The 121,896-nt window shown below is 38.6% G+C and overlaps 1 protein-coding gene and 1 pseudogene across 3 annotated transcripts; one reads left to right on the top strand and one right to left on the bottom strand.

The window, feature by feature from the left end:
- The first annotated feature begins 1,339 nt into the window (after positions 1-1,339).
- Positions 1,340-2,060, top strand: LOC114116370 (sentrin-specific protease 8-like; annotated as a pseudogene).
- Positions 2,061-4,254: 2,194 nt separating this feature from the next.
- PTGFR (prostaglandin F receptor) lies at positions 4,255-68,357 on the bottom strand. 3 transcript variants are annotated; one of them, NM_001009789.2, is given in 5 exon segments: positions 4,962-5,314; positions 7,449-7,478; positions 8,199-8,348; positions 65,654-66,521; positions 67,949-67,976. In NM_001009789.2, coding segments are annotated over 3 exon segments (954 nt in total). In that variant the 5' UTR covers positions 66,452-66,521; positions 67,949-67,976; the 3' UTR covers positions 4,962-5,314; positions 7,449-7,472.
- Between the last annotated feature and the right edge of the window lie 53,539 nt (positions 68,358-121,896).

The raw sequence follows: 121,896 nt of genomic DNA, 5'->3' as shown, positions 1-121,896 counted from the left end.
CATATAGGGTATAGCAAGAAGATACCTAGAAGGAGAGCCCTTGCCAGTTAATTGTCTAACACCTTAATCTTGGGCTTTCCTGCCTCCAGAACAAGGAGAAATAAATTTCAATTGTTTAAGCCATCTAGGCTATGGTACTTTGTTAGAGAAGCCCAAGCTGACAAAGATAATATCCTTAATATACACAATCTTCCTGCAAGTCAAGAAGAAAAAATGAGCATATTAAAAATGGATAAAGGTCAGGAACAGGAAATTTACAGAGGAAGCGCAAATGACTCATAAACGTATAAAAAGTTGCTCGTCTTCATTAGCAACGGAAAATGCAAGTAACCTCAAGGATGACTTAAATATAATTTATTTTTTGCCAATCAGATTGGTGCCAATAAAAAGATTACTGGAATACAAAGTAGCTAATGTCACGGATAGGGCATCTTCTCTTAAAAGAGGATGGGGGTACACATTGCACAATTTAGCAATGCATATGAACATTGAAAATGAGCAGGCCCTAAGCTAGCAATTCCACAAAACACACATACACAAAAATATAAAGTTGTGCATATCAAAATAACATCATTTTAAAAAGGGAAATAACTGAAAACAAAACCAACTTTCCCTCAATGGGAAAATTGTTAATTTAAATTATAGCATATTTATATTAAGTAATACTATTTAGCTGTTAACAGTATTCTGAATATATTGACATGGACTACAGGAGATCAAACCAGTGAAGGAAAATCAATCCTGAATATTCACTGGATGGACTGACCCTGAAGCTGAAGCTCCAATACTTTGGCCACTTAATGTGAAGAGCTGACTCATTCGAAAAGAACCTGATGCTGGCAAAGATTAAGGCAGGAGAAAAGGATGACAGAGAATGAGATGGTTGGATGGCATCACTGACTCAAAGGACATGAGTTTGAGCAAGCTCCAGAAGATAGTGAAGGACAGGGAAGCCTAGCATCCTGCAGTCCATGGGGTTGCAGAGAGTTGGACACGACTGAGCAACTAAACGACAAATTGAAATTAAAAAGTGCAGAACACAACAGCATGTCTTGTATGATCTCATTTGTTAAAACTAAAATGATGTAGGTGTGTATTAGTGTAAAATTGTCTCCTTTAACATGGGAAAGGTAGCAACATAACAACAGGTGCGGTTTGCTAATTTGGAGTTTTACCAATCAGACATTAAAAATAATTCAGATGAAATTAAATATGAAACTCTAAGATTGAGTTTACATTCAAATCCAAAGTACAGTTCCTTCAGATTTCATTAACTCTACGTCTCTTTTTTATGACTAAGATGCATATAAAACCAATGCGTAGTTTTCCTTTTCCAGCCAGGACAGAGCTGCTTGGAGGCTGGTAGGGGTGGTGAGGCCTGAAGCAGCTTCTGGAATTTCTGAGCAGCCCTGGTCAGTACAAAATGGACCCAGTAGTTTTGAGTTACATGAACAGTCTCCTGTGGCAGTCATCTCACTACTGGATCCTCCAAACTGGCTCAATGACCATTTTATTGGGTTTTCCTTGGAATACTTTGCCAACAGTCAATTTCATGACTGCTCTGACGACATCTGCTTCATCAGCCCCAAAGTTACTCAGGTCATCAAGTGGCTGTCAACCCAGCAGAGATCACCATGTTCCTTGAACCCTCGGATCTCCCCAACAAGAGAGTTGTATTTTTCAGCCATCAATGATAATTCCAACCTTACAGTTGGGGGAACCCACTGGAGGTTGTTGGTTTATCTGCAAGGTAAAAATGGCTTTTTTCAAAATTATGATTCTTATGGTAGCCACTCATTCCATGCAGAGCAGGTAGCAGAAAAACTAGAGGCTTTCTCAGGTAGAAAAGGAAACAAACTGGCCTTTGTGGAAGAGAAACCCCCTGCTCAACAAAAACAGCTGGGACTGTGGGATGTATGTGATAAGTAACACTGAGGCCTTATGTCAGAGCTCCTTTAGACAACAACCAGAATCACTACTGCAGCTAAATCTCTCCTACATACATCACAAAGAAGAGAGAAGAATGGAAAGATCTCATTGCCAGACTTGCTAAAAATTAGCTGTTGAAAATATATTTGACTTTTGAAGTCTCTTTTGCCTGTCCCCATGTATTGGATGGCTGCAGTCTCAGTGCCTGAGAGAAGATGCCCAGGAAAGGAAAGCTTAGAATGTTTACTTTCCCCTGAGAGAATGTTGTCCTCTGCACTATCCTAATGGAAAGTTTCACTTTAACCCTAACTTCAGAGCAATATGTTCTGTGAAGGTGTCTTCAAAATATTCACCAAAACTGATTAACTCCCTTTTGGGCTCCCTCATCCACACTGGTTTATTCCAAAGAAAAAAGATTGATCTGTAAAACAAATGAAGAATACGTTACATCTAGAAGCAAGAAGAAAATCATAGAGCAACCAAAAACCAAAAAGCACAGCCCACATATTTCGAGATCAACTGGCTAGAAGCAGATTAAGACCTAAACTAATCCAAGATCGAAGTATTATCAGTTACTCAGTTCTATGATAACTCTTCCATTCAACAAGCAAAGGCTTTCCCAGCTATAACGTTTGCCAACACTTGGTAAAGATGATGTTAGCCCACAGTTGCCCATCTGATTCCTGGAGCACTTTAAGTGTATTGAAATAAATGTCTGTGGTGGACCTCTAGTTTTACTTCTGAAACTTTGTTGATTTAATTTTGAGATATAAAAGAGAAAAAGTGACCTTTCTCAACTCTTTCACTTAATTCAAAATGCAGACAATGTAATTTTTGAAATGTGGAACCAAGAATAAAGAAGAAATGCTATTCCTTCTAAATTAAAAAAAATAAAAAAGATGTTTAATTTCACTATTCTTTCATAATCTAGATGAGTAACTAAAAAGTATACTTTAGCAAACATGAGATTTTTGATGATGTAAAAACCTTCCAACTATTAATACTTTTTCATAATTGCATATCATATCTTTATTATATTTTCAGTTGATATTTTTGCAGGGCAAAAAGACAGCTCTGCCAGAAATTCTTTACAATAACTTCCTACAGAATCTTTGAACAAAACATTTGGTATACATCAAGATTCCTAAGATTTCAATTTTGCCAAGTTTCTGATTCATTTCATATACTGTCATGTTTCGGTTCAAAATGAAGCGACTTGGTGAAAAAGAAAAGAAACATAGTTTAATCTTGTTCTAGTGCTATTATCCTACTTTGGATTTTCTAATAGTTCGATAACATTCGACAGCAAAGAGTATATTAAGGTATCAAGATATTTTAAAGAGACTGAAAATGCAAAGGTAAAAGTAAATTTCAAACATCTTCATTTATTAGAAAAACAACTATTTCAGACAATGCTGCAACTAGGCTATTCTTGGCATTGTACAGAATGTTTTACTCCCTGCATTTTTAAAAACCAATCTTTTCACTTTTTATTCTATGGTGTCATCTAAAATTTATATTAATTGCGAAAAGCTTGTGGAATATATATGGCATTCATTCTGCTTTATCTTTGTAGATTACAAGATTCTTAAATAAATGAGACCTAAATATTTGTATCCCATGATGTTTCTAAATATATATATTTTTTAAAACATTTAAACCTGGTTCCAGTTTGAATGCTCCTAGGAAGTCAATAACGGAAAAAAAAAATTACCTAATATGGAAATCACTACTGCTATCTACCAATTTTTTTCAGCCCTCCTTTGTGATATTTCATAGTATTACACTTACCTGCCCTGCCTGAAGTTAGTGCGGCCGTTTTACTTGCTTTGGCCAGAGACGTGTGAGCAAAATTAACATGTGTCACCTCTAGGTGGAAGCTCTTAGAGCCAGTGTGTGATTCATCAGGCTGTTTTTCCCTTTAGCACCACAAAAAGCAACATCTAAGATTACTGCTGCTTTGTCCCAAGGTCTCTGAGTGCTCACAGTGAGCAGAGCTCCCCTTCCGAGTGGACAGTATCCATGGCTGAGACACAAACCTTTCCAGATTTATGGCACTGAGATTTGGGGGTTGTTATTACAGGTATACTTGTGCCCCTGTGTTTTGGAAATGATCAAATTCTGATCAGAATTATACCCTACCTATGTAAGATGAGGCACAGGAAAAAAAAAAAAACAAGGCAGATGTCACAGAAAAGTAGATAGGAAAGGGATAGCAAAAGGAAAATAAGCTGAAATCCTTCATTTAGGTTTCAGGAACCTAAACCTGAAAGTTCAGGTTCCAGAGTTCCAAATTTTATATGATCTTCTTAAAAATAACCAGTCTTGATAAACACCAAAAGTTTATTTTTTAGAAATCATTTGTTTGAAGTTTTAAACTAGTCAAAGCACTAAAATGACATGAGTTGCATACTGATGGAAGACAAAAAATATACATATCACTATTTACTCTCTTATACAACTCAACAAGTATGAAGAGCATAAAATACATTTATTCACATAACACATTTCATCAACTGTTAAAATATGTCAATGACAAGTTGAAGTCCAACAATATTATTTACCAGGCAGTAGAATAGTCTGACCCCAGTGAAGCAGGAAAATGTACACTCCCATCCTTTATAGTCTCACTTTAGACAATTAGTTTTGAACAATAATGATAATATATATGTGAAGCCTGCACTAAGTTTCACAAAAAGTTCACTTCATTTACTAAATGACCTTACTTGGACTCTGAACTCAGGTTAGGCACAAAACTAAAGCAGGTTTATCGTTTTCATACTGAAAATAATCAAACAAGATCATTTGTTTTACAAGACAGATATTTCTATGTATATGTGTGTATGTATTAACAGTATTTTTCACTTCAGCAACAACAGATAATTAGAAGCAACTTTCTGCTTTTATTTAAAAAAATGTTTAAAGAACATATTTCTATCACCTAGTTAAACCCATCAGTAAAAAGTCCGATATTTTTGGATATACTTAAAGCTAATTATTAAACAGCGCTATCTCTCTGTACCCCTAAACACATCTGCTGGGGGGTTTTAGTCTAGTTTTTTTTAAAGTTCACTAACATTAGAAAAAGCCTGCTATTTTCAAGTAATCTGCCTTGAAACATATAATCCCCCAGAAATAATGTAATCAAATTGTATATGAAGTTGCTTGAAAGTGAAAGTGAAGTCGCTCAGTCGTGTCTGACTCTTTGCGACCCCGTGGACGGTGGCCCACCAGGCTCTTCCATCCATGGGATTCTCCAGGCAAGAATACTGGAGTGTGCTGCCATTTCCTTCTCCAGGGGATCTTCCCGACCCAGGGATCGAATCGGGGTCTCCCACATTGCAGGCAGACGCTTTAACCTCTGAGCCAGGGAGTTGCTTAGATACTATTTTATCCAATGAGAAGGGAAATTCAGTTACTCTGATGGTCTAACGATAAATTTTAAAGTAGACTGTAAAACTTCAAAAGTGGTAAGCTTGTCGAACACTATTTCCAGTCATTTGAACAAATATCCTTCCCCTTTGAACAAATATATGAAAGTTATTGGCAGATGCTCTACTTTATTACTCATTATATAATAAATTGTCAAACCACAAGGAAATACATATAATAACAGAAATAAAATTCTGAAGTCAGATATGCATATTGTTATGCTCATTTCATTTCATTTTCTGTGGACAAAAAAGCCTAACACAATGTAAGCACACATATTCTTTGACTATTTTTTTCCCCCAATTTTTGGTGTTTATTTCTTGAGTTTAACAGCATCATGAAACCGATTTAGTTGCCCTAAACCTAAGCTCAGATAATAGAGATAACCCTTCCAGGATATGCAGAGAATGACTGCCCTGTCACTCCCCAAAATTTTGCATGCTAAGCTCATGCCCTCCCATCCACGGCCATGTCACAATATCTCCTCAACACAGACACACATGGCCAGAGTGACATCATAGCAAGAGAGAAACATTTATCATTTGTCTTCTTAAGGAGAAAAGGCCTAAAACTGAGGTTTTTCTCCTCTACAGATCTCCTAGATCAGGCTCTATGGGACTGTTCACTGCAGCATCCCAACCAGCCTGAGGAGAAAGGATGGAACTTTGATGCCTTCTACCTCAGCTCACAGAACATCAACACTCTCTCAAGGAACTGTAGGAAATACATATCTCCTCTAAACCATCTATAAATTCTTTTAGTCTTTAAGTGCTCCTAAAACATGTGAGAACATTTATGTAATATAACAGCAATCACAAATTGCAATGGCTTTTTAAAAAGTATATACACTGGAGATAGATAGATAGATAGATCTTAAAATAACCAACATGTAGTTGTCAGCTTAAACTAAAAGTACACTAAACCTTTGCACTTCCATGCTCATTTGCACCAAGATATCCTTTCCAGTAGTTCAATTTGGCAAGTATCAAGCATCTACTATGTGCTCTATATATGTGAATGACCTAACTTGGTGTGATTCATCATTTACTGGTCATAAACTAAGAATATCATATACCAGTGTGTATATGCATGTTGCCCTACTTCAAATTCATCGGGGAAAAAAACAGTTGTCTTTAAATCTTCACTGAGGCTGTTTGCTTGAGCAAACATTCTTCCAGTGTATTCATTACATTAAGCATACATTCTTTTAATGTATTCATTAGAATTTACCAACATTCACCAAAGTAAACAAGAACAAGAACTTTTAAATTACCAGTCAAAAGCAAAAATTTGTAAAAATAGTAATTTAAGTCTAATTGATCTGTACAGATTTCCTAGAGAATCTGGTCAGTTTCACAAGGAAGATTAATATGAAAACAGACCCCAACCAATAAAAAAATGAGTTGTTTTTTTTTATAGAAATGCATTTCCTGACTATAAAGCAGAACTAGCTACCCTCTGCTCTGACAAACTCAGGACATTTTGAATGATTACTAAAATTCTTCGAGTTCAATTACACAAACAAGCAAAGAAAAAATTTAAAGTATTATTAGGAAATTTGGAGACAGATTTTTATCTTTTGGTTAATCATTATGAGGGTCTCAAAATGCTTGGCTAATTGCCAAACTTCCCCTTGACACTGGTAGTACAGGCTTTGGAAGATGCCATCTTACAGATTTAAGGAATTCTTTTCAACTGAAATTTCTGATGTCTTTGGTGTGTGTGACAGTATGTGTGTGTGTATAAGTGAAAAGAAACACACTAGCTGCAGATGGTCTTTGAATATTTTTCTCTAGAGGCTGTGTTTCTTTTGTTCCCTGACACTGTGTCAATGATGCTCAGGTAGAGCACCTTTACCAATGTTCTTTGCACCCATCACTTGGGATTGAACTTCTGCTTGTTTGCATCATCCATGGCTGAGTTCCTTAGGAACTGCTACAGTGCAAGTCACCTCTACACCTGCTCACACAGACTTTGTTTCTCCACAAACTATTGACTATACATGAGAATTTTCAGAGGAAATGGTGATTACTTGAAAACCGTGCAAATCTATGATGTAACAAGAATATCTTCAAATAAAAACTGACCTTCATATCAATAAATGCAAGCGGTCATATCTGTCAAATATGACAAAGAAAGGTTCATTCTAAACAAGCTCACAAGATCAGGCAACCTGACAGCCAACCACGTATGTGGAAGTCATTATAAGAAGCCACAATCCACCCCTGTGACATGATAACGCATGTATTAACTGAGGCTATGTAATAAGGAGTAAAACAGACCAGATCAAAAGAGGGTCCCCCATTTCACTGTGCCTGGTCTACATAGAGCAGTGACCCCCTAAATAGCCATTTCACTGTGCAGGTAGTAGACCAAATACACGCTTCAGGCTTCAAGAGAGTCACTCATTTCAAAAGCATCAATAGCACAGATAAGGCCCATATTGCTTTCAGTTTGACTCCTATAGCATTATTTTATCACATTTACCTCCAGTTGACAAAAGCATGTTAAAATATGTAATTATACAGCTAATTTAACAAATTTAAAAGCCAAGTCTGACAAAAGTGCCCCCATACTATCTGAGTGAGGGCTGATTTTTCCAGTTACACTTTCTCTATTTATACAATTAACTGAAGTATTGCCAATATTTTTTTAAATTTTTTCCTAGACCTACACTGATTTACCATCCTATTCACTTAGGTGCTTGTTTGCTGAGTTACTTTCTCTGTAACTGGTAAATCAGAAATAGCAGCAACCTTTAAAGAATTTTTAATGGAGCTAAGCTCCCAAACATGTAAGCTGATGACATGTACTCCACAACAGCGTCTGGTACACACATAGAGATTCCTAAGGACAGCCTTCCGTAGAAGAATATACACCCAAGGATCTAAGATTTGATTCCATGTTGCCATTCGAAGAGTAAAAAGGGTTCTTTCACAGGAATCCTTAAAATCTTGTATATTCATTCCAATGCTGGCCATTGTCACCTGCAAAATAAACAAAATAGAGAAATCACTTGGTAGGCATTTCCTCGGTCCTACAGTTTTTTAACTTAACAAACTGCTACATGGTATTTATTTCACTTTCCACAAAGTGATGTTATTTTGCAAATCACCAAGAAAAAGAAATGATAGCAAAATAGCAGAAATAGCAGAAACATTGACATAGACATCTGAATCCTTTGAATTCAAACTGACACCAGACCTATGAAAATGACAACTTATATGGCAAGTCAAATGTGCACAAACAGAATGATCGAAGAGCAGACAAACACTGATCCTAGTAACAGACCTTTTCTCACTTCTGGGACTAGAAAATTCAAAGCCAACATATTTGTAAATTTCAATGAAAAAAACTAAAGTTTATGCAAATAGATTAAAGTATAGATAAGCTAAAGTTTATATAAACTATAGATAAGAGTTTTTAAATTTTTATTAAGAACAGCTATACACTGTCACTAAGTCATGTCTGACTCTTTGCGACCCCGTGAACTGTAGCCCTCAAGGCTTCTCTATCCATGGGATTTCCCAGGCAAGAAAACCAAAGTGAGTTGCCATTTCCTTCTCCAGGGGAATCTTCCCAACCCAGGGATGCTATCTATGTCTGTTGCATTGGCAGGCGAAATCTTTACCACTGAGGCACCAGGGAAGCCCAAGCAATAGATTAGAACTGGTCTAAGCACTGAGCCTAGCTTTAACTTCTCAATGAACATTTGCAGAACAAACAAAATGTCTTTGAAAACACCTTGGATATAAAAACAAGTAACAAATAAATGAACAAAAGGTAAAACTGAAAATTTAAGTCACTATTATGTCACTATTATTTAAGTCACTATTATTTAAGTCACTATTATGTCAGCAGGATTAAGAGAGAGTGTAAAAGCCTAAAACCCAAAGGAAAATTTTAAAAAAAAATCAAGTCTTGGTCTTCTTGATGGGTCATTATCAAGAATAAAATGTTTCAATTTGGCTGGTGATACTTATGGTTGAAGGAGAAATGTTCCTTACCAAAAGCCTCATTGTCTACACAACAAAATACAAACTCCTCGTCTTCTTGATGACGCATCTGAAATCCATCTCTATAACCTCATCTCTCCTGCCAATACCCTACGCTCCAACTACAGTAAAGGCCTCAACTGTCCCACATCCACCATGCCCTTCTGAGCTTTGGCTTGTATGGCTCTCATTTGAACCTCTACTCGCCATTTCTCTGCCTGACAAACCCCTATGCATCCTTCAAGCCCCAAGTCATAATGGGCTCTTCTCCATGAAACTTTTCCCAACTTCACTGACATGAATTAGCAAGTTGTGCTGCCCCAGCACCCTGTCCCTACTCAGCTGTGTCATGTGCCACACTGCATGATAATGATGTATTATTTACTTGCAAATCTATGATCATCTCTTCTTCTTATTTTTATTTCTAATGTCTGGTACAAAGTTGGTACCTAAGATGTTCTCAGTAAATGGTAAAATGAGCAAAATTATATTACTTTTTATTCATTGAGGCTGCTTCTAGAAGAACAGCATCTAATCATCAGAGAAACATCTGCTCATCCATCACAGTGGTCTGATATTTTGAGGCCTAGAATGTTTCTAAAAGTAAAGGATTCCAAGGCGGTGTGTTGCCACTAAAAGGAACAAGATCTTGCAGTCCATGCAGATCTTTTGGGAAATGATTCTTTCCTTTATCGTTCCTCTTGTAGGGGAAAAAATGATCAAAGTGCAGGTCTAAAGATTCTCGAATAAAATTGACCAAGTTTCACTGCACAGATAAATTAGTCCTCAGACAACAGTATCTGGGTTAAGTCCAGATTATTCTATCACTTCTCCCCAAGTTAGCTAACAGGATTGAAGAAATAAGCCTATATGAGCCCTGTTTCTCTTAAAAGAAAGAAGGGCCAAGGCCCAATTGGCAATTGACTTGAGATACTTTCATTTTATATTTTTTCTTTACTTATCAAGTATTTGTTGACTTGCTATGTGCCAGGCAATGTGCTAGGCTCTGAGGACACAGTGGCAAACTAAGCAGGTATTGCCTGTCCTTATGAAACTTACAATCTATTTGCTTCACCTTCTTTTTTGACATGGGGTGAGGAGGAGTGGGTTCAAGAATGAAAGAAGCAATAGTTCTCTTGCCTGATAAATATTAAGTGAATGCATTTCCTGTTAACGACCACATGTGTTCCTAGAGATCTCAGAGCCCAGCCAAGACATTGCTCTCTGTAGCTGGGAACAAAGATGCTTGGTGCACTTGGATGGAACAGCTGGGCCTAGTTTAAAAACATGCAAGCTTGAAATGCTTGAGTTACATGACATTTACTTCTCTGACTTTTCTCCCTCCCTTGCAAACACCAATGTGGTCACCAGCCATGAAAAAACATTGAGTCCTCTGCTGAAGGCAGCCAGTACCCAGGGTTTTTCCAGAATACCAGGGTAGTGGCCAGACACTCCTCACTCTCCCCTTCCTATGATCCCAGCCCCAGCCTGGAAGCGAGGTTGCTCTAGAACCTAGCTTGGGAGAAGCACCAAACAGTTACCCACCAAGTGGGTGGAATATTTATGTAAAAGAAAGATCATTAGTATATTTTTGACAATAGTATATTATTGAAAATTTAGGATAACCCAAGTATGCAACAAATCATAAATTATGGTAATTTTATGTAGTGAAAGATATGCAAGCATTTATGTTTGTGATTCAGTCTTATTTTAATATTTATTTTTATTTATTTATTTGGCTGCACTGGGTCTTAGTTGCAGCATACAGGACCTTTTCTTTTTAGTTGTGGCATGAAGGATCCTCTTTAGTTGCTAACCCATGGACTGTAGCTGTGGCATGTAGGATCTGGTTTTCCAATCAAGGATCTAACCCAGGACCCCTGTATTAGGAACTCAGAGTCCTAGTCACTGAGCCCCCAGGTAAGATCTCAGTTTTAATTTTTTAAGGCAAGTTACCAAATATATTGACTGTATGATCCCAATTTTGAAAAACTTTATGTAATTTTGTGCACACATAGAAAAAAAACTAGTGTATCTCAATGATTTTCTTGGTTAACTCTAGATAGTAAAATTGCAGAGGACTTAGATTTTCTCCTGTGCTTTGTATCTAATTTAATACTTTGTTAGATTATGAATTGCTTTATAATCTGTACTTTTTTCCTCAAGTAATTTGTTGAAATACACAGGCATACCTTGTTGTATTGTGCATAGCTTTATTGTGCTTTGCAGATACTGTATTTTCTTTTTTTTCTACAAATTGAAGGTTTATGGAACCTTGTGTTGTCAGATGATGGTCAACATATTTTAGTAATAAAGTATTTTTAATTAAGGTATATATATACCTTTTTTTTTAAACATAATGCTATTGCAAAGTTAAGAGCTTACAGTATAGTGTAAAACATAACTGTGTTTGCCCTGGGAACCTAAAATTTCATGATTTGCTCTATTGTGATATTTACTTTACTGTGGTGGTCTAAAACCAAACTCATGATCTCTCCAAGGTTGTTGTTGTTATGGTTTTAGTTGCTAAGTCATGTCCAACTCTTGGCAACCCATGGACTGCAGACCACCAAGGTAGGAGTCCGTGAGATTTCAGGCAAGAATACTAGAGTGGGTTGCCATTTCCTCCTCCAGGGGATCTTCCCAACCCAAGGACTGGATCTGGGTCTTTTGCACTGGCAGGTGGAGTCTATACCACTGAGCCATCAGGCGAGCCCTTGATCCCCAAAGTAGGCCTGTACTATTCCACTAAAGACTCAGAACTAATGTTGATTGTTTATGAATGTCTATGTTTAAGTGAGTGGGGTTCTACAGAATTGCTGGGGAATTTCAGCCCTGATAAGCCTGATAGAAGGCTGGGAGTTGGGGTAAGAGCAGGAATGTCTACCATTTTCCCCAGGCTCCATCAACAGTCACCTCACAAACCTTGAAAGCATTCTTCTCTGGCTGGCTCATTGGAACTTGGATTCCAGAGAGTTGTGCATAGATTCTCATCACTCATGCAGTCTTTCATCTAGTTTCCAAGAGCTACTTGACACATAACGATGCTGTGTTATTTTCTAAAACATCTTCCTTTAGAGCTTGGTAGGTTATAGTCAGTCATCTTTGTTAATGATTAGAATTCTAACTGAGAGGTGGAAAGGCCAAGTGTTTGGATATTCTATGGAAAAACAAATTAATTAACTTGATACTTCTCAAGACATTCAACATTAAGACAATAGAGAAATAAAGAAATCAAATAAGTATGTGGGCCAGAATGTTTGTGTTCATTGCTAATTGCAAAGAGCAAAATAGACAGATGATACAATAAGATCTCCACTTATTTGGGCCACATAGTACAATTAACTGTTAAGGTAATGGCATATTTCCTAGAACTAACACCAAAAAAGATGACTTTTTCATCTTAGGGGGTGGGAATACAAAGATAGGACATCAAGAGACACCTGGAGTAACAGGCAAGTTCGGACTTCAAATACAAAATGAAGCAGGGCAAAGGTTAACAGAGCTTTGCCAAGAAAACACACTGGTCATAGCAAACACCTTCTTCCAAAAACACAAGAGACAAATTTAGATATAGACATCACCAAATGATCAATACCAAAATCAGACTGATTATATTCTTTACAGTCAAAGATGGAAAAGATCTATACAGTCAGCAAAAACAAGACCAGGGCCTAACTGTGGCTTAGATCATCAGCTCTTTATTGCAAAATTCAGACTCATATTGAAAAAAGTAGGGAAAACCCTAGACCATTCAGGTATGACCTAAATCAAATCTCTTATGATTATACAGTAGAAGTGACAAATAGATTCAAGGGATTAGATCTGATAGAAAGCCTGAAGAACTATGAATAACTATTCATAACATTGTATAGGAGGTGGTGACCAAAACCATTCCCAAGAAAAAGAAATGCAAAAAGGCAAAATGGTTGTCTGAGGAGGCCTTACAAATAGCTAAGAAAAGAATAGCAGCAAAAGGCAATGGAGAAATGGAAAGATACACCCATCTGAATGCAAAGTTCTAAAGAATAGCAAGGAGAGATAAGAAAGCCATCTTAAGAGCACAATGCAAAGAAACAGAGGAAAACAATACAATGGGAAAAACTAGAGATATCTTCAAGAAAAACAGAGATAACAAGGGAACATTTCATGCAAAGATCGGCTCGATAAAGGACAGAAATGGTATGGACCTAACAGAAGCAGAAGATATTAAGAAGAGGTAGCAAGAATACACAGAAGAACTGTACAAAAAAGATCTTCACGATCCGGATACTCATGATGGTGTGATCACTCATCTAGAGCCAGACATCCTAGAGTGTGAAGTCAAGTGGACCTTAGGAAGCATCACTACAAACAAAGCTAGTGGAGGTGATGGAATTCCAGCTGAGCTATTTCAAATCTTAAAAGACCATGCTGTTAAAGTATTGCACTCAATATGCCAACAAATTTGGAAAACTTAGCAGCGGCCACAGGACTGGAAAAGGTCAATTTTCATTTTAATCCCAAAGAAAGGCAATGCCATAGAAAATTCAAACTACTGTACAATTGCATGCATTTCACATGCTAGCAAGATGATGCTCAATATCCTTCAAGTTAGGCTTGAAGTACATGAACCAAGAACTTTCAAATATTCAAGCTGGATTTAGAAAAGGCAGAGGAACCAGAGATCAAATTGCCAACATCTATTGGATCATAGAAAAAGAAATAGATTTTCAGGAAAACATCTACTTCTGCTTCATTGACTACACTAAAGCCTTTGACTGTGTGGATCACAACAAACTGTGGAAAATTCTTAACGAGATGAGAATACCAGATCACCTTACCTACCTCCTGAGAAACCTGTACACAGGTTAAGAAGCAACAATTAAAATCAGACAGGAACAATGGACTGGTTAAAAATTGGGAAAGGAGTATGTCAAGGCTGTATATTATCATCATGCCTATTTAACTTATAAGCACAGTACATCATGCAAAATGCCAGACTGGATGAATCACAAGCTGGAATCAAGATTTCTGAGAGAAATTTCATCAACATCAGATATGCAGATGATACTACCCTAATTACAGGGTACAAAGAGGAAATAAAGAGTCTTTTGATGAAGATGAAAGAGAGTAAAAAAGCTTGCTTGAAACTCAACATTCAAAAAATTAAGATCACGGCATCCAGTCCCATCACTTCATGGCAAATAGATTGGGAAAAAAATGAAAACAGTGTCAGATCTTATTTTCTTGGCCCCCAAAATCACTGTGGACAGTGACAGCAGTCATGAAATTAAAAGACACTTGCTCCTTAGAAGAAAAGCTATGACAAATCTAGACAGCATATTAAAAAGCAGAGACATGACTTCGCAGACAAAGCTATGATTTTTCCAGTTTTCATGTACAGATGTGAGAGTTGGACCATAAAGAAGGCTGAACACTGAAGAATTGATGCTTTTGAACTGTGGTGCTGGAGAAGACTCTTGAGAGCCCCTTGGACTGCAAAGAGATCAAACCAGTCAATCCTAAAGAAAATCAACCCTGACTACCCATTTCAAGGACTAATGCTAAAGGTGACGCTCCAATACTTTGGTCTCCTGTTGTGAAGAGACAACTTACTTGGAAAAGACCCTGATGCTGGGCAAGATTGAAGGCAGGAGGAGTAAGGGGCAATGGAGGCTAAGATGGTTGGATGGCATCACCAACTCGGTGGTGTTCTGTAGTCCCTGGAATCACAAAGAGTCAGACACGACTTAGTGGCTGAACGACGACAACAACTGCCTATCCCGGCTTCCCTGGTGGCTCAGTGCTAAAGAATCCACCTGCCAATGCTGGAGATGTAGGTTCAATCCCTAGCTTGGGAAGATCCCTTGGAGATGGAAATGACAACCCACTCCAGCATTCTTGCCTGGAAAATCCCATGGACAAAGGAGCCTGGCAGGCTACAGTCCATGGGATTGCAAATGAGTTGGACATGACAGAGACTAAACAACAATTCTGTATCAAACATTAAGGTCACCAAATTAATCAATCTTCCAGGCCACTCTACTCATACTCATAGAGTTCACATTCATTAAAGTTTTATTCTGGAAGTTACTCCATCATCCCCTACCCTGTCTGTTTTTCTGTTGACTGATATCAGCACTCCAGTGGCTGCTGCTGCCGCTGCTAAGTTGTTTCAGTCGTGTCCGACTCTGTGCAACCCCATAGACAGCAGCCCACCAGGCTCCCCCGTCCCTGGGATTCTCCAGGCAAGAATACTGGAGTGGGTTGCCATTTCCTTCTCCAATGCATGAAAGTGAAAAGTGAAAGTGAAGTCGCTCAGTCGTGTCCGACTCTTAGCAACCCCATGGACTGTAGCCTACCAGGCTCCTCTGTCCATGGGACTTTCCAGGCAAAAGTACTGGAGTGGGTTGCCATTGCCTTCTCCGACTCCAGTGGCTATTAACAATTATAAGCAACGTTAAATAAAGAATTATGCTTTTGTTCCTCTGAGTAATCATGAAAGTAATCAATCCATTAGTGAACAGTTTCTTAGTATATACTCTGTCCAGTCCTTACAGCAGATGCTAGTGATGCAAAGAACAATAGTTAGAGAAATCTCAGTATAAGATGTATTTTGCTTCTTTATTTGGATTTTCTGTCTCTGCAACTAAAATATTATCTTCAAGGCACATATTTTTATCTGGTTGTCTGTTGTATACCCAGCACCTGGCATACATAGGACAGGTCAATATTAGTTGAATGAATTAAATGAATGAAATTCCTATAAGTAAAGACTGATAAGAAAGCAAACAGTTATATTATTGTAAGTAATATAATAGAGACATATAAAAGGTGCCACAGGCCGAGTTATTTGCTAGTACATGATCACAGATGCAGTCATTAAAATGGTGTGTTTTGTAATTTTTCTAGTACATAAAAACCTCATTTATGGGAGGGGGGTTCAGGACTGGGAACTCATGTACACCTGTGGTGGATTCATGTCAATGTATGGCAAAACCAATACAGTATTGTAAAGTAAAATAAAGTAAAAATAAAAATTAAAATAAATAAATAAATAAATCATTGGTAATGGAGAAGAGAAAAAAAAACCTCATTTAGTCAGACTTGAATAATTTTGCATTTATTTGTATTTCTCCTTGGCACCATTTTTTTAAGGAAATTTAAATGAATATGTAATTAAGAACCCATTTCTGATGGAATGTTCAGCTTCTTTAGATACCAAGCCATTTTTTAGAATTTTATCAACATCTATCTTCAAATGAACAATGTCTATGATGACTATAGACAGTCTCATATAGTCACCACAGCAGGTAGTTTGATACATAGTTACCTCATTCCAAGAAGCACACCATCCCTTCCTCCTTGCCATCATCAGAAAAGACTCAGTTCAGGGACACTTTTTTAGGGAATAAAAGCATATAGAGAGGTACAGTCCACTGATTTTCAAGTTATCGTCCCTTATAACATTGTTATCCAAAGACTGATCTTTAGGTTTGGCACTTAAATAATCACAGAGATGAGGGCTAATTCTGATTATGCAACTACAATCCAGTCTTACCAGATGATGATAAAGGTCCATTTGGAAGTTTTTACCAAAGAACCACTTCCTTATACCTCCATGTTTAAGAAGTTCAATCAATGTGTTAATTTGGACAACTAATGATAAAGAATGATGCATAGATGAGTGATTTTTAAATGTCATAGTACCTACAAAATTTCAAAAATTAAAAACTTAATTTTCATTTTATTTCATTTATATTACCATATGGCAATTTTTATTTTTTTATTTTTTTTAGCTGATGTAATTTTTTTTCTTTTTTAATATAAATTTATTTATTTTAACTGGAGGTTAATTACTTTACAATATTGTATTGGTTTTGCCATACATCAACATGAATCCGCCACAGGTATACACACGTGTTCCCCATCCTGAACCTCCTCCCCCTCCCTCCCCGTACCATCCCTCTGGGTCATCCCAGTGTACCAGCCCCAAGCATCCAGTATCATGCATCGAACCTGGACTGGAGATTTTTAAAAGGTATATAATCACTGAGTATAATCACTGAATCTATCTCACTAGAACAGGTAACTTTTAAAGTTAAATATACTTATGGTGATTTAACTATAGCATTTATGCTTAAAAGAGAACATTTTATCTCTGCAACAGTGACTACAAGAACCTTGAGAAAAAAAACTTAACTCTAGTTAGAAAAAACTTAACTCCTACATAATATTTTTTAAAAGTAACAAATTGAAATGTAGAAGATCTAGCAGGATATATCTTTAAATTATGAACTTTTTCCATATCTAAATTTTATAAATTTCTACATTGTTGAATATAGAAGGTAATATTTCAATAATTTCCTATTTATTGAATACTCATTAAAATTAAGACAATATTTGTACTTGGTGAATGATGCAGAGATAAGTAAAACAGAAATATTACAGTGTTGGGGACAAAAACATATATTATTTCTTACAACAAAACTCTAGAACAGCTGTGAAATGTTGCCTACCTCCTAAGTAAACATTATGCTGCATAATACAAACACTTGTACAAATAATTTTTTTTTCTGTTTGACTTGTTGATAGATTAATCAATGGTCCAATCAACAGTGCATTTTTGTCTCTGTCTACAGACTCTGACAGTTTCAAAGAAATGAGAAAATAGGGCATACTGCATTAAGACAGCTCCCCTCTGGAATGGGACTGTCCTAAATTATAATATTTTAAATGCATCTTTGCTCCTTCCTGACAGCTGAGGAAATGAGGTACAAAGCAAAGAGCAGGAAAAAGTTTCAACTGAGCAGTACACAGAGTAGAAAAAAAGTATAATACTTGAAAAACAAAACTATTAATCTTTCCAGAGAAGGGTAATTTGTAGAATACATGTATTATCATTTTGTATTCCAGTACTTTCTGCCAGACCTGTACTTTTTTTGAGTCTATTTAGAAGGAAAATTTATGCCAGAATTTCTAGGAATAATTGTCCACATAGGCCCCTGCTGCTAGTCTTTACCCCTGCAAACATTGTAATTTTCTGACACTTTTCGAAGGAATAAAATATAGTCATCCTAGAATACCAAACATAAAAAAATTATTCAATAAAATGTTTATATATATATATATATATATATATACACATACATATACATGCATGCTAAGTTGTTTTCAGTTCAGTTCAGTTCAGTCCCTCAGTCGTGTCCGACTCTTTGCGACCCCATGAATCGCAGCACGCCAGGCCTCCCTGTCCATTACCAACTCCCGGAGTTCACTCAGACTCACGTCCATCGAGTCAGTGATGCCATCCAGCCATCTCATCCTCTGTCGTCCCCTTCTCCTCCTGCCCACAATCCCTCCCAGCATCAGAGTCTTTTCCAATGAGTCAACTCTTCGCATGAGGTGGCCAAAGTACTGGAGCTTCAGCTTTAGCATCATTCCTTCCAAAGAAATCCCAGGGCTGATCTCCTTCAGAATGGACTGGTTGGATCTCCTTGTCATGTCCAATTCTTTGCAACCCCATGGACCCACAGCTTGCTAGGCTCCTCTTCCATTGGATTTTCCAGGCAAGACTACTGGAGTGGGTTGCCATGCCCTCCTCCAGGGGATCTTCCTGACCCAGGGATCAAACCTGTGTCTCCAGCACCTCCTGCATTAGCAGGTGGGTTCTTACCACTAGTGCCACTTGGGAAGCCCATATATATATATATATATATATATATGTACACATATATACATAGATATATATCACATGTGATCATTTCTCTAAGGAAGGCTATTGTTGTTCAGTTGCTCAGTCATGTCTGACTCTGTGACCCATGGACTGCAGCACACTAGGCTTTCCTGTCCTTCACCATCTCCTGGAGCTTGCTCAAACTCACATCCATTGAGTCAGTGATGCCATCCAACTATCTCATCCTCTGTCATCCCCCTCTCCTCCTGCCTTCATTCTTTCCTAGCATCAGGGTCTTTTCTAATGAATTGGCTCTTCACATCAGGTGCCCAAAGTAATGATGCTTCAGCTTCAGCATCAGTCCTTTCAATGAATATTCAGGGCTGATTTCCTTTAGGATGAACTGGCTGGCTCTCCTTGCAGTCCAAGGGACTCTCAAGAGTCTCCTCCAGCACCACCGTCCAAAAGCATCAGTTCTTCGGTGCTCAGCCTTCTTTACGGTCACATCCACACATGACTACTAGAAAAACCACAGCTTTGACTACATGGACATTTTTCACAAAGTAATGTCTCTGCTTTTTAATACACTGTCTAGGCTTGTTATAGTTTTTCTTCCAAAGAGTGAGCATCTTTTAATTTCATGGCTGCAGCCACCATCTGTAGTGATTTTGGAGCCCCCCAAAACTAGAGTCTGTCACTGTTTCCATTGTTTCCCCATCTTTATGCCATGAAGTGATGAGCTTCCCTGGTAGTTCAGCTGGTAAAGAATCCGCCTGCAATGCAGCAGACCCCAGTTCAATTCCTGGGTCAGAAAGATCCCTTGGAGGAGGGCATGGCAACCCACTCCAGTATTCTTGCCTGGAGAATCCCCATGGACAGAGAAGTCTGGCACACTACAGTCTGTGGGGTCCCAAAAGAGTCTGACACGACTAAGCAACTAAGCACAGCACATCTTAGGAGAAGGAAGGCTATGGATATGTGCTATGCTTTGTTGCTCACTTGTGTCCGACTCTGTGACCCCATAGACTGTAGCCTTCCAGGTTCCTCTGTCCATCAGATTTTTCAGGCAAGAATACTGGAGTGGGCTGCCCTTTCCTTTTCCGGGGGATCTTCCCAACCCAGGAATCAAACCAGTGTCTCCTGTGTCTCCTGCATTGCAAGCAGATTCTTCACTTACTGAGCCATCCAGGAAAAAAAAAACATAAGAAGTGTGAAATAAAATAAATCAAAAGATATGTTCCATGAATTAAATCGAGATTGTATTGAATTACAATGAAAGCAACTTACTCATAACTGAATGAGAACAAACTCTACAGTTAAAAGAAAATTTATTACCAACTGCAGACTCTACCACAGAACTGGACCAGCATCAAAACACATGCCAAGATCCAGTCATAGGAACTGGTCATACTGGTAGTTACAGGATCCTAATTCTCAGGAAAGACAGAAAGCCTGCTGTAAACTAGAGCAACATGCTATAGAACCTAAAGCAAGAGAAACGGCCACGAATAATAACAACTAGGAAAGCTCTTTTATATAGTTGATCAAATAATCTTCATAATGACCCTATGACTACGTACTGTTGGCATCTATGCTTTACAGATAAGAGAACTGAGGTTCAATAAGATACAGGATCAGTCCATGTGAAGTGTTGGGCTTGAATGAAAGCATACTCAGGGCCTGTCCTTCTAATGACTACACTAGACTGCCTAGGGGGCCTGCAATTGACTTGCTCAATACTCTCGCCAAACTTCAGGAGAGTAAAGAAAGCTTCTTGGGGAGAGGGAGACACTGAGAGAGACTCTTACCTGAGGGAACAGAGCTCGCACCACAACCAGGCCTAGGGAAGGAGGCCCCTGAAGTCTATTGCTCCAGCCAATGTTTCCATCCACCTTGAGGAAGTGGTGGGGATGGAAGGAGAAAGAGGTTCAGGATTGAAGTCCTGCTCGAGTTGTAAACATGCCTGAAGAAGCCCTTCTCTTTTTCCCTTCAGATTAACACAAATATATCCAACTTGCCACTGAAAGAGGTCAAGAATAAGGCAGAAGCTACAAAATAAGGTTTAGGATTGATCTCTCTGAGTCAGAGGGGTCTGAAGAACTATATTAATGTTTTTGTGACCCAAATCCACTCATGCGTAAATGATTATGTGTTTCTGTAATCCGTGTTAGCTTAGCCACTACAGCTAAGATCCATGTTCATGTTTCAAAGATAGAATTTAATTGATCCTGAGAGTAGAAAAAACAAAATGTGCTCTATTTATTATATACACATGGAACTGTCTCCATCACTTCACCTGAAAAGAAAAAAATCACAAAATCTTAGACAACACAGGAAAGTCTTTATCTAGTCCAGTCTTCTCCACAAAGCAGAAATTCCTTAATTAATTGTGAGAAGACTCAGCGTATTACTCACGAAAGAACCTTCTCCACTTCAACTGTGTGGATTGTTGAACATTCCCTATTATCCAAGTTAAAATTTACTCTACGTATCTTATTTTTTTTGCCCTCCAAAGCATCATGGATTAAGTCCACTTACTAAATGTCAGCCTCTCACATACTTTAAAAACAACACTGGTCTACCCTAATATAAAAAAGAAATACAAAATACGAAATCTGAAAAAAAAGAAAAATAACATTGGTCTTACATTTTCATCAGTTCTTCAACTACTCCTCATACAACATGGTTTGCAAACTCCTGGCTGTCTCCCTCTTATACCCTAGTCTGAATCTTCCTTTTAAAAAACTCACTAGTCAGAAATAATAGTAATGCTCTATATATGATCTAATAAGTACAAAGTTCAGTGGAACAATTATTTCCTGGGATCTGAATAAACTGCCCACCTGTGCCTCCAGTATTATGTCAGCTAGTTTCTCCTTTGCATGCATGAATTGACTTTAACCCCTAGTATATCACAGGAAATTTAATTCCTCCCTGGGAATGACCTATCCTGCCACACTTCCTACTCCATCCTCACTAAGAAGCCTTACCTAAGCTGTCTATAGCTTGGTAATCTCTCATTCTAGAGTCCCATCTTGCTTGGCACCACTTCATAAGCACTGACAGACATAATATCAGTATAATATGAAAAGATATATTACAAAGAGATAATGACTATATGTATACTAGTCCTTCCCTATATTGTAAAAGCTTTCGGTAGGAATTATCCTTTCTCAAATCCTTCTCTCTAGGATACACAGGAGAACAGGGGAAAGACTCTCATAGCTTAGGTAAGAAAGATAAGAAGAAACAGGCAATTTCGAGAATAGAAGTTCAGAGATTTGAGCAGAAAGCAGGCCTGGCAACCCCAGATCCAAGTCAGGGATACAAGGTGAAAAACAACAGATGTAAAAGAAAGCTTATGTGGACTTGTATTTCAAGGATTACCTCAGATCTTTGAGACCATTAATTTCTAGTCTGCCCTCTATTTACTTAAAGAGACTTGGTTAAAGTGAATTCTAAATACTTAAACTTTTTAAGGTTAGAAATCAAACATCTTCTCAGACACGTTTCCTGTCCTTAGGGAAGGGTCATAACCTCAGGTCAAAACTGAGAATGATTTGGGAGGGTGAAGAGGAGAGAAATGGATCAGAGATTTCCAACTGGCCAGCTTCCAGAAGGACTAAGGAGCTTGGAAATGGGAGGAGGGGACCTTGATGTGTTAACACAGACCTTGATGTGTTAACACCTTGATGCTATAACACAGACCTCTCTGTCTTACAGGTTAAAAAGCTTATGCTGATTATCATAGTAAGTGAAATAAGTCAGACAGAGAAAGAAAAATCTCATATGATATCACATGTGGAATCTAAAATAATGATACAAATGAACTTATTTACAAAACAGAAATAGAATCAGACATAGAAAACAAACTTAGTTATTAAAGGGGAAAGGGGGAGAGTTAAATTGAGAATTTGGGATTAACAGATACATAACACTATACATAAAATAGATAAACAGGGACCTACTGAATAGCACAGAGAACTAAATTCAAAACCTCACAATAAACTTATACACACATATATAATGAATATCTGAATCACTTTTCTGCACCCTTAAAATACTATAAATCACTATATGTCAATTTAAATAAATAAAAGCCAAAAAACAAATAACAAGCAACAAAAAAGAAACACTGCATATCTATACAAGTACTATAAAAAAAAAAAAAAAGATGTAGGACCCTTGACATATCCTAATGGGGCAGTCTTCATGGTACAGTGTTAAGGATAAAAGCAAGGTGCAGGACAGGGCGTTCAGCTTGGTGCTCTGTGATGACCTAGAGGGGTGGGATGGGGGTGGTGGGAGGGAGGCTCAAGAGGAAGGGGATATATGTACACATATAGCTGTTTCACACTGTGTACAGCAGAAACTAACACAGCATTGTAAAGCAATTACATTCCAGTTAAAAAAAAATTAAGAATCAAGGTTGCAGAAAAGCATTACATTTTGTATGAAGGAGAAAAAAGTTTATACATATAAATTTACTTTTGCATGCATATTCATAAAATGTCTTTGGAAAAACAAACAAGAAACCAATATCAGTGGTTGCCTGTCAGGGATAGGACAAGAGTGAAACAGACTTACCTTTTTAAAGCTTTTGAACTTTGAACCAAATCAAAACATAATGCAAACAGTAATTCCAAAGAGGCAAATAAAACTGAACCCCCCCCCAAAAAAAACTTTTTAAAAACCCTCATAAAATCATTCTTACTTCATTAAGATTTTAAAAAATTGCATAATCTTTAAAAATTGGGAATCACTATACTGTATACCTGTAATATATAATATTGAACATCAACAACTTTGAAAATATATTTTTTTTAATTTTTATTTTTACTTTATTTTACAATACTGTATTGGTTTTGCCATACATTGACCTGACTCCACCACATGCATTCCCAAACATGAACCCCCTCCCACCTCCCTCCCCATAACATCTCTCTGGGTCATCACCATGCACCAGCCCCAAGCATGCTGTATCCTGCGTCGGACATAGACTGGCAATTCGACTCTTACATGATAGTATACATGTTACAATGCCATTCTCCCAAATCATCCCACCCTCTCCCTCTGAGTCCAAAAGTCTGTTATACACATCTGTGTGTTTTTTGCTGTCTTGCATACAGGGTCATCATTGCCATCTTTCTAAATTCCATATATATGTGTTAGTATACTGTATTGGTGTTTTTCTTTCTGGCTTACTTTACTCTGTATAATCGGCTCCAGTTTCATCCATCTCATCAGAACTGATTCAAATGTATTCTTTTTAACGGCTGAGTAATACTCCATTGTGTATATGTACCACAGCTTTCTTATCCATTCATCTGCTGATGGACATCTAGGTTGTTTCCATGTCCTGGCTATTATAAACAGTGCTGTGATGAACATTGGGGTACATGTGTCTCTTTCAATTCTGGTTTCCTCGGTGTGTATGCCCAGCAGTGGGATTGCTGGGTCATAAGGGAGTTCTATTTGCAATTTTTTAAGGAATCTCCACACTGTTCTCCATAGTGGCTGTACTAGTTTGCATTCCCACCAACAGTGTAGGAGGGTTCCCTTTTCTCCACACCCTCTCCAGCATTTATTGCTTACAGATTAATAGATGGAGAAATATACCATGTTCATTGAAAAGACTTTTAATGTCTAAAAATTATATCATTCCTTGAACAAGACTGTAGTGTACTACCATTAAAAAAAAAAGAGCTTGTACTATGCACCTTCTACATAATATATTGTTAGATTCAACCACTGTTAAATCAAATTCATGAGAATCACTTAGCTTGATTTAATTTTAGAGAAGCCACCTAGCACCGCTGGATTGGTACTAAGCCATGGGATATTCCTTTCTTCCACTGTCTGACACTTCCAGTCACAGGAGTGGAACAGGAAGATGAGATCTGCTGGGGTGGCTTGGGCATAGTAGGAATAATGGAATTCTTTTACTCCACTCTGTCTTCAATGAAGGCCAGGAAGAGAAAGGAAAAATCATATTGGCACTTGATATATATTGACAAAACTCCCAAGGAGTTTTGAAACTATTTTTATAGTCTCAAATAGTCAATAGTCTCAAAGAGTCAATAGGGACTATTTTTCTGATACTACAGATAAGAAAACCAAATCACAAAGACATTAATTTGCCTAAGTTTACTCTGCTGGTAAACAGCAGAGGCAGGATTTAAATCCAAGTCTACCTGGCTTCAAAGCCCATGACCTTTCACTATACCATTCCCGGTAATGAGAGCAGTAGTGATACATTATGTTCACAAACAAGATGATAAAAAGAAAATAAATAACAGTGAGTGAATATTTATTATGTTCCAGGCATTGTTTTAATAATTTATATCTATTATCATCTATAAGCCTGCTAACAATCCTTTGAGGAAAGCAGTATTATTCTTATATCAAGATAAAGAAACTGAGGCACTGAGAAGTTAGGTAACTTGCCTCAAGTAATGCAACTAAAGCATGGTTGAGTCAGATTTGAGAAACTGGAGATGATGAGGAAGGATTCATTTACTATTCTCCCTGGCATTGGTATGTCTCATTTTTAAATCTCTAGGTTTCTATTTATGTCTGCCTATGTCTAGCTGTTTTTCTAGCTGATTCTAGCACTCTCTCATCCAGTATTTCTATTAATATACTTTTACTAGTATCATTTATTTAGATCAGGAACATATGCTAATAAAAGCATTGCTCCAAATCTCTTGTGCCCGAAATAACACATGCAACTGACAGGTAAGTCATATGAGTTGAGTACCACACAACTGAGGTGTTCTTCAGAAGGACGGTTGTCAAAAAGATGCAAGAGCAGAGGAGAGCTATCTATTCAGAAAGGAAAGGTATTTTTTTAGTATTAACTAAGAGAAGAAAGCTGAGTGCCGAAGAATTGATGCTTTTGAACTGTGGTGTTGGAGAAGACTCTTGAGAGTCCCTTGGACTGCAAGGAGATCCAACCAGTCCATTCTGAAGGAGATCAGTCCTGGGTGTTCTTTGGAAGGAATGATGCTGAAGCTGAAACTCCAGTACTTTGGCCACCTCATGCGAAGAGTTGACTCATTGGAAAATACTCTGATGCTGGGAGGGATTGGGGGCAGGAGGAGAAGGGGACGACAGAGGATGAGATGGCTGGATGGCATCACTGACTCGATGGACAATGAGTCTGAGTGAACTCCGGGAGTTGGTGATGGACAGGGAGGCCTGGCATGCTGCAATTCATGGGGTCACAAAGAGTCGGACATGACTGGGTGACTGAACTGAACTGAACTAAAGAGGTGTAAAGTGACAGAATAGACAAAGCTCTGCTGTGTGCTGTGCTTGGTTGCTCATTCACGTCTGACTCTTTGCAACCCTATGGACTGTAGCCCACCAGGCTCCTCTGTCCATGGGGATTCTCCAGGCAACAATACTGGTGTAGGTTGCCATGGCCTCCTCCAGGGGATCTTTCCAACTCAGGAATCAAAGCTCAGAATCTTTTTTTTTTTCCCTTTTTCATATCTACTCCATGATGAGTGGCATGATTATTATTTTATTAGTCTCTTTCCTCTCATCCTTTTGACTGGTCTTCAAATACCATTTTGGATCTTTTTTCTTTCAATATACTTTTTTTAAATCCACACTCCTAAATTGTTATCCTTAGTTGATTAGTTTTGTTCTTTGGCAATGATGAAAATTAAAAATTAGTAGGCAAAAATTTCAGGCCTTAGAAAAAGAAAACATCTGTATGAAAATACATATGTTTCTTTATATGTCCTACCTGTTATAAAAGTGATATAATGCATTTTACTTTGAACTATGCTATAGCAGTACTGTAAACTCTGGCTTTTTCTAGCAATGATCATCTATCTCAAACCCATAATTAGACTTAAAAAAAAGGTTATGTTCTAAACATTGGCAGTGATAGATACATAAGGTATTTTCACCCTAAGAAATGTTTATCTTAAATGTCATGACTAAAGTAATTATTAGCAAGTCACCTATGACTTAAAGGGAAAACAACTAGTCACAAATCAATTGTAGTATTGGAGGAACAAAAGACTACTTTGTTTGACTGCTGGCAATGTTTTAATAGCAAAAGCAGACTGTAGCAGTAAGGTGTTTCAGAGTGGGTTAGGGTGTTTCAGTACTCTTGCCTGGAAAATCCCATGGACGGAGGAACCTGGTAGGCTGCAGTCCATGGGGTCCCTAGGAATCAGACACGACTGAGCGACTTCACTTTCACTTTCATGCATTGGAAAAGGAAATGGCAACCCACTCCAGTATTCTTGCCTGGAGAATCCCAGGGACGGAGGAGCCTGGTGGGCTGCCGTCTATGGGGTCGCACAGAGTCGGACACGACTGAAGCGACTTAGCAGCAGCAGCAGCAGGGTGTTTCAGTAAAACATCTACCCTGAAACACAATGTTTTTCCAAAGGGAAATTTACAACAGGCAAAGTTGGTTTATTGAGGCAGAAGATTGGAAAGATTTTCTAAAGCCTCTTTTAGGCTCTAGCATAATAATTCATTATGAAGCAGGAATTTTTAATTTAATGAATGTACCTTTAAAGAGAAAAGATATCCACCACTTTTAAGAGAAAATTGGTCATTGAAAAAGCCAATCTAAACCCACAAACCAACTGCAAAGGCTCTTAACAACTTTATGGGTATGTTTGTCACATACTCTTTACAGATGAACAAATTGAGACACATAACACATAACTAGGTAGTCTGGGGCAGGATTATAACCAATGTCTATCTAACTAGAAAGCACAATATAAGTACAGTTCAAAATGAAATCAACATATGCATCTGCTCAGGAGAAAGAAAACAGACCTTGCAGATTATCCAGTCAATTTAGTGAAAAATAATTCTGCTTCATGACAGCACTTGAGTCATGTGTCTGTCTTGGGTCTGGTTGTTTAGTCACAAAGATAAGATAAAAATGAATTATCAGTCATTTACTGATAAATATTAACAATAATGTTAATCATTGAGATTTTTTTTACTTTCTGACCTTAATTTTCTGGAGTTATATAATTACACTTTTAATTTTTCTTCAGGATATCTAAGGAGCAAACTGAAATTCATCTTCCTTAGCTGTAAGTCAGTGTATACGATAGCGTTCTTTTGACAACAGGCTACTGGCCTAAATCCAATAAAATTCACTCTCTTCTATGTGATTTTCCACACTTAGCCACAAAGCTCTGTTCCAAATCCATTTCCTCTACGAAACAATCTAGTGTAATCATTATACCCCACGTGGTTCTTTCCCTTGATACTTTATTTTGTATTACCCAATCATCAACCATTTCAGAAGCATATACCATGGCTCCACTAAGCCATAAACTCTGCAAAGAAAAAGACTGTCTGTCTTGTAAATCTTTATCCTTATTGCCCTGCTCAGTGTGCAATACATAATAGTGAAAGTCACTCAGTTGTATCCGACTCTTTGCGACCTCATGGACTACACAGTCCATAGAATTCTCCAGGCCAGAATACTGGAGTAGGTAGCCTTTCCCTTCTCCAGGGGATCTTCCCAACCCAGGAATCAAACCCAGGTCTCCTGCATTGCAGGCAGATGCTTTACCAGCTGAGCCACAAGGGAAGCCCAGTAAATACCAAACGGAAGAATGAATGAGAAGAAATTTCATGATCCATGGAAGCCACACAAACCATGACTCTTACTTTACACTGCACTGGGCACGTAGTACTCACTAATTGTTAACTGGCACACAAACTTCTCATTAATGCTGAGAACTATCCCAGTTGGCTTCAGTAGTTGCATCAGCATCATAAATAAATGAGTAGCCAGCATTCATCAACTTTATGACACTGTTATGTTCAACATCCAATAGAAGGCAGAGTTAATGAGTTATAGTGCTTGGGAAGAGGGGATCTTTTAAAATTTATTTTCTTTTATTGATTTTGGGCAAGAGACTAAGTTACTTGAAGTGGTAAACTTGGACCTTGAAAGTCTAGCATAAGTATGTCACTGATGTGTCTCTTTGGCATGATTTTAGGGAATGCAATTACAATGACATTTTGCATTGCATTAATCATTATTTCCCTAAGACTTCAGAAAGGCTGTCATTTACTGGTGTATTAGCATCACCATCATCAAAAATTAAAATAAAATCTTTTGTTAGTTTAAAATACAGTTAAGATTCAGAGGCCAGCAACCATTGTCTAAAAATTAAACCGTTTTACAACAATATGAAAAATTATTGCTTTATGCCAGTAAAAAGGTTTAACCTTTTATCCCATGGCTTTCTCAAAAGTCATTAAAAAATCTAACTTTTAAATAAAAATAAAAACTTTACAATGCAGTAAATACAGTTTTTAGGTTGAGTTGATACTCTTTCTGAAAATAAAGTAAATAAAGTACTGACTGCAAGAGCTCTGTCTTTTATACAGCATTTCATCTTACCTAAAAATTCATAGCTGATATGAATTGTATGGCTTGTGGGAAAGTATAAGAAGACTTTGAGAATTTGCCAAAGCGGTCTACTAGAAAGGAAACATCAATCATGCTATTTGCTATTTGATGAACTCTTGTTCATCCTTAACAAGAGTTTCACAGCCTTGTGAGATTTACCTTTTATGAAGCAGATTGAATCCTCTACCTATTTTATGGATAAGTTATGGTTGTCTCTACAAATCACACAAATGCATTCTATTCCTTTTAATGAGTGACTGAAACCCATCCATTAAAAACCTCCTTGACTCACTACTGACCCCATACTTTTGCTCTTCCAGACACTTCACGCCTACTACTATCACAAATCACAGTGTCTGTCGTGACTATTTCTTGCTACACAGTGACACAGGTGGTGATCTCATTCTTTTCATTTGTCCCAAATGAGAATCCATGTTTTAAAGAGTATGCAGAAATGCCGGTGACCCAACTTCATTCTGATAAAATTACTGGTGTTCTTGTCCTGCCCCTCTATTAAAACTGTTGGTGAAACTGCTTGGGACCTTGGATGTCTATGGCAAACTGGATATTAGCGCTACTCACTCACACCACACATTTTGATCATTCCTCACTGACAAATGATGCCAAACAAAGCGAAAGGCAAGAGCACTAGGACACATCCAGCAGGATTCAGTCCTCTCACTTAAGATGTGTGGAAATGTATCATGCCTACAGTGGAGGTGCAGGAATGTTCCTGCCTTATCTACTCTCAGTGTGGTGTTACACTTGATGCTACACCAACGCTTCACTTCAGCAGCTTCTCAGAGAAATGTATTGGTTGTCTTCAATTTTTTATCACCACATACGACACCACTTTGAAATAAAGATCTAGCAATAAATTTTTAGTTTTGGTGAATAACATATTGTGTATAGTTCTTGCAGTACTGGGCAGGACCTGGAATTTTTGTTTGTGTTTTGCTCTTAAAGGCATATTGCCAATCTAATATAAATAAGTCTCAGTAATAGATTAAAATCAACTAGAGTACTCCTTGGTGCAAGCATTATGTAAACATTTATTGATATTATACAAGCCTGTCACTAATTTTAGAAGATTGCTTATAATTTATAACTAGTGAATTAAAACAGTTTCAAAGATTTCTAAGCAGCAAACAAAATATTGTGATACCAACCTTGGTCCTATACTATAATAAAGAATTTGGGTGGCCATTGTCCTCTGGTTCCTGGGCAGGAGCCTCTAAGCCCCTGAAATTTCCCCAATGATAGATGTGTCTATTATTCATGGTGGGCCCCTGGAATCAGGCCTGAGTTTATGCTAATGAGGTGACGCATGGTGGTCCCTTAAATAATTTCATGATGGGGATAGGCCAGGCTGGAAAGACCATTCATGTAATTAGTGGGCTGGAGCTTTGAACCACGTGAGATCAGCCTGACCTCCTAGAGGATGACATGGTCAGTAATTCAATCAATCATGACTAGGTAATGAAATCTAAAAACTCTGAACACTGAAAGCTGAGGTGAGCTTTCCTGGTTGATGCTGCCCATTGATGTTTTGGGAGGGTGAAACATCTTGGAGACATGTAAACTTGATATTGTGGGACCCTCCCAGATCTTGCCCAATGGGTCTCTTCCTTTGGCTAGGCTGATATGTATACCCACCCTACAGCAAAACACTAAAGAAAATGCTTTCCTGAGTTCTATGAGTCACTCTAGAGAATTATCAAACCTGAGAAGGTAGGAGGAATGTCTGAATTTATTTCCAGTTGGTCAGAAATGCAGGTGGCCTAAGAATCTCCAAACTTGCAGTTAGTGTTTAAAGTGAGGGCAGTCTTACAGGAGACTGTGCCCTTAATCTGTAAAATCTGAAATAACTGTGACCAGTTAGCATCAGAATTGTATTACAGGTCCCTTGTTACATCTTTGCACACGTACATGTGATAAAGGTTAAGTAAGACTGGAAATATTATAATAGTCCTGAACTGCTTCAGTTTAGGCATCCTGATATCGACCTTACACACTTTGGAACTGGTGATCAAGATACCATTTTCATACCTTTAAAAGGCAGTCGGAGGATATATGTGAACTAAGTCATGGTGGATACCATAGGCATCGTGCTCGTTCAGGTTCAGTCACTCAGCCACGTCCAACTCTGTGGCCCCATGGACTGTAGCCTGCCAGACTCCTCTATCCATGGGATTTTTCAGGCAAGAATACTGGAGCAGGTTGCCATTTCCTACTCCAGGGGATCTTCTTGTCCTGGGATCGAACCAGCGTCTCCTGCATCAGCTGGTAGATTCTTTACCACTGACCACCTGGGAAGCCCACCCTAGGCATAATCACTAGCAAAAAAAATTCTTGCATTTGTTCAAAGCATACAGTTTTAGATAAAGTTATTATGATTCCCTTCTGATTGACATAAGATAAATACTTTATTAGAAAAGTATAAAGGATGGAATCAGAAAGAACCTTAAAATCATATACCTTAGCTGTTTGTTTCACAGGGAATAAAATAACTAAGGAAAAGGACATTACGTGATTTGCCCAATAGCTATTTAACATCAGAGCTGGGACTAGATCTGTAATATCTCAAATCACACTGTGATATTCAAACTCCTTGTGGTGAAACATGTTCAGTTACCAAGGCAGATAAATTGTATTCTAGTTGTTTGCCAGTGAGAGAGCAAAAAATAGCTATGTGGGATACAATCACATGCTTTGTCTTTCTTCTGTTGATCATTAAAGTATCACTTTTCATAGCTTCTTTACATTTCTGCTGACTTACCTAACAAAAGAGGTAGCCAATGCAGAAACCCACTCATTCCATAAGCATTTATAAAGCATCTATTATAAATTATATATTATAAATCTGTACTAGGAACTTAGAGATGTCAAGATTAATTATTAAGCCCCTCTTTCCTAGTGAGGAGAACTTGATCCTTCATTAAAAAATAAACACAGCTGTGTAAGTCCTGTGGTGAAGGCCATGAGAAAGCACAGAGAAGAAAGGTGGGGATATCATGGGTGGGTCTTCTCTGGCCAAGTAAGGAATTTGGCCATTATTCTGTAAGCCTGACAAGCCATTAAAGGGTTTTAAGCAAAACAAAACAAACAAACAAATTTTAAGAAAAAAAAGGAGGAAAAAGAAAAAACCTTCCCTATCGCACACTCCCCTATTTCATACACGGGATATGACTGCCAACTTGCTTGAAGCTCTCATTAGAAATGTTTTCTTATCTTGTTGCTTTTCTTTCCACATAGCTCAACAACACAGTGGTTTTGCTAAAACGATGAAGAAAGTCAGGTATACTCTAACTTAGTATTGTTCAATCTCTATCATAGAAGTCTTATAATTAAGAAGGTAGAACCAATTCCTTGTCTGAACAGTTAAAACTCAGTTCTGTAATTCCTGGCTCAAGTGAGAATCATGATGGAATCTAAACCAGGCAGACAGTAAGGGAATCAGGTACCCCCCTGAGTATGTAAGCACATTCTAGAGCCCCTACACACCTGTGGCCCACAAAGCCTCCAAGGCACTGTCCAGGGGGAAACCAAGTAAGAGATTTTCTGGTTGCAGAAGACCTTCCAACACATAGCTCTCCAGTTCCATACGGAAAAGTGGGAGGCATGCTGCTGTTTGCAGAAACCTTGGGTAGCTCCTCAGGGTTCCAGGGACGAAGAATGATACAGTCCATCAAAACAAACACACAAGTATAAATTATTTACATGAAAAATTAATTAATTGGTTTAGAGGCCTAGCAGTTAAGACTATCAGTTTATGATCCAGAGCTAAAGCCAAACTGAGAGACATCCTACAAACTAATGACAAGAACTCTTCAAAAGTGTCAAAGCCATAAAAGACAAGGAAAGACTACGAAATTGTCATAAAGACCAAGGAGACATGACTAAGGAGTCACATCAGTGTAATACTGGATCTCAGATTGGACCTGGAACAGAAAACGGTCTCAAGTAGACTCCAAATAGAGTCTATACTTAAATTAATTATATCATACCAATGTGATTTTCTTAGTTTTGATAGCTGTTCTATGGTAAAGCAAGAGGTTAACATTAGGGGAAGCAAGGTGAAGGATATCTTTGCAACTATTAGTAAATCTATATTTTTTCAAAAAAAAGAAAAGCTTGTATGGTTTTTTGGGTTTCTTTGTGGTTGTTCTGTTTGGGGAGGTTTTAGCTTGCTGTTGTTGTTGTTGTGTTTTGTTTTTAAAGGAATATAGGTTTTAGAGTCAAAGTCTTGGGTTTAAAACTTAGTTCTATTTCTTACTAGCAATGTAGCCTTGGGCAACTTCCTTAATCTCCTTTAATCTCTGCCCATGGGAATGGGCTTCCCCAATGGTTCAGAAGGTAAAGAATCTGCCTGTAATGCAGGAGACCAAGAGAGGTGAGTTTCATCTTTGGGTTGGGAAGATCTGCTGGGGAAGAAAATGGCAACCCATTCCAGTATTCTTGCCAAGGAAATCCCATGGACAGAGAACCTGGTGGGCTACAATACACAGGGTTGCAAAGGGTTGGCCATAACCAAGAACACAATCTGACATTTGAAAATGGGAATAATAAAAGCATATTTGTAAGTGAATAAGGTTAAATAAAATAAACACAGTATTGTGTTAGGTACATAAATTCCTACAAAGTTATATCTAGTATTTGCTAATGAACATTACCATAATTATTAAATTTACCATTATTATTGTTGTTATTATTAGGATTTTCTGGTTCTGGAGTCACTTCAAGAACTGATAAAAGGGCAGTGGTACTATAGATAGCATATATTTACTCTCTTGCTCATTCTGTAGGAGTCTGAAGGAGTAAACGGGCTCCAGTATCTTCTGGGGTAAATTAATTAATCAAGCCTAGGGTATGTACCTGGAGAAGGCAATGGCAACCCACTCCAGGACTAATGCCTGGAAAATCCCATGGAAGAAGGAGCCTGGTAGGCTGCAGTCCATGGGGTCTCGAAGAGTCGGACACGACTGAGGGACTTCACTTTCACTTTTCACTTTCATGCATTGGAGAAGGAAATGGCAACCCACTCCAGTATTCTTGCCTGGAGAATCCCTGGGACGGGGGAGCCTGGTGGGCTGCCATCTCTGGGGTCACACAGAGTCAGACATGACTGAAGCGACTTAGCAGCAGCAGCAGCAGGGTATATACTGTTGCTGAGTGTGGTGTGAAAGGGGTGGAGGTTGAAGTGGACAAGTACATGGACAGAGGTGGCTTCACCAGCCTATAACAAATGCCCTCATCAATTTATACAATTCTCTTTCAATGAACAGATTATTAACCTCAATAAGCTACTACACCAGCTGCCTGAAAGGTACCATCAAGATTAAGAAATCCATGAATTGTTGTAAACTGTCAGTTACAACCAGATCTTTGTGTTCCAAAGAGCTGATGAGATTTTGTCTTCAGAAATCTGGTATTGATATTTTTGCTGAATTGGAGGCCACTTTTAGACATACTAGGAGTACAGTTCCCAAGAGTTAAGAGTGTATCAGGACAGCATTTGAACATATGAGTGACTGAGTACTTTAAAAACCTTCTGGACCCATTCTTTAAACAATGAAACATAGACAGTCCCTGATTAACAAACTTTTGAAATATCACTCATTTATCAGTTACTTTTTAGAGCACAGAATACAGCTCACATAACAATGCAGAATTGAATTTAAAATATTTTGCACTGACACAAAATATTAACTAAAATAAAATTCAGTTGCAATGTTAGTAATCCATACACACACACAAAATTATTTTATAAATTGAACTTTATATCATATCTGAGGGCTTCCGTGATTGCTCAGTTGGTAAAGAATCCACCTGCAATGCAGGAGGCCCCGGTTCAACTCCTGGGTCGGGAGGATCCACTGGAGAAGGGACAGACTACCCACTCCTGTATTCTTGGGCTTCCCCTGTGGCTCAGCTGGTAAAGATTCCACCCGCAATGTGGGAGACCTGGGTTCCATCCCTGGGTTCTGACCCTTAGAGTCCTGATATTCTAGTTAATCCAAAGACACTTATACTTGTCCTTCACATTCTCCTTTTCCCCAGATGCCATTCTCCAAAGCAGGATTTTTATTCCTGACCACCTCCCCATGAGCTCTGAATTGAACTATTTCTCCTCCTTCGACTGCCTCAAGGTACTGGCCACCTTGGACTCAGTCTCTAAAGATATTAATCCCTAATTTTACAACTTTTTAAAGATGTAAGTGAGACTTCTTAGAGAAAGAGGGAAGTCTACAAACTAGTTTAATCTGTCTGTAGGACAATTTGGCAAAATACATCATATGTCTTTATAAGATATTTTCCCTTGAAACTATCAATTTTATGTCTATGAATTTATTCTAAGGGAGTAAATAGGAAGAGTGTGCAAAAATTCACAGGATTCTCACCTCAGTGGTGTTTGTAAACAGAAAGCAGCCTCTAGAAAAACAGAAGCAACCTCTAATAAGCAGTAATTTGTAAAATAGGTTATAAGATAGCTACAAAATGGGACAGTGTGCAGCCATTAAAATGATGTTGCCTAAGAATGCTCACAGAAAAGACAAAATATTTACATTGTAGTTAAGAAAATAAAGAAGATTACAAAATAGTAGCATTTTAGTTTGATTACGATAGTAATGACAATAGCTAAAATTTACGGCATAATTACTACATGCCTTCTGAAACAGGTACTACTAATAATCCCATTTTAATTACAAGGAAAAAGAGACAAATAAAATTAATTAACTTGCCAAGGTCAAACAGTTAGTAAAGACAATCTGGCTCCCAAAATCACACCCATAATACAGCCTCTCTAATACCGGGAGAAATATCAATAACCTCAGATATGCAGATGACACCACCCTTATGGCAGAAAGCAAAGAGGAGCTAAAAAGCCTCTTGATGAAAGTGAAAGAGGAGAGTGAAAAAGTTGGCTTAAAGCTCAACATTCAGAAAACGAAGATCATGGCATCCAATCCCATCACTTCATGGGAAATAGACGGGGAAACAGTGGAAACAGTGTCAGACTTTATTTTTGGGGGCTCCAAAATCACCACAGATGGTGACTGCAGCCATGAAATTAAAAGACACTTACTCCTTGGAAGAAAAGTTATGACCAACCTAGATAGTATATTCAAAAGCAGGGACATTACTTTGCCAACTAAGGTCTGTCTAGTCAAGGCTATGGTTTTTCCTGTGGTCATGTATGGATGTGAGAGTTGGACTGTGAAGAAGGCTGAGTGCCAAAGAATTGATGCTTTTGAACTGTGGTATTGAAGAAGACTCTTGAGAATCCCTTGGACTGCAAGGAGATCCAACCAGTCCATTCTGAAGGAGATCAGCCCTGGGATTTCTTTGGAGGGAATGATGCTGAAGCTGAAACTCCAGTACTTTGGCCACCTCATGCGAAGAGTTGACTCATTGGAAAAGACTCTGACGCTGGGAGGGATTGGGGGCAGTAGGAGAAGGGGACGACCGAGGATGGGATGGCTGGATGGCATTATGGACTCGATGGACATGAGTCTGAGTGAACTCCGGCAGATGGTGATGGACAGGGAGGCCTGGCGTGCTGCGATTCATGGGGTCGCAAAGAGTCGGACACGACTGAGCGACTGAACTGAACTGAACTGAATACATGTTTATATGCTTTGAGAAAAGCATGGAAGAATTTAACAGAAAGATAACAGTACTTAACAGAGGTTGGGTATGTACCTGCCATAAGCAGAATTTCTAGACTGACACCTAAAGATATCCCAACCCAATCCAATGTAATGAGATGTACCTCCCATGATTATGCTATATTATAAGGTACATGGACCATATTAACACAGTGAGATTGTCCAGGTGGACCTAATAAAGCCACAAGAGGTCCAATAAGAGTGTAGAACTTTATTCAGCAGGTAGGAAAGAGTAAGCGAGACCCCAAGGATTCAGTGCACAATTTCTACTTTATTGTCAGAGGGGACCACATGAGAAGGGAGGTCAGCCGCCTCTAAGACCAGAGAGCAGCCCCCAGCTGACAGCCAGGAAATAGGAACCTCAAATCCATGGCTGTAAGGAACTGGGCTCACAACAACCGGAACCAGCTTGGCAGAGAATTCTTTCCCCAGGCCTCTAGGCTGGAGCCCAACCTCACTCTTACTTTGATGTCATTCTCAGGGTAGAGAACCCAGGTGAACCCAGACTTCTGATCTCCAGAACTGCAAGGTAATAATGTTGGCAATTTCACACTGCTAGGAAGGACTGATGTTGAAGCTGAAACTCCAATACTTTGGCCACCTGATGTGAAGACCTAACATATCTGAAAAGACCCTGATGCTGGGAAAGATTGAAGGCAGGAGGAGAAGGGGACGACAGAGGATGAGATGGTTGGAAGGCATCACCAACTCGATGGACATGAGTTTGGGTAAACTCCGGGAGCTGGTGACGGACAGGGAGGCCTAGCGTGCTATTGTCCATGGGGTCGCAAAGAGTCAGACACGACTGAGTGACTGAACTGAAACTGAGTTCATTTCAGTTCAGTCACTCAGTCCTGTCTGATTCAGTCCATGGACTGCAGCAAATGAGTCAGTTCTTCACATCAGGTGGCCAAAGTATTGGCACTTCAGATTCAGCATCAGTCCTTCCAATGAATATTCAGGACTGATCTCCTTCAGAATGGACTGGTTGGATATCCTTGCAGTCCAAGGGACTCTCAAGAGTCTCCTCCAACACCACAGTTCAAAAGCACCAGTTCTTTGGCGCTCAGCTTTCTTTATAGTCCAACTCTCACATCCACACATGACTACTGGAAAAACCATAGCTTTGACTAGATGGACATTTGTTGGCAAAGTAATGTCTCTGCTTTTTAGGTCACTCGGCTAAATTTGTGTAAACTTGTTATCTAGCAATAGAAAACTAATAGAGTACTCACAAGGGACTTAGATTAGGAAACAATAAAATTTATATATTAAAAACCTACAACAGCATTATACTTGAAGGAGAAAATCAAGTACAGACACTTTTTAAGATCTGGAACAAGATAAAGACATCTGTTATCACTACCATTGCCTAACTAAGTATTGTAATTCCTGGCCAATGCTATTTTTTAAATGAGGTATATAAGAATTAGAAAAAAAGAGATCAAACTTTGTCATCTTGAAATGATTAGAATCAATAAGTGACCGGAAGCAATAAGTTTATCAAAGTTGCTGAATACACAACCAAGTCAGAAAGACAGAAAACATTTCTCTACACTGACATTACCAACCACAAAATATAAAAGAAAACTCATTCAAAACAGCATAGAAATTATGAACTATCTAGGAATTTATTTAAACAATAAATAAACAGGCCAAATAAGGGCCCTTACATTTTTCACCTCTCCTTTTCTGTATTTTCCAAAATTTATTTAATGAACACACATGGCTTTGCTAATAAAAATACACCATGCCAATGGTGATACTCAAAATATTTAGAACATTGGTACCAATCAGAATTGCATGGGCAATAAAGAAGTCGCTCAGTCATTCAGGTATGTGCCAGGTGAAGAAGAGCCTCACAACCTCTAATTGTTAATTATTATATTTCTCTCCCTGAATTGGTTGGGAAGAACAAACTTCAGCCTTACACTTTATTTGAAACTTTTCTCTCAATTAATTTTTTTTCCTGTACTCACAAAGAAAGAGAGGACAATTAAATCAATAAGGCAAGCTGGCTTACTTTAAAAACACACGAAACAAAAAAACACAGCTGGCAAAGAAGGGAAAAGGATATGTTTACATGGTTTTACATGGGATGGACCATGAAAGAGTAAGAAAGCAAAACCAGGGAATTCCCTGGCGGTCCAGTGATCAGAACTCGGTGCTTTCACTGTAGTGGCCTGGGTTCAAGCCCTGGTCAGGGAATTAAGATCCCACAGGCTTCACGGCTCAACCAAAAAAATAAAAAAAGTAAATCAGCCCATGTGGCCTGCAAGTGATCAGCAAGCTGGGCATCTTATCCTGCCTGAGGGAACAGAGTCAAAACATATGGCTCAGATTACATGTCCCCACATGAATTCAGTCATTCAGAAATGCAAACAAGAGAACCTTGCCATTACTTGCCTTCAAATTATGAAATGACCAGGTTAAAAATCCTTGGAGCTTGATTTTCAGACCCCAGAGAAAGCAAAAGAGAGTAATTAAAGCATGTGAGCATATTAAGTAAGTATTTTTATCAAATCCACCAGAGTGATAAGTGTAACAAAAAGTAGCTTAAGAGGTCAAATTGGGTTTTGTTGTTGTTGTTGTTGTTGTTGTTGTTGTTGTTGTTTTTATCACAATGCTGGTATCCCCAACAGATAGCTTGTTTGTCCTAATTCAGAATTATTTTAGAATGCCAACACATGACTTCTAAAAACATGCCATTTTAGAATTTTGCACTTACTCCTTTCCATCTTTGGATAGTTTTCAAAAATGGATATTATTCATGGATATTATTCATGCAACTAGTTCACAATCAAACATCAATGGTGCCTAACAATAGTTGGCCTTGCACAAAGCCATAAAATATTTAAAACTGAGAAAATGCACATATCTACTTTACAAAACAGAAACAGACTCACAAACTTAGAGAATGAATTTACAGTTACCAGAGGGGAAGGGATAGATTGGGAGTTTGGGGTTGACATGTACACACTGCTATATTTAAAACAGATAACCAATGAGGTCAAATTGTTTTCATTTTATAAAAACATTCAAAGAGCAAAGAAACACCGTCTGTATACTTTAACAATTAATCACAAAGTGAAGGCAGTTTGTTGCCAAACTGCACTAATTCATATCACTCAGAAAGGTCTGGCAAGTCTGAAAATGACCACCAAACCTATCAAGACCGTTCTTCCTGTAGGAGACTATCAGCAAATGCTCCGGAAATTTCGTCCTTGCACTACTATAAAATGGTGGTTCCATGCCACTCCCTTCTTTCCAGTATATAAATTCCCTGTTATTTTTTCCATCAAGCTACCAAGTTTTCTGGTATTATTTGTGAAACCAGAAAGCCAAGACCTTCCTCTGTGGCTATATAGTAGATATCTTATTCCTAAGAGGTTTTGCAAATAGTACCACAAAAATGGTCTTGCTTAAAAGAAAATATTTCCCAGAAATAAACAAGAGGAGATAAACATATGTAATCAACAAGAAATAAGGCTTTGCATTCAGGTAAGTGTTTAGATAAAGGACTGAACTAGCCTTCAGATTCCTCTGCTTGGGTTAACCAGTGAAAGATTCAAGATCCAAAATCCTGACTTGCAAAGGTCCAAAATCCCAAAAGGTAAAATGGTGTCAGGTTGGCATCTTCGAGAAGAACTGACCTTATTAAATGCATTCATATTAAGAAACACATCATGAAAAGAAAGGAGGCAGTACAAACTGAAAATGACATTTACAACATTTACAACAAGTTTATGGAAAAGAAATCAGTGTGGGGAAAAGATGAGATCATTTAACCCAAGGAAGAAAAGAAAACAAAAAGTTTATAAATCAGTGATTGAATCAAAAAACAAGAATTGCAATTCTAGACGGGAACTCAGTCTCATGATTGGTAGTTAAGAGCCTACTTCACTAAACCTATAGACCACCAGAGACCACATAAGCCTGAACTCAAGGGAGCTTTAGTCAAGAACTCTCTACCCTCCACTGCTAAGTGTAGATTAAATACAGATGAAGGTTCCAGCAAAGCTGCTCCTTGGAAGGTCATGGGCACTTGTTCACAGGGTGCTTCTGAAATACAGTCAGTTCTGCTCATGCCTCCCCAGATAAACCACAAATTCCTTTGAAGTTAGGATCCCATTTTATTCATGTTTATATACCCATGAAGCACACATGCAAATGCCCATAGCAGACACTTAGTGACTGTTCTTCAAATCACTACTTTACTAGAGCATCATATGGAATAATGGTTATCATAATAATCAAAACAATCACACGGCACCTCTCACTGGATGCTTACCAGGTGTCGTGTGAAGATTCACAGGTTACTTAATCAGTGATATAGTCAGTACCACTATCCATATTTTACAGAAACTAAAACTGTAGCCCACAAAGATCCTCAGTAATTTGCCAAAGGAGATGTGGCTAGTCATAGGCTGGGAATGAATGCTGATCCTTTCTTCCCAGCGACTGAAGCTGAAGAATAGTTAAGCGCTTTGACTTAGAAGGCATAGTCTCTACACAAGTCAGAATTTGCTGAGGCTTTTTATGGAGGGCTTGTTCTTCTCCTCTGTCTTTAAATACTTTAAGCCCCTGTAGAAAAAGTCTATAAAATAAAATGATATGCCCCGTTGATGTTTCACACAATTTAAATAGTGGGAACTATAGTAATAAAATAGATAGTAAACTAAAAAAATGTTTCTCATTCCAGAATCAAAGGCTGAAAACACCAAACAAGGGATCTGTTAATGCCTGTGGCTCATGGTTCATCTGACATGGAATATACACTCTCCTAGAAATACATGTACATACTCATTCTTCACACTGTAGTCACAGACACAGTAATGGTTGAATGTTTCTCTTTTGTAGTCAAATAATTAGTAGGGTGTTACAAAACTGATGTCTCTAGAGTCAGAAACAGAAAATCACTTGTAACTAAAGCATGGGGTTATGTCATTCGTGTGTATGTGTGTAGCTCTGTAAAACTAAAACCAAAAAAATAAACCATAATAAAGGGAACCAAAAAAGAGTCAAACAACCTCATCTCAAAAGCAAAACAAGATGGATAATTGCATATTTTCAGCCAAACAAATGATCATCAAAATGCCTTTTGGTAGGTCAGTAGAGAAGACATACTGAGATCACTGACCAAGTGGAACAGATAAGATACAACTAACTTTTTTCTTTAAAATTTTTGCCACACAATATAACTGCACATTAAGCCTTAGAGAGAATTGTTTTCAAAATATTTCCTTTGTTACTCGCAAGCTAAATAGTGATTTCTTATTTGCCTTATCTCCCAACATAAGTTCTAGAAAAGTATTCATTACACATATTTCAAATGAAATTTTTCAGACAATTTTCTGCTATATTCCTGCTCTGTTGTAATCTATCTTCTACGTTGCAGCCAAAGTTATCTTTTAAAATCATACATCAGATCATATCTTTATCTTGTTAAGAAAGCATTTCAACCAAATTTAATCCAAACTCACAGTGACCGAAAACTCCTCGACAATCAAAGGTCCCCGACAATCTGACCCTTGCCTTCCTCTCCATCCTCAAATCCTGCCACCCTCATCTGTGCACCCCTTGTTTCAGTTAACGGCCTTTGCTCTGTTTCTCATTACAAGAAGCTCATCCTCACTGTTAACTTTTTTGTGCCGGTTGTTCCCACTACCCGACCACCCTGCCAGTATATCTTCTTGTGGTGGGCTCCTTTTTGTCATCCAGGGTTAACCTCATCATGAGGCCTTCCCTGACCACCCAACATAAAAGAGCCCCAGACCCACTCTGAGTAACAGCTATAACATCTATACGAAGTTATTCTGTTAATTTCCTTGGTTACTTTTCTCTTTCTCTCTGTTTCTCTCTCTCTATCTCTCTGTCTCTGTATCTCTCTGTCCAAACAGTCCCTACCCCTGGCAACCACCACCGTTAGAAAAATGGAACCTCCATGAAAAAGGGAATATTGCCTGTCTTGTCCAGCACCATGGGCTTCCCTGGTAGCTCAGCTGATAAAGAATCCTCCTTCAATGTGGGAGATCTGGGTTCAATCCCTGGGTTGAGAAGATCCCTGGAAAAGAGAAAGTCTATCCACTCCATTATCCTAGCCTGGAGAATCCCATGGACTGTATAGTTCATGGAGTCGTAAAGAGCAGGACATGACTGAGCGACTTTCACTTCACTGTCCAGCACCATAGTCCTAGAAGACAGAACAATGCCTGACACATGGAAAGCTCTAAGAAAAATATTTACTGAATAAATGAACATTTCTAAACATATTATATTTATTGATGCACTTTAATTGTTTTTAATAGTGAATTTTCACTAAGGCCCTATCTTCAACTGTCTAAAAATCAAGGACGATGGCTTCCTCCAACTGCAAATATGCCTGGCTATGACTGACTGCAAAACATTTGGAATAAACAGGCTGTTCAGTGAGAGATGAACACATTTTCAAGATAAAAGTTTGTTTTGTAGTAATCAAAATTCTGAAACTGGCTCCTCATGGAACCCTCTGGTTTTAATCAAGCCTCACTGGTCCCTCCAAACATTCAGCAAGGACAGTCTCCTCTGGTTTCCACTTTCAATAGTGGAAGAGGAGAGAAAAACACTTCTCAATAGGAAAAAAAAAAACTGTACATTATCCAGGGTACTTTGATATTTAATACCAACTAACAGAGCTGCCATTATTTTTTAAAATTTATCCAGATAAATTAGGACCATTTAGGTTGAGGACAGCAGAGAAAGCTAAGGACATCATCAGTGCTCTGGAAGGGAGAAGAGAAGCAATTGTTTTTCCAATTATTGAAGGCAGACTTGTTAGCATATTTGTTCAAAGATTTACTCCCAGTCAGGCCTATGTCAGGACAACAGTGGAGTACCAAAATAATCCTCCTTTTTGTCCTGTTCACCTTTTTCTACAAATCACAACCTGATCAGTGTCTTTCAGCTGTCTTCATATCAGAGCTCTTATCTGTGAATCTTGACTTAATCTGAAGATATTTTAACTAAACTTTGCATTGTAACATATGTCCAATGATGTTACAACTGCTCATGATGCTAAATGCAAGTAACATCCAGTCTTATGATTGGATTCTTTGGGGAAACCTTCTGAACATAGAGAATTATATTTTCCTTGTATGAGGAAATATTTAACTGAAAAGGCAATAGGGATTCAGTGCACTAACATCTGTAATGGCTGCCACCATGAAATTAAAAGACAATCTTGCTCCTTGGAAGGAAAGTGATGACAAACCTAGATAGCGTATTAAAAAATAGAGACACCACTTTGCCGACAAAGGTCCATATAGTCAAAGCTATGGTTTTTTTCTCAGTGGTCATGTATGGATGTGAGAGTTGGACCATAAAAAAGGTTGAGCGCTGAAGAATTGATGCTTTCGAATTGTGATGCTGAAGAAAACTCTTGAGAGTCCTTTGGACTACAAGGAGATCAAACCAGTCAATCCTAAAAGAAATTAACCCTGAATATTCATTGGAAGGACTGAAGCTGAAGCCCCAATACTTTGGCCACCTGATGCAAAGAATCAACTGCTGGAAAAGACCCTGATTCTGGGAAACACTGAAAGCAAAAGGAGAAGGGGGCAGCAAAGGATGAGATGGTTAGATAGCTTCACCAACTGAATGATCACAAATCTGAGCAAACTCTAGGAGATAGTGGAGGACAGAGGAGCCTGGCATGCTGCAGTCCACGGGGTTGCAAAGAGTCAGGCAGGACTTACTGACTGCACAACAACAACAATAAACATTTGTAAAGTGCTAAGAGTGTAGTCTGGCATATGTCAGGAGCTAGAGATGAGGAGTTTTAATTAATTAATTTTTACACTACAAAACAAAATCTCTAGGCAAAAACTTTACATTTAAAATGATCACAGCAATTACTGTTTCCAGTTATATTTCATGGAGAAGGAAATGGCAACCTACTCCAGTATTCTTGCCTAGAAAATCACACAGAGGAGCCTGGCTGTCGAAAGTCCATGGGGTCACAAAGAGTCAGACACGACTGAGCGACTAACACTTTCACTTCAAAACTAACATTTAAAAATAAAATCCTTAGGTGACATCATATGAATTTAACAACCATCATTACAAGGATGCTGTTTCATTCACTAATTTCATTTGTGATGAAAAGATTCTAAGAGATGAGCTGCATTTTCCTTGAACCTCTGCAAGTAGTGTACCAGGCACTGCAGGATAAATAGAGTAGAAAAATACGGCCTTGACTGTGTCATCAGGGGCTCCTTGTTTGTTTGCGAGATTAGACAGTCACAAGACAAGCAGCACAAATTTACAACTATATAGAAATTTGATGCTATACTTTCCCCATGGAAAGAGAGATAAATATGGGCTATAATAATCAGAATAGGTCATGAAGAAAATTATTACAGATATAAAAAACAAATCAAGACTTCCAGAACTGTAATTCTCTAATAAAAAGAAAATCAGATTTGCATCAGTGTAACATGTTATAACAACATATTCTCCTAGAAAGATGATCTTTAGCCAACAGCCACATATACATTTGATTATACTTCATGCTACACCATGCAATTTGGACATTTTAGTTATGAAATTTAGATTTTCTTTAATAAATTTTGGAAGGAAAATTACATTACTTAATCAACATTTGTATATGAGCATTCTGATTTGGGGCTTCCCTGCCAAAGCCTTTGACTGTGTGGATCACAATAAACTGTGGAAAATTCTGAGAGAGATGGGAATACCAGAGCACCTTACCTGCCTCTTGAGAAACCTGTATGCAGGTCAGGAAGCAACAGTTAGAACTGGACATGGAACAGCAGACTGATTCCAAATAAGGAAAGGAGTACATCAAGGCTGTATATTGTCACCCTGCTTATTTAAAACTTATATGCAGAGTACATCAAGGCTGTATATTGTCACCCTGCTTATTTAACTTATATGCAAAGTACATCATAAGAAACGCTGGACTGGAAGAAACACAAGCTGGAATCAAGATTGCCAGGAGAAATATCAATAACCTCAGACATGCAGATGACACCACCCTTATGGCAGAAAGTGAAGAGGAACTAAAAAGCCTTTTGATGAAAGTGAAAGAGGAGAGTGAAAAAGTTGGCTTAAAGCTCAACATTCAGAAAACGAAGATCATGGCATCCGGTCTCATCACTTCATGGGAAATCGATGGGGAAACAGTGGAAACAGTGTCAGACTTTATTTTCTTGGGCTCCAAAATCACTGCAGATGGTGACTGCAGCCATGAAATTAAAAGACGCTTACTCCTTGGAAGGAAAGTTATGACCTACCTAGATAGCATATTCAAAAGCAGAGACATTACTTTGCCAACAAAGGTCCATCTAGTCAAGGCTATGGTTTTTCCTGTGGTCATGTATGGATGTGAGAGTTGGACTTTGAAGAAAGCTGAGCGCCAAAGAATTGATGCTTTTGAACTGTGGTGTTGGGGAAGACTCTTGCGAGTCCCTTGGACTGCAAGGATATCCAACCAGTCCATTCTGAAGGAGATCAGCCCTGGGATTTCTTTGGAGAGAATGATGCTAAAGCTGAAACGCCAGTACTTTGGCCACCTGATGCGAAGAGCTGACTCATTAGAAAAGACTTTGATGCTGGGAGGGATTGGGGGCAGGAGGAGAAGGGGATGACAGAGGATGAGATGGCTGGATGGCATCACTGACTCAATGGATGTGAGTCTGAGTGAACTCCAGGAGTTGGTGATGGACAGGGAGGCCTGGCGTGCTGCGATTCATGGGGTCGCAAAGAGTCAGACACGACTGAGCAACTGAACTGAACTGAACTGATAGCTCAGTTGGTATACAACCTGCTTGCAATGCAGGAGACCTGGTTCGATTCCTCAGTCAGGAAGATCTGCTGAAGAAGGGATAGGCTACCCACTCCAGTATTGTTGGGCTTCCCTTGTGGCTCAGCTATTAAAGAACCCATCTATAATGTGGGAGACCTGGGTTTGATCCCTGGGTAGGGAAGATCCCCTGGAAAAAGGTCCTGATTTGAATTATAGAAGCATTATTTAATGATACATATTCACCTGTTCTTAAAGTCATGCTAGCACATTAATTTCTCCCTCCCCTCCTCAAGCTGGGGGTAGGTCTGTCTCTGAACAAGGAGGCCTAAGACCAAACTTCTCACTCTACCCACTGCAAAGAAGGCTCTTGTTTCCCACAGATCCCAGTGGCCTTCATGGACAGGAAAAATGAGGCTAATTCCAAAATACAGACCTTTATCCTTCAAACTGAAATATTTTTGTTTTGGCTTTGGGGGAGGGGTGAGGGGCATTGGACCAAGAAACCCCTCTGGACTCATTAGGCTCTATTACTTTGCTTAAGACATGAATATACAGGGCATCCTTCAGAAATCACTTTGATGCATGAATTTTAATTGCTTGTTTGCTTGTCTCATTATCCTGTTTAGCATATAAATAATCTCTGGACGATTTGAACTGATGTGTATTTGAGTTTTCAGCAGCTATGTAAAACAAAGCAAGAAGTCCAAGAGAAAGGTGACACCAATACCATGGTTAAGCTTACATCATTTCATACTCAAAGCAGATATTCAAGACAAGGGCACTGACACAGGTAAACCAGGTTATTCATTCATCTTAACAGCCAAATATAAAATGGCTTGCTAAATCAACCATGAAATCCACATCAATATAAAACCATAGAAAAAAGCAGAGTAGCTTTTGCATTCCTACCATTTATCTTAGACAGACCTAAAGCAGGCAATCAGAAGGTCAACAGCACACAATGGAAATTACACCTAGACAGACTGCTGTCTTCTCTACCATTCAGGAGAGCTTTTAGTTCTGGCATCCATAATCACAGGTCAGCCTGCTATGAGCCAAGAGAGATGTACTAAAAAGGCGAAGATCTCCTCCAAATGCCATGCATTTTAAACTGCCTAGTTTTTTGTTTGTTTTTGACTGAAAACAGCAATATTTTTTTTAATTGGAGGCTAATTACTTTACAATATTGTATTGGTTTTGCCATACATTGACATGAATCTGCCATGGGTGTACATGTGTTTCCCATCCTGAACCCCCCTCCCAACTCCCTCCCCATCCCATCCCTCTGGGTCATCCCAGTGCACCAGCCCTGAGCACTCTGTCTCATGCATCGAACCTGGACTGGCAATTCATTACACATATGATAATACACACGTTTTAATGCCATTCTCCCAAATCAGCCCACCCTCGCCCTCTCCCACATAGTCCAAAAGACTGTTCTATACATCTGTGTCTCTTTTGCTGTCTCACATACAGGGTTATCGCTCAGTTCAGTTCAGTTCAGTTCAGTTGAGTCACTCAGTCGTGTCTGACTCTTTGCGACCCCATGAATTGCAGCACACCAGGCCTCCCTGTTCATCACCAACTCCCAGAGTTCACTCAAACTCATGTCCGTCGAGTCGGTGATGCCAGCCATCTCATCCTCTGTCATCCCCTTCTCTTCCTGCCCCCAATCCCTCCCAGCATCAGAGTCTTTTCCAATGAGTCAACTCTTCGCATCAGGTAGCCAAAGTATTGGAGTTTCAGATTTAGCATCAGTTCTTCCAATGAACACCCAGGACTGATCTCCTTTAGAATGGACTGGTTGGATCTCCTTGCAGTCCAAGGGACTCTCAAGAGTCTTCCCCAACACCACAGTTCAAAAGCATCAATTCTTTGGCGCTCAGCTTTCTTCACAGTCCAACTCTCACATCCATACATGACCACAGGAAAAACCATAGCCTTGACTAGACGGACCTTTGTTGGCAAAGTGCTTTTGCATATGCTATCTAGGTTGGTCATAACTTTCCTTCCAAGGAATAAGCATCCTTTAATTTCATGGCTGCAATCACCATCTGATTTTGGAGCCCCCCAAAATAAAGTCTGACACTGTTTCCACTGTTTCCCACCTATTTCCCATGAAGTGATGGGACCAGATGCCATGATCTTAGTTTTCTGAATGTTGAGATCATTACCATCTTTCTAAATTCCATATATATGCGTTAGTATACTGTATTGGTATTTTTCTTTCTGGCTTACTTCACTCTATATAAACAGCTCCAGTTTCATCCACCTCATTAGAACTGATTCAAATGTATTGTTTTTAATGGCTGAGTAATAATCCATTGTGTATATGTACCACAGCTTTCTTATCTATTCATCTGCTGATGGACATCTAGGTTGTTTCCATGTCCTGGCTATTATAAACAGTGCTGCGATGAACACTGGGGTACACGTGTCTCTTTCAATTCTGGTTTCCTCTGTGTGTATGCCCAGCAGTGCGATTGCTGGGTCATAAGGCAGTTCTATTTCCAGATTTTTAAGGAATCTCCACACTGTTCTCCATAGTGGCTGTACTAGTTTGCATTCCCACCAACAGTGTTAACAGGGTTCCCTTTTCTCCACACCCTCTCCAGCATTTATTGCTTATAGACTTTTGGATCACAGCCATTCTGACTGGTATGAAATGGTACCTCATCATGGTTTTGATTTGCATTTCTCTGATGAGTGCTGCTGAGCATCTTTTCATGTGTTTGTTAGCCATCCATATGTCTTCTTTGGAGAAATGTCTGTTTAGTTCTTTGGCCCACTGTTTGATTGGTCATTTATTTTTCTGGAATTGAGCTGCATAAGTTGCTTGTATATTTTTGAGATTAGTTGTTTGTCAGTTGCTTCATTTGCTATTACTTTCTCCCATTCTGAATGCTGTCTTTTCACTTTGCTTATAGTTTCCTTTGTTGTGCAGAAGTTTTTAATTTTAATTAGGTCCCATTTGTTTATTTTTGCTTTTATTTCCAATATTCTGGGAGGTGGGTCATAGAGGATCCTGCTGTGATTTATGTTGGAGAGTGTTTTGCCTATGTTTTCCTCTAGGAGTTTTATAGTTTCTGGTCTTACATTTAGATCTTTAATCCATTTTGAGTTTGTTTTTATGTATGGTATTAGCAAGTGTTCTAGTTTCATTGTTTTACAAGTGGTTGACTAGTTTTCCCAGCACCACTTGTTAAAGAGACTGTCTTTTCTCCATTGTATACTCTTGCCTCCTTTGTCAAAGATAAGTTGTCCATAGGTGCATGGATTTATCTCTGGGCTTTCTACTTTGTTCCATTGATCTATATTTATGTCTTTGTGTCAGTACCATACTGTCTTGTCATTGTTGAGTGTTAAGTCATGTCCGACTCTGCAACTCCATGGACTGTAGCTCGCTAGGTTCCTCTGTACATGGAATTCTCCAGGCAAGAATACCGGAGTAGGTAGCTATTCCATTCTCCAGTGGACCGTCCCAACCCAGGGATCAAATCTGGGTGTCCCACATTGACAGGTTGACTCTATACCATCTGAGCCTCCAAGAAAGACCCAAGGTCCACTGTAGTCTGCAGCAAATTTGTGGGATGAGGCAGAACTGACCTACTTTCTACACTGGAAATTAGCCAGGTCTTCCCTTCACTGACCTGCTCCCCTTCTGATTTAACTTCATACTCCCCAAATTATCAGAACTAAAGCATCCACCAGAATACGGACCACAGAAAACACAAAAATTTACTCCCCATGTTGTATTTTTATCAATATCAGAATTCTAGTACCCAACCAAGAGTTATTGGAGGCATGACAGGAAGAGAAAGAAAACTTCTTATTCTGTTTGAATGTTATGATGATGCTATATTCCATTAATAAGAATGGCATGAAAAGATTCTTAGACTATTCCAATAGCAAATGCACAAACGAAATTCAAAACAGTCAAAAAGTCTATTGCTATCATTGCACTAATAAAGCTCACCTTCAGCATAAGATAAATAATTTAAAGCAAAATGTTTTTAAAGGGAGAGGGAAGATTGCTTTATATTTAAAAAGGAATAATTTAAACAAAGATATAAAGACATGAATTAACCCCTCATGACATTACACTGAAATCTAAATCTTTGAAATCCAGTGAAAACCATTAGAAATACAAACTAACAAAACATAAATATAATGAAATTCTAAGTTCTCATACATATTATTTGACAGAGCAACCAGAAAGAGAAATAAGAAAATAAGACTCTATAATAATTTGATATAATAGCTGTATATTGAAATTTGTAACTTAGAAAATAGTATAAATTCTTTTCAAATGCCCATGGATATTTATAAAATCTGATAATAAAAGCTTAAGTAACTTGAAAATAGTAAGATTTATAAATTGATATAAGACACTTTTAAACTATTAAACAATCCTCTGGGAAGACTAACTTAAAAAGAAAAATTTCAAATTTCAAAAAAAGTTCATAAAATAAACACATATATAAATGTATATATCCACATTTGTATATATATAATATATATATTAGTAGAGAAGAATCTTAATAAGCAAATTCTCAGTATAAAAATTTGCTACTAAATTTATACTCTCAAAAATTGATTAAATTATACAAAAATGTACCAATATTGGATCAAAAAAAGTATGAACCTCAAACCAATAGACAGAAAAAACTAAAACTTTATGAAAATAATACTGAAATGATTCCATATCATCACAAAACAGCTAACATCCAAGTTATTTCAATTATTCCAGAACACAGAAAAAATTTTTCCTACTCTTGTTGAAAACTAACATAATTCTAGTATTAAAAGCAAAAGAATAAAACAAATGAAAATTATGGACCAATAAAACTTTTATAAACACAAAAACATGCATGAAAGACCTCTCCAAAAATATATACAAACACCACCATGCACATGAATAAAGTGTTCAACATTATTAGTCTTTGCGTGTGTTAGTCACTTAGTTGTGTCCAACTCTTTGTGACCCCATAGACTGTAGCCCACCAGACTCCTCTGTCCATGGAATTCTCCAGCAAGAATGCTGAGGCAGGTAGCCATTCCCTTCTAAAGGGGATCTTCCCATGAGACTGAACCCATGTCTCCTGCATAGCACTACCCAGGAAGCCCTTCATTAGCCTTTAAGGAAATGCAAATCAAAACTAGAAATGACTTACCATATCAACTAGACAGCCATAATACAAAATGTTTTAATAACATAAGTGTTGGCAAAAATGTGGAGATACTGGAACCCTCATACGTTGTTAACAGGAAAGTAAAATGGTGCACCATGTGGAAACGAGTTTACTGTTTCCTCAAAAACTTAAACATAGAATTACCATATGACCTAGCAATTCCACTCCTAAGTATAAACTCTAAAGAACTGAAAATAAATGTTCAAACAAAAATTTGTTCACAAATGTTCATAGCAGCTCTATTCCCAACAACCGTAAAATGGAAACAATCCAAACGTCCATCAACTAATGAATGGATAAACAAAATGTGATCCATTTATCTGAATGAAAATTATTCAGCCAAAAATGGAATAATGTATTGATACATACCATTATATGGAAGAACTGTGAAAAAGTTATGGTAAGTGAAATAAGCCAGATACTAAAGGTATAAGCTTCCATTTACATAAACTATCAAGAATAGGCAAATTCATAAAGACAGAAGAGAGAGTAGTGGTTGCCAGGGATCACAAAGAATGGGAAACGGGAAAATGATTGCTTAATGGGTATTGGGTCTTTTTTAAGGGGGAAATTAAAATTTTCTGGACAAGACAGGGATAATGGTTGCAGAGTACTGTGAATGTACTAAATGTCACTGAATTGCATCTTTTAAAGTCAAAATAGTGAATTTTATACTATATGAATACTGTCACAGTAAAAATGAAAAATAAATGTATCAAGATCGGTGCTTTCTTATATAATGATATGAAAAATAAAATAAAATAATAAAACAAAAAAATTGTATTATTATGATAGGAAAACATTTTAAAATCTTAGGGTAAAAATGATGTGAAGCACTGTTACGAAGAAACTACAGAATTATTATTCAAAACATGATTATGATCATGAAAGAAAATACTCTTATACTGTAATTGATAAACTGAACAGAAGTGTAAATAAAATGTGAAGAAAAGTAAAAGTTAGGTCAGTAAGATGAAATAAGGGTATAGAATGATTCAAACACATTTAAGAATTGCATATATAATAAAGGTAAAAATTTAAAACAGTTGCAGAAAAATGATTTAATAAATGATTTGGGATAACAAGCTAACCATTCAAAATGAAAAAAAAAATGTCATGCTATTAACTTGCAAATTAAACCAACATAAATTTTAAATGTATTAAAAAAAGAAAAAAAAATGAAAATGCGAAAGTGCTAGGAGAAATGAATACCAATATCATCTTAGCCCGAGAAAGTACTTCTTAACATGAAACAGAAAGCAGTAACTATAAAAAACTTATTGACTCATTCACTACTTATAATGAAAATACTAAATTAAAAAGCTAGCAATGAACATGGAAAAACAACTGCTTTTGTAACAACTGATTTTATAAATATTTTTACATATCAGCATTATCTAATCTTTGTCATCCAAAGACTTCTTGAAAATCATTTACAGATAACCATACCTTCACAAAAGAAAGGAGATAATGCCCAATAACCTAAGAAAAAAGCTCACTCTGTTAATCAAGGAACTTAACTAGTATGTATTCTGTTTCTGATGAGTAAAAGGATGCACCCAGTATGCTAATGGTGTTTATCTCTGGGTAATGAGATTTGAATGATGTTTTTAAATTTTAATTTGTACTTTACTTTCTTACAATCAAATTTTATGGTTGAGGAAAACCTTGCCTTTTTTAGACTAGCTTGAGGGAATATAACACATATAAGTCAATATTCCTCAATAAGGAGAAGATGCCCATGGAAATAAAAGGAGGTCTTTTCTTTCCCGCAGAGTTCCTAGGACAGGAGAGCACCTCTCCACCCTCACACCCATATACGCCAGTTTTCTGCTGCCTTCACTGCCTCTTCCCTGCTCCTCTCCCCACCCCGTATTCTGTCTCTCTGTCATTCATGTGGTTTTTATTTTCCTTGTTTTCTGGTCCTCCGTCATGAACATAAATGCAGGAAGCAAAATAAGGAAAGACGCAACCAGAGTAATAACAATAACAATTACTGTTGCTGCTGCTTGAAGTGAAAGTCACTCAGTCATGTCCGACTCTTGTGACCCCATGGACTCTACAGTCCATGGAAGTCTCCAGGCCAGAATACTCGAGTGGGTAACCTTTCCCTTCTCCAGGGGATTTTCCCAACCCAGGGATCAAACCCAGGTCTCCCTCATTGCAGGAGGATTCTTTACCAGCTGCTGCTTTTAATACTAATGCACCTTTGGGCACAGAGGCTCCTCCACTATTGCTAAAGCAATTAACCCTCTGCCGTGCTCCCAGGCAGAGCCAGAAAAATACAAATAGTTATTTTTATGTCTATTAAACAAAGAAAAAGAAGGAAAAGGAGGATGTACATAAGAGAGATTGGAGGAGCAAGTACAAAGCTCATAGATAAACTGAAGAAGCTAGAAAGTATGATTTCTAGAATTTGGCTCAGGAATGTTTTCGCAGGTCATGTCTTTATCTCCATGCTTTACTCTTCACCTACAGAGATACCCAGCCTTTTGCTTAACAAAAAGCTGCTGAAAGAATAAATCAGTGAATAAGTTAACAAGTAGATTGAAGCATACATGATTTAATTTCCTTCATTTATATTTATTAATGTTCACAGCAATTTGTTTTTCTTTAAGTCCCTAACACTTTCTTAACCTAACTTCTTAGAAAGAGTTAATTGCTTTTGTAATGCTTTCACCAACATTTATTTCTCTTCTATAACCTGAGTCACTTTCCTTATCAAAAGATAATCTAAAAATACTAATTTGAATTATTAAATTTTTATTATCTGATTCAATTTTTCTGCTAGACATATTTTACTTGAAAAATCATCTAGCTTTTAATATTAATTTATTACTGCTGTACTCTAATCTGTACTCTAATCTTGTTCAGTACAGTAAACTGCTGTACTCTAATCTTGTTTAAGCCTGTTCCAAATACTAAAGAGTTTCTTATTTGTATACTTTTATATCTCTAGTAATTATATACATTATTATCTCTTTCCTGTTGTACATTACAATTTACATCACTTGACTTTGGATCACATTTTTTCCAGTAATTTTCTTTGTAAATGATATGCTATAGGTATAAGTTACCAAAACAGTCTCATCCACTACATTCATAACAGAATACCTGCTATTCTTTTCACCATAGTCTTTTTTTTTTTTTTCAAGCAAAAGCATTTATTTGGTTATCCATTTTAAATACAGCAGAGGGATAGTTAGGGGGTCCAAACTTGACTGCACCTGCTATTGTATCTGCTATTTTATTCTAACATAAAGTATAATCAAATATCTCCATATCTCAATTTCTATATATGTCCTCCATTTTCCTTTTCCATAAATACTATTAATTAAGGCCATAGATATCATTACCAATTAGATCACAGAGATTGTTATTCTGCATTTAGAATACTGCCTGGCACCTGGTAGTGCTCAATAAACATTTGTCAAATAAGTAAACAAATAATTCCTTGTGGGCCACCAATTTGAGGGTAACAGTTTCCTGCTATAGCACCCTTATTCATTTAACAACTAATTAAAAAGTGCCTTTGATCATCTTGTTGACAAATGATCTTTTGTTGGCTTTTACTGGTCGGCAGCATTAATATTTAACAGTAACAGCAACAATAATGATAACAGCATAGTAACTGAAGCAAATGGTATTTACTCTGCCAGGCACTATATTAACTTGGGGGTGGTTTAGTCGATAAGCCGTGTCCAACTCTTGTGACCCCATGGACTGTAACCCAACAGGCTCTTCTATCCATGGTATTTACCAGGGAAGCATAGTGGAGTGGGTTGCCATTTCCTTCTCCAGAGGATCTTCCCGACCCAGGTTCTGAACCCACGGACCCATGTCACTTGCTTTGCAGGAGGATTATTTTACCGTGGAGTCCCCAGGAAAGCCCAATTATTTTAATTCACATATATTAATTTATTTAGTCCTCAAAAACAACTCAATGAAGTGATACTATTACTGTACCTATTTTACATATGAAGAAACTGAGGCACAGAGTGGTTAAGGACACATAGAAAGTGGAAGAAATAGGACTTGAACCCAGACTCTTAACCATTACATGATAATGACTCTCCAAGACCTAGTATTTTAATTTTTAGGGTGATAAGTTATAAGTTCTTCAAGTAAAGAGCTTAATCTTTTACCTCCTGGAATCAGTCACAGCCCCAAGAGTAGTGCCTTGTATGTAACAGGCTCAATTTTTTTCCTAATTTTAGCACTGATCAATAATGTATAAGTTAATATCTAATAAGTTATACTATAATAACAAAAATTTGAATTCAAATAAGATGGGAAAGATTAGCACAAAACATCTTTACTTCTGGTACGGCAGTGAAATGAGGCAGAATAATCTGGCTAAATCATCCAGGAACATTCTCTGTAACTATGAACTCCCTCTGTTCCTTTCTAATGTAACCAAATCTCAACAGAGGAAAAACGTAAAACATCTGAACTAAACACAGATGATTATTTCTAATTGAGATGGGGGGTGGTAATGACAAAAAGATTTTTGAGGATTTGGGGATTGCGTTGAGCATACTATGCGCCAATCACCATGTTATGAGATTGTAAATAGGGCAGATCAAACCTACTGACAGTACTTGTCAATAAGTACTATTATCATAATCAGTTCACAAATGTACAAAATTGTCTTAGAGTAACTACAGGTCACAGCTAAGAGGTGGTAGGGTTGGGACCTGGCCTATGCTTAAGTAACTAGAGTATTCTAAAAGGAAGGTTCGACTGGGGATTATGCATCAAAATCTAAAATCATGGAACAACAGACTGTTTCCAAATTGGGAAAGGAGTACATCAAGGCTGTATATCATCATCTTGCTCATTTAACTTATATTCAGAGTACATCATGTGAAATGCCAGGCTGGACAAAGCACAAGCTGGAATCAAGGTTGCCGAGAGACATATCAATAACCTCAGATATGCAGATGACACCACCCTTATGGCAGAAAGTGAAGAACAACTAAAAAGCCTCCTGATGAAAGTGAAAGAGGAGAGTGAAAAAGCTAGCTTAAAACTCCACATTCAGAAAACTAAGATCATGGCATCTGGTCCCATCACTTCATGGCAAATAGATGGGAAAACAATGGAAACAATGAGAGACTTTATTTTGGGGGCTCCAAAATCACTGCAGATGGTGACTGCAGCCATGAACTTAAAAGATACTTGTTCCTTAGAAGAAAAGCTATAACCATTTAGATAGCATATTGAAAAGCAGAGACATCACTTTGCCAACAAAGGTCTGTCTTGTCAAAGCTATGGTTTTTCCAGTAGTCAGGCATGCATGGATGTGTGAGTTGGACTATAAAGAAAGCTGAGCACTGAAGAATTGATGCTTTTGAACTGTGGTGTAGGAGAAGACTCTTGAGAGTCCCTTGGACTGCAAGGAGATCCAACCATTCAATCCTAAAGGAAATCAGTCCTGAATAATCACTGGAAGGACTGATGCTGAAGCTGAATTTCCAATACTTCGGCCACCTGATGGGAAGAACTGACTCATTGGAAAAGACCCTGATACTGGGAAAGATTGAGGGCAGGAGGAGAAGGGGATGACAGAAGATGAGATGGTTGGATGGCATCACCAACTTGATGGTTTGTGCAAGTTCTGGGAGATGGGAATGGACAGGGAAGCCTGGCGTGCTGCAGTCCATGGGGTCACAAAGAGTCAGACACAACTGAGCAACTGAACTGAACTGACTAACTAAAATCTAAAATCATTCCTTTTACATAATCCAATTGTCTCTGTCTCCCCTGCCATCACACCAAGCCACATTTCACTTTGGCATTTCACTGTCTGAATTTAATTTGGGGATTCAATAGCTTAGCAGGAGTGAGAAAAACCACCTCCCTGTCTAGATAAAGCCACAACTGTACCAACTCCTCTGTGGCATCACCATCCTGACACCTAGCACTAACAAATTTACCTAAACTTTGAAAGGCAATATTTGCAAATATCAAAAGGCAAATTTCTCCTATTGAATGAAATTCTCTCTGAATACAGTTAAATGGCATTGATAGACCAGGTAAAGTCTGATGTGGCTATGAATGCCTTCCAAAGCAAATATAAATGAAATGCATTTTATACACCTCCTGTGAGGATAAGACTAAGCAAATAAAGTTAGAACTGGCAACCCAAAGAGATTCAGGGCACATCAACATCTTGAACAGTGCTTCAAATGTTTTTGGGCTTAACTTAAAACTCCAAAGCACATTAAGGCAGAAGACTTTCAGATCCATGATGGTATAAATTTAATCCACATGTGTCTGATTCATTTACACTTGAAGCATTCAAGTAATGTTTTGTAAGTGCTGTCTCAACATCTATGAGATCTCTGGGCATTGTGTCTTTCTCCTTAAAAAAAACAGGAAATCATACTTTGGCAAAAGTAAATAAACTTAAAATACCAAAGTATTACAGACCACCATGCACAACTAAATCAACAGGCTTTTGTGTAAATTCTCAATCCAGCAGTGTCTTTTTTAAATTAGATTGACTTTTGCTGGTCCAATTTTATACCATTCATTTCCACGAAGGGAGATGTTATACTCAAATATGAGTTCAATTCCAAAGGCCTATAGACAGCTCAATAGATTTACCAAATCATACCATAAACCTATGTGTAATATACTTTATATTGAGATAACATGTAAATAAACAGACTTCTAGAAGAAGGTCCTAAGCCAGATTCTGTGGGAAACAAACTTTGAGACAGTGATCTGCATGCAGAAATTCTTCTGAAGGGTGTGAGGCAATGAGGAAAGCAGGATTTGGCAAAAGGAGGCACAGGGCTGGGACGCAGTTACAAGCTCTAAAGTGCATAGGACCCTTCAGAAATGTCCCTCAGGAGGCAAGGGTGTGCTTTAGGTCCCCACACCCACCTGTCACTGTACACAGAATGACCAAAGAGAGGGGGGCACAACCACGGGGCAAGGCCACTCGCTTTGGCTGAGGGTAACTTCCCTGAGGGGAAAACTCACCCCATAGGGGATCCAAGTGGGACACCAGTGTCTACTAAGCAAGGCTGCTGGAGTTTTCTGAGAATTAATCCCCTGTGAATATAAGACCTACTCAGTGTTTCAGTCTGATTAGCAATACAAATTGAGCCATATAGTCACTCAATCGGCTAGCAAAGGCTTGAGGTAAGCAAACTCATTTTACAGAGAAATTTCAACATTTACTATGGAGCTTTTATTTATGACAATGTACAACCAGTCTGTAGGTCTTACTCAAAGACATTTTCTCCTCCTGTGTCCTGAAATAATCCCCTCAAAGATAAAACACCAATAAAAAATACATTTTGGAGGAAAAAAAATTGTGCACATAGAGAAAAAGACAGTGTTAAAGATAATAACGGGGCAAAAATAACTTTGAAGAAGTTGTATCACCCAGCTTTTTCCCTTTGCCTTTGATAATTCACATTTGATACCTGGTTCCTTTTCATTCATTCATTCACTAAACATTGGTTATGACCTACTTCTTATAGAAACTAAAATATAAACCAGCAAATAGCTCTTAAACACCAAGAACCATTGAGACTAACAGAGGAAACTAACATGTAAACAATGTAATAAGATAATATCAATCCCAGTTTATCTATGAACTTCTTCCAGATTGCTGATGAAATTCCTAAATCCTAGCATCAGACTCAAATTGTAGAATGTTCGGGATTCTCCAGGATGCCAATTCTAATACTCCTGGGAAACCTCTGAACACACTTTCATCGCTCGGACCTCTCCAATCCAAATCTTAATCCACAGTTTTGAAGTATTCTCAAGGCCGACCAATCAAGTCCTGACCCCATCAGCAGACTGAGTCCAAAGTGGAAATGAGAACCACTACCCACTGAGCCCTCGTTTACATTAAATTCATTTAGAAAATACTTATTGGGCCCAACTCTGTGCCAGCCATTGGTTTTAGAATTGAGGACACAGCAATAAACAAGGTTCCTTCCTTCAGGGAGCTTACATGCTATAGGGAGAAGCCAAACAACACCCAAATAAGCAGATAAGTGTATCCCATGTTATCTGGTACTGCTAAATGCTATGAAAGAAAATAAAGCGGAGGAATGGAATAGAGAAGAGAAGGGTTACTTTCTAAGACAGCCAGGTTAGACAACATGATATTTAAGAGAGAAGTCAGGGAAAGAGCCACATGGATGTCAGGAGGAGAGTACTCCAGGCAAGAGAACACCAAGGCTTCAGGCTCAGGATGTGTTCCCAAATCTCTTGGAACTGCTCCTCTGCCAGCTCCTATCACTGACCTCACACCACATACCTCATGTCCACCCAAACACAAGAGCAGCCTGAATACCCGTCATAGAAACTATATTTAACTAACTCTAAAATGTGTCTTATCTTCTGGATATGAGTTTTGAGCTGCATGTGTCTGAGTTGTTAAAGAATTTCATAAAAGTGGGGTTTCCTTGGTGGTCCAGCAGTTAAGAATCCAACTGCCAGTGCAGGGGATGTGGGTTAGATCCCTGGTCCTGGAAGATTCCACATGCTGAGAGGCAACTAATCCTGTGAACGACAAGAACTGAGCCTGCACTCTGGAGCCCATGCTCTGCAACAAGAGAAGCACCATGAGAAGTCCACACACTGCAACTAGAGAGTAGCTCCTGCCCACCACCTCTAGAGAAAGCTTGCGTGTGGCAACAAAGATCAATGCAGTCAAAAATAATAAATGAATAATTTTAAAAGAATTTCATAAAAGTAGAACCCAAGTATTATCAGTCCTTTCTCCAAACATCATCATTGCAGCTTCCACCTTCCAACAGGGAGCACTCCCACTTCACAAGGGAAACCAGCTAAAACAATTATCAACAATATCACCTCTAAATTAGTAGCAATGCAAGAATAGCCAAAAAGATCTGACATAAAGCTATAAAACAATCCAGTTTGTTTTTAATTTTAAAATGAAACTCATTCAAAGTCCTTTATTTGGTACAGTGAGATCCAATGATGGATTGGTTAATTATTTTTTTTAGTTTGGGAAATAATTCAAACAGGTACATATTATATATACATATATTTATACATTTCCACATTTCATTTGAAATATGTAAATGTACATCCATTCACCATCCTTTTGGTGTAGAGCCAGGTGGACAGGACACATACACAGATTGTCATTATACAGTTTTTACACATGATAATGAGGACCAGCCTCTCCAAGAAAGCAATCTTTACTAATAGTCAAAATGTTCTATTCTGTTGTGTTGTTCCACCATTTGCCACTGGCCCTGTAAGAGTTGGTCTTTATGACGCCAATACCTTTAGCAATTCAGCAGAATTCAATTAACCATTCAGTTATTTGATTTATATCTGACAAACATCTTAGTGACCAAATGTTTAACTACATGACTAGAAATACTAGCACAAGAGTAAAAACCTTAGAAAAATTAAAATCAAACTCTATGTATGAAGGAAAACACACTTCTTGGGTAAACTCACCTATATAAGTTATCATTTTGCTCTTCATATACTTCCCAGTTCAAAATGATCCTTCCAGTAAAAGACCGCTAAGAACTATGTCATAACTCGACAGTTGCTGACTTACGGAACAGATTAAAAATTCCATTTGGTTTCAATATCTGCTAATTAACTTACCTACAGAACTCAGAACCCACATTCTGGTAAATCATTTCCCATCTCTTGACTTCATACTACTTAAGTTACAGTCAACCAGTCAACAAGTATTTATTGCTCTGCCAAACTAGTGAAATAAGTATAGGAATAATAATAAATTCTTTTTAGGATTACATAGTCTAGAAATGGAATGTTAAAAAGACTCACTATGTGAAGAAAGACAAAAGTAAAGAATATTAAGGAAATGTTACTTAGAAGTGCTGGTGAGTGTCTTCTTTTTCCATATCACTCTAGAAACATCAGAAAAATATCTTCAAGGTTTATTTATTAGGAAAAAGTGGTTCACCTAAGATGCATGCAAGACAATTTTATAATGGCCATTTGACTCTCAAAGATTTTTGTATTAACTTGTTGCTAAATGGAATTGTAAGTCAGTCAGTACCTATTGCATTTCCCTGCATTTTTCAGTTGGGATTGTAATTAAATGAATTTATATGAATTAACAATGTTTAAAACTATAAAATTCAGATATTGAAAATTTTTACAGACATTAACAAGTTATACTTGAAGTTAACATTATGATTATGTTTCTAAGTAACAATTCCTGAAAATAAACATATACAGACACACACATACACATATATCCCTCCTTTTGTGGGCGAAAAAATAGGGGAATTTTAGGGCAGTGAAACTATTCTGTATGATACTATGATGGTAGATACATATCAATATACATTTGTTAAAACCCACACACTGTACAGCACGCGGAGAACCCTGATATAAACTACAGACTTTAGTCAATCATAATGTACCCATATTGGCTCATCAATTGTAACAAATGAACTACATCAACGCAAGATGTTTATAATAAGGATTACTGGGTGTGAATGGATGGAGACATGAGGAGGTATGTAAATTCTGTGCTTTCTACTCATTTTTCTGTAAACCTACAACTACTCAAGAAAAAGAAAATCTATTAAAAGAGATTTCTAACAAACATCATGATCATCTTACCTTTGTATTAAACTCAATCATCAAAATTAATAAAGTATCCCCTTTTTCATCAGCCACAAGTTTTAAAAGTTTTAGAAATTATGCCAAAACTATTGATAAGTTTTGATGCAGTAAATCCTGCCAATCCCAGACATCAACACCTGCATTACTCACTTCCTCCTTTCAGTTTATGCACGCACCTGTACCCTTATTCCAGTTTGAGGCTTGAAAAATGACAGTGAACACAGGTCAAAGATTGTCTGCAGATGTTCATTCAAATGACAAATTCAACATTTCATCCTTATCAGGATGAGAGAAGACAGTGTAGAGTAGGGCATTGACCTGGAAGATGTCACAATTATAGTGCATCTGTGATAATTCAGAAGCTCAGTTTCAGAGATATGTTTTAAACATTCAGAAGCTTCTAACATGTAGGATGCAGAATGATGGCTCGGTCATTAACACCTATGCTGTTTCTCCTGGGCATTCAGAGGATAAAGGGAAAATGGTTCAATAGGGAAATCAGTGTTGGGTATTACTTTGGCATTCCCAAGCCTGGATTTTTCACTCAGGTTCCATTTAGAACTGTCTGAGGGCCTTAACAAAACACGTAAGGCACTTGTTGTAAGTCACGAGTTATAAATCCTTTAGCCAAAACTTGCCATGAAGACCCAAGACTTCACAAGAGAAAGAAACTAGGAATGCAAAGAATGCTTGAAACAACTTAAAACATCAATTCAGCCTGGGGTATCTGTGATAGCCCTACCACCCATCTAATGCAGAAACAATTTTCCACACTAAAAAGCATTTTAGAAGTATTGATGCATTGGGGTCATAAGTGTAGCAATAATTCACAGTTAAATAAAACACAGACCTCAGAAAATGTTTCATAAAAATAAAATTATATTTCCACTAGAATATATATGCAAGATATTAACTAAATTGTAATATCTATTTTAGCAGTAAAAAAAAACAAAACTTCAGGAAAAGAAATTAGAGAAAAACATAAATTCAAAATATTCCTGGTGAGGATGAAACTTTGTTACCTTCTATTGCCTGACAGTAGTTAACCTAAAACTCCTATTTTTCAAAGTCAAAAGCCAAAACTAAGTAGAATTTTAAAGGTGACTTGAAAAAAAAAGCAAGAACCAAAACACCAGTGATTAGCCCAGTTGTCCAGGGTTACCTGTGTCTCCTTAAGTTCACTACTTCATGGTTTTCAGGCTTTCTCCAGAGCTTCACTTTTATATTTTCTTTAAATATTTTCAGCTACCTCTTTTCTCCTTTTCTTAGCATTCCCTTTCCAACTTTCAAATTAGTCATTTTTACTCAGACTCACTTTTTATTTTAAAAAGCTACTCTATTTCAAAGTTTAAAAGAAAAGGAGAATTATTCTAAGGGAATTCCCTTTGTCAAGTAGCATAAATTAAACTCTCCAAGAATGAACACTGAAGTGATTCCAAATGTTGACAGACTTTTCTCAGCTATTCACGTTCAAACAACTAAACTATGAGCTCAGATGAGACCCTAAGTTGGGTTCACCTAAGGCCTCCTAAGTTGACAATAAGCAAGCTTCAACATGTTGACTTGCCATTGACAGATGTAGTCTATCCTCCACTAGATTGGGCACCTCAGATCAACTCTGGAATACTGTGTAAAAAATACTTAAATGATACAATTCCAGTAGCTACATTCAAATTGTAAGGAAATAAGAGGTATAGAAATAAAGAAATATTTTAAAAGCAAGAAATCCTTTTGCAGAATACAATTGACTACCATAGGATCTATCTGCAGCAGCAACTCTCAAGACTTCTGTTCACCAGCACCATCAGGATTGTTTATTAAAGCTCTACTGGCCACAATTCTTAGACAATGAACCCACAGGGGCGTAAGAAGAACTGCATTAAAACAAACAAGAACAAGCACTTGCATATCACTATACAAGGTTTGACTATGACCTTTGTGTTATGGCTGCCTTTGTCTTAACTCTTTTGCCTTACCTCTACCTGAGTATCACCTGTATTACTACCTTTGAATACTAATCTGTTTCCCACTTGGTAAACAGAAAAAGGAATGGAAATCATCTTCACTGCCATCAGTAGCTACATACACAAGGATGTTTTCTCTTTCATTGTATGTTATCACCTTTTCTATCACAAACTGCTGGACAAAGTTATGGCCATACTTATCAATCACAAGTATTTTTTGTCTTCTATTTAGAAAGTCATATAAATGATTTATGTTTGTTGCTAATTCTTTACCCTTAGCCTTCATTTCCAAATAAAAATACCAAGATGTTAAATATAGATGCTGGAAAAAGAGGAAATGAAATGATGAGAGAAGATTCCTTGGCTCTCATATCCCTCCCAGCATTACTATCATCCTGGGTTAATGAACTAGAGATTTCTTTACCTGATCTACCCTTCCTTGCCTGATCTACCCACTGAGGTCACCTGCACTATCCAACTATCTCAACTCATCACTTCCCTTTGCAAACTGAAACCTGGTCATTGTGTGTTGAGAAGAAGCCAGTCTATAAATTACAAGCCCACGTGGTTTTCTATCAAGACTTACTGGAGTTCATTCCAATATTGCTTATAGTCATTTTTTCACATTTTAGAAACTAATCATATTCAGTATATGAAGACTGTCATTTCTGTGAAAATTACTTTATACCACACTGCAATATTTAACACTATGGTTAGAATTGTTTAGTGAGATATTTCTTTTCTTTCCAGGCTTGTGGGAAAATAACCATCTGTGTCATAGTTAGCTTAATCCTAAACCAGAGCTGAGAACTAAAGCAAATTCTGAATAGGAGTAAATTCCAGCACTCAAAAGATGAAACAGCATTGCCCATCAAGACTAACATCTTTGAAAAAGACAACAAACCTTGTATTGAATATGGATTAACTGAAAAAAGCAACAACAACAAAAAATTGTCAAAACCGTAGATCCTTACCAGAAATGGACTCCAACAAATGCAGGAAACACACATTATACCCAGAAGCTGGATGACCATTTCAAAGTGATGAGACCTGCCTTGTCTGTGCTGCTGACTTCTAAATTTAACTTTCAAAAGTGAAATTCCTGTGATGGCATTGCAAACAAATGAAATACCCAGGGCTAGGAGCCCCAGAAAAGCAAAAAGTAAAAGATAAAACCTATCTTCCCAGTCTTTGATTTGATCTGTTTTGTAGAAACACCAGGTCCTTGAAGCTTGAATTTTATAGTCACGATGCCCAAGGATGGGCAGCAAAGCCACAAAAACAGCAAAAAAGCACACCCCACTCAACATCATTTTAACATGCTTGGTTGTAATTTTTGTAGAGTGAAATATTGGTTTGGTGACTCCAATGCATCGCTCAATGGCCATCAAACTGCCTAGAAAAAGTGGGCACAGACCAGAGAACACCATGCAGATACCAAAAATACTGCAAAGGATATTTGACTTGTCAAAGTAGATCCAGTCTTTATCAGAAGCATACACAAAGACCGCTATAGTTCCATTGATGAGGTGCCCAAAGAAATCTGTGATTACTAGAGCACTAGCCAAAAGCAAAAACGATGACTTGTACTTCTGTCTAAATCTCTGGTATGCCTTCATGAGAATAGCAATGGCAAGGCTGTTCGATAAGATTCCCACTGTCATGAAGATTATTGAAAAAGATATTGAAAGGTCTTCTTCCAGTTGGCAAGTTGTATTTGAAAGGAGCTCAGATGCAGGAGACACTGGCTGTACAGAATTGTTCGTGGACATTGTTGTGGAGATAAGAGCCGGCCACTCAAGTCATCTCCGTCTCAAGAGTTTAGGCTTGCAGTCCAGAGATCTGTAGCATAAAGACAGAGAAATCATGAGCCCTGGAAAACTGCTCATCTGGCATCCCAGCACCCTATGGTGGGAATCAGATTTATCCAACCTATCAGGAGCCAGGTTGCATCATGCTGAAAACAGCACACATCTGCCTTGGGTTCCATATCTCATTTTCAAGGTAAAGAAGCTACCAGAACTGAGACCTCTTGGTTAACTTCTGCGTCTACTCTGCCAATGAGCATCTCCTAAATCTCCTCCTGACGCTTCACTGACACCCTTAAACTTCAGATTTACCAAGTCACTTAACGAGACTAGATTTAAACCCAAATGAGTTTTTAAAAGTATGACAGTCTATTCTAATAACTATGTGACCTTCTAAACTTTTTGCTTTTTCCTCTGATGAACTTTGCCCCAAACGTGTAGATTATTCCTTTGGGAGCTATGTCTGTTTGTCAGTCAGACAAAAATCATCTTCCCCAAATTTTGGAAGGGTGCAGGGTGGAGCCGCAAGCACAGTGACGCCCCATGGGCTTCTCTGAATAAGTTCTGAATTCGAGCTAAAACCATGTGATTTAGCTCAACTAACAGCAAACTACACATATCAGTGACCCATGGAAGGCTACCACCTGTGCAGAAATGCAGGTGGGTGACAGCAAGGGAGATGGACCACCCTCACTGTGTGTACTTCTGCCTAGATGCTGCTGATCTTAAGTTACAGCTTCAGGACAGCAATATCAAAGGCGAATTATTCATTTGTAGCTCTTTCCCTAAGGCTTCCTTGGTAGCTCAGACGGTAGAGAGTCTGCCTGCAATGCAGGAGATCTGGGTTTGAACCCTGGGTCAGGAAGATCCCCTGGAGAAGGACATGGCAATCCATTCCAGTATTCTTGCCTGGAAAATCACATGGACGGAGGAGCCTGGTGGACAACACCCCACAGGGTCGCAGAGTTGGACACGACTGACACACGGCTCTTTCCCTAATGAGCTGAGGCCTGAGTCACAGACCCTCTATGCCCACCGCCGCCGCCACCCCGCCCCGAGCTCTTTCGGCCGGCGTTTCCCCAACAGCTTTCCCGGAGGCTAGGAATTCCGAAGCCAGCCTTTCCTGGGACCGGCCCAAGCGGGGCCGCCCCGGTCTGCCCGCTGGGCGGCCGCCTCCTCCGAGTCTTACTCACAGCGCTACTTCTGCCCGCTGCTACCCGACGCCCCCAGGCCTCTGCTTGCAACATCCTTCCCAAACCTCTTAACTGGCTGAAACTTTCTGCGATTGCTCAAACGCCAGAGGGCCGGTCTCCCTCCCACCCCGGGGGCGCAAAAGACCTGCGCTGATCCGGATGTGGGAGTCGAAGTGTCGCGGGCAGGGAAGCGAGGGGCGAAAGAGGATCTTTTCCTTTACCCGTTTCCCTCCTCTGAGACCCGTTCTCCCGGGTCCCAGCCGCGCACCTCAGAATCCGGCCGGGTCGGTCTTTTCTCGGAGGCTGTATCCCGAGCTGGGGGCATCTGTTCCAAACTTGGCCAGCGCAGGCTCAGGTGCCCTCGGGTGCGGCTGCCTGCCGCCGCCCCGGGCGTCCGAGAGTGGGGTGGCTAAACCTCAGTCAGCTTGAGCATCCGGAGACCGACGCGTGGGAATCGAGCCGCTAGAGGGGTGGTGACCTTGGCATCCCCGGCTGCGGGCAGTGCTCTAGGCGGAGCAGAAGGGCGCGCCGGCCCGTGGGCCATCCCGCGCCCTGCTCTGCTTCGCCGCCGCCGCGGATGCCTCTGGAGCGCAGCGCCGCGCCCGCGCCACGGCTCCCGCCCGGACTCGCTCTCGCCGCGCGTCCTTCCGCGCGCTCGCTCAGCGCGGAACCTGCCTGGTGCGCTCGGCTGCTTGGATCCTTTAGCACCTAGCAGTGCTCGCCGCCTGGGCGGGGAGGAGGGCGCGGTTGACCTCCGCCCCTTCCTCTCCGCCCCTTTCGCCTTGAGCCGGACCCGGAGAAACTTCAGCACTGTACTCAGATGCTACAGCCCCCCTCCTCAGCATCACTAAGGCCCTCTTAGCTGCCCGACCACTTAGAGAAAAGTTTTGTTTCAAACTCACTCTCCAGCTAAAGGCGCCATCTCTACGGCTGTAAAATAGGAATCAGGAGAGCCGAGGAAAGCCCGCAGACAGCAGTCGTGACAGCTTATTGGAACTGTCAGATTGTAGTTTGCGGACAATTCATCCCAAATCCAGCTGAAAAAGAACAAACCAGGTACAAAGAAAGAGATGGTGCATTTGAGATGGTGGGCTTAGGGGCCGATACCCCCAAGAAGTGAAAAACATTCGGGCCACGTGTTTTCAATGGGAAGTCGCTGCCTTAGGAGTCTCTGTCACTTATAGGACTGGACTGTTTCTAGCTTTCTAAAGAAGGTGAGAAGGGAAAGGGTGAGGCGTATTCTCGAAGGACGCATGCAGATAAAGCAATAACATTTTAATGATTTTAAAAGCCCAGTAGTGAGAGAATTTCTAGTGGTGTATTTACTCAAAGAAACTAATAAATTTTGCTGAAATCGTTTTATAATCAAGTAAAGAAATATCCACTATTTCATTAGGAATTGTTAATTCAAGTCATTTTAATATTGTAACCACTTTTTGCTTATATTGTTTTGATCCGTACCTATTAATGTCATTTTCATAGCTTATGGAAATGTATTACTGACTTTTGCTCTTTTTGTCAGTAAAATATTGCCACAACTTATGTGGAAAACCAATGCCTCATGGAAATAAACCCTCTTTTCTCTGTTCTAAAATCAGAAGGGGCCTCTAAACTCCTAGAAATTAAAAAAGATTATAAAAGGCTACAGTGAGATAAATAAATTAGCCATTAACTATAGAAAAGAATGATTGCAGTTTTTCTCTGTGGTAGACACAGATTTTTTTTTAATGATATGAAATAACTTGTAAAATAAACTATTAGTCAGGTAGAGTCACTTGAAAATTCTGGTTAACCAAATATTCTAGTTAGTAGAGAAAGAGTATATCTGAATGACCAGTGTCCAAAAAACAACTATGTGATAAACCACATGGAAAATATGAATCACACAGAGTACTATTCTTTTAGTGATGAATATCACTTGATCACATTGGATACAATTATCTAGTTACTTATGCCTCTCCCACTGAACTGCATTTCTGCAAAGGTCTTAATTATCTCTCCATCCTCACCTAGGACTATCCTCCTGGTCACTTATTAACATTGTTTGAATTCATCAGTGGTACAACCAACATTTCCAGGATCACACTTCAAGATCTTAAAAAGTCCCCATCTCTCACTGGCACATCTCACAAACAACAGCTACTTAATCTACTGGGTAAAAAAAAAGAAAATTCTCATAAAAGCAATTTTAAGTCATAATGTTTATTATGTATATTCAAAACATTATTAATTTATTTTTAAAGTGCTAGATAAATCCTATTATTTTTAAAGTATCTACTTTGAAATAAAAGTGTCTACTTTGCATGTATTCTTGGAGTTCCATTTTTAGAATCCATTCCTAATCAAGATACATTTCACCTGAATCTCAATAAAAGATTCTAAAGAACCTACATCTCTTCTCAAGATAGAATATATTAGTATCAGTAGAGAAGACACTAACTAATATGGAAGAGTAAATAATTAACTACTCTTAAAAGAAAAAAATACATATCTGGCCTTATCACACCCAAATCTGACCCCTATTCAAAGTTCCCAATGGCAGCCTCTGACTGCTTATATAAGGAAGTACTAAGTCACTTCAGACGTGTCCAACTCTTTGTGACTCTATGGACTATAGCCCACCAGGCTCCTCTGTCGGGATTCTCCAGGGAAGAATACTGGAGTGGGTTGCCACGCCCTTCTCCAGGGCATCTGGAGATGGAGCACGAGTCTTCTGCGGCTCCTGCATGGCAGGCAAATTCTTTACTGCTGAGCCACCGGGGGAGCTCCAGTATAAGGAAGAGCTGGCAAACCAGCAGATGGAAACAAACAGATCAAAAATTAGTTGGTGGGTGGAGGGGGTGAGAGATGGTGAGGGGAGGAGATGGGAAGGAGGGTAGCTGATAAAATTCTTCTGAAAAACAGTAGTTGGTATCATTACTGCTGAGAAGCGGACGCACAGAAAACTCTTAACTTACACATTCATTCAGCAAATTTCTTGAGCGTCTACTTTGTGTTTCTAAGAGGCAGAAATACAGTTATGCGGACAAAACCTCCGAGCCCCTGCTCTGGTGTGGCTTTGAGGTGAGGGAGGGCACTTACTTTTGTGGAGCCTATGTCTAAAACCTTGATGTGATTTGGTGCCTTCCCTTTAATGGCGCCAAAGCTGATGTCAGCCTGTCGACAGGAGATAACATGACAGGTGTATGCTTGGCAATCACCTTCGTTCAGGATTAGACGCAGAACCCTGTGCTCAGAGAAGTGTGCATAATATAATTAAAGTCAGAGAAACCGGGACTCAACGACACTGAGGATGAAGCAAAAACTCCATAAAAATTAACAGGCGTGTTGAAGTTGATTTTTATAGTTTTAATAAAACTGTCTAGGAAAACTTTTCTGGAATTTACCATTGACATTCATGCTAGAAACTATGTCCCAGTGTGGCAGTAATTAAAACAATAACTTCTTTTTTTTTTAAATTTATTATGTAACTCTTTGAAACACCAAAAGTAACATATGTAATGCATTTGTAAGTTGTGAATTAAAATATAAAATAAACACCCATGCACCTACTATCTAATTTAAGGACTGTGTGGATTTCTTAGGGCTGCTGTTACAAAGTACTACAGACTGGGCAGCTTAAAATACTGAAACATATCTTGCAGTCTGGAGTTTAGAAATCCAAATTCAAGGTGTTGGCAGGGTTAGGTCCTCCTAGGGGCTGGCACCCCACTCCAGTACTCTTGCCTGGCAAATCCCATGGATGTCGGAGCCTGGTGGGCTGCAGTCCATGGGGTCTCCAAGAGTCCAACACGACTGAGCGACTTCACTTTCACGTTTCACTTTCATGCATTGGAGAAGGAAATGGCAACCCACTCCAGTGTTCTTGCCTGGAGAGTCCCAGGGGCGGTAGAGCCTGGTGGGCTGCCATCTCTGGGGTCGCACAGAGTCAGACACGACTGAAGCAACTTAGCAGCAGCAGCAGCAGCAGCAGCAGGGGCTGTGAGGGAGAATCTGTTTCGTATCCCTGGTGTGCCTTCTGATGACTTGCTGGCAGTCTTTATCATTCCCGGCTTTTAGACGCATCGCCCCTGCTTTCATCTTCACGTGCCATTCTCTCTCTTGGTCCTCACATGGTCATCTTCTTATAAGGAGACCAGTCATATTGGATTTGGGATCCACCCTACTCCAGTATGACCTGATCTTAATCGGTTACATCTGCAACAACCCTACTTCCTAATACAGTCACATTCTAAGACACTGGGAGTTTGGATTTCAGCATATTTGGGAGTGTGGGGGGAAAGTCATTCAATCCACTGCAAAGGCTATACAGGAACATTACTAATATTGTTATATCTATCTTCATGTTTCCATCTCCATTTCACTCTTCTGTATCCTCCCCCGGAGATAACAGAGACAACCACGATCCTGAATTGTATGTTTGTCATCATTCTCTTGCATTGTACTGTTTTATTACATAAATATGCATATGAGCCAATGTATTATTTAATTTTCCTTGTTTTGTAACTTAACCTCCTGTAACTTGTTTTTTTTTAACACAAGATTTATAAGATTCACAGATATTGTTGTGTGCAGTAAGAGTTTACAAAATTCTACAGTCACAAAAATTTGGATATCCAAATTTTCCAAATATCATCCTGTTAATGGTTATCAGGATTATTTCCAGTTTTCTGTTCTTAGGAAATAATCTACTCTGAATAATCCTGTATTTATCACTTTGTGTAGGAGTTTCTCTAGACCATATACCTAGAGTGAAATCACTGGGTCACAGAGTTTGAGAATGTCCAACTTTCCAATATAAGGCTGCGCCTAGGATTTTCTTTCATATTTGTGACAACACTTGGAATTGTCTATCTCTTTAATTATTACTAACCAGATGGTTGTAAAATAATATCACATTGGGACCTAAATTATATTTCTCTTTGCATTCCTGTCTCTTTTTCTGTGAAATATCTGTTTATCTCTTTTGTCCAAATTTTTACTGTATTCGTTGTCTTTTTACTAATTCTTTATGTGTTCTAGATAATAATTCTCTATCAGTTGTAGAGAAAACATCTTTTTCTAAATCACAGCTTGCCTCTTCATTTTCCTTACTCTCCTTGCTTTGCTGTCATTGTTTTACATGGCGCTTAATTTAATGTGATCAAATTTCAAGATCTCAAATCTCATCTTTTATGCTGTACTTTAGCATTTTTTCTGTCACCTTTTAAAAGCCTTTCCAGAACCTGGATTATAAGATATTCTACTACATATTTTCTAAACATTTTAACATTTGTGCCTTCCACATTTAACTCTTTAATCCTACAGATAATTATTTTTGAGTGTTTGTGAAGTAGGAATCCAGGGAGTTCCTCTATATAGATAACCAATATTTGTGGTGCCATTGATAAGTAATCCCACTATTATCGTTTGCACTGTCCTTTAAAATTCATATATTGAAGTCGTAAACCCCAACAACTCAAAAAGTGACCTTATTTGGAGATAAGGCCTTTACAGAGGTAACCAGGTTAAAATGAGGCCATCAGGGTGAGTCCCATTCAATCTGAGTGGTGTCCTTATAAAAGAGGGAGATTCAGAGACAGAGACACATACAGAGAGAACACCACGTGAACGTGAAGATGGCACAGTCACAATACCTGCCCTGGAAAGAGGCCTAGAACAGGGTCTTCCCTCACAGCCCTCAGAACAAATCAATGCTGCCAACAGCTTCATCTTGGACTTCCAGCCTCCAGAGCTGTGAGACATTTCAGTTATTTAAGTCACCCCATTTGTGATACTTTGTAATGGCAGCCCTAACAGATTTGTACATCCTCCCTTCCTCATGAATCTAACATTTATATATCTCATAGACCAATATCCAATTCATGGGAAAATAATTATTCCTTGACAGACCTACCATACTCACTGGGTTCCACTGGACTCCAGTTCCCCTGGAAAGTACTATTTGGGGAGTGCGATTGTTATCCTTAGGATAAACTCTGAATTCTTTAAGGTGGTTTTCAAGACTCTTCTTAATCTATGTTCCTACTTCTGCCATGAGGCTTAACTCTCCTTCCTCAGCCCTAAAACTCTTTGCCCCAGTCACACTGACATCCTCAGCTCCTATAACCTGTCGCTTGGCCTTCTGCCACTGCTATCTTTAGTAACCTTCCTTAAATCCCTCACACATTGCCTGATCCCTATTCAGACTCCAATGTTCAAAAATTAGTGTGCTTTCTGTACCTCACGCTAACTGCACGTCCATCATTGCCATTGTATGTCCAGCACTTTGCACATGCTGTGGAGGTGCTCAGGAAAGAAAGAATGGAGTGGACATACTTCAGAAGCAGAAATCCAAGCACAAAGAAGTGACTTGCCTGGTTAGAGTGGCAAATGCATGTGATAAAACCACATCTATCTGACCAAAAACCCATACTCTTACCAACACTTCGTATTGCCTCCGGGTTCAATAAGACATAAAGTGCTGTCCTTTATGTAGTTTGTTGCTGCTAAGCCTACCACCAGAAGGGCAGATGCCTGCATTGTTTTTCTTTTGGTACAAGGAGTTTTGCAATAATCCATCTACACTCTTTCACAAGATCCAAGACCCACAACGCCACTATTCTAGCACTGATGCTTTTGTTAATGCTTCAAGACAGGCAAAATGGAAAATCTAGGTGGTCGAAAAGAAGGAAAAAGTTGGAAGGAAACAGAAGAGAAAGATAATATGTACTGATTTTCTGCCCTTGGCCCAGCACTGTGATGAGTTCTTAAGTGTACACATCAATATTACCAGGTGGTTTTTCTATCCTCATTGCATAGAGGAGAGATGAGGAAACTGAAGCCCAGACAAAAATAAATTCTTTGCCCAAGATCACACACCTGTGCTGAAAGTGACATGCAAACCAAACCATAAAATACTCAGCAATTTCTGCTTCATTCAGGGATAGGGGGCCAGTGCAGATCCTCCTAAATCTCCTATCCATCCCCACATCTCCCCATTAGCCTGCACCCTGCTATTGGCTACTCCCACTGGAGCTCTGGGTGCCTATCACCATTCACTATTTATTCTGCACATTTACTAGACTCAAAGTGAGCAATGTGTTATGCTAACAAATTTTTAAATGTAGGGATCAGGTAGCCCCTGTTTCTGCCCTCAAGGAGCTTAAAAATCTAGACTGGCACGCTAGTTCTTGTTAATGACCCCCTGTTTTTTTCCCTCTTCTTTCCATTTCATCTTCATCCTTTTCCAAGATTCCATTAGCCATCTTCACATCTTTCTTCCTGTCTTATCTGACTTCAATATTTCATATAGATATCTAGGATCCAACTAAGAAGCAAATTTAATCCACCCAGTAACTTATTATTTTTAAGTGGCCCCTGAGCAGGTGAGACACAAGACATACAGTGTTTGACAAAAGTGAAGTGACAAGGACAATTTTGCACCAGGAGACAGAATGGGCCAGACACAGCATCACAGAAATTCCTGAAGGCACTGGGGTTCACAGACAGGGGCCACAAAGGAAGATTGTTTTGCAAAGAAACCGCCACCTTCACTTTTTTCTGCATGCTTACATATGAAAAGACATAGAATTTACAGCTATTGAGGACTGACTGTGTCTCAATGCTAAACGCTTTACATATATATTAAATTAACTTTTCCAAGAACTCTATTTAAAAAAGGCAAATCCATGACCCTCACTTTGCACAGAGGTAATTGAGGCACAGAAAGATTAAGGAGTTAAACTGCTTAACACAGAGAATGAATTCAGTACCAGGTCTGCTCAACTCCTTGATCCTAACTCCTGGCCCAACTGCCTCACTGGCAGCTAAGACACCCCTGCACACTGTGGTTTGACATGCAAGGTTTCCCAATATTGGCAGCTGTCACAGAACGTCCTTTTGTGGCTAAGTGGTTATCAGGGGTCATCATGACTCTTTATCTGCATTCAATACTTGTCTACGATTTTCTCATGGATTTTACTTCAGTGAAGTTTCAAAACACCGACATCCAAACCCAGAGCAAATCTGAAACCACCACAAAGATCATAAGACCATCCTTGCCAAAGTAAAGAAAATCCCCCTTTAAAAAAAAAACATTAAAAATGAGTCCCTTGCTGGAAGAAGAAAATATTGATAGATTCACTATTCCCCCAACTTGGCACAAAGGAGAAATTGCCTTCTCTGAAAGATGGAGCCATCTCAGGGGTGTAAAAAAAAAATATCCAAAAGCTGAACTCGAATAGGACTGCCTGCTTCAGCATGCAGCCAGTGCCATCTCGAAATTTCTCAATCATTTTAGCTTTGAATTGTGTATTTAAGTGAAGTCCAATGAGACAATGGAGCGTGCACCCCCAGCTGAGACCTCCAAATCCTGTACACATTCACCTCCCCAGGATGGGCCTCCCTGCCCCAGTCCCCTGTCCCAGACCTCAGCCAGCCTCCATCGACACCCTCACATGGTAACTGCTGCCATTCTTCACCGAGGAAGGGGCTAGCCACGAGATTGGGTAGGGTGGGCATAAGGGCCACTCTTCACCAAGGAAGAGGCCTGGCCATGAGCTTGGGTAGGTAGGGTGGGGATAAGGCATCTTGGGGCCAAGCATGGCTGCTGTACTCCCACTCCAGGTGAGCTTATCTGGGCTGGGGCAGGGCAGGCTTCTCACCCCCTCATCCAGGTACTGAGCACATCTGGGCGCAGAGGTTTAAGATCTTCACATGCTCAGTGGCTCAATCGTGTCCAACCCTTGTGACCCCATGAACTGCAACCCACCAGGCTCCTCTGTACATGAGATTTCCCAGGTAAGAATCCTGGAGTGGGTTGCCATTTCTTTCCTCAGGGGTCTCCCATCTACTATGACCTGAGGCAGTAGGCCCATGGAAATAGGGAGCCACCTGGCTTGATCCCTCTGGCCCAAGCCCCATACAGACAGTGCACATGGGTCCCTAGGTTGATGGGAGAAGGAACCCAGTAGCCATCAGGCTCAAGCAAATTCACACACACCTCAAAGACCCTTGGGTACCTGTGAGGGTTTTGTATTGACCCCTGTTCCCTGAGGGCCCCTCAGAAAGTTCCACTCTGGGGAATTTTCTCTCCAAGTCTTTCTCATTCTGTCTTGAGTTTGTCTCTTACCAGCTAGAGGCAGCCTTGAAAGACAAGCCACAAAACAGAAATTGTGTAATTTTGGTGACTCTGCACCCAAGTGAAATGTGATATTTGCATTTGAATTGGCATTGCACAATATAGAAAGGAACAAGAAAATTCATCCTAGTAATCTAACATTTTAATTTCTATTTTTTTAGAACATCAAGTAGCAAATAAACAACACCATGACAACTCCAGAGAGAGACCAAAAAAGGGAAAAAATTTATATTGTAGTATTTTTAAGTGTACTTTTCCCCTACTTTTTATATTTCTTTCTCAACTTCCACACATCAAACACTGGATCCAAGTTTTCTGGGTTCCTCTAGGCTACAACATACAATCAATAAACATTTGGTAAGTGAATGAATAAATTTCTGTAACAATTTTCCCTTATGGCATTAAAAACTCTCTACCTGCTAAAGTGACAGTGAGGCTGTGTCCTTTGTATTTTTGTATTTCCCTAAAACTCAGCATAATTCCTTTGTTGATGATCATTATAGTGTATTGAATCACCACATATACTTTTATTTTCCCTTGTCTCAGTAACTGTATCTCTGTAGACATTGTGAAGTGGAGATCAAAATTATAGGCTGAATAAATAAAAACAAAAAATACTCTCGAATTATCCAACACACAAGACAGAAAAAAAATTGAGAGGAAAAAGTCGTTCTCAGATGGAATTGTGCAACTCATTAGCCATCTTTTCCACAACTTGCTCCCAACCCAGGCAAAGCTGAGGCATCAATCTCATTTTCTAAATGCCAGTTAGAACTTATGCTAACATGGTTAAAGTTGTTTCTCCTCCTATCATAAAAATTTTTTAAATCAAATTGAAAGTTGAAAACTCTGCGTGGTCATAAATTTTTTTTAGTTCAAAAAATCTTGGCTCTCAGATGTGACTTCTCTGACAATAAGATGCTCTCATCTTGTGAAAGTGTCTGCCAGAACCAGTTATCACTAACCAGAGGGAACAATGTTGCTGTCAGAACGCTGTGTCCTTGACAAACAGAAACTTAGCTTTTCCACACATGTTGGGAGTTTGTCCTTGCACATCATCCTAATTGAGAATAAATCTTTATTCTCAACAGGACAATCATCAGACAGAAATGTCTTCCTTTCCAGAGGGGAAACATTTCTCTTACACATTGAATACCTTCTGCATCTCTGCCACAGCTGATGGTCTAAGCACAACTGAATTAGGCTGGGACTTTGTCTCAAAATGTGAACATTCTCCTGATATTGCTGTTCTTTTAAATAATCCCAAGTACCCAGTGGGTCAACATTTTAGCCATTTGTGATGCCCCCTCTCTCCCTACTCCAACAATGGCTCAACATGCCAACTTAGTCACCAATTTGCTGATTATCTTGAAAAAGTCACTGGACCCTTCTGATCTTCAGATGTTTCATCTACACACTGGAGAGCAAGAGGCAAGGGAGAGAGAAAGAGACATGGCAGGGCTAGTCTTTAGGATTCTATGTTGTTGTTTAGTTACTCAGTCATGTTCAACTCTTTTGCGACCCCATGGACTGTAGCCTGCCAGGCTCCTCTGTCCGTGGGATTTCCCAGGCAAAAATACTGGAGTAAGTTGCCATTTCCTTCTCAAGGGGATCTTCTTGACTCAGGGATCAAACCCACATCTCCTGCATTACAGGTGGATTCTTTACCACTGAGCCACCTGGAAAGCCCTAGGATTCTGGATTAGTTCTCCAGAAAAACAGAATAAATAAGGTATGTGTGTGCTTGTGTGACATTTGTGTATGTGCATATATACATTACAAATATACACAACACTCATATTCATATATACATCATGTATAAAATATATATTACATATGTATACTTAATATACTACATGAGTATTCAGCCCACAGGCAGACTCAGCAGAACCATGCTCCAGTTCGAGTCCAAAGGTAGACAGTTGGAGAATTCCCTCTCTCGGGGAGGCCTGCCTTTTTGTTCTATTCAGGTGTTCAGTGTATATACACATACACATACAGCTTAGTGGTTCTCTTTCTCTGTGGAACCTAATATAAAATCCTAATCCTACTCTTTGACCTCTACATGAGAACAACCATTCCATATACCAGGTGGGTGGTCAGGGCACGAGCACCTGTATAGCACTCCACACAGAATATGAATCACCCAGGGAACTAGAGGACAGAATTAAAAAACTAAGGGGAAAGCCATTTGTAAAGACTAGGTGAATGTAGTGGGATTAGTGGAAATGAGCTCACTGGACATGCAAGTGCCTAGGACTCATCCCACAGAGTCCATGGGAAAGTGTATGCCGGGAGCCAGCATGAGGAATCCCGCCTGTGACAAGGTCATGAGGAAGGAAGCCTGACAAAATGCAAGGACGTGATTAGGCTTCAGGGGTTCCCCCTGGAACCAAAACTAAGAATCTGCCTGCTTTTCCACTCTTCTGATATTCTCTGGGAAAAGTCAAATCAGGGCTTTAGTCTTCTGCATTTGAAAGGGATGTTTCAGCTCAAACCCCCTCTGATAACTCTCTAGCTTGCCTAACAGATTCCCCCGGACCTCTTACAGCTTGTGAATTGCTTGCAGCCCCCAACCGCGAGAGGCACAAAGCTTAAAAGCATCTTGAAGATACAAAGCCTTTTCTAAAGAGCTAAAAATCATATTGGTGACAGGATTTCACTGTTAACTAAATGATTGCTGCCAGGCCTCCATATTCTTTATCTTTTAGGCACCTGGGAGGATGTTAATCAATGTAAACGGGATATGGAAAAGATATATAGTAGTTTTGATGTTAGCAACATTAGAATTTTGAGTTAATTACTTTTCTTTTGCTGTAAATCACTGTACTCCTTTTACTTGTTATAAATTGCTGTATCTTTGCTATGTAAGAATGTAACTTTATTTAGTGCTTTCTGAGAGTGTCACCAGACTTCGGGAAGATCAACACAAATAAGTCTTCTGGTTGACAAACCCTTATCAGAAAAAAGGCTGTAAAATGTTAATTGGCCCTTTTGGGCGAAAGATGATGTAAATTACCTAAGACTTGCTTATACAACTAGGTGTGCAGAGAGAAAAGCCTGATTTTGATAAGCGTCTAGGCTGCTAGTGCTGCATAACTATGTGTTACCCATTGATCTCTATGTATAATCAAAAAGTATAAAAGGCCTTCTGAACAATAGAGGATGGGCAAGTCACTGGACTGGTTTCCCCCGTGTCTCCTCTCTAATTTCTGGCTGAATTCCCATCTGGGGCGTGGAGGCTCACCATGTCTGCTTACTTTTCCTAGCTTTTAAGATCCACGTGAGGGGGAGCCCAAGGTGGGGCACCCCCCAATATTCAAGAGGACGCTGGCGGCCTAATGTAGATGGTGCAAGCTCCTTGTCTGGAACTTTATTGGCTTCCCACGTAAACCAAGTTATCCAGCCTTCTTTCTCCACTTAATTTTCCTACTACACTATTTCTTCATAATCTAATCTCATATTAATAAATAAATAAGTTTTCCTCTCTGACTCTGTCCACCCTTCAAATTCCCTGGATCCACCGGGGCTGGACCCCAGCAAGTGTACTCCAGTTCCCCTTGGCTTGTGATCTGAGTCCACTGATAGCTCCATCAGAACAGGCCCATCAGAACAGGAATCTGCTGGAGAAGATTCTAGCAAGGACAGACACATCCTGCTAATTCTACCACTGGCTTACTCATTTATTCAACAAGCATTTATTTGTTTAGCTTGAACAAAGTTCTGGATGCAATGATTTTAGGCTTTCTGGAGTGAGTTTGCCATCACGTTATACAGCTAAAACTTAAGTGGACAAGAGACCTTTGATAGAACTGGCACCACCCAAATATAATACGTCAAGAAGAAAGAGAAGTTGAGCTCATAATTCACACCACATCTGCAGGTTATCTTAGAATTTAACCACATCAGGGTGTGGTATAGAAAACACACTGGGTAAGCCATGCTGCCACTGAAAGCCTGAAGGTGCTTGGAATGTGAAATGAAACACTGGTCTAGGATTAGACTGGCCATCACTGTGTCATTGTGCCTTCAACTTGCAAAGAAATCTCCTCAAGTGGTCAGTCTAGCTGTTTGGTCAGGAAGGCCTGAGGCTGACCCATCTAACTAAAACTTAATTACCTCTCCCTCATATGTAGATTCTACTAGTTTCAGATACATTAAATTCAGATACCAGTTCAGTTCAGTTCAGTCACTCAGTCATGTCCAGCTCTTTGTGACCTTATGAATTGCAGCACGCCAGGCTTCCCTGTCCATCACCAACTCCTGGAGCTTACTCAAACTCATGTCCATTGAGTCAGTGATGCCATCCAACCATCTCATCCTCTTTCTTCGCCTTCCACCTTTAATCTTTCCCAGCATCAGGGTCTTTTCTAATGAGTCAGTTCTTCACATCAGCTGGCCAAAGTACTGGAGTTTCAGCTTCAACATCAGTCCTTCCAAAGATTATTCAGGACTGATCTCCTTTATGAGGGACTGGTTTGATCTCCTTGCAGTCTAAGGGACTCTCAAAAGTCTTCTCCGACACCACAGTTCAAAAGCATCAATTCTTCAGCACTCAGTTTTCTTTATAGTCCAGCTCTCACATCCATACTGGAAAAACCATAGCTTTAACTAGACGGACATTTGTTGGCAAAGTAATGTCTCTGCTGTCTAGGTTGGTCATAACTTTTCTTCCAAGGAGCAAGCATCTTTTAATTTCATGGCTGCAGTCACTATCTGCAGTGATTTTGGAGCCCAAAAAATAAAGTCGCTCACTGTTTCCATTGTTTTCCCATCTATTTGCCATGAAGTGATGGGACCAGTGCCATGATCTTAGTTTTCTGAATGTTGAGTTTTAAGGCAGCCTTTTCACTCTCCTCTTTCACTTTCATCAAGAGGCTCTTTAGTTCTTCGCTTTCTGCCATGAGTGTGGCATCATCTGCAAACCTGAGGTTATTGATATTTCTCCTGGCAATCTTGATTCCAGCTTGTGCTTCATCCAGTCCAGCATTTCTCATGATATACTCTGCGTATAAGTTAAATAAACAGGGTGACAATATACAGTCTTGACAATATAAATGTAGACATAGACTATACCAAAAGTGCATGATGTAATCCAAGACTATGGGCCAGAAGAAGGAAAAAAAAACTGAGAAGAAATTACTTCATCAGAATTAAAAGCTTGACCTTAAAATAAGCAAATATTTATAAAATAAAAAGAGGCAATGATATCTGTTAAACTTAGTTGATTTCAAGTACAGTCATTATATATTTATAGTCAAAAGCAATGGAAAACTTTTGTCTCACACACATCATTGGTTGATTGATTTCATTCTCCCAAACTGGTATTTTGAAACTAATTTAGAAGATGTATGTGTGTCTATGGTTATCCCCTATTTAACTTAATAGACCAGACATTAATGACTTCCTCTTCCTAACAGTAGACTCTACAAAGGCTTACATAAATAGCCTGAAAACTACTTCTCTAATCATCCTCTGCCTCTCACCTTAATCACCCTGGCTATTTTTCCTGCCTTAGGGTGTGTGTACTCTTGTTCTCTCCATCCAGAATAATTTTCCCACAGGTAACCACTTAGCTAACTCCTTTTCCAACATCATGTCTTTGTTCAAATCTCACCATCTCAATGAGGTCTGTTCCCTAGTTATGCCATAGAGTGAAGCACCACCCCACCATACCTCACCAGCACCCTGCATGGATCAGGCCCTCTCCCTCCCTCTTACTCTGTGCTCCTTTTTCTCTTTTCCATAGTGTTTTCTACCTGCTAACAAAATATATGATTTCCTTATTTCTTATAACATTTGTGCTATCTCCTCTTCTAGAATGACATCTCCATGAATGCCTTAGTGTCCCATGGTGGCAGTAACAAACTACCACAGACTTGGTGGCTTAAGCAACACAAATGTCCTCTCTTACGGTTCTGGAGGTCAGAAGTCCAAAGTCAGTTTCCACAGGCTTCCATTAAGGTGTCAGCAGGGAGGCTCTGATGGAAGGATCCATCTCTTTCTCTTTTTTACCTTTTAGAAGCCATCCTCATTTCTTGACTTGTGGGCCCTTCCTATAACTTCAAAGCATGCTACTCCAATCTCTATCCTCTCCTTTACTGAAGGAAAATCTCTTTCTCCCTCTTGTAAAGACACTTCTAATCACATTTAGAGGCTCACAAGGGTTAATTCAGGCTAACTTCGCATCTGAAGGTCCTTGACTTAATCCTACCAGCAAAGTCCCTTTGCCACAAAAAGTAACATATTCACAGGCTCCAGGGACCATGATGTCAACTATTTTGGTGGGCATTTCTCAGCCTACCTCAATGAGAATAGGAATGTTGTCTGCTCTGTTCCCTCAGGTTATCTCAACCCAAACCTGGGACACAGTAAGGACTCAATAAATGTCAATTAGCAAAGTTAAACTGTATAAGGTAAAATCATACAAATAGTTTAAAATATTTAGTTGAGAATTTGAATATATAATATCTGATCTTGAGATGTGGTTTTTGCTGTTGTGCTTAGTTGGGTCCAACTCTCTGTGGCTCTATAGACTGTAGTCCACCAGGCTCAGTGGGATCCCTTCTGCTGTGAGATTTCCCAGGCAAGAATACAGGAGTGGGTTGCCATTTCCCTCTCCAGGGGATCTTCAAAACCCAGGGATGGAAGCTCTATCCCTTGCATCTCCTGCATTTGCAGGTGGATTCTTTACCACTGCACCACCTGGTAAGCCCCTCATAATGTGATAAAAGCATCCAAAGAAGCCAGACTGCCTAGTGTTACTCACATAATCTTTAACCTCCATCACATCTTAGAACATTTCTTTTTGTGAAATAAATGAATTCTCTATTGAATTGAATTGCCCCTGAATTAGACTGAAATATGACCTCTCTTTTGTTTCTTTTTAAAAAATTATTCCACTTTTTTGTTTTATGTGCTGTACAATTCTCTGTGCAGGACTACTTCTCAGGGTGCATACATTCAGAATTACTAATTCATAATGCTTAACTAGCCATTAGTCAACAGTTATTGAATGACATATTACTCTTGGCATGCTCTTAAAATGTTTATTACCTCACAGCAAGGAATTATAACTCCAGATAACAACCCATAATATTGACAGTCAAAAATGTATATTTTATCACTTGATTATTTGAGATTCATAAAACTTGTGGAAATAATCAGAAGCAGTGGTCACTCTCAGTCAAAAACTATCTTATCTTTAATCCACCTTGTTAAGCAATTGATCAGGCTATGGATATAGGCTTTGTTTATTTATTCATTTGTCTTGCTCCACCAAAAATCTGACTATGGCTTATAGTTTGAATAAAACAGATGGTTAATTTTTATCTTTTAATTTCTTTTTATTGAAGTACAGTTGATATACAATATTAAATAAGTTACAGGTGTACAATATAGTGACTCACAACTTTTAAAGATTATATTCCATTTAAAGTTGTTATATGTTGAGGTATGTTCCTTCTATTCCTGCTTTCTGGAGAGTTTTTATCATAAATGGATGTTGAATTTTGTCAAAGGCCTTCTCTGCATCTATTGAGATAATCATATGGCTTTTATTTTTCAAGTTGTTAATGTGGTGAATTACATTGATTGATTTGCGGATATTGAAGAATCCTTGCATCCCTGGGATAAAGCCCTCTTGGTCATGGTGTATGATCTCTTTAATGTGTTGTTGGATTCTGATTGCTAGAATTTTGTTGAGGATTTTTGCATCTATGTTCATCAGTGATATTGGCCTGTAGTTTTCTTTTTTTGTAGTATCTTTGTCAGGTTTTGGTATTAGGGTGATGGTGGCCTCGTAGAATGAGTTTGGAAGTTTACCTTCCTCTGCAATTTTCTGGAAGAGTTTGAGTAGGATAGGTGTTAGCTCTTCTCGAAATTTTTGGTAGAATTCAGCTGTGAAGCCATCTGGACCTGGGCTTTTGTTTTCTGGAAGATTTCTGATTACAGTTTCAATTTCCATGCTTGTGATGGGTCTGTTAAGATTATCTATTTCTTCCTGGTTCAGTTTTGGAAAATTGTACTTTTCTAAGAATTTGTCCATTTCTTCCACGTTGTCCATTTTATTGGCATATAATTGCTGATAGTAGTCTCTTATGATCCTTTGTATTTCTGTGCTGTCTGTTGTGATCTCTCCATTTTCATTTCTAATTTTATTGATTTGATTTTTCTCTCTTTGCTTCTTGATGAGTCTGGCTAATGGTTTGTCAATTTTATTTATCCTTTCAAAGAACCAGCTTTTGGCTTTGTTGATTTTTGCTATGGTCTCTTTTGTTTCTTTTGCATTTATTTCTGCCCTAATTTTTTAAGATTTCTTTCCTTCTACTAACTCTGGGGTTCTCCAATTCTTCCTTTTCTAGTTGCTTCAGGTGTACAGTTAGGTTATTTATTTGACTTTTTTCTTGTTTCTTGAGGTATGCCTGTAGTGCTATGAACTTTCCTCTTAGCACTGCTTTTATAGTGTCCCACAGGTTTTGGATTGTTGTGTTTTCATTTCCATTAGTTTCTATGCATATTTTGATTTCTTTTTTGATTTCTTCTGTGATTTGTTGGTTATTCAGAAGTGTGTTGTTCAACCTCCATATGTTGGAGTTTTTAATAGTTTTTCTCCTGTAATTGAGATCTAATCTTAATACATTATGATCAGAAAAGATGCTTGGAATGATTTTGATTTTTTTGAATTTATCAAGGTTAGATTTATGGCCCAGGATGTGATCTATCCTGGAGAAGGTTCCATGAGCACTTGAGAAAAAGGTGAAATTCATTGTTTTGGGGTGAAATGTCCTATAGATATCAATTAGGTCTAACTGGTCTAATGTATCATTTAAAGTACCCACAGCAAACATTATCCTCAATGGTGAAAAATTGAAAGCATTTCCCCTAAAGTCAGGAACAAGACAAGGGCGCCCACTTTCACTGCTACTATTCAACATAGTTCTGGAAGTTTTGGCCACAGCAATCAGAACAGAAAAAGAAATAAAAGGAATCCAAATTGGAAAAGAAGAAGTAAAACTTTCACTGTTCGCAGATGACATGATCCTCTACATAGAAAACCCTAAAGACTCTACCAGAAAATTACTAGAGCTCATCAATGAATATAGTAAAGTTGCATGATATAAAATCAACACACAGAAATCCCCTGCATTTCTATACACTAATAATGAGAAAGTAGAAAAGAAATTAAGGAAACAATTCCATTCACCATTGCAACGAAAAGAATAAAATACTTAGGAATATATCTACCTAAAGAAACTAAAGACCTATATATAGAAAACTATAAAACATTGATGAAAGAAATCAAAGAGGACACTAATAGATGGAGAAATATACCATGTTCATGGATTGGAAGAATCAATATAGTGAAAATGAGTACACTACCCAAAGCAATTTACAAATTCAATGCAATCCCTATCAAGCTACCAGCCACATTTTTCACAGAACTAGAACAAATAATTTCAAGATTTGTATGGAAATACAAAAAACCTCGAATAGCCAAAGCAATCTTGAGAAAGAAGAATGGAACTGGAGGAATCAACTTGCCTGACTTCAGGCTCTACTACAAAGCCACAGTCATCAAGACAGTATGGTACTGGCACAAAGAAAGAAATATAGATCAATGGAACAAAATAGAAAGCCCAGAGATAAATCCACACACCTATGGACACTTTATCTTCGACAAAGGAGGCAAGAATATACAATGGAGAAAAGACAATCTCTTTAACAATTGGTGCTGGGAAACTGGTCAACCACTTGTAAAAGAATGAAACTAGATCACTTTCTAACACCACACACAAAAATAAACTCAAAATGGATTAAAGATCTAAATGTAAGACCAGAAACTATAAAACTCCTAGAGGAGAACATAGGCAAAACACTCTCCAACATAAATCACAGCAGGATCCTCTATGATCCACCTCCCAGAATTCTGGAAATAAAATAAAATATTGGCTATACTCCCTGTGTTATATAATATATCCTTGTAGCCCATTTTATATCTAACAGTTTGTTAAATAAAAATGCAAATTCAGAATTAATAATTAGGACTGGGCAAAATACCAATAAGAGAGTAGACATAAATACCAGGAAAACTTAAATATGCAGTTTATCAGCATTATAGAATTACTGCATTTGAGTCTCATATTTGGATGTAAGCTTCTTAGTAAGAACCATGTAGAAGAATTCATGTAGTTGCTTCAGACAAAGAAAGAAGGGAGAAATGTCAGTTCTTTGGGGTGGGAGTGGGGGGGATTGCTCCTAGCATGTGAATGAGAGAGATCATGATGGGAGATGCATAATATGATGTCACATGAAGTGTGCAAATATGACTAAGAACACTCAAATCATAAAGATCTGGCTCTGAAAACTGGCCCCACTACTTAACCTCTGTAAGCCTCAGTTTTCTCATCTGTTAATAGATATTTTTTAAGTATCTACCTAATAACATTATTGTAAAGATTAAATTATGCTTGTATGCTAAGCAATTTAACATGGATAGCAATATCTACTTGAAAGGACTGCTGTACAGAATAAGTAATGTAAGTGATGCAAAGTGATGCATTATTGTCAGACACAGCAACAGACGCTGTGCCAAAGGTTCAAGCAATGTAGGCTATTATTAATATCCACCAGCATTTTACATCTAAGACAAATGTCCTACCTGGAACCTAACTAGAAGCTGAAAGTTAAATGTGAGGCTCTAGTGTACTGTTCTATACAAATAACAATGGCGTGGTATTAATTTGATGATTTCCTAATGTATTGCCATCTTTGCTATTCAGTTCAGTTCAGTTGTGTCACAGTTGTGTGTGGCTCAGTTGTGTCTGACTCTGTAACCTGATGGACTACAGCACACCAAGCTTCCCTGTCCATCACCAATTCCTGGAGCTTGCTCAAACTTATGTCCATTGAGTCGGTGATGCTATCCAACCATCTCATTCTCTGTCATCCCCTTCTCCTCCTGCCTTCAATCTTTCCCAGCATCAGGGTCTTTTCCAATGAGTCAGTCCTTCATACCAGGTGGCCAAGTATTGGAGTTTCAGCTTTAGCATCAGTCCTTTCAATGATTATTTAGGACTTATCTCCTTTAAGATGGACTGGTTGGATCTCCTTGCAATCCAAGGGACTCTCAAGAGTCTTCTCCAACACCACAGTTCAAAAGCATCAATTCTTTGGTGCTCAGCTTTCTGTATAGTCCAACTCTCTCATTCTTAGATGACTACAGGAAAAACTATAGCTTTGAGTAGATGGACCTTTGTTGGTGAAGTAGTATCTCTGCTTTTTAATATGCTGTCTAGGTTAGTCATAGCTTTTCTTTCAAGGAGCAAGCATCTTTTAATCTCATGGCTGCAGTCACCATATGCAGTGATTTTGGAGCCAAAAAAAACAAATAAATTCCCTCACTGTTTTCATTGATTCCCCATCTATTTGCCATGATCTTAGTTTTTTGAATGTTGAGTTTTAAGCCAACTTTTTCACTCTCCTCTTTTACTTTCATCATCTTTGATTTCTGCCATAAGGGTAGTGTCATATGGGTATCTGAGGTTATTGATATTTCTTCTGGTAATCTTGATTCTAGATTGTGCTTCATCCAGTCCAGCCTTTCTCATGATGTACTCTGCATATAAGTTAAATAAGCAGGGTGACAATATACAGCCTTGATGTACTCCTTTCCCAATTTGGAACCAGTCTGTTATTCCATGTCCAGTTCTAACTGTTGCTTCTTGACCTGTCCCCTTGTAATCAACAAAAGAATCTGAAATTTGCTGCAAATAATGGTAATATCTGAAATTATTGAGTGCCCGACATACAGCCAGACATTGTTCCCAGTAATTCACACAGACTATATCATTGAATCCTCACTGCAAATACTATCCTGTTCTTCACTGCACAGATAAAGAAACTAAAGTTCCAGGAGTCTAGGTAGCTTGCCTAACTATGCCCAGCAGGAAGTAACTGATAACTCTAGTTCTCTCCAAATTCGATTGAATCCCCATCTTATAATAACACTAGACTGGGAAGTTCAATTACAGAACCTTGAATGTAACTCATTTTAAAGATGGAGAAACAAGTCCCACAAGACACTGCAGACTTGTCCAAAATTCTCAGGTAATTATCACAAAACTAACATAAGTTCTTTACTCTGTAGGGGAGAGTGGGAAAGGTGTAACCGATAACTCTGTCAGGGAGAGGTGTGGTTGGTGAGTGCATTCAAATGTATGATGAGCTCCAGTACTGCTCTGTTACAACATACATTTGACCCTCAAAAGAAAAAAGAAATTGGTGAAAAAATTTCATTAAAATTAATCAATGTTTGATTAAGTCTGATGATTCTGCCCTAGTGGCCCATTTGATCTCCTCATTAGCTAGGACCACTGTCTTATTCTCTCCACAAAATGAGTAATGAAGCGCAGTGTTGATCATCTGAGCACAGTAAACCAGGCCCCTGTTTTGCTACTTTCTTTTGAACTGTTCGGCAATTAACAACATGATTAATCTCATTCAATGGGAGCAGTCTCTTTTACTTCTCTGTCTGTCACCACACATCTAATAACAGTTCTCATGGAGTATCATATGCTTTGCAGATTCTTACTATTGTCTGTTTTCATAAGTAAACTTTAGGTGGTCATCTGTATGCTTTGACTTTCAAAAGTAATCAACATTTTTGAGCATTTTCTATGCTTCCAAGAATTTTCTTAAGTACTTTATTTGTATTGACCTCACTAACACATTTGTCACCCTGCTTATTTAACTGATATGCAGAGTACATCATGAGAAACGCTGGACTGGAAGAAGCACAAGCTGGAATCAAGATTGCCTGGAGAAATATCAATAACCTCAGATATGCAGATGACACCACCCTTATGGTAGAAAGTGAAGAGGAACTAAAAAGCCTCTTGATGAAAGTGAAAGAGGAGAGTGAAAAAGTTGGATTAAAGCTCAACAGTCAGAAAACGAAGATCATGGTATCTAGTCCCATCACTTCATGGGAAATAGATGGGGAAACAGTGGAAACAGTGTCAGACTTTATTTTTGGGGGCTCCAGAATCACTGCAGATGGTGACTGCAGCCATGAAATGAAAAGACGCTTACTCCTTGGAAGAAAAGTTATGACCAACCTAGACAGCATATTGAAAAGCAGAGACAATACTTTGCCAACAAAGGTCCATCTAGTCAAGGCTATGGTTTTTCCAGTGGTCATGTATGGATGTGAGAGTTGGACTGTGAAGAAGGCTGAGTGCTGAAGAATTGATGCTTTTGAACTGTGGTGTTGGAGAAGACTCTTGAGAGTCCCTCGGACTGCAAGGAGATCCAACCAGTCCATTCTGAAGGAGATCAGCCCTGGGATTTCTTTGGAAGGAATGATGCTAAGGCTGAAGCTCCAGTACTTTGGCCACCTCATGCGAAGAGTTGACTCATTGGAAAAGACTCTGATGCTGGGAGGGATTGGGGGCAGGAGGAGAAGGGGATGACCGAGGATGAGATGGCTGGATGGCATCACGGACTCGATGGACGTGAGTCTGAGTGAACTCCGGGAGTTGGTGATGGACAGGGAGGCCTGGCATCCTGCGATTCATGGGGTCGCAAAGAGTCAGACACGACTGAGCGACTGAACTGAACTGAATTGAACACATTTTATCCTCAGGACAGTACTATGAGGCAGGTACTCTTACTATCCCAATTTTGGAGATGAGGTAACATACAAAGAGGATAAAGAATGTGTCCAGGATAAGGATAAGGAATGTGCCCAGGGTTTCAATGTTAGTAGGGGGTAGGCTGAGAGACAAACTCAAGCAGTAATGATCCAGAGTCCGCACTCTGAATAAAACTTTGCTGACTAACCCCACAGCAAAGATGCCAAAAAGAAACTGGAATATATTATTACAGTCATTTTGTTCTACAAAAACTGAAGTGATCAAAAGAGGAAAAGGCAATATGTAAGCATGGAGCTCTTCTCACTGAAGAATCTGTACATTGCCTATGCCCTGAAAGGTAGACTCATCTGCCTAGAGCACCTAAGTGCTGTGCTAGACATGGGACACAATCTTGTCCTCTTATAACTGATGAGTCCACAAGCTAGAACACTGCTTCATGCTCACTCAGATTTTAACCCCACACACAGCAACCATGCTCTCATCTTCCCTAATAAAACCAACAAGGGATCAAGGCTAAAATAATATACGGTCAGGAAGAGTAAGAATTAAAGGATCTAGCAAAACTTGGAGCACAATTACTGCATGTTTTTATCCATTTTATGATATGCAACACCTTATGAGTTCATAGTATTTTCTCACATTACAATTTTAATGATTTAGTATATAAAATGTATATTTATAATATATGTATTTATATTTAATATACTTTATATATTTGCAACATTTCTCACATCACAATTTAATTGAACACTTTAATAAATTATTTTCATTTCTTTTTAAATCAACCTATTTCCAATTTAAAATGGACTTCATAGTTTTCCATACTTTTGAAAACTAAAAAAAATATACCAGACACATTCTATTGTAATTTTCTCCTTTATGGTTTCTGAAGTTCATTTCACAACCGAATTTCTTATGGATATCATTTGTGATAGAGGATCAAGCAGCTTGATATCCATTTTAGAGTTCATTTGTCTCCCTTCGACTCAATTCCTATACCGTTCATTGAGGTTTAAGATAAGCAGAATGCTAATTATTAGAGAAATGCAAACCAAAACTACAGTGAGGTATCACCTCATACCAGTTAGAATGACCATCAACAAAAAGCCTACAAATAATAAATGCTGGTGAGTGTGCAGGAAAAAAGGGAACCCTCTTACATTGTTGGTGGTAATATAGATTGGTGCAGCCACTATGGAAAACAGTATGGAAGTTCCTTAAAAAACTGAAAATAGAGTTACCATATGATCTAGCAATTCCACTCTTGGGCAAACATCTGGAAAAGAGTAAATGTCTAATTCAAAAAGATACATATTCATAGCAAGTACTATTTATATTAGCCAAGACATGGAAGCAACCTAAATGTTCATCAACAGTTGAACAGATAAAGATGTGGTGTATACATACAATAAAATATTACTCAACCATAACAAAGAATGAAATAATGCAGCAAAATGGGAGGATTTAGAGCTTATCATATTAAGTGAGACAGAGAAAGACAAATATCATATGCTATCACTTATATGTAGAACTAAAAAATGATACAAATGAACTTACTTACAAAACAGAAACAGACTCACAGACTTAGAAAACTTATGGTTACCAATCAGGGAAGGGGGTGGGGAAGGGACAGATTAGGAGTCTGGAGTGAGCAGATACAAACTAGTATATATAAAATACACAAAGTCCTACTCCATAGCACAGAGATCTGCATTCTATACCCATAGATGGAAAAAAAATGAAAAAGAAAACATATACATGCATATATGTGTGTGTGTGTGTGTATAAAACTGAATCACTTTGCTGTACACCTGAAACTGATACAACGTTGTAAATCAACTATACTTCAATTTTAAAAATAAATGAATAAAACGAAATTTTAAGCTTGAAAAAAGACAAGCAGCACACATCTCTCTGAAGCTGTATTACACACTAAGAGCACAGGTCCTGGCGCCAACATTCCTGTTTCAACTCCATCTTCATCATGTATTAGTTATGAAATTCAGTGAGGTACTTGATCCCTCTGTGCCTTGATTTCCTGAAAACTGGGCATAACAGTGCCACCACTAGTTCTAATATTCTTCAACATGCACCAGGATGAGAGATCTGGTTCCTTAAAATACTGAAATATTTTTATGCCAGTAGATAACTTGCTGCCATCTCAAGCATCACAGTGCCCACTCACACAGCCTCCACCCAGGGCTCACCCCCTGTGTGGCCTCTATGTCGGAAACATTAAATTTAAACATTGAAAATCTAGTGCTCTGAAAAGCAGAAATCTGAAAACCCTGATCCAGCTCTGTACCCCAAATTCATTCCAGTGGGCCAGATACTAAGCCTTATAGGTGGCTAAATGCTTTATATTACTTCTAACTACCTCATCAAGTTGTTACAAGCAGCAAATAAATTTCACACGTTATAAGAAATGCTCGAGAAAACTTTATTATTACTCTGATCAAAACTATTGAGTAATAATATATAGTGACAACTATCAGTTCAGTTCAGTTCAGTTCAGTCGCTCAGTCGTGTCCGACTCTTTGCGACCCCATGAATCGCTGCACCCCAGGCCTCCCTGTCCATCACCAACTCCAGAGTTTACTCAGACTCACATCCATCTATATGCACCACTTAAAAAATGTTACTGGTAATATTTCCTTACTTATCACATAGCCTCAATTCTTAAGGCTATTTGAAAGACAAAGCAAGTGCTTCTCAGATTTATGAAAATCAAGCAGTGAGAAGAATCCCTCTGAGAAAAGCTCAGTTGTAAATGCATGTGCTTATTAATATTAATAATACAAAACAAATAGCTTTTCTTAAAAATACAGATATGAAGGGGTTAAGAGGATATCCAATAACAAGTGATGCTACTATCTTTCTAATATAATATGATCTTTTCTAACATAACCAATGCTTATTTAAAGTGTCTTTTCTTTAGAGTCCAATACAAACTTAATGAAAAAGTAAGAACTCTTAAACAGCATTCAGTTCAGTTCAGTTCAGTTCAGTCACTCACTCGTGTCCGACTCTTTGCGACCCCATGAATTGCAGCACACCAGGCCTCCCTGTCCATCACCAACTCCCAGAGTTCACCCAGACTCACGTCCATCGAGTCAGTGATGCCATCCAGCCATCTCATCCTCTGTCATCCCCTTCTCCTCCTGCCCCCAATCCCTCCCAACATCACAGTCTTTTCCAATGAGTCAACTCTTCACACGAGGTGGCCAAAGTACTGGAGTTTCAGCTTTAGCATCATTCCTTCCAAAGAACACCCAGGGCTGATCTCCTTCAGAATGGACTGGTTGGATCTCCTTGCAGTCCAAGAGATTCTCAAGAGTCTTCTCCAACACCACAGTTCAAAAGCATCAATTCTTCGGCGCTCAGCTTTCTTCACAGTCCAACTCTCACATCCATACATGACCACAGGAAAAACCATAGCCTTGACTAGATGGACCTTTGTTGGCAAAGCAATGTCTCTGCTTTTCAATATGCTATCTAGGTTGGTCATAACTTTTCTTCCAAGGAGTAAGCGTCTTTTAATTTCATGGCTGCAGTCACCATCTGCAGTGATTCTGGAGCTCCCAAAAATAAAGTCTGACACTGTTTTCACTGTTTCCCCATCTATTCCCAATGAAGTGATGGGACCAGATGCCATAATCTTCGATTTCTGAATGTTGAGCTTTAAGCCAACTTTTTTACTCTCCTCTTTCACTTTCATCAAGAAGCTTTTTAGTTCCTTTTCACTTTCTGCCATAAGGGTGGTGTCATCTGCATATCTAAGGTTATTGATATTTCTCCTGGCAATCTTGATTCCAGCTTGTGCTTCTTCTAGCCCAGCGTTTCTCATGATGTACTCTGCATATAAGTTAAATAAGGAGGGTGACAATATACAGCCTTGACGTTCTCTTTTTCCTGTTTGAAACCAGTCTGTTGTTCCATGTCCAGTTCTAACTTTTGCTTCTTGACCTGCATATAGGTTTCTCAAGGGGCAGGTCAGGTGGTCTGGTATTCACATCTCTTTCAGAATTTTCCACAGTTTATTGTGATCCACACAGTTTAAAATAGTTCAGAGAGGGTTTTTTAAGTATTAGAATGAATATTTGAGCAAAAAAAATATTAAATTGCATAGATCAATATTTAAAATCCCATCATTTTAAAATTACACAAAAAGCTGTGTTTATAACTTGACACCATTTTTTCTCTCTTAATGGTTCCCAGTATTTAAATGCAAAAATATAATTTGCATATGTATATGTATGTAGCAGGGTAGAGGTAGGCTGAAGCCAAAATAACCAGTTACAAATAAGAAGTAAGAACCAACTGCCTAAATGAATGCACATTTTTTTTTAACTAAATAACAATTTAGGAAAAGACTTTTAATTACTAGAGCATTAACAATCTTAACTGTGAAACTACTACTGTGCCCAACAGTATTTTCTCTCTATAACCACTGAAGGAAAATTTTATGATTCCTAGCTCTCAAAATTAATCCTTGGTATTTTTATGAGATCTGAGATGATTTTATAAAAACTAAGACCTCCATTCTCTGAACATTTTCCAGAAAAGAAAGGTTTAGGGTTACTATGAAAAATAATATCTACCATTCACCAGCATTTCTGGAAAACTCAGGAAAGTAGATGGACTGATTCAAGGGGGCAGAAAGTAGAGGTCCAAAGACTATTTGGGAAGATCCTCCTATTTTAGGCTGTTTACAGCAGTTGCTGTAAACTATGAGCCATGCCATGCAGGGCCACCCAAGATGGATGGGTCACAGTGGAGAGTTCTGACAAAATGTGGTCCACTGGAGAAGGGAATAGCAAACCACTTCAGCATTCTTGCCTTGAGAACCCCATGAACTGTATGAAAAGGCAAAACGATATGATACAGAAAGACCAACTCCCCAGATCAGTAGGGGCCCAAAATGCTCCTGGAGAAGAGCAGACAAACAGTTTCAGAAGGAAAAAAAATGCTAAGCCAAAGCAGACACAATGCCCAGCTGTGGTGAAAGTAAAGTCTGATGCTGTAAAGAGCAATATTGGAACCTGAAATGTTAGGTCCATGAATCAAGGCAAATTGGAAGTGGTCCAACAGGAGATGGCAAGAGTGAACATCGACACTTTAGGAATCAGTGAACTAAAATGGACTGGAATTGGAGAATTTAACTCAGATGACCATCTACTACTGTGGGCAAGAATCCCTTAGAAGAAATGGAGTAGACCTCATAGTCAATAAAAGAGTTCAAAATGCAGCACTTGGGTGCAATCTCAAAAATGACAGAATGATCTCTGTTCATTTCCAAGGCAAACCATCCAATATCATAGTAATCCAAGTCTATGCCCCAAACAGTGATGCTGAAGAAGCTGAAGTTGAATGGTTCTATGAAAATCTACAAGATATTCTAGAACTAACACCCCAAAAAAGATGTCCTTTTCAGCAAAAGGAACTGGAATGCAAAATTAGGAAGTTAAGGGATATCTGGAGTAACAGGCAAGTTTGGCCTTGGAGTATAAAATGAAGCAGGGCAAAGGCTAACAGAGTTTTGCCAAAAGAATGCACTGTTCATAGCAAACAGCATTTTCCAGCAACACAAGAGATGACTCTACACATGAACGTCACCAGATTTCAATACCAAAATCAAACAGATTATATTCTTTGCAGCTGAAGATAGAGAAGCTTTACACCATCAGTAAAACCAAGACTAGGAGCTGGCTGTGGCTCAGGTCATGAACTCCTTATTGCCAAATTCAGACGCAAATTGAAGAAAGCAGGGAAACCACTAGGCCTCAGGTATGACCTAAGTCAAATCCCTTCCAATTATACAGTGGAAGTGACAAATAGATTTAATAGATTAGATCTGATGGACGGGATGCCTGAAGAATGATGGGCAGAGGTTTGTAGCATTGTAGAGGAGGCAGTGATCAAAACTACCCCCAAGAAAAAGGAATGAAATAAGGCAAAATCGTTGTCTGAGGAGGCCTTACAAATAGCTGAGAAAAGAAAAGAAGCAAAAGGCAAAGCAGAAAAGGAAAGCTATACCCAACAGATATATTCTTTTGGAATGCAGCATTCCAAAGGATAGCAATAAGAAATAAGAAAGCCTTCCTCAGTGATCAGTGCAAAGAAATAGGGAAAACAATAGAACGGGAAAGACTAGAGATCTCTTCAAGGAAATTAGAGATACCAAGGGAAAATTTTATGCAAAGATGGGCTCAATAAAGGATAGAAATGGTTTGAACCTAACAGAAGCAGAAAATATTAAGAAGAGGTGGCAAGAATACACAGAAGAACTATATTAAAAAATCGTAATGACCTGGATCACCATGATGTTGTGATCACTCACCTAGAGCCAGACCTCCTGGAGTGTGAAGTCAAATGGGCCTTAGGAAGCATCACTATGAACAAAATGGAATTTCAGCTGAGCTATTTCAAGTTCTAAAAGATAATGCTGTGAAAGTGCTGTACTCAGTACACCAGCAAATTTGGAAAACTCAGCAGTGGCCACAGGACTGGAAAAGGTCAGTTTTCTTTCAAATCCGAAAGAAAGGCAATTTCAAAGAACATTCAAACTATAGCACAGTTGCATTCATTTCACGTGCTAGCAAGGTCATGTTCAAAATCCTCCTAGCTAGGCTTCAATAGTACGTTAACCAAGAATGTCCAGATGTTCAAGCTGGATTTAGAAAATGCAGAGGAACTAGAGATCAAATTGCCAACATCCATTAGATCATAGAAAAAGCTACAGAATTCCAGAAGAACATCTACTTCTGCATCTACTTCTGTCTATGCTAAAGCCTGTGACTTTGTGGATCACAATAAACTATGAAAAATTCTTCAAAAGATGGGAATTTTAGACCACCTTACCTGCTGCCTGAGAAACTTGTATGCAGACTAAGAACCAACAGTTAGAACTAAACATGGAAAAACAGACGGGTTCAAAATTGAGAAAGGAGTGTGTCAAGGCTTTATACTGTCACCCTATTTATTAAACTTATATGTAGCATACATCATATGTAATGCAGGGCTGGATGAAGCGCAAGCTGGAATCAAGATTGCCAGAAATATCAATAATCTCATATATGCAGATGACACCCCTCTTATGGCAGAAAGTGAAGAGGAACTAAAGTACGTCTTGATGAAAGTAAAAAAGGAGGGTGAAAAAGCTGGCTTAAAACTCAACATTCAAAAAACGAAGATCATGGCATCTGGTCCCATCACTCCATGGCTAATAGATGGGGAAACAATGGAAACAGAGACAGATTTTATTTTTTTGGTCTCCAAAATCACTGCAAGATGGTGATTACAACCATAAAATTAAGAGACACTTGCTCCTTGGAGGAAAAGCTATGACCAACCTAGATAGCATATTAAGAAGCAGAGACATCACTTTCCCAACAATGGTCTGTCTAGTTAAAGCTATAATTTTTCCAGTAGTCATGGATGGATGTGAGAGTTGGACCATAAAGAGGGCTGAGCACTGAGGAACTGATGCTTTTGAACTGTGGTGTTGGAGAAGACTCTTCAGAGTCCCTTGGAGTACAAGGAGATCAAACCAGTCAATCCAGAAGGTAATCAGTCCTGAATATTCATTGGAAGGACTGATGCTGAAGCTGAAGCTCCAAAACTTTGGCCACCTGATGTGAAGAGCTGACTCATTTGAGAAGACCCTGATGCCGGGAAAGATTGAGGGCAGGAGGAGAAGGGGGCAACAGAGGATGAGATGGTTGAATGGCATCACCAACTCAATGGACATGAGTTTGAGTGAACTCCAGAAGTTGGTAATGGACAAGGAGGCCTTTTGTGCTGCAATTCATGGGGTCGCAAAGAGTCGGACATGGCTGAGCGACTGAACTGAACTGAACTGAATGGAATTTTGGGCTTCCCAGGTGGCACTAGTGGTAAAGAACCTGCCTGCCAATGCTGGAGACGTAAGAGATGCAGATCCATTCCCTTGGTTGGGAAGATCCCCTGGAGGAGGGCACGACAACCCATTCCAGTATTCTCGCCTGGAGAACCACATGGATAGAGCAGCCTGGTGAGCTGCAGTGCAGTGGGTCCCAAAGAGTCATACATGACTGAAGTAACTTAGCATGCACACACTCAATGTAGTCTTAGACTTTAAGCTAATCACAGTATATTTCTCTTATTATTTCTTAAGGAGAAGTTCAAAAAACTTCAAAATAAGAATGCATATTCAGGATTAGAAAATATTTCCCAAGAAATGGGAAGCTTACTGTTCAAAAGAAAAAATATGTTTGTAGAAATAAATTTTTTAATTTTTTCTATTATGTTTTAATGAATATTACAAATGTTAATATCCACACCTAAGAATAAAATATCAAATTGCAAAAATAATTGAATCACAAAATATCACTCTCCTACTTCCCTCTCCTTCCCTTTTTGAAGTGAATAAACATAGTTGTGGAAAGATCTTAAAAATATAAAGCACAACTAGAAGGTGGAATAAAAAAGAATAAGATTGTCAAGGCAGAGAAGAGTAACAGTGGACAAAAACAATTATTATTACTTGCAAAATTTTCATAATTTTGCAAGTAATAATATGAAAAATTTTATAATTTTTATATGAGAAATTGTACAACAGAAATCCACAGGCTTCCTGTCATGAGATATCATTAACAGTAAAAATTTGTTAACTTAACAAATAATTTTGGAGGCATTTCATGACACTTTGAGGATGTGTGTGTGTGTGCGTGTGTGTGTGTGCATGCATGTGTGTGTGTGTTAGTCAGTCAGTCATGCCTGACTCTTTGCAACCCCATGGACTGTAGGCCGCCAGGCTCCTCTGTCCATGGGATTCTCCAGACAAGAATAGTGGAGTCAGGTCCCTTGCCCTCCTCCAGGGGATATTCCTGATCCAGGGATAGAAACCATGTCTCCTGCATCTCCTGTACTACAGGCAGATTCTTTACTGCTGAGCCACCGGGGAAGTCCTCAGAGGACATAGCAGTGAAAAAAAAAACACCAAAATCCCTTCCCTTAGAAACCTTTCATTCTAATGGGAAGAGACCTGGGTCCTGGCACTAGCTGTTCCCTCTGGCGTGGCTGCTCTTACTGTTACTTCTGTCAAGTTCCTCTCATACTTCAGGCCCCCAGTTTGGAGGTAACCAGACTAACCCACGAAGGATATGATGGTGGCTTGGACCAAGCTGTGAAAATGTGAGAAGAGGTTGAACATATTTTGAGGGTAGAGTCAATAAGATTCACTGATGGATTGGACAATGAGTATAAGGAAGAGTCAAGACGCCGCCCAGATCTTGGCCAAAGCAACGAAAAGGATGAGGTTCCTAATAGCTGAGAAGAGTAAGAATAGGTGTAGAGGTGATTTGGTGAGGTGGATAGGAATTCAGTTGCAGATGTGGGAAGTTTTAGATGCCTGTTAGAACTACAAGTAGATATGTTGAGCAGGCAATCGTATACATAAGCTTGGAGATCAAGCAGAAGATGTAAATTTGGGAATTATCAATATTTACCTATAGATGACTTTTTACAATAGGAGACTGAATGAGATCACTGAAGGAGCAACTATAGACAGAAGAAAGAAGAGGAGGACTCTCAGTTGAGTTCAGGCTGATGACAAAGGGATAGCAAAAAAGACTAAGAAGTAGCAGGAAGGTGGAAGGCAAATCAGATAGGTGTGATATTCTGTGGGGCAAAAGTAAAGAAAACGAGTAAAGGTAGAGGACAGGAAAGTAATCAACTAAAATGCTACCAGGAGGTCAAATAAATTCCTAAGAAGTGATGCTTAAGAAAGTGGAAATATATGGCGACTTTGACAACAAAACCAACTGAATGCTATATTAAATACTACACATGCATGCAAGATAAGTCACTTCAGTCATATCTGACTCTTTGCAATCCTACGGACTGTAGCCCACCTGGCTTTTCTGTCTGTGGGATTTCCCAGGCAAGAGTAATGGAATGGGGCTGCCCTTTCCTTCTCTAGGAGATCTTCCAACTGAGAGATCAAACCCACATCTCCTGCACGTGCAGATTCCTTACCAAGAAATCCCTGGGAAGCCTAATATATAGCATATGTGAAAATGAAAGAAAGAGAAAGTTGCTCAATCCTGTCTGACTCTTTGAGACCCCTTAATACAGTCCATGGAATTCTCCAGGCAAGAATACTGGAGTGGGTAGCCTTTCCCTTTTCCAGGGGAATCTTCCCAACCCAGGGATTAAACCCAGGTCTCCTGCATTGCAGGCGGATTCTTTACCAGCTGAGCCATGAGGGAAGCCCACGATTACTAGAGTAGGTAACCTATCCCTTCTCCAGTGGATCTTCCTGACCCAGAAATTGAACCAGGATCTCCTGCATTGTAGGCAGATTCTTCACCAACTGAGCTCAATATAATAGCTCAATATAATATACAGTATACAGTTTATAGTACATAGCTTAAGGCTCAGGGGTAAAAAAATCTGCCTGCCAATGAAAGATATAATCCAGGGTTCAATCCCTGGATTGGGAAGATCCCCTAGAGAAGGAAATGGCAACTCACTCCAGTATTCTTGCCTGGGAAATCCCATGGACAGAGGAGCCTGGTGGGCTACAGTCCATGGGATTGCAAAAGAGTCAAACAAGAATTAGAAATTAAACAACAAGCCACTATGGAGAACAGTGTGGAGATTCCTTAAAAAATTGCAAATAGAACTACCTTATGACCCAGCAATCCCACTGCTGGGCATACACACCAAGGAAACCAGAATGGAAAGAGACACATGTACCCCAATGTTCATCACAGCACTGTTTATAATAGCCGGGACATGGAAACAACCTAGATGTCCATCAGCAGATGAATGGATAAGAAAGCTGTGGTACATATACACAATGGAGTATTACTCAGCCGTTAAAAAGAATTCATTTGAATCAGTTCTGATGAGATAGATGAAACTGGAGCCGATTATACAGAGTGAAGTAAGCCAGAAAGAAAAACACCAATACAGTATACTAACACATATATATGGAATTCAGGAAGATGGCAATGACGACCCTGTATGCAAGACAGGAAAAAAGACACAGATGTGTATAATGGACTTTTGGACTCAGAGGGAGAGGGAGAGGGTGGGATGATTTGGGAGAATGGCATTCTAACATGTATACTATCATGTAAGAATTGAATCGCCAGCCTATGTCTGACGCAGGATATAGCATGCTTGGGGCTGGTGCATGGGGATGACCCAGAGAGATGTTATGGGGAGGGAGGTGGGAGGGGGGTTCATGTTTGGGAACGCATGTAAGAATTAAAGATTTTAAAATTTAAAAAAAAAGAAATTAAACAACAAATATACTATATATTTAATAAACATATATTTAATATATCAAATTCTATAATTTGGATTTGTACTGTATTATAAGAACATTTGGAAAGTGAGTTATAAAGTCAGGTCTCAGAAAAAGCTCCTCAGACCTCACCTTTATGTTTATATAATTTATATAATGTTAGTGAAAGTGAAGTCACTCAGTCATGTCCGACTCTTGGTGACCCCATGGACTGCAGCCTGCCAAACTCCTCCACCCATGGGATTTTCCAGGCAAGAATGCTGGAGTGGGTCACCATCTCCTTCTCCAGGGGAGCTTCCCAACCCAGGGATTGAACCCTGGTCTTCTGCACCACAGGCAGACTGTTTACTGTCTGAGCCACCAGGGAAGCCCTCATATAATGTAGAGATAAATCTCAGTAATATTGTGATCTGCAGGGAGTCCCTATATGACTCTTTAGGTTACTTTTTGCTCAAAGGTGTCTAGCAAAGAGAGCAAGTGGGACCAAAAGTGTGTGAATTTGCAAAGCTGGGAACGCACTGTGCACTGTTTCATAAGTTACTTTTCTCTTGTACCACATTGCAAGCATTTCTCATGTGGTCACACTTGGACATTGTTGGCATGTAGACAGTGTTTAAAACCTAGGTAAGAGTGAAATAATCTTGGGAGAAATAAAAATAAATAAAAGAGGAATTCCACTAGGATGTTGAGTATAAGAGAACCAAAGAAAAAGCAACATAAATACAACATGGAGATCATTAATGAATCCAACAAAAGAGGTTTCAGTGGGGTGATGCAGTTCATAGAAGCCAGATTGGAGTTGGTTTAAGAGTGAATGGAGTGAGAAGGAAGAAAAACATGTGTAAAGATGTCTTTCAAAGAGTGTTGTTTTATATGTATTAACTCAGACGCTTACTCCTTGGAAGGAAAGTTATGACCAACCTAGATAGCATATTCAAAAGCAGAGACATTACTTTGCCAACAAAGTTCTGTCTAGTCAAGGCTATGGTTTTTCCAGTGGTCATGTATGGATGTGAGAGTTGGACTGTGAAGAAAGCTGAGTGCCAAAGAATTGATGCTTTTGAACTATGGTGCTGAAGACTCTTGAGAGTCCCTTGGACTGCAAGGAGATCCAACCAATCCATTCTGAAGGAGATCAGCCCTGGGTGTTCTTTGGAAGGAATGATGCTAAAGTTGAAACTCCGGTACTTTGACCACCTCATGCGAAGAGTTAACTCATTGGAAAAGACTGATGCTGGGAGGGATTGGGGGCAGGAGGAAAAGGGGACAACAGAGGATGAGATGGCTGGATGGCATCACGGACTCGATGCACGTGAGTCTGAGTGAACTCCAGGAGTTGGTGATGGACAGGGAGGTCTGGCGTGCTGCACTTCACGGGGTCTCAAAGAGTCGGACACAACTGAGCGACTGAACTGAACTGAACTGAACTCATTTTATTCTCTCAACAGCCTTATGGAATAGGTACTCTTGTTATTCTCATCTTACACATGAAGTAATTTGCCCAAGGTCACACAGCTACTAAGTGCTTGAGTTGGGATTTGAACCCAGCTCACTGTAATTCTTAAGCCCATGCTCTTAACTGCTATTCAATATGGCAAGATACATAGCACAAGATAAAGTACAGATTTTGATATTCACTGATTCATTCATTTAATGTATAAGAGTTAAATCACACAATAAATTCTTAGGTGTTTATCTAACCCAGAAGCAATTTTTTAATATGTGAAAAACTAGATTTTGTGTTCAAAATCTGGTATTTATAATAGAGGAATGAAATGCTAATAAATTCCTCAAATATTCGCTCATCACTTCTTATATACTTAAGATAATGGTGAGGTAACACCAAGTATAAGACTTGTCTGTTCTCAACTAGCTGAACCCACTTGGCTACTACATTGATAAAATGATGAACCAAACCATCAACACTGTGTGTAATCCAGATAGAATTTGCTGATATTAGTATGTGGGACAGTGGAAAGAGATATTTGCAAGGCTGTTATAAACTCATTTTAAAATACGCAAATCTAGTTTATTTTCCAGGCACTTTTAAAACTGTGAAAGGTTAAGGTTTCAACACTCTTTATCCATTTTTCTCTTTTATAATCTGATTACTTGAAAATCACATATATTAGGCATATATGTCTGGCAGGTCTGGCATATGACTTTACAGGTCATATGGTTATAAAATATGTAGTAACACAATGTTAAGAGTAAATGATTCTTATGTTTTGACTTCTCAGCGTGGATTTTAAGAGGTGTACAACTGAGTGTTTTATAACCATTCCTATGTTCTTAAGAAGAATTTCCTTCAGTATGAAGTTGTTCCAGCAATTATCACACTCTAATGTGTCCTTTCTTCTACACCAACCAAAATCATAAAGTTCTTTTATTAAATAAACCTGTAAATTTTTATATTTTTCCTTGCATTGCTCTAGCGTTTTTCCAGATGATTTAATTTTATCATAGGATTTTCCATGGGTTAACTTCAGTCAAATTCTTAAGATTCATGCTTGGTTTTTATACTGCATTGCTTCCCAAATTCTCTACAAAGTGATTTACAACAGGATTGACAAACTAGAAAATTCTCTATGTGTACTTATAAATAGTATCTGTAATATACAGTGCATGTGTATTCAATTCCACTTAACAGGAATTATATATATAATTATATATAGGAATTATAGGAATTATATATATATATCAGTATTTATGTTAATAATAACATTATTATTATTATGAATAGCACATGTTCTCTGACACATATTTGAAAATAACAAATATTTTCAGAAAAGAATTCAATATAAAATTGATAAGAATCTAAACTCTAAATCAAAGTAGAATAATCCACTTATATATATATAATATATACAAATGGAATATGCTATACTCCTGTTATATATAATTATATTTATTTTTAAGTTAGTTAATTTAAATTACATGAATGCATACTAATTTACTATATAATTATATATTTATGTAAATATTATTAGTGGACTAGAGCAACGGTATTGTTCTGCTTTGATTTAGATTTCAGACTATTATCAATTCAATATGTTGGATTATTTTCCAAGAATATTTGTTATTCCCAAATAATTTAGAGAATACGTTTCCTATATATGAACAGAATGTTGTTGAACAGCCGAAACTTGTCATCTTACTTGACTGGGAGATGCTGCCAGACTTTACCAATCAGTTGAACAGCAATTGAGCGCCTCCTGATGCTGGAGAGCCACTCACAAGAAAAGCCTCTAGCATAGCTCTATTGTCATGCTCACATCATTTCATGAACAGAATGCCCATGAGATTATGCTCACCAGATCAAGGATAATTCTGGGATTCAGCTGAGAACTGGCAAGGAATCTCAGTCATCTTTGCAACCCCAGTTCTTGGTGCACAAGGTTTTCTGCAAATGTTTGCAGAATGAAACAAGGGTAAAGAATAAGAAGGGTGGGTTAATTTAAGTGTCTCTAAAACTCCACTGTAACTCTGTACCCCTTTCCATCAACTGAATATTCGAAAGTTTGTTTCCCTACTTCTTCTAACCCCTCAATCCCTTTTACCTAATCTATTGATGAATTTAACTGGTCCTACTTCCCCCATAAATCCTGACTCCATCTATTCCTCTCCTCTCCTCTTACCCACAACCTCGCCCAAGCCACACTCTAAATCTCACCTGAAATACTACAACAGCCTTCTTGCTAGGCTCTTGCTTCCACTTTGTCTACTTCCAATGTTCCATACATACCACTTCCAGGACAGTTTTCTTTTAATATAAACCTAATTAATGCCACCATCTTGCCTAACATGCATCAACAACTTTCAAATATATTTAAATGAAAGCCAATCTCTCTCCTCCAAAAGTTTTGCATAATCCAGGCCCTGTCTACTTCCCAACTGGCATCTTCTGCCATTCTTCCCCAAGCTCACACATTTCCAAGCACACAAGCCCAGTTGTGGTTTTCCAAACACACAAAGGTATTCAAGGTTTGCACATACACTCTTTCGACGGCCAGTTTGAAAACATAAGAGAAAAATCCTTCCCCAACAAGGGCTTGATTCTTTAATGTCAGGGAGTACACCTAGACATTTTCTGGTGAAATTTTTTAATTCCACAGGTATAAAAAAAGTGCTACGTGCTTAAAAAATAATTTTTATAAGATTATCCCCAACTGAGAATCAAGAGGTTTTAGATTTCTATCTTATATTATTGAGTATAGAATTTAAAAAGTAAATCTCTTAGCCACTACTAGAAAAAAAATAGAATTCTCAACAAAAGAACTGTGACCTTAGAAATATTTATTATAGCAAGGAGAGAAAAACAATAAAATAACAGAAAATTAGAATAACTTGATAAGTTTGATTTATTAACATGTAGAATTTTGTACCCAATAAAATATTCATTCTTTTCATATATCATGGAGTTATCTTTAAAATTAATAATACAGTAAACCATAAAAGAAATTATAATAAATTCCAAAAAGTAAGAATATTACAGTGTTCATTAACCACACTGCTATAAAAGCAGTTATTACTAAGCAGGTATCCTCCACACTCCCACCATCCAGCTAATCATCTGTAACTTTAAAAATCTTCCTCCAAATAATTTGGGTTAAATAGAAATTGATTCTGAAATTATAGAATTTTTAAAGGGAAAGGCAATGATAATACATTGAAACTATAAGATGAAATCAAGGAGTATGGAATAAAAATAATATAACTCCAAATACATTCGTTAGAAAATAAGAAATATCAAACAGGTTATTTCATTATTCTTCTAAAGCAGCTAGTGAAAGGATAAGTAAGTAAGCCAAAAGGGAGTCAAAAGAAGGACTCTGTTGAGACAGAAGCAGGAATTAATGAACTAGAAATGTAATATTTCTAGAAATTGTGAAATGGAATTAAAAACCTTTTCTAGCAAAAATAAGACAGACAAAGATCTAACAAGTCTGAATAAAAATTAAAAAAGGGAAAGAACAAAAGATATGCAAAATTAGCAATAAGGAAGCCAATACAGTCACAGATACAGGTGAAATTTGAAAATCTAGATAAAATAGGTGATACTCTTAAAAATATATATAAATTATAAAAATCACCCCAAGAAGAGGCAGATGACCTAAGAGAGCTAATTCTAAAAAATAAAATAAAAATCTGTCAAATTTGTACCATCCTAAAAGTCACCAGGCCTTCAACAGCTACCATTATTACTGTTCAACATAAGCAAGAGGGATTGTTAGCAGTTAGCACTTTCCAGGCATTATTTTGAGCACTTTATTTGTTAGGTGACTGACTACAATCTTACTTCTTTCTATAGTCAAAGAAGCAGGGACAGGCAAAGTAATTTGTCAGCTTTCACACAGCTATTGGGGGTAGACCTGGTATTGGAACACAGTTGTTCAGTTGCCAAGTCATGTCCGACTGTTTGTGACCCCATGGACTGCAGCATGCCAGGCTACCTTGTCCATCACCAACTCCCAGAGTTTGCCCAAGACTGGAACACAGACATAAACATATATACTACATGGTATGTAGTGACCACAAAGCCTAACATCTTGACCTCTAAATTATGTGCCAGAGTGATTTCACATGAAAACAAGGTATTATTTTTAAGAGGTACAGAAAAAACATTAATCATTTCAATAAAAGTAGAAAAGGTTTTGATAAAAAGTAAAAGCTATTCCTGAGTTTAAATAGAAATGTTCAACATCCTTTACAGGATAAAAAAGTATTTCTCAGAAACCACCAGCAGACACAATACTCAAAAGTGAAACAAGAGAGCAGAGATCCTTAAACTGTTATGAAGGGAGGAGATGTGCCCAGGTATGTTTAGAAAAACCATCTTTTGCAGAACAAATAAGTTGGTTTGTTTAGCTATTAAGCAAACTAAATGAGTTTCTTTTATACTGGGGCATTTCTCAGGGCTTAAATATGCTAACATGTTTGTTCCGTGACTCTTCTGGAATGGAATTTGCTGTGATGTTTCCCAAGCTTCTTAAGACTACTGAACCCTTTATTCTCCCCACTGGGAACTAGGGTACACACCTAAACAGTTTAGAAAACACAGCTCTGAAGCCTGATAGTGCTGAAGGTATTGGCACTAAAATTACTAATAAAATAAGGATTCTCACTCTGATGCCTACTATTCACGATTACTCCAGTAACCTAGCAAATGCATAAGAGGAAATAAACAGAGGTAGATATTGGGAAGGAAGAAAAAACAATATTTGTAAATGATATGTTGACCTACATAGAAAATTCAAGAGCAAAATAGCCTATCAAATTACTGTCTTAACATGACAATAACTTAGATATATTTTTAGATACAAAATAAGTATGTGTAGAAACTGGCCTCCACATTCAATAAACTCACAAGGCAGAATTTATAGGCAGTCAGAAAGGGATGAAAATAAGGATAAGAAAGGGGGAAAAAATCATTGAACATAAAATACATCAATTAATAATTTCCCCATTTTATCTCAAGAGTAGCAACAAGATTAGAGGAAAAACACATTTCCTTTGTTTTGAATTTTGTATTTAAGGAAAATTAAAACAAGCCACATGATAGTGGATAATACAATTAAAAGTAAATCTGCTTATAAATAGCTGTGTAAACTTTGGCAAGTTAACTTTCCTAGCAGAATCTCAGGATTAAGAAGAATGTTACAAATCACCTAATATGGATCAAAAGCCTTATAAATATTTACCTTGCTATAGCATAGCCACTTCAGAGAATTTATCATTAGAAAGAAGTCAAAAATATGCACAATGCCCAGATCACATTTTAAGCGTGCAACATCGCAAACTTCAGTGCATGCAAAAGGCTATTTTCTTAAAGAAATTACATTACATTCACACTGTGTACCTAAACTATGTTTACTACACTGACCTTAAAAATCCCATGACCACATGAGAAATGTTTGCAAAGTGGCACAAGAGAAGAGTAACCTACAAAACAGTACACAGTCATTACCGCAACTTTGCACTTAGGGCTTCACTTGCTCTCTTTTTTTAGGCCCCTTTTAAGCAGGAAGTAACCAAAACAGCCACATAGGGATGCCCTACAGATCAAAATATTACTGGTTCTTATCTTCATGTACTAAGATTATATTAAGATGATTTGTATTTTCCTCTTAGGGTTCCCATATCTGCAAAGTCTACACAATTCTTTGTAACCAAAAAAATTTAACAGATAGCATTTTTAATTTTCTAGGTTAACCACAAAGCCTGTTCTTAGTCCTCTCAAATTATACTCTTCCCGGTGCCTTCTACCGTTCCATATTCAAAGATCTCCAATGACATGACCTAAAGATTCCCGGGAAGATTTTGAAGACTTCTCAATTGTGAGAGAATTTTTTCTTATGTTGAGCTGTAAACTGATTCCCTGTAACTTCCACTCAGTGGCCATGCAAAATAAGTTTATTCCTATTATAAGCAAGAGTTCTTCCAATGTTTTTAAGATATCAAGCATGTAGCATTTATTCTGTTCTCCAGATAACCCAATTTTTTACAACTTTTGTAATATTTCCATCAATGTGTGGAAAGATCTTTTAATATATATAGAGTGTGAAAAAAGTTAACATAGCCTTGGCCAGTTTCCCCAACTGGAATAAGCATTGTAAAAATAATAGCTGGAGTGTCACTTAATGATGTAGCATTCTTGCTACACTGCCTTTGCTAATTTAAAACAGCAAAAAAAAATTTTTTTAACATGTTGTCCAAATTATTAATCTATTTTTGAAAGAATCAATGCCTGCCTATCAAGTAGTTAAGTGGGGGCTAGGGTATGTCATGGCCTGAAATTTATTCAAGTAGTGAAAACTAAGACCTTTGTCATTCTGTTCTCTTGATCAAGAACTCTCAAAATGATTTCTTCTGTTGTAAAGAGTCACCAGAAAGAACTCTCCCACCCATTTCTATATGAGGGATGAGAGACGGAAAGAATGAGACACACTATTAATGAGAAATTTCTTAGCCCCCAAGGATTTATAAAGATTCCTCATAACAGAATATCTTAACAGAAAAGTTCCAATTAAAGCAAACAAAAGTATATAAATCATCCATGCAAGCTTGTAAAACCTACTTAGTCATACAAGCAGATTTACAGTATAAAGAAAATAGACAGGAGAAAACAGAAGTATGAAATTAAAATACGGGGTTGAGGGAAATGTGGTAACATTCAAGTATGATAAAGACCAAAGGCATTACCACAGTCACATGTCTGGACCAAAGGATGCATGAGAGCCATTGGAGGAGGAAGGAGGAAAGCATAGCTCTCCTCTCTCAACTCACCTCAAAGCCCTCGACTCTCCATCACTGAAACACTGTGGCGTATAGGGAAGACGACTCCACAAAGCAAGGTCTGGAATTGATTCAGTTTCTTGTGATAATTTTTCAACTAGGAGATTAAGACACAGGCATCTTCCCCAAACCTTATTCTGCAGTTAATTCCCATTCTGTGTTTTCAATATTACCATCTCTATTCAACCATCCTGAAGCATTTGGACATGCTCTAAGGTCTTCCTTCCTGGACCTCACACACCCTCAGTTATGGTCCCATATCCTTGCTCTGCTTCACAACAACACTTAGCAAAAAGTCTCAAAGTATCCTGCCACCACTTCATTATCCTCCATTCCCTTTCTTTTCAACATTTTTATTAATTTTTAATTAAATAAATATGCTTATTCACTGTACCTTGTAAAGAAATGCAATGGTCTAAGGATCTCTTATGTAAGGTCACAAATGTTAATAACATGGTTTATATTGATCCACATGCCCTTCCATCTGTGCAAACATATATGCATTTATGAAGAAACATTGTTATCATCGTTTGTTTTAACAAACTGAAATTGCACAGCATAAAGTATTTGCCATTTGCTTTACTGATTTGAGAATTCATGATAGAATCCACTTCAATCTGGCTTCTGTCTTCCCACACCCCTGAAATTGTCAGTCTCACTGTATTACCCCTACGTTGAGGCTTCTCAGGTGGCTCAGTGGTAAAGAATCTGCCTGCCAAGCAGGAGACCCACATTCAATGCCTGGGTTGGGAAGATACCCTGGAGAAGGAAATAGCAACCCACTCCAGTATTCTTGCCTGGGAAATCCCATGGACAGAGGAGCCTAGCAGGCTACAGTCCGCGGGGTTGCAAAGACTCAGACACAACTTAGCAACTAAACCACCACCATCACCACCCCTGTCAAGTACAACAATCTAAGTACTTGCATGTTGTCAAGTACAATGGTCACTTCTGCAATCTTCACCTTGCCCTGGCTCCTGGTAGAGTGTGAGAGGTGACTACTTTCTTAAAGCTCTATCTTCACTTGGTTTTGTGATGCCCGAATTCCTGCTGTCCTTCCTATCTCTCTGGGTATCTCTGAAATCTCTTTTACTGGCCCCTCCCCTATTGACCCTTAAACGTTGGATGTCTTGGCTTTTTTTCACTCTTCTACCTCTGCAAACTTTATCTGACACCTAATAGAAATATAATATTTCTCATGTTCAAAATTTAATTGATTTTCATCTCCAACTGCCCATTCACTCCAACAAACATCCAAGTGGGTCATTAGGAGGGTAGGTAGTTGGATATACAAGTTTGGAGATCAAGGAAGAGTTATGAGTCATAGTATAGATGATTTTAAAGCCATGGGTATGAACAAAATAACCTAAGAAGAGATTAGAGTCAGAGGCTTCCCCCAGTCCTTTGAAGAAATCGAAGAAAGGAGTGTCTTATTAATTTAAAGTTTGAGTGTATTTTAAAATCATAATGCAGCATGGTGACAGCAATAGATTATTTCATAACAATGGATCAGCTCTCCAGTCCTAAATTTGAATGGTTCAGACAAGACAGCCAGGAGTTGTAGAGGTCCTACAGGACCCACACTGAGCCTGGCTGCCTCCAGCTACAGTGACACAGGCAGTGCCAGGAGCTCCTTTTCCTAATCAGCCTTCACATATAAACTTTACTCCAGTTGCACTTCTTTGTCAAAAGCCAAAGAGTAACTGTCTAACCATTATTCCTTCATTATCCATAGAAAGAAGCTCATCCCTTGAATTTTCTGTTGTTTTGAGAAATGCAAAAAAACATATATTCTGTGGGCTTCTTATCTGAAAATCAGTCCCACTGCTAGGGCCAACTGAGCTAGATGCAATGCTGAAATCAAATTCTGACCTAGAGAACACATGGGCTGAACAACAGTCACACCAAATCAATGAAATAGCCATTAATTCTTGTCTTCCATATCAAATGAACTCAAGTCTTAAAAAAAAATTTTGTTATCATAATCAGACTGCTCATGATAGTGATCAGCCTCTTTGAAGAAGATAATGTGATTGTGTAGCTTTAGATCTGTGACTCTCTCTGAGTTACAGAAAATTCCTTTATTTTGAAGCTGAGCCTATATAACAATACTTAACCAATAATGTGTCCAAACAAATGTTTAATGTCATATATTCTAAGCATCAAGAGAACGAATTACTGTTTTGAGGAAATCAAGAGTATCACCTAAGAGTATTCACAGAATAAAACTATTCATAGTCTACCTTAGCAATTCATTCCAATTCATTGTCATATCAGATATCAAGTAAGTTCTGGGATAGACAGTCTGCAATCTAAATGGAGACCCAAAGGAGTCACACCTCCAAAAGCAGCACTCACTCTTCCATTTGATAACCAAACACTGGTTGTCACCAACTATTTATTAGACACTCATCCCTGGAGAGACATCAGCATGACGTCCACTCCCTCAAGGCACTCACGGTCTAAAGGAAACACAGTTATGAACTCAGAACATTATATATACAATGATGGAATGTGTATGTACTATGAGGATGTGTTTTATTTAACTTCAACCCTTAGAAAGGAGCTTACAAAGGACCAGGGAACTTTAAAACACTAGTAAATTGATGATGGTGAATAAAGGGTTCACCATCACCAGCTGAAAAAATTTCAAGAAGGTCAAAATTTTAAAAGCTAATAAAAAGAGATGAACATAAAGAAAATTGCACCATGTCAGAGTTGAGAAATTTGATTTATCCTTAAGAAAACAATGCTGAGTATATGAGAAAATATCCTCCCTTTTAGAAGACAGTTCAGCAACCTAGAAATAGTGCTGAACAAAGAGAGTCTAAACATCAGAAATGCAACTCATAAAATAGGGTTGAATAGTGTGAGAGCTAAGGGTAGAGCCCCAGACAGAGACCCCAGGTTTTAATTCCGAGCCCGCCGTCTATTACGTTGTGTGACTTTGGGGCAAGATATCAGACCTCTCAATGCCTTATCTTCCCTGGTTGTACATTAAAACTGTACACCTGATGCAAAGAACTGACTCATTGGAAAAGGCCCTGATGCTGGGGAAAACTGAAGTCAGGAGGAGAAGGGGATGACAGAGGATGAGATGGTTGGATGGCATCACCAACTCAACAGACCTGAGTCTGAGCAAGCTCCAAAAGTTGGTGATGGACAGGGAAGCCTGGCATGCTGCAGTCCATGGGGTCGCAAAGAGTTGGACATGACTGAGCGACTGAACTGAACTGAATAGACTGTGTTAAAGATTTATTTTGAAGCTGAAAGTAAGTGATCTACTTAAAATACTTAGCTCAGCTCCTGGCACATAGGTAAGATCCACACAAACATTTTCTATTATTACTAGGTTTTCTGGAGAATTCATACTTTTATTTCTCTTGTATTTATAGAGTCCAGCAAGTAGATGATACACCGCCTGAGGTGTCACTGAGAAAATATTGACAAGAATCGTGTCCCAAAAGGACTTATAACTGGCAACAGAGAGAGAAATAACAGGCAATCACAGTGTAATGTGAACTCAGAAAAGGGAAGTAGGAATGTTTATAATTGTCATAAAAATAATAAAAACTAAAAAGTTTAGTTAACCACTGCATTGAATGGCCTCTGTTTCTTAAATGCCCTGAATGGTTTGGCAAATTGAATTTATCATCTATTTTAGCCTCCTAACAAAGCATACCAGTTCCCTAAGTTAACACAGAAACGGCGGGGAGAAGGCGAGTAGAGTACCCTGCAACAGGAATTAGGCTGTTCAAAAGAATTGGTAGAGAGAAGGCCCCATCCTTCCTGCAAAGAAAAGCAGCAAATGTGAGTTCTCTTCTCTATACGTGCTCCTCCTCTGACCTCATCTAGAACAGAAATCTGCAAATTAAAAAGCTGGTAATGTGTTATGGGGAAATCGGTCCAAACAATGAACATCTGAATTAAAGAATTTTCCTTGCAGTTTTACTACTTTTAAGCATATAAAATAACGAAGCTATTTCACACACACAAGGAAGGATATACATCTTGAAAGCAAGGACATATACTTTTAAATATGTATGTAAGATGTGTGTGTGTGTGTGTGTGTGTATAAAATCATAGTCCCTGCTTCCAAGATGCTCAAAATTTAGAGAAAAGAACTCAGGCTACTATAATTGTGTCTAACTTACCTCTTTGCCTCTGTCCATGTTGCATTCCAATTCATCCAGGAGCCTGGGTAATCTTTCTAAAATCAATTTGATTGAGACGCCCCTGCTTAAATGGCTTCCCTAGTGGATCAGACACTAAAGAATCCACCTGCAATGCAGGAGGCCTGGGTTTGATCCCTGGGTTGGGAAGATCTCCTGGAGAAGGGCATGACAAACCACTCCAGTATTCTTGCCTGGAGAATTCCATGAACAGAGGAGCCTGGTGGGCTACAGCCCATGGGGGTCACAAAGAGTCAGACACAATGGTGAATAACACAACTTCATAAGACACAACAACTCCTCTACTTAAAAGCCTGCATTGCTGTTAGAGTAAAATGCAAACAGCTGAGCATACCATAGCCAACCCTAATCTAGTTCCCACTACTTCTGCAGCTTCATCCTCTATCATCACCTCACCATCCTTCTCCTCCTCTCTTCCTCCTATAACCTATACTCCCAGCCACATGAGTGACAGACATTTCCTTAAAAGTGCCTGTCTTTGCTTATGTGTCTCTCTCTGCCTAGAATGCCATTGCTTCTATTCTACCTGATAAACCTCTATCTTGGAAGCCATTCCCTGCATCATCTCTTCTATGAAAACTTTGACTGACACACACACGTGCATACACACATGCACACATGTGCCCTTTCGCTCTTCATGGTACCCTAACCCAGTTCCACCACTGAGTCATAATACTGTGTACCACGCTGTAGTGTGTGGTGTCCAGATCCCCACTTTAGAACCGAGATGCTGAGTCTCAGCTGAATGCCCCCAGCAAAATTTGCCTAGGCCAGCTCAAATCCAGGATGAGTCAATAAAAATAGGATACAAAGCACCTCTTGCTTCAGCATGAGATGATTCTGAAGTCCATTCCTGCTCCTGAGCTCCTGGGAGGACATAATAACTGTTCAACTCCTTTCACTGCTTGATTCTCTTCCCCCACTTCCCCACAGAGACCGACCAGTGCACTCCCCAGCTAACTCCACCTTGGAGTGTATTTCCCAGGAGCCCTAACTTAAGACACCATTTTACACTTACTTTTTTATAGCTATTTTCACATACCAGCCATAAGTATTTTAAGGCATGGGCTGTATGCATTTGTGTCCCTCAGTGCAGGCTACCAATAAAGTCTTACCAAAATAATGAATAAACATTAATATGAACCAAGTTGTACAAAGATTGCTCTTGATCAAGAGTAACAAAGACTGCATAGTGTCTCCAGTAACAATTTCCCTTCTTCTCTACTCAAAACATCTTCGCATTTAACTGGACCCATGGCCACTACCCATGGCCATACAGAAAGGAAACTACATTTCTCAGCTTACCATGGACCTAGTTGTGGCCCTATGACCAAGTACTGGCCAGGGGGATGTTAGAGCAAAAGTGATACATGCAACTATTACACCATGTCCCTATAGTAGATACATGTCTTTGTCCCAGCTTTGTCCTCCCCACTGCGATATGAATACCATGATTATAATTTGGCCTTTCTCTGACCATATACACCAGGCCAAAACTTTGGGATGGTAAAGCCTGGCTTCTGAATATCAAGGAGCTGCTCTATCAACATTGGGCTCAGAGTGTTAAATGAAAGAGATATCCATTTCAATCTCATTAATCTCCTGTATCTTGGAGTCTATTTATAGTATCCTGCACCCTAATTAATTAATTAATACCAATAATTGCAAATGGCTACTCTGCCTGAGGATCAATCTGCTAAATGCCTATTTGTCAAATTAACCAAATGCATCTATTAACCAAGAATTTTTTCTTAAACATTTTTATGAAGTTGTCAGAAATATATGGTCCTCTGATGAGAGACTGTAGGAAGCCAGATCTAACCTCCTTAGACCTCCAAACTCTCCCTGTCTCCATCCCCTCTGGGATCCTCTGCTCCTTCGTCTGCCACTCCCGAGAACAGACAGCTGAAACAGAGTTCAGACTGGTTCTCCTCCTTTTTTCTAGCGGAAGGTCCCTGCCTTGGCTCTTTTCATCATGGAGTTCAGAGAGAGACAAACTCAACATTCCTTTAAAAACTATTATAAAAAAAAGAATGAAAACTCATCAACATCTAAGATTGTCCAAAGCTTCTAACAATAACTAAAAGTATTAATATTATCTTATCCAATATAAAGTTTTATAAATATTTTAAAGAAACACAGGCATTTCGTAAAAGATAAACTAGGAAACTGGTCATTTGGTTAATTTTTTGGTGAAGAGGTTTTCAAATAATTGATTTCAGGGACTTGGATGGATTTCTCCTTCTGGAAAACATAAACTGGCTTGTTTAAGGTCTATCCTCTTGCTGAGAACACTAAAAAAAAAAAAAAAAAAAAAAGTCCTTTTTGAAATTTATTTGTTTTTAACTGAAGGATAACCACTTTACAATATTGTATTGGTTTCTGCCATACATCAACATGAATCAGCATAGGTATACATATGTTCTTTCCCTCTTGAACCTCCCTTCCACCTCCCACCCCATCCCATCCCTCAAGGTTGTTACAGACCCCCAGTTTGATTTCCCTGAGTCATAAGGCAAATTCCCATTGGCTAGCTATCTTACATATGGTAATGTGTATGTTTCCATGTTACTCATTATTATTTTTTAAAAATCTACTTGAGGGTATCAGTAAGTTACCAGTAGTACCAGTAGTGGAAGTTCAAGAGAAGGAAAACACAAAGGAATTAGTCCGAAATCTGTTCTTACTATTTCTCATGAGTCATTTACTGATTCAAAACCTGCAGCTAAAGGTCAGAAGGGACAAAAGTGGAAACTCAGGACCCGTTAAGAAGGAGGGGTCTTGGAAAACAAAGCTTTCAAGTGGGTCCTTGGAAGCATGTACCTTAGAAGTGAAAGTAAAGTGGAACTACCTACAGCTGAAGAGCAGCTCCTACTCAGCTCAACCCTTGACTGAATTAAAGAGGTCTGTCCCTGTTCCAACTGCTTCCCTAAAGTGAAAGTAAATTCACTCCGAAGGAAGACAACATTACCCAGAGGCTCAAATTATCCCTATCATTCTTCATAAACAGTGCTGTTATGGCTGAATTATATCCCCCAAAATATATATGCTAAAGCCTAAACTCAGTACTTCAGACTATGACGGTATTGGGAAGTAGGGCCTTTAAAAAGCTTATTAAATTAAAACAAAGCCATGAGGGTGGACCCTAATCCAATCTGACAGGCATCCTTATAAGAAAACAAGATTAAGACACAGACAGACATCACAGATGCACAAAGGAAAGACCACACGAGGACATTGTGAGAAGATAGCTGTCTTCATGCTGAGGAAACAAGTCTCAGGAAAAACCAAACCTGTTGACAGGTTTGGACTTCTAGCCTCCAGAAATGTGAGGAAATAAATTTCCATTATTGAAGCCACCCAGTCTGTGGTATTTTATTATGACAAACTTAGCAAACTAGTACACAGGTCCAGAAGTTGATTTTTTTTTAAAGGAACAACAACAAAAAAAAAAGAATGAGAATGAATACTCATCAGCTACTTCCATCTCTTTAGAGTCAGGATCTTGTCTGGGGTCTCTTCACAGACTTCATTGTCTCACAAATATATGCCTATGATCATATTTCTTTTGCCTTAAAGTGCCTTTTCTTCTCAGTTTCCTGGCAGAACTCTTTTCCATTCTCTGTGGCTTCCCCTGATCCACAGAAATCACTGTATTTTTCCATCCTTTATACACTATTGTCCCTGGTACAGGGACAGAATCACTTAGAAGAAATGGAGTAGCCATCATGGTCAACAAAAGAATCTGAAATGCAGTACTTGGATGCAATCTCAAAAAAGACAGAAGGATCTCAGTTCATTTCCAAGGCTAACCATTCAATATCACAGTAATCCAAGTCTATGCCCCAACCAGTAATGCTGAAGAAGCTGAAGTTGAGTGGGTCTATGAAGACCTACAAGACCTTCTAGAACAAATACCCAAAAAGATGTTCTTTTCATTATAGGGGACTGGAATGCAAAAGTAGGAAGTCAAGAAATACCTAGTGTAACAGGCAAATTTGGCCTTGAAGCTCAGAATGAAGCAGGCAAAGGCTAATAAAGTTTTGCCAAGAGAGCGCGTTGGTCATAGCAAACACCATCTTCCAACAACACAAGAGAAGAGTCTGCACATGGACATCACCAGATGGTCAATACCAAAATCAGATTGATTATATTCTTTGCAGATTGATTATACTCTTCAATACCAAAATTGATTGATTATATTCTTTATATTCTCCATCTCCAAAGATGGAGAAGCTCTGTACAGTCAGCAAAAACAAGACGGGGAGCTGACCGTGGCTCAGATCATGAACTCCTTATTGCCAAATACAGACTTAAATTGAAGAAAGTAGGGGAAACCACTAAACATTCAGGTATGACCTAAATCAAATCCCTTATGATTATACAGTGGAAGTGACAAATAGATTCAAGGGATTAGATGTGATACATAGAGTTCCTGAAGAACTATGGATGGAGGTTTGTGACATTGTACAGGAGGCAGGGATCAAGACATCCCCAAGCAAAATGAATGCAAAAATGCAAAATGGTTGTCTGAGGAGGCCTTACAAATATCTGTGAAAAGAAGAGAAGCAAAAGGCAAAGGAGAAAAGGGAAGATATACCCATTTGAATGCAAAGTTCCAAGGAATAGCAAAGAGAGATAAGAAAGACTTCCTCAGAGATCAATGCAAAGAAATAGAGGAAAACAATAGAATGGGAGAGAGTGGAGATCTCTTCAAGAAAATTAGAGATCCCAAGGGAACATTTCATGCAAAGATGGGCACAATAAAGGACAGAAATTGTATGGACCTAACAGAAGCAAAAGATATTAAGAAGAGGTGGCAAGAATACACAGATGAACTGTACAAAAAAAGATCATGACCCAGATAATCACGATGGTGTGATCACTCACGTAGAGCCAGACATCCTGGACTGTGAGGTCAAGTGGACCTTAGGAAGCATCACTATGAACTAAGATAGTTGAGGTAATGGAATTCCAGTTGAGCTACTTTAATTTCTAAAAGATAATGCTATGAAAGTGCTACACTCAATACACCAGCAAATTTGGAAAACTCAGCAGTGTCCACAGGACTGGAAAAGGTCAGTTTTCATTCCAATCCCAAAGAAAGGCAGTGGCAAAGAATGCTCAAACTACCACACAATTGTACTCATCTCAGTCAGTCAGTTCAGTCACTCATTCGTGTCCGACTCTTTGCAACCCCATGAATCACAGCACGCCAGGCCTCCCTGTCCATCACCAACTCCTGGAGTTCACTCAGACTCAGTGTCCATCGAGTCAGTGATGCCATCCAGCCATCTCATCTTCTGTCGTCCCCTTCTCCTGCCCCCAATCCCTCCCGGCATCAGAGTCTTTTCAAATGAGTCAACTCTTGGCATGAGGTGGCCAAAGTACTGGAGTTTCAGCTTTAGCTTCATTCCTTCCAAAGAAATCCCAGGGCTGATCTCCTTCAGAGTGGATTGGTTGGATCTCCTTGTACTCATCTCACATACCAGTAAAGTAATGCTCAAAATTTTCCAAGCCAGGCTTCAACAATACATGAACTGTGAAATTCCAGATGTTCAATCTGGATTTAGAAAAGGCAGAAGAACCAGAGATCAAACTGCCAACATTCACTGGATCATCGAAAAAGCAAGAGAGTTCCAGAAAAACATCTACTTCTGCTTTATTGACTATGCCAAAGCCTTTGACTGTGTGGATCACAACAAAGTGTGGAAAATTCTGAAAGAGAAGGGAATACCAGACCACCTGACCTGCCTCTTGAGAAATCTGTATGCAGGTCAGGAAGCAACTGACCTGCATACAGATTTCTGTCCAGTTAGAACTCGACATGGAACAACAGACTGGTTCCAAATCAGGAAAGGAGTACGTCAGGGCTGTATATTGTCATCCTGCCTAGTTAACTTATATGCAGAGTATATCATGAGAAACCCTGGGCTGGATGAAGCACAAGCTGGAATCAATATTGCTGGAAGAAATATCAATAACTTCAGATATGCGGATAACACACCCTTATGGCAGAAAGCAAAGAACAACTAAAGAGCCTCTTGATGAAAGTGAAAGAGAAGAGTGAAAAAGTTGGCTTAAAACTCAACATTCAGAAAACTAAGATCTTAGAGCAGTATTACGTATCCTTTTTTTTTCTTTATTTGACTCTACCAGCTTGTAATGCCTAATAAAATCTATATTAGAAATCCATTGTTTCAAGTAAATAATATATAAATAAGATATATCCTCTCCTAATTTTCTTTATTAAGAATATTAATACTTAAATGTGAGCAAACTTTACAGTGTGTATCTTCGGGATTTTTCCCCACCCCCTCTTTTTCCAAGTACCATGATTCCTCACATCCACCTAGCCTCATCTGTATAGTAAAAAGAATAGCTCCCCGGAGTCACAGTTATGCATATGATTCCCATACCCTAAAATTGACTAGAGAGTAAGTACCTTAACCAAGCTTGATCAAAAAAATTCTGCCTCTAAAGTTTAGAATTTGGAACAAAAGAAAAATTTGGTCTTTCTTTTGATGGTCAAAATTGTTACAAGTAAATTCAGAAGCTATATGAGCCATGTTCTTCCCTGTAGCCCAGAGACATAAAAATGTGTCTGTAGGAGAGAAAAATGATACAAACTCATCCAAAGAGTAGTTAATGACAGAGTCAGGAAAGGCATGATAGCATTACATCCCCTGGTTCCAGTGGTAAGTACTATGCAATCTGTGGGCACCACAAGTTATGCATATATCCTCTTTCTACTTTATCCTAGCTCAGATGGAATTCTGCTGCTTGCACCAACAGTCATAAGAGAGATTTATTAGAAACTCTCCAACTAAAGTCTAATGCCATTTTTCTTCAACAAAGTAATGTTTTTGTTGTTCAATCACTAAGTCATGTCTGACTCTGAGACCCCAGGGACTGTAGCCCACCAGGCCTCCCTGTTCCTCATTATCTCCTGAAGTTCACCCAAGTCCATGTCCATTGAATCAGTGATCCCATCCAACCATCTCATTACCAAAGTAATCTGAGGAACTGTAATTAAATAATGCAATACATTTCCAACACCATCCATAAGGTACACTTTGATGAGAGGATGATTTGGGAACTCCACAGTGGGGGATTTAAGTAAGAGAGTGCAGGTTATGCACAGCTACAGAACACTGAACATCTGGAGAGATGCTAAGGATTATAGAAGAGCAGTAAATTTGCTGGGATGGAAGGGGACTAAGATTGACATTTGCCTACTTTGCAATTGCCAACATGGAACCAAAAATACGATTACTGAGATATACCCAAGGAAAACAATGAAATACCAAAGGAAGAGCAAGAGGAGCAGAAGGAGAAGATGAGGAAGAAGAGGAGCAGGAATCAGGAATGATCCAAGACAGATGAGGTGACCTTCAAGATCTCTTCAAATGTTAAGAGGAAATATGAGGTATGAGTGGAAGAAGCTAATTCTTCAATGTTATAGCTCAACTGCAATAATTGTGCTGCTGTAGATTTTTTTTTTTAATAAACAGATGCCTGTTAAATTATTGGGCTTTCAAATTCTCACAATTCACTGGGAAAGAAAAATTTGAACTTCCTTAAAGTTTTTATACTTGAATCTTTTTTTCTTTAGTAAAAGAGATAAATGATCAATCATCAGGCATCATCATAGTA

Source organism: Ovis aries, chromosome 1 (genome assembly GCF_016772045.2).
Source record: "Ovis aries strain OAR_USU_Benz2616 breed Rambouillet chromosome 1, ARS-UI_Ramb_v3.0, whole genome shotgun sequence".
NCBI lineage: Eukaryota > Metazoa > Chordata > Mammalia > Artiodactyla > Bovidae > Ovis > Ovis aries.
The sequence above is the reverse complement of the archived record's forward strand: the minus strand, read 5'-3'. Positions and strand labels throughout refer to the sequence as shown.

Excerpts from the sequence above, each read along its gene's own strand:
- PTGFR (XM_012162853.5), bottom strand. The coding sequence starts at position 66,451 with ATGTCCACGAACAATTCTGTACAGCCAGTGTCTCCTGCATCTGAGCTC. Across the intron at positions 8,349-65,653 it reads TTTGTTGGAGTCCATTTCTG|GTGACAATGGCCAGCATTGG; the intron begins GTAAGGATCTAC and ends TTTATTTTGCAG.